The 142,012-nt window shown below is 46.8% G+C and overlaps 5 protein-coding genes and 1 pseudogene across 10 annotated transcripts; 1 reads left to right on the top strand and 5 right to left on the bottom strand.

Annotated features, from left to right (window-relative positions):
• Positions 1–16,570: 16,570 nt before the first annotated feature.
• Positions 16,571–43,172, top strand: OGDHL (oxoglutarate dehydrogenase L). Of its 4 annotated transcripts, XM_038578058.1 has the most exons (25): positions 16,571–16,688; positions 18,942–19,012; positions 20,539–20,743; positions 21,706–21,864; positions 25,872–25,974; positions 26,364–26,479; positions 26,624–26,778; positions 27,612–27,758; positions 29,600–29,690; positions 32,054–32,233; positions 32,516–32,644; positions 33,722–33,901; positions 34,189–34,341; positions 34,880–34,982; positions 35,491–35,619; positions 36,696–36,846; positions 37,306–37,433; positions 38,045–38,223; positions 39,716–39,787; positions 39,874–39,999; positions 40,099–40,171; positions 41,284–41,352; positions 41,479–41,642; positions 41,832–41,986; positions 42,413–43,172. In XM_038578058.1, the coding sequence occupies exons 3-25, from the start codon at positions 20,540–20,542 to the stop codon at positions 42,534–42,536; spliced, it is 3,090 nt and encodes a 1,029-aa protein (XP_038433986.1). In that variant the 5' UTR covers positions 16,571–16,688; positions 18,942–19,012; position 20,539; the 3' UTR covers positions 42,537–43,172. The 4 variants fall into 4 exon arrangements, 3 of the variants coding, with proteins under 3 accessions (XP_038433986.1, XP_038433988.1, XP_038433987.1); XM_038578060.1 differs by lacking the exon at positions 41,284–41,352; XM_038578059.1 differs by lacking the exon at positions 18,942–19,012 and having other exon boundaries at positions 16,582–16,688.
• A 22,016-nt stretch (positions 43,173–65,188) lies between these two features.
• Positions 65,189–78,046, bottom strand: C28H10orf53 (chromosome 28 C10orf53 homolog). 3 transcript variants are annotated; one of them, XR_005380360.1, is made up of 4 exons: positions 77,912–78,037; positions 77,457–77,557; positions 66,337–66,456; positions 65,189–65,465 (listed from the first exon to the last, which is right to left on the bottom strand). XR_005380360.1 is itself a non-coding variant. In XM_038578057.1 (3 exons), the coding sequence occupies exons 1-3, from the start codon at positions 78,006–78,008 to the stop codon at positions 65,379–65,381; spliced, it is 225 nt and encodes a 74-aa protein (XP_038433985.1). In that variant the 5' UTR covers positions 78,009–78,046; the 3' UTR covers positions 65,189–65,378. The 3 variants fall into 3 exon arrangements, 2 of the variants coding, with proteins under 2 accessions (XP_038433985.1, XP_038433984.1); XM_038578057.1 differs by lacking the exon at positions 77,457–77,557 and having other exon boundaries at positions 65,189–65,386; positions 77,912–78,046; XM_038578056.1 differs by lacking the exon at positions 77,457–77,557 and having other exon boundaries at positions 77,912–78,034.
• On the bottom strand, positions 71,877–72,493 carry LOC102153401 (annotated as a pseudogene).
• A 3,793-nt stretch (positions 78,047–81,839) lies between the features above and the next one.
• LOC100685102 (mitochondrial import inner membrane translocase subunit TIM14-like) lies at positions 81,840–82,190 on the bottom strand. Its single transcript, XM_038578055.1, is given in 1 exon segment — positions 81,840–82,190. A coding segment is annotated over 1 exon segment (351 nt).
• Positions 82,191–85,353: 3,163 nt separating this feature from the next.
• On the bottom strand, positions 85,354–138,124 carry CHAT (choline O-acetyltransferase). Its single transcript, XM_038579224.1, is given in 20 exon segments — positions 85,354–88,323; positions 90,069–90,206; positions 96,877–96,939; positions 97,086–97,227; positions 100,162–100,284; positions 102,725–102,853; positions 103,748–103,848; positions 106,409–106,578; positions 125,544–125,721; positions 127,733–127,913; positions 129,432–129,485; positions 130,855–130,973; positions 131,743–131,931; positions 134,041–134,121; positions 135,137–135,163; positions 136,261–136,353; positions 136,356–136,439; positions 136,441–136,601; positions 136,827–136,924; positions 138,063–138,124. Coding segments are annotated over 20 exon segments (2,463 nt in total). The 3' UTR covers positions 85,354–88,053.
• A 192-nt stretch (positions 138,125–138,316) lies between these two features.
• On the bottom strand, positions 138,317–139,934 carry SLC18A3 (solute carrier family 18 member A3). The gene has a single exon (XM_038579222.1). It carries the CDS (start codon positions 139,932–139,934, stop codon positions 138,342–138,344), a length of 1,593 nt encoding a protein of 530 aa, XP_038435150.1. The 3' UTR covers positions 138,317–138,341.
• Between the last annotated feature and the right edge of the window lie 2,078 nt (positions 139,935–142,012).

Genomic DNA, 142,012 nt, shown 5'->3' with positions numbered 1-142,012 from the left:
GTGCTCAATCTCACTCTATGTGCTTCATATCTTTTGTGAGTGTGGCTCAGATCCAATGAAGGTGGGCTTGGATTTCATCCTCCTTAGGTTCCAGTTATCTAATGAATATCCTAGTTTTACATGTAGTATGAGGATGGTGGAAGAAGAACAAAGTTTGTGAAGGATGAGTGGCTCCATGCATCTCATCCTGGGACAGTCTGGGGTTCTCTTTGCAGGCTGAGCACTCAGGAGTGAAAAGGGTCTCATTTTTTCAACAAGGTCACCTCTCTAAGCCATTCTCTTTTTCCTTCTCTCACTGGATTGTCTTTTTTGTTTTGTTTTGTTTTTTACATCTACACTTCTCTAGTTTTCTTAATGGGTTGTAAAAAATGGAACAAAATTAAATAATAAAGCAATACAATGTACACATGGAGATGACTTACAGTGAGCATTTGAGATGGTACAACTTTAAAATATTAATCAGCTATAAGATATTCTACCTGGAAAGAAACTTGCAGAGATAATCTGGTCTAACTCTATTTTCACACAGGGAAATTGAGCCCAGAAATACCAGGCAGAGAAAGAATTCAAGCCAGGACCAAAAATGAGGACCCCCCAATAACTCCTCTTTTGCATGTGGAAACCTGACAAACCTAACTCCTCTTTTGCTCCTGAACCTGACATGAAGGGCCAGCTCCCTGAATACACTTTCTGTGTATGGGGGACTCTGGAGCCCCTTTTGGCCTCTGCAAAGTAATTTTTCTTTTTTTTTTCTTTTATAGGTTCCAGGTGCATCACTACTCAAGATTTCTGTTGTTCTTCCTCTTGACTCATGTTGTGTGTGTGTGTGTGTGTGTGTGTGTGTGTGTGTGTGTGTGTTTCATATTATGTGTTTTAACTCCAGCTTTAACTTTTCTCATCTCTGGCTCCCAGCCATGCACTTGCCATCAGACATGACTTATGCTGGCTCACAATTTCCTGTTTACTTATCTGTTTCTTTAGCACAGACTGTAAGCCTCTTGAGGGCAGGGATAATATCATGTTCACTGTCCCCAGCACAGTATCTGGCACACAGTGAAGTCTCAGGAAAGTGAGAATTTACTTGTCAAGAAAAGGAGAGCCTTAATACATTCAGTTGGCACTCACATTTTCCGTGCAGACCTCTTTGATACTCACTGACTAATGTCTGGCTACAGGCTTAGGTCAGCTCTTTGGAGAAGGATGTTATTGTGCTCTGACCCAGAGACTAGTTTATTAAGCCCTGTTTTCCCTTTTCGGGTCTCTTTCATCATGACTCATGTTATTTTGTAAATTGGTGTTAGTGTTCAGAAGCAGCTAAGCTACAATATTCTCAGAAACAGCAAAGAAAACTATAATTCATCAAAGCAAAAGCCATTGTACATCTGCCATCTATTCACAATAGAAGTGTTTGGGTCTTTTTTTTTTTTAAAGATTTATTTATTTACTTTAGAGAGAGAGAGAGAGTGGGTGTGTACAAGTGCCCAAGGGAGCATGGGGAGGGGAGGAGCAGAGGGAGAGAGAGAGAGAGAGAGAGTCCCAAGCCAACTCCCCATTGAGCATGGAGCCCAACACAGGACTCCATCTCACAACCCTGAGATTGCAACCTGAGCTGAAGCCAAGAGTCGTACACTTAACCAACTGTGACACCCAGGGACCCTCAGAAATGTTCAGCTCTTAGTAACTAAAAGTAGTATGTTATCAGACTGTTTATTCCATTCCCTAGGCCCACCCAATATGTCACATTGGGTTATTTCATCACATAACTTACACGCTGGAGATTGTGATTGGACAAAATGACTTGGTGGCAGATCTACAGTTTACATTTAAGTCCCCAATCACCCCCTGTATCATGGGTTTTCCTCTACAATAAAGCAATAACAACTGATTAATTGTGGCAAAGGAGTGGGGCTTCTAACAGGTTGGAAGTGATGAGTTCAGCATCTCCTAAATTACCAAGGAATAAAGAGCACAGTTCATCAGTCTTCCAGAGACTTGCTTCTTTAGCTATGCTCTCAACAAGGAGATTGTGTACCTTTAGCAGCAATCTGACCCTTCCTTTGAGTTGGGACCTGGTCCATGATGTGACCATGGAAAGATGATAAACCAAAGAGAAGAAACAGAGCCAGCCATAATTACTAAAGGGGTGCCTGGGTGGCTCAGTCTATTGGGGATCTGCCTTGGGCTCAGGTCATGATCTCAGGGTCCTGGGATCAAGCCCCACATTGGGCTCCCTGCTTAGCGAGGAGTCTACTTTTCCCTCTCCCTCTGTCTCTCCCATCTGCTCATGATTCTCTCTCAAATAAATAAATAAAATCTTTTTATAAAATGTGTATACTAAAAGTACAATGCAAACCTTTTTGGGAAGACATGCTCTATCTGTGAATCATACACTGGCAAGGTCCTTATATTTCATATTCCTGTGGAATCTTGCATAACTGTCATAGTAGAAAACACTACCCAGTGGCACTTGGAAGAAAAATAATTGCTTCCTGGAAAGAGGAAAAAGAAAAATATTCCCAAAGATTGGAATTCCTGAACATGTAGTCATACCTTTTCTGAAGGAAAAGGGCTAAAGAATTCATGATGTGGGCAGCCCCAGTGGCGCAGCAGTTTAGCACTGCCTGCAGCCCAGGGTGTGATCCTGGAGACCCGGGATCAAGTCCCATGTCGGGCTTCCTGCAGGGAGCCTGCTTCTCCCTCTGCCTGTGTCTCTGCCTCTCTCTCTCTCTGAATAAATAAATAAATCTTAAAAAAAAAAAAAAAGAATTCATGATGTTACAAAGAGGAGTGCTTCCCAAATGTAATGTGCATATAACTTGGGGATGCTCTTTAAGATTTGTTTATTTATTATCTTAGAGAGAGAGCATGAAGTTGAGGGGAGGGGCTATGGGAGATGGAGAATTTCAAGTAGATTCCCCACTGAGCATGGAGCCCACCTCAGGGCTTGATATCATGAACCTGAGATCATGATCTGAGTTTATTTTATTTTATTTTTTTAAAAGATTTTATTTATTTATTCATAGAAACACAGAGAGAGAATGAGAGGCAGAGACACAGGCAGAGGGAGAAGCAGGCTCCATGCAGAGAGCCTGACGTGGGACTCGATCCAGGGTCTCCAGGATCACGCCCTGGGCTGCAGGCAGCGCTAAACCACTGCGCCACCGGGGCTGCCCCATGATCTGAGTTTAAATCAAGAGTCCACAGCTTAACTGACTGAGCCACCCTGGTGCCCTAGGGATGCCATTCATTTATTTGTTTTTGAGGGACAGAGAGAGAGAGAGAGAGAACATGCAAGCCGAGGGAAGGAAGAGGGAGAGGGAGAGAATCCCAAGCAGACTCCACAGCCAGCTTAGAACCCAAAGTGGGGCCCAATCTCATGATCCTGAGATCACAACCCAAGCTGAATCAGGAGTCTGACACTCAACTGACTGAGTCACCCACGTGCCCCCCCGCCCCTGCCCCCACCCGGAGGGATGCTATTAAATATAGATCCTTATTTAGGAGATCTGAGGTTAATGTCTCTTGTTTGTAGACCCCAACCTGAAGAGCAAGGGCATGTCAATGATGGAGCCCAATTCCTATAAGATGCTGAGTACTCATGTTCCTTGTCTCTGACCTCAAAACATAAGGCCTATTCCCTAAGGTTTCCTTTAAGGTCAGCAGAGATCCTCTTTCTAGCTGTAATTCACAGTGTGAAGAATGACAAATATCTCCTTCCTGCTCCCAGGTCAACCACTGAGAAGATGCTGCAAACTCTTTTTTTGGGTGGTGGACTTTAAATAATGAGGCAATGTTTCTATGTGACTATGTTTCAGTAGCTCAGTTCTTCCTTATGAAATCAATCTGAACCCAACAAAAATGGCATTGATTATTTCCTAAGGCTATTACTCTAGCTCACATGCTTCATATAATACAGGAGACTATCCCAATCTTATTAACCAACCTCAGCTCACACTTCCTCCTTGCTTCTACTGGAAGTTAGCTATACCACTATAATTTATTTCTAAGTCACTGTGCTTAGAGTTGCCTAAATATTTTTCAGGAAAACAAAAAAAGGGGGTTAATAAGAATCAGAAGATGAGGGTTGCCTGGAACCGCTGGTGAAGCATGCAACTCTTGATCTTGGACTTGTGGGTTCGAGCCCCATGTTGGGTGTTTTTAAGATTAGTTAAAAAAAATAAAATCTAAAAAAATAAAAGAATCAGGAAGCTAGGATTCTTAACTTCTGTTATAATGTAAAAGGCAAGTAAACCAATAGTACTTGCATTCCTAATTTGTAAATTAATTGGAATTTGGGGATCAGGGATTAGCTTGAACCTGGCATACCAGTATTAAGGTGATTTGTTCAATGCTGCAAATTTTAAGATGACCCAGGAAAATGTATTACATAACGAGAGTACTTTTGATATCCTTAAGTGAAGAGGGACTCTGCAAATTGAGAAGGCAATATAACAACTGTGTTAAAAGTTTGAAAACTAAGGAAAACATTAAATGATAAACTCAACTAGTAGGAGAGTTTGAGTGGGAGGATATGAATATTTTTCCTCTTAACATTTTTTTGATGCTTTTAAATGTTTCTATAATGAGCAGGTATTAGCATTGCAATTAAAAAAATCTCAACTCCAAAAAGCAACTCAGTTCAGAGTGTCTGCTTTCTTTCTGATTTGTTAATCACCTCAGTGTTTTTCCCTTTCATTTTATTCTTTAGGTCTCTGTCCTGCCTTCTCTGAATATTCAGGGCTGTGGGCTCTTACTGAACCTCCTGAGAATGATCTATATCCTGGAACCACCCTGAAAGCCGGGATTGCTTGGGTCTCTCTCCTCTTGAGTTCAGAGTAGTTTTCCAAGGGTAGTGAGGAAACAAGTAATAAGGCCCAGCCTTGCAGGGCTCTCCCTAACTATGAGAATCCTCTTCCTGAGAGGCATGAGAGGTCTTGGGTAAACCACCAGGGGCCTGGACCCTTGGCTCTCTCTCCCTCAGGACCCAGAGCCAAACTGTCCGACCTGCGTGTTACTGTGCTAGGTTGACCTCTGAGGAGGTCTCGGCTGGGACACTCAGTTCACACAGGCCTCCACTGAGGGCCCCCAAACCCCGTGCCTCTGCCTTGTTTCCTGCCAGCCCTTCACCATCCCTCGGAATGATCTTTTTAAAATAAAATCTGACAATGTCCCGTACTTAAACCCTAAAGCGGCTCCACAGACCTTTGTGTTTTGCTTTCCTTTTATTGAAGTAGGATTAGCATACAATGTTATATTAGTTTCGGGTGTATAAGGTAGTGAATGGACAATTCTATACATTACTCCGTGCTCTCCATAGTGAGTGTAGTCACCGTCTGTCACCACACAAGGTCATTACAATATGATTGACTGTATTCCCTATGCTATACTTTTGATCCGAATGTCAGATGGAACCAGTGAGGCCCTTTGTTGGGCCGGGTTGATGTCTCCATTCCAACCGCCAGCCCTGCTCCAGAGCACTGGATGCTGGGCCACAGAGAGCCACCTTGCCCCTTCCTCTCACTCCTGCCCAGACTCGTCTGGCCTTCGCTTGCTCTCCAGGCCTTTGTCCACAACACTCCCCCTTGTCTTCATGCCAACATTCTTTCCTTCTTGTCTTGGAAGCTGCCTCTGATACATCTGTTCTCTTCCCCAGGCCCCAAGAGGGCAAGCTTAGGGGTCAGGCTGCCTGGCCCTGCCTGGGAGCGTCCTCATACCCAGGGCTCATATGGTGTGTGGGATTTCGAGCTGCCTGTCTCCATTTCACAGGGAACTCGGGCCCCTCTTCAGAGAGATGTGGCTTTCCCAAGGCGCAGGCAGAGTCTCGCACATCACATCGGGAGCCTGCGCTGGACCTTTCCAGGTACTCCCTGGGGAAGTCATCAGAGGGGGCGCGGGCCCGCCTCCCGGGCGCCCATTTCCACAAACGGTCCGCGGCCTCTTGCCCCCACTCTCAACAGGGTAGCCCGCTCCGGCGCAGGGCAGGGCCGTCGGGCAGTAGGCGCAGGCGGGCGAGCTGCGAGGCTGAAGGGCTGTCGAGCGCCCGGGAGTGAAGCGCGGCCGCCGGAGAAAGTGGGAAGGTCTTTACGGGGCGCGAGGCTCGGCGGCCCGAGTGCAATGGGAGGCGTCAGCGCCAGGGGCCGCTCGAAGCCGACCCCGGAGCGCGACCCCGCGGCCGCGCGGAGCTCCCACCCAGGCTGGCTCAGCTCGCCTCGCGTGCCGTGTCCCCGGATCGCCTGCCCGTGCTCACACGCGGGGAGGACGTCTGGCCGCAGCCGGCGTTTGCAGCCTCCCCTCCTTTCTCTACCTCTTCCCGAACCGACGCTCTAGGAAACGACCCCGCATCCCTTAAACAGCTAGGCAAGGTGGCCTCCTTAGGGCTTTCCTTCCCGCTGCTTCTGCCCGCGGTCGCCAGGACACAGCCTGTAAAAGTCTAACTCATGACTCAGGGCTCCAGCCCCAAGGCCCTCCTACTTCCCCATCCCTGCCCACTCTACCCCAGGAGGGCTTCCCGGAGCTCCTAGTTCCGCCGACTGATGTCACCTAGCCCACCCGAGGTCAGCGCTCCGGCGGCGTCCAAGAGCTCCTCTGCGACCACGCTGGTTCACCGGCGGGATGCCTGCCACGCGGAGTCCACACCCGGAATAGCAAACAAGGAAGACGCTGCTGGTGGTGGTGGTGATGAGCTATTTGGCTGGGAGCCCAGATGCTGGCCACCTGCTCTCTACCTGCCTCTGGACTCCCAAGGAGGGGACTGCCACAGGCCTCCTCAGAGAAATCCTTCACTTGGTGAAGACGACACAGAGGAGCAGAAGCCCACCAGACCAAGAGGTGCAGCTGCCTGCGAGGGCACTGTGGCAGGTGCCAGAGCCTGGAGGCAGAGAAAGGCCTGGATTGCTGTTTCCTTCATTCCAGTGCCTGGCTGTGACCTCCTCTGGGGTCTTTTTTTTTTTTTTAATTAATTAATTTTTTATTGGTGTTCAATTTACCAACATACAGAATAACACCCAGTGCTCATCCGGTCAAGTGCCCCCCTCAGTGCCCGTCACCCAGTCACCCCCACCCCCCACCCTCCTCCCCTTCCACCCCCCTTAGTTCATTTCCCCGAGTTAGGAGTCTTTTTCTTCTCCCTTCCCTTATATTCCCTTTCACTGTTATTTATATTCCCCAGATGAATGAGAACATACACTGTTTGTCCTTCTCCGATTGACTTACTTCACTCAGCATAATACCCTCCAGTTCCATCCACGTCAAAGCAAATGGTGGGTATTTGTGTTTCTAATGGCTGAGGAATATTCCATTGTATACATAGACCACATCTTCTTTATCCATTCATCTTTCGATGGACACCGAGGCTCCTTCCACAGTTTGGCTATTGTGGACATTGCTGCTAGAAACATCGGGGTGCAGGTGTCCCGGCGTTTCATTGCATCTATATCTTTGGGGTAAATCCCCAGCAGTGCAATTGCTGGGTCATAGGGCAGATCTATTTTTAACTCTTTGAGGAACCTCCACACAGTTTTCCAGAGTGGCTGCACCAGTTCACATTCCCACCAACAGTGCAAGAGGGTTCCCCTTTCTCCACATCCTCTCCCATATTTGTTGTTTCCTGCCTTGTTAATTTTCCCCATGCTCACTGGTGTGAGGTGGTATCTCATTGTGGTTTTGATTTGTATTTCCCTGATAGCAAGTGATGCGGAGCATTTTCTCATGTGCATGTTGGCCATGTCTATGTCTTCCTCTGTGAGATTTCTGTTCATGTCTTTTGCCCATTTCATGATTGGATTGTTTGTTTCTTTGGCCCTGGGGTCTTGCTCTGAGAGGTGGGAGGCCTTAGCTGCTGCAGGGGAGGAGGCTGCAGAGGGTTGGAGGCTAACCTTGCATCTGTACTCTGCTGCTCAAAACAGTACCCACAGTCACTGCAGGCTTTGTGTCAGCTCCCTCTGCCCTGACACAGAGTATAAAGCACTTTATGATAGAGGGAGAGCTAGCACTTGAGATAGAGACTTGATGCAGATTCTTGGCAGCAGGGGTTCCATCTTCCAGGGATGAAGATTCTGGGAGGTTGGAGGCCAAGGCCCTATGTTGGAGGCAGTTGAAACCTGTGGGAGGCAGCTGTCTGTGGGGAAATAGTCAAAGTGTTTCTGGGGCCTTCCTGTGGAGCTGACCACTTCCAGGCTTGTGCCCAGATTGATGTTACATTGCAGGTTTATCAAAGAGAGCCTATTCTCCACTTTGGGGCACATGCAGATAATTTTTAATATGCTTCATGTTTTTTTAATATTTTATTTATTTATACATGAGAGACACAGAGAGAGAGGCAGAGACACAGGCAGAAGGAGAAGCAGGCTCCCCGTGGGGAACGCCATGCGGGACTTGATCCCAGGACTCTAGGATCATGCCCTGAGCCAAAGGCAAATGCTCAACCACTGAGTGACCCAGGCATCCCTGCTTTATGTTTTGGAACAACTTGTTTTTCTTAAGATGGTAAAAGTTCCCTTTTTAGTTCCCTTTTTGGGGTGATGAAACATTCTAAAACTGATTGTGATGATGCTTTGTGCAACTGTAGGAATATACTAAAAACCATTTTAAACTGGTGAATTGTATGGTATATAGCAATCAAACTCAGCCCAGAAATAAAGCCACACAAATATGCCCAGTTGAGTTTTGACAAGGGTTAGAAGTAATTCAATGGAGGAAGTGAGATAGGGAAACTAAAGGGACCCCATGAAGGACTGCTTTTGCTCCTTTTCCTGCCTTTACTCTTGCTAGGACCTGCTTCCTCACCTTATACCAGCCTTATAGCACAGATAGTCTATGTCCTCCTTATAAAAGTCAAGCAATTAGTGATATTTCATTAATATACCATAAGAGTGCCTAGGTTGTCTTGTCCAGATCACCAACTCTACACACCTTGATGCCAAGACCCTGGCTCCAGGCATAAATGACTTATGGAGGACACCTGAACACTCATCCTTGTTCTGACCAGTTCTTGGATGCTTGAGAGTACACATACAGCAAGCCACCATCCTCAATAAAAACCCCAGGACCCAAGCAAAGATGAGACTCTCTCTCCTTTCCTTTCTGAATCTCCCAGACACTCGATCTGTTATACTGTATCACTATTAAATAACCTTGGCTCTCACTTTCTCTCAGCTTTGTCTGATTCCTACTCTATGCAAAGCCACAAACCCTCTTGACTCGTCCTTTGGGAGCCCCTCTGGGTCCTCAGACCTGGTCAGCCTACATCAGAAGGATTGTCTTTTCAACCAATTGTGCTGGAGCAATTGCCTGTCCATCGGCAAAACAAACAAAAAGAATCTCAACCTAAATCTCACACCTTATACAAAAATTCAAAATGGATGAGGAATTTAAATATAAATGTAAAAATAGAAAACTTTGGGGGGGGGAATGAGAAAATCTTCAGGATCTAGGGGTAGGCAAAAAAAATTCTTATACTGGAAACCAAAAATATGAACCATAAAGTTAAAAATAAAAAAAATGGGACTCCACCAGAATTGAAAACTTTTGTTCAGTGTAAGACCCTGTTAAGAGAATGAAAAGACAAGCTGTAGACTGGGGAAATATTTGCAAATCACAGAGCTGACCAGTGACTAGTATCTAGACTGTATAAAGAACTCTCAAAACTCAACAGTAAAAAAAAAAAAAAAAGCATCCAATTAGAAAAGGGGATAAAAGACACAATTCACTGAAGAAGATAAACAGATGACAAGCTCCAAAAAGATGTTCATTAGCCATTAGGGAAATGCAAAGTAAAGTCATAAAATTACTGTATAGTCATTGGAAAGGCTAAAATTAAAAAAAAATAGTGACCTCATCAAATGTAGTTTCAGGCAACACGAGGGGTTCTCCTGTTACAGAAATGTGTTGTGTCTTGACTGTATCCATGTCAGTATCCTGTTTGTGATATTGTACCATAGGTTTGCAAGACACTATCACTGGGAGAAACTGGGTAAAGAGTACACAGGATTTCTCTGTATTATTTCTTACAACTACAAGTGAATCTGCAAGTCAAAATAAGAAGTTTAGTTTCCCCTATCCATATCTCTGAATTTAATAAATATGCTTTAAGACAACCATGTGCATAGATTAAGCTTAATTTGAACATATCTTGAAATTAAAGGATGATAGATTGGTTCTGAGCTACTGGGATCTGAATTAATGAAGCTTTCTTTCATGCATAGGTCACCATCCACCAAGCACTAAAAGGAGAGAGTTTGGAGAAGTAGGAAATTGGACTCCTCTGGGGCAGAGGCTTGTCCAGAGAAGTCCTGAACAGCCTGGTACCTCTTGGGTTGTGCCCTCTCTAGGTGAGGGTGTGAAGCATGTGACAGTCATGCTGTCTCATGGAAAGAGCCAGGATGAGGAGGCAGGAGGCCAGGCATCTGCCCCCGGCCATGTTCTGTGATCCTATGCAAATACAGAACCTCAGTGGGTTCTCAGCTGCCAGCTCCAGTAAATGGATGTTGAGACTAGAACTGGAAGTCTCAGAGTTCTAACCTGATATTTCTTCATTAATACATAGAACATCACTCTGCCTCCACCTACGTGGTTGTTTGTAAATGACCTCTGCAAATGGCAGTTTCTTCATCTTTTAAATGTAAAGATTCATTGTGACATCTAACCCAGCTGTCTGGTGGGGAGCAGTAATCACAGTGGTAACAAAGCAAAGAGTGTGAAGTCTGGCCAGAGGCCACAGAGAATGACTCATGTTGAAATTTTAAAAAAAAATTGTATTGTAGGAAGCACCAAAAATGATATATTATTATATGCTTGCAGTAATTAAAATCAGGTTTATAAATGTTTAATCACATAGGAAATGCTTGTTATCCTAAATAAGTGAAGTATGATCTCAACTGTATGTATAAAAGATACATTTTTAAAATGAGTATAAAATCTGCCCAGAAGCTAACAGTATTTGCCTCTTGCTGATGACCTGTTCCCTTTGTCTCTCTCTTCAAAATAATAATATAATGAGATGGGAGAGGAAAAGAACAAAAGAAATTTACTCATAAACTATAAGCAGACTTTAGTGGGGAGCTAACAGAGAGGGTAAAATGGGACTATCCCTATCCTGCCTGAGGATAGAAGGGACTCTACCCCAGGAGAAGATGGAATTAAGGGTAAACCCTGGAGTTCTGAGTGGTTCTCAAATTAAGGAATGGGGCCACCAACATTAGCACTGTATTCATTTTCTCAGGCCACCATAACAAAGTGTCACAGACTAGAGGGCTTAAACAACAGAAATTTATTTATTTTCTCAGTTCTGGAGGCCAGAAAACCAATATCAAGTTGGTTTCTTCTGAGGCTTCTTTCCTTGGCTTGCAGATGGCTGCCTCCTCTCTCTGTTCTCACATAGTCTTCCCCATATGTTTGCAGACATCTGTGTCCACATTTTCTCTTCTTACATGGACACCAGTCATATTTAATTAGAACCCACGTAAAGACCTCATTTTATTTTATTTTATTCTATTTTTATTTTTAGAAAAGATTTTATTTATTTATTTATTCATGAGATACACACAGAGAGAGGCCGAGACACAGGCAGAGGGAGAAGCAGGCTCCCTTCAGGGAGCCCAATGGGAGATTCGATCCCGGATCCCAGGATCATGCCCTGAGCCAAAGGCAGACAGACGCTCAACCACTGAGCCACCTAGTTACCCCAAGACCTCATTTTAATTACTTAATTAATTAAACTTCGATTTGCCAACATATAGTATAGCACTCAGTGCTCGTCATATCATGTGCCCTTCTTAATTCCCATCACCCAGTTACCCTATCCCCTCACCCACCTCTCCTTCTGCAATCCTTTGTTTTCCAGAGTCAGAAGTCTCTCATGGTTTGTCTTCCTCTCTAATTTTTCCCCCACTCAGTTTCCCCCCTTCCCTTATGGTCTCTTTCACTATTTCTTATATTCTACATACGAGTCAAACTAATGATGATTGTCTTTCTCCAATTGACTTATTCCATTCAGCATAATACATTCCAGTTCCACCCATGCAGTTATAAATTGTAGGTATTCAAACTTACTGATGATATTGCATTCTACATATAGACCACATCTTCTTTATCCATTCATCTGTCGCAGGATATCGTGGCTCTTTCCACAGTTTGGCTATTGTGGACATTGCTGTTATGAACATTGGGGTACAGGTGTCCTGATATTTCACTACATCTGCTGTGTAAATATCGAGCAGTGCAATTGCTGGGTCATAGGGTAGCTCTATTTTTAACTTCTTGGGGAACCTTCACACTGTTTTCCATAGTGGCTGCACTAGCTTGCATTCCCACCAACAGTGCAAGAGGGTTCCTCTTTCTCTGCATCTTTGCCAACATTTGTTGTTCCGTCTTGTTAATTTTAGCCATTCTTACTGGTGTACAGGAGTATCTCATTGTGGTTTTGATTTGTATTTCCCTGATAGCAAGTGATGCGGAGCATTTTTTCATGTGCTTGTTGGCCATGTGTAGGTTTTCTTTGGAGAAATGTCTGTTCATGTAAAGACCTCATTTTAACTTGATTACCTTTGATGACCTTATCTTCAAATAAGATTACATTGTGAAGTACTGAGGGTTAGGATACCAAAGTATGAATTTGGGGGGTGGGATGCAATTCAACCCATGGCAAGCACAAATTACCATATGGCTAAAGCATCTGTAAACAAAGTTAAAAGACAAGTGGCAGAGGAGAGATAAATATTTGCAACATCTATAACCTACAAAAAGTTCTTATTCAGAAAATATAGAGTATATGTGAATCAATAAAAAATGTAAACAATCCAATAGAATAATGGACAAAGAACACAAATAGGAAATTCATGGGAAGGGAATAAAAGATTATCAACATATAAGATATCAGTTTTATGCAAACTAAACAAACTGATGTTTTTTTCATCTATTAGATTGGCACACATTGAAAATGCTGATAATAGCAAGTCTTGGCAAGGATGTAAGGAAGTAGGAACTCTCCAATGTTGATGGGAAACATAAATAGGTGTGGTGTTACTGAACACGGTAAGTATCAAAATGGAAAACATGCATATATTTTAGCCCAAATGTTAAACTTCTAGGAATCAATGTTATCAAAAAAAATTGCACATATGCTGAAGGATACATGTAGGAGGACTTTTATTCCTGTAAATGTCAAAAACAATGTAAATGTCGGGGCACCTGGGTGGCTCAGTCGGTTAAGCACCTGACTCTTGATTTTGGCTCAGGTCATGATCTCAGGGTCATGGAATTGGGCCCCACATAGGGCTCCCTGCTCAGTGGGGAGTCTGCTTCTCCCTCTGCCCCTTCACCTCCACCCCCAGCTTGTGCTCACTTGCCCTGTCTCACTCTCTCAAATAAATAAATGAATACAATATTTATAAAAAACAATATATAAATGTCCTTTCAATGGAAGAGAAATTAAATACAATCTTTATACACCCCTACAATGAATACAACATATCCATTAAAATGAATGAAGTAGCCCTACGCATACTGAGATTAAAAAGATCTTTAGGACAAGGGAGGAAAAAGAAGTAAATTGCAGAGCTATATTTTCATGGATCTGTTTAATGTTTTCATAAATGTGTATTTGTATAGTAGTCGTAATACACAGACAGTTTTGTAAAAATGTTTACCACACTGTGGCCATGCCTCAAAGCTTCTCAGTCTTCTGAGAATGGCAGTTATCCTCATGGGAGCCCTGATTGCCCCAAATGTTTGCTTTAATCAGTGTAATTAGCAGAACATCAATTAGGCTGGAAGACCTGGCAGCCCTGCAGTCTTCCACAGCAGTGTCTTCTGTTCTTGGCTGCCCTGCCCAGCCTCTTTGGTGACTCTGCTTCCCTCCCTAGTGTGGTTCTCTCTCCATCCATGGCTTTTTATTTTTCTCTCATGAACTCTAAAGACCACTGTGGGCAAATGGGAGACTCTGGAGACCTTTGATTTGCTAGGGCTTTGTTCCTGCCTGTTGATCCACATCACACTCTATCTTTCTTAAGAGACTCATTGATGGATCCAACTTGTAAACTTTTCTGTTATTCTCCCCAACCTGCATCTCCTTCAGATTCCCAGTTTACTGAGAGGTTCCATTCCCACCCACCCTCATACCTCACCAAAGCCAGAAATCTATGAGTTATCATTGCCCCCACCACTCAAGCTTCATCAACTACTAAGTCCTGCAGAGCTGATTCTTTTTTTTTTTTTAAGATTTTATTTATTTATTCATGAGAGACACACAGAGAGAGATGGAGACACAGGCAGAGGGAAAAGCAGGCTTCATGCAGGAAGCTTGATATGGGACTTGATCCTGGGACTCCAGGATCATTCCCTGAGCCAAAGGCAGACGCTCAACCGCTAAGCCATCCAGGCATCCCTGCAGAGCTGATTCCTAAATGTCTCTCACACTGATATCGCTTTCTCTATTTCTGCTGCCAGTGCATTGTTGTCTCTCACCTGGATATATTTTCACTCTCACCTTTTACCACTCTATCCTCTCTCCAGTTGCCAGAAAAGCCTTGTAAAAATAAAATCTGACCATGTCCTTTATAGCTTAAAATGTTGCTGATGTCCCATGGCCTACTGGATAGAGTTCAAATGCTTGACATGATATACAAAGACCCATCCCACTGGCTTAGGCCATCAGTCCTTGCATGCATGTAGGCAATTCCCATTCCCCTAGCTCTTCATACAGTTCTGCCTTTGCATAGATGCTTGCCTGCTAAAGGTCATTAGTGCACATGTATTGATTTTTCCTCCCCAGTATCCATTCCTATTTCTTGTTGTACTAGCATCCCAAGAACTATCTGCTTTGTTTCTTAACCCACATGTGTTTCAGATGAGTGACTTCATTTCAGGCCACACCAGATCTTTTAGATTCTCTGTTCCTGGATTTTGAGTTTTGAAAATCATAACAGCCTTGAAAAGACCATCCATTCCTGGTTCAGCCCTGCTTCTTGAGACAAATTATTCAGTTTACCTTTGGTTATATGAATTGGCAATCTTCCTATCAACTCTTTTTCTTTTTTGGCATAAGCTAGCCAGGTAATTTTCTAAGGCTTTAATCAAAGAAATCCCAATGAACTCTGACCTTCTGGAGCAAACTCTTCCTTATCCTTCAGGATCCAAATTAAGTGTCCATTTGGGGATATAATAGTAAATTGGACAGGTATGGTCTTTGGCCACATAGACCTTAAAATATCTCCAAATAAACAACTTTTGTGGGACTTCACATATAGAGGGTAGAGTTAATCATATTCCTCCTTTCATGGTATCTTTTCAGTATTGGTATGGGCAATCCATTAATTACCTCATATACATATCCCACAACGGGCAAGTATATTCACGTGTTTAATATATACATAAATGCATTCTTGTGAAAAGTATAGTGTAGTTTTATGAGCATGTGCTTTTAATAAACACAAAGAATATTATGTCATATATTTTTGTAGTTTTCCAATTTTCTTCATTAAGTATGGTAGCATGCCTGTAGTGTTTGAGATGACATAATGGACCTTACAAGTAAATCTATTTTGACTTTTATTTCTAGTAAAATGGGAAGTCATTTGAGGGTTTGGAGCAGAGGTGTTTCCTTCAAACGCTATTTGAATTGGTGTTTTATAAGGAAAACTCTACTGTGTTGAGAATGAAATTCAGGGTTGCAAGTGTAAAAGCAAGGATGCCAGTTAGAGGGCATTGGCAATTATCCATGGAAGAGTTGATGGTGGTTAAACCACCTACACAGGAGGTGGTTTAAACTTCCTCTGTATAAACAAGAACAAAAACCAAGAAAAGTATAGCAGGAAACCCTCAAAACTAACAGAAAACATGAGAGGCAAATCATTGATATTCAGAGACATGCAGATGAAAACAACTATATGACATCTGTTTACAACTGTGTGCTGCCTGGTGTTGGCTGGGATATAAGGACTTAAAAGTTCTCTTACACTGTTAATGAGAATATAGAATTGAACACCAATGTGACACTGCTGAGTTGTTGCACATACCCATGACGGAGCCATTCAACTTCTGGTTATATTCCAGAGAAATGTTCACATAGGTTCGTAAAACAATATATAGGAAGATGTTCACTGAAGCATTGTTTGTGGCAATAGGGAGAAGGGTAAAATGTGTATCAGGCTTTGTGATAAGCACTTTCTATGGATTATCTCGACTTTTCAAAACAACTCTAAGACAATGATCGTTTTAGTAGCGTGCAGTTTTACAGGAAGTAAAACGGAAACTATCCTCCCACGCACACAAATGGCTCGTCATTTTCTGGTACGTTTTCCTTAGTGTTCGTTTTTGGACACTGGGATTCAGGGGCTCAGCAGTATAGCAGGTGTCCCGGCCATACGCAGTTGTGTGGTCCGGCGGTCTTTGGGATCTTCACTCTTTGCAGGCCCCAGAGGCTTGGGCGGCCTGGGCGGTCAGCACCGCGGTCAGCACCGCGGTCAGCACCGCGGACAGCGCCGGCGGGTCGCGGGGCGGGGCGGGGCGCGGCGGGGCGGGGCGTACACGGACACGTCACGACGCGCGGGGTCTCCGGGGCGCGCGCTCCGGAGCGGCCGGCGCCGCCGCGTCACGTGACCCGGGTACCGGGCTGGGCGAGCCGCGCACCCCCTGCGCGCGGCCCCTGACCTGCGGCCTCCCGGACTGCGCTGCTGCGCGGACCCGCCGGCCCGGTGAGCGCGGCGGCCTCGCCACTCGGGTCCGCGCACCTCCTGCCCTGCCGTCACGGCGGCGGCCCTCTGCTCTCGGGTCCCGGGAGCCGCTACCCGGGGTCCTCAGCCGGCCGGGTCGGGGGGGCCGGGAGGGGAAGTGAGCGTGACCTTGGCCCCGCCCTTGTTCGGCTGCGGCCCTGGGGGACCCCCAGCCCTTCGCGCGTGTTGGGTGAATGCAGTGTTGTGCGTGAAGGCGCGTCTCGTGGACGGTGGGATTTCAGGCGTCAGCGAAGACTACAGACTGCCCAGGAGGCCTCTAGTGGCCGTGGGGCGGGGGCGGGGGCGGGCGCGGGGCGGGGGTGTGTGCGGGCTCTGCCCCTCGCCCTCTCAAGGAGGCGACCCGTGGACCGCCCGGCTGGGACTGGACTGCCGTGGAGCTGGGGATGGGGGCGTCCAGCGTTACGTGCCTGGCGGGACACCCAATACGTTTCCAAGTCTCAGAACCTCTTGGGGGCAATGCCCTTATAGACTGCTTTAACCAAGATGAGGAAACTGAGGCCGTGGGAGAGGCAGGATGGACCCGAGGTCGCAGTCAGCCTGGGAGGTGCTTCTCCCAGCCCCAGGGAGATGTTAGAGGAGAGGAGAAGGTGCAGTGGGGTGCAGCGGGCATAAGCTGGACTCCAAGGGCCTCACTCCGATAGCCCCTTCCCCAAGGGGCCCAAGCCTGCCCTTGCAGCCCCTGCTCTGCAAGTCCTCCCCACACACGCACTACACTAGCCGCTTGGAACAGGACCCGACTACCTTTTTACTTTTATTAACCTCTGGGCTTGAGCTCAGGCCCTAGGCCTCTCTGCCAGTGCAATAAGCACGCCCCTCCCTGCTCTGCTCTTTTCCTTGGAGTCTGCTGTCTCTTGGGTTCAGCAAACTAGAGTTGGGTTTATTCCTGAGAAAAGTCAACTCAGTTCTCAGAATGTGGGACCAGAGTAGGCCTGTAGCAGTGTAAGTCCAGCCTTCATTGCTGCCTGGCCTCAAGGTCTTGAGGAGGGCCCTGCCTCTTTTTGGACCTCGGTTAACTGACCTCTACAATGGACATGCTGTAGAGCAATCCTCACTGGGGCAGCCCAGACAGGGCCTTGTATATGGGAGGCTTCCTGGACAGCATGTCTGCAGTTGATCTGGTTGTGGGAGTGGTGGTGGGGATGGTACTCTCATTGTCCCTAGAGGGGAGACTTCTAAGAGCTGCCCAGAGCAACCTACCTGTTAGTCCACTAGGGACTGGGCTGGGCAGGTGGTTCATAGGATGCCTGACTAACTCTTTACTGCTGTCTTCCCTTGTGTGGCCAGGACTTGGCAGGGCTGGCTGGGGCCTGGCTGAGGTTGGTTCTGTTTCCACCCATCCAGGGCTCCTGGATTCTCAAGCCCTGCTGGAATGGGAGCAGGGGTGGCTAACCGGCTGCCCTCCTACCAGGGGCAGGGTGAAGCCCACAGCAGTGTCCAGCAGCCGCTCCAGATCATTCAGTGTTTGTAAAACACAGTGTTCCTGTACTAGACTGCTCTGGACAGAGCCAGGTTTTCTCACTGCCACCCTGAGCTATCCCATTCCCCTGTGAGGGTGGTTGCGTCTATTGGAAAGTGCATGTTGTTAAGGAAAGACTAGGTTTACATCTTGACTCTACAGTGAGGAGGGCACAGGTTCTGGAGCCACCCAGAGCCCTGTCACCAGCTTCGTCTCTCTTCCTTTTTATACTGGGCTACTCTAAGTGCCTACCACATAAGATTGTGGAGAGGGTTAAATGAACATAATGTCTACTGCAGAATCATTGCTCACAGACTGTGTGCTCCTATTTTTATTCTCTCAATGGACGGTCTTGATGTCTGATTTCCTTTGCTTTAGAATGGGGATGATAGAGCTCCCTGGCTTGTTCAGAGTCTTCTGATGTTCTAGGCCAGTATATCCTTTGTCTCTCTTATGGCCATATGGTCGAGGTCAGCCGTATACTTATATTTGCCTAGAACAGTCAGAGGTAGAGCAGGGGTTGGGACCCTGTACTCTGACCTCAGAGCTGGGGCACCCTTCTAGGGAGATCCAGCCCCTAGAGGCCCTTGCTGTGGAGCCTGGAATCATCGGCTGGTGGGGCTCGGCTTGCAGCCGGAAGCTTCAGGGGTTGAGCATGTGGGAAACTTGGGGCATTGTGAGCTTAGGTTCCAACAGAACCCACGCTCTTCCTCCCTTCACTGCACTATATTTTTGCTTTTTAATTTTACTCTCTTTAGACTTCCTGCTGATTGCGCTGAGGAGCCTACTTTCCTCCTTTGAGAAGACTACCTCCTTCTCTTTGCCTCATGTGAGTTTGGAGGGAGAGGAGAGGAGGCAGGCTGGAAGGGCTTGTAGGAGGCCAGACAGATAGTTCCGGTGACTTGGTTGAGCTAAAGGGCATGGGTAGGGTCGGGGACCCTGTCTAGGGGCGTTGGCTCAGGGCCAGGTGGGACCTGGAAACCCTTTATACCCCAGAGGACATGTTTTCTAGGGCTGAGTTGTACCAGGGGACATATGCTCCTGCTTGCATGGCCTCTGGTGGGTTGGCTCTGGTGCTGCACCCCACTTATACTGGGATTCTCTGGGCAGAAGGGCGTTAATGAGGATTCAGTGGAAGCTATTCTGTGTCCAGGCAGAGCTGGGCTGGAGCAGAGGAGGGGGCTCTGCTCCTAGTTGTGTGACTGGGGGTAGGGGCACAGAGGTCCTACTTTACAAATCCTGTGTAGGAGGAGGTGGCCTTAGTGGGCCCTGTCAACCCCCATCTTGCCTGGATAGGGAGCCCCAGGGCTTGCCAGGATTCGAGGAGGTTCTCAGAACCTGTCCTCTGGTGGGGCGGGGGTGGGAGGGGAATGGGGAGGAGGAAGCAGTATTTAAAACTGGTCATTCAGAAATTTTCCCTGGCCAAGGGCAGGTGACATGATGGGGGTGAGATGAGCTACAGGTTTTTGTTCCCCTCCAGCCTGGGTGGGCTTCCAGTCTGGATGTACCCCCCTGAGCTGTTGGTTGTCCTGAGTATTGTTGGTTCTGAGTGTAAACTCTGGGGAGGGTCGTGGAGCAAGAGAGGGTAGCTCCAGCTGGGAGCTGAGGGGGCTGGGCTGGGCATGGGGCTAGGCTTCTGGTCTGCCTCTCACTGTTCCCCAGTGCCCTTCCCTTCTCTGGGCCTCTGTCTTCCCTACGGTGAAGTGGGCTCATTGAGGCCTGTGTCATTGGCTTTCTGGCCTGGGAGAGTGCTTTGTGCTGGTTTTGCAGTCAGAGGAAGTCAGTGGTCATTTCTGGTCACAGTGACCAGAAACCCAGCAGTGCCGTAGGACTCCTGAGATAGTGCAGCTCAGTCAGACCCTTTCTTCAGGCTTTTTCTTGACCAGGCACAGCACATCCCAGCCCCTGGAGGACTGTGGCCTGAGTCTTGTGGTGGCCAGCTGTGTGGCCCACTCTTTCTTGGGTATACTGCCTCCACGTGCCCTGTGACCTTCCGGGTGGGCTCCAGCACCTAGGCTGAATGCTGCCCGAGGCAGGGCCTGGGTGGTACTTGTCTCTAGATCAGGCTTAGGGAGACAGCAGAGAAGGAGTGTGGGCTGGGGTGGTGGGGCACAGCAGGAAGGGAGCTCAGGGATGCTAAATAGCTGTTGCTGAAGTTTCCTGAGCTGGGATCTCCCACTTAGGCAGTGACCCTGGGAGGGCTAGCCGACTGTCCCATTCTCCTCTGTCTCATCAGTGTCTAGCTCCGGGCCACCTGCCCAGTAGAACCAGCAAATGCCAAATGAGGGAATAGTGGCTTCCAGAGCCTTTGTTCTGGTCCCATGATTTACATTTCTTCTCTCTGCCTGTGTCCAGAATGAGTCAGCTGAGGCTGTTGCCATCCTGGCTTGGAGCACGGGCCTCGAGGCTCCTGGCCCCACACGATGTCCAGATGTTCAACCGGCCCAGCAGGTCATCTGGGCCACCGGCCACCTTCCCAAGTGGCAAACGTGGAGGCAGCTCCAGTTACATGGAGGAGATGTACTTCGCCTGGTTGGAAAATCCCCAGAGTGTCCACAAGGTTGGCGCCTCCTCCCTACCTCTTGGAGCCAGGCTGTGGAGGGCGAGTAGAGAGAAGTAGCTTGCCTGCTATGTGATCTTGGACAGGTTTCTTTTCTCAGGTCCTCCATCGTCCCTATTTATAAAAGCCTTGTCCTCATTGTGGGTGAAGAGAGCCTCTTGCTTTCTTGTTGCTGAACCAGCCAGTGGGTGGTGGCCTGGCCCGAGAAGCCCTAATCATGTCCTGCTCCTGCACTTGGTCTCAGACTTGCCCCTGCCCGCTTTTTCATGCTGTGCTGCTTCCAGGTGGCTCTTTGTTATGTAGTTCGGGGCATAAGTGTTTATATACATACTGAGCTGATAAAATAAATGCCTGCTGATGGTAAAAAAAATAAAAAATAAAAAAAAATAAATAAATCAGATGACGGGGCAAAAAGTGAGAAATGAAGCTGCCCTCACCTTCTTCACTCACTCTCAGAGGAAAGTGATAACATGATTCAAAAACAGAATGTGGAGTTACACAGTAAAACATCTCCCTCCCAATCCATCTCCTATCTGCTCAGCTCCCACCTGCCTGTCCTCCAGTTTTTTCTTAGTTTCTTCTGTATCTGTTCAGAGTTTCTTTAGGTAAATTTGTTGCAAACATAACTCAGTTCCCCCATTTACACAAAAGCAACGTCTCCCTCATGTGTTTGAGGGCATGTTTCCCCTAGGGTAGAAGCCCGGTTCACAGCTGAAGCCCCTGGGTCACAAGTTAGAGCCTTCCCCCAAAACCCTTCAAAGCTGGGAACTGAAGAGATCTAGGCTTGGGGTTGGGTGTCCTGGGCTGGTTGTAAGAGATCTCGGCAGGGGCCTGGGCAGGTCCTAAGAGCTGTAGTGGTGAAGGAACACCCAGTACCCACTGGGACCCCCTGGGCAGGACCACCTCCTCCTCCCCTCAGGCCCTGACTTGCTGACTGTTTTCTTGCTTCTGCCTCTGCCCAGTCCTGGGACAGCTTCTTCCGAAAAGCCAATGAGGAAGCCACCTGTGACCCGGCTCAGCCACCGTTCCCCGAGACCAGGCCAGCAGTGTCGAGCCGGACTGAGACCAGCAAGCTGGTAGAGGACCACCTGGCTGTGCAGTCCCTGATCCGGGCCTACCAGGTGAGTGGCTGGCAGGGCCTGGGCTTGTAGGCTGAAATGTCTTCTGGCATGCAGCCAGGTGCTGATGGGAAGGGATCTGGCTCAGCCCTTCTCTAAGTCCTCCATGGGTGGCTCTTGCTTCTCCTCTTACTTGTCACATAACTGTTCATATCACTAACTGCCCCCTGGTATTTTTGTGTACATGTTGGTATTTTGTTTGTCTGTGGTCTTTCTCACCGAGTGCTGTCTGTCTCACACACCACTATGCTCCAAGCATCTAGAGGAGTACTAAATAATCGATTTCAGTAAATGTTGGATGAAAATTGAGTAGATTGACCTTTGTTAATGTCTGTTATCTCTTCTTGACTAAGCGTTCCAAGAGGACTGGGACTGATACATAGCAGGTGCTTAATTAGGGTTTACGGAATGAATTAGTGGATAGTTCAGTAAACAGCTCTTTCTCTACCAGCTGCTCTGTTCTGGAGACTTAGGCTCTTCCCCTGCTGGGTCTCCAGGCTGGGCCCCTGCTCTGACAGAGCATCTTGATGAAATTGCCTTCTTGGTCTTGACTGAACAGGACTAATTGGAAGGCTTTTCTGGGTGTTCCCTTCATAACAAGTGTAATCGTTTGGGATCTCTCTGGGAATCAGTGGCAGAAAGTATTTTGTAAGAGAAACTTGTCAGACAGAATGCAGGGCATTCCAGGGCTCTTGGCAGAGACTCCATAGGACCAAGCAGCAAGCCACAGCAGGAGCCTGTGGGAGTATGGGGTCTGGGGGAGGCCTTAGCAAATGGAAACAATGCCTTGCCTCTGAATGAGGCACTCTTTGGGTGGCAGCTGTACTTTCTGGGGACCAATTATGCTGGGGTGGATGAGAGAAGGTGAGCAGACTGGGCTTCCTTACTGGCCTGAGGACCAGTGATTTGTGGGCCACCTGCAAGCAAACAGTAGTAATTTTTCTTGGTGGCTGAGTCAGAAAAATGATCCAACAATTTACTTTGAAAACCAAGAACAAAGAACATAAAACTCCATGTTAAATAAAGGTAACATTCATGGTGCTGCCTGAGGGCCTTGTCCCACGGTTCTCAGCTCTTCGGCTGCTATTTAGTTCTTTAGCCAACATGAAGCACCAGAGAGTCCTTAGAGTGGGCTAGTGTCTGGATTCAGCCATGTTCCTGTGGATCTGTAGGGTAAAAATCTGCCAAAGGTTGTGCCTGATGTGAATAAGCTCTCACCAGGCAGGCTGCGGCTCCTTGCAGCCCTGTAGGAGCAAGAGTTCTTGTTTAACTCATCTACACACAGTACTGAAAAATCCTCACACTTATTGTTATAGACACATAAGAGGTAGAAGAGTTGTGCAGCAAATCCCAACACCCGTGGGGCCAGTCTTGATTCATTTATTACCACCTCCATCCCTTACCTGTTGGCCACTGATTATTTTGAAGCAAATCCCAGACATAGTATTTCATTCATCGAACTTTTTAGCATGTATTTCTGTAGATAAAGGCTCTTTAAAAATGTGCCGTAAGAGCACTGTCACATGTGGGAATGTTAGCAGTAATCCTTAAGGTCATCAGACAACCAGTTGGTGTTCATGTTTACCTGTTTGCCTTATAATTTTACTGCCTGTTTGAATCAGGATCCAAATAAAGCCACAGGTTGTGATAAGTTGATCCAGGTCTTAAGTCTCTTGTATGTTACAGATTTCTCTGTGTGTGTGTGTCTGTATGTGTGTATGTTTGTGGAAAAAAACAGGTTGTTTTGTGGTGTAGAGTTTTCCTGAGTCTGGATTTTGCTGATTGCATCCCCGTGGTGTCTTCATCTGTTCCTTTGTCCCATTTAATTTCTGTAAATTGGTAATTTACATCTAGAAGCTTTATCCACCATAGATTTGATTTTTTTTGTTTCATAATCAGCTTCCTAGGGGTGATGGTTAGCAGCTAGCAGCTCTGGATGATTATTTCCTGGACACATTAATTCATTAAGAGTGGTAAAAATGGTGACAGTATTCTATTTCTACCTCTCTTTCTTTATTATCTGAAATACTTCTATCAGGAAAAGCTCACTTTTTTTTTGTTTTTGTTTTTTGTTTTTTGTTTTTTTGAAAAGCTCACTTTGTTAACTCCATTTATCCTGGTGTAAATTGTGTAGGAAAGGCAGGATCAGTGCTTGATTTTCCTTTTTATTGACTGATTTTCAGAAGTGTGGTGTGGTTCCCTAGTCCCCTCCAAAGATGGTCAATGAAGACTTTTCTTCCTATTTAGTATGATATGAATGGATGAATTTAAACCTATTTGATGATTTTTCATCTGTTACAGATACCGTCCTTCTCATTGTCCAAATGTGTCCTTATTCCTTGCCCCCGCAGTGTTTGAGCACCCCTTTGCTATCTGGTATGACAAGATGCTCTGAGCTCATCTTGTACATATCTGGACCAACCAGTTCCTCAAGGAGTGCTGGAAGAGTCACTGCTATGGTCTGATCAGGACTTCTGGGCTCTTTCAGTGGTTAGAGCTGGGAAATATGTTTTTATTTTTTTTAAAGATAACACATTTATGGGTTTATACTGATGCTTCCACGTACTTCAGATGCAAGACTTAGGGTTTGTTCTTGATCTTATTTATTTATTTATTTATTTGATTTCATTTATTTATTCATGAGAGACACCGAGAGGGAGGCAGAGACACAGGCAGAAGGAGAAGCAGGCTCCATGCAGGGAGCCTGACATGGGACTCGATCCTGGTACTCCCTGGGCCGAAGGCAAGTGCTAAACCACTGAGCCACCCAGGGATCCCTTGACCTCATTAATCTCAATGTCATTGTCATCTTTTAAAGATGCCAAAAGTAGAGATTCCCGAAGACATCAGTACAATGACTTACTTGATTTTCCCACAGTCTACATACTATAGCTTTACAGTATAATTCTAATACTACCACTACTGATTGGTAATAGAAATGAATTTATAATATTTTTTTCCTGGAGTTCTATTTGTCTTTTGGGGATATTCTGTTATTTTATTTTATTTTTTGATATTCTGTTATTCATTTGGGTAGTACTGTGATCAAATGAATGTATGAATTCATTTGTTTTATTTTAATTTTTGAAACTTAATTTTGCTTGATAGTGATATAAAATATTTACAAGATTCCAAAATCAAATCTTCAAAGCAAAATGTATTCTTAAAAGTCTAGCTTCTATCTCTGGCATTATACCCTGTTTTGTTCTTTTTCCACAGATAATACTTTTTCTTGTTTATGATGTATTTTTCTAATGCATATATTTATTTGTGTGTATATGAATATATGCAAATGCATGTATTTATTTGAATCTCCTCTTTCTTAGATAATGGATAGTTTGTCACACATACTCTTCTACAGTTTGCTATTTTGCTTAACACTGTTTTGGGGGGGACTGTTTTGTGGGGACTACTGCACAGCAGCGGATAGGGATTTTTTTTATTCTTAACAGTTCTTTGTACTCCCCTGTGTGGATTTCCCATATCCATATTCCGGTCTTCTATTGATGGACATTTGGGAAGTTTCTAGAATTTTATGACTGCCAATTATACTGTAGTTAATACTTTGGTGTGTGCATCCTTATTTCTGAAAGCTGCATGTTGTACTTTTTTTTTTTAATTTTTTTTTAATTTTTATTTATTTATGATAGTCACAGAGAGAGAGAGAGAGAGGCAGAGACACAGGCAGAGGGAGAAGCAGGCTCCATGCACTGGGAGCCTGACGTGGGATTCGATCCCAGGTCTCCAGGATCGCGCCCTGGGCCAAAGGCAGGCGCTAAGCCACTGCGCCACCCAGGGATCCCTGCATGTTGTACTTTTAAAGAGAATTGAGCTCCTGCCAACTTAGTGGTTATGGTATAGGCAACTGTGCAGTGGCTGGTACTGTAGACATGTGGAAAGTTGGAATTCTGAAGTGGGAAATGAGAGGCCAGGGCCCAGAACTTGGCTTTCGGGGAGTATTTGTCTATCTGTGTTTCAGCCTGGCCCTGACCTCTTTCCCTTTCTCCCAGATCCGGGGCCACCATGTGGCCCAGCTGGACCCGCTGGGCATTCTGGATGCAGACCTGGACTCCTTTGTGCCCTCAGACTTAATCACAACCATTGATAAATTGGGTGAGAGCTCTTGTTTTGGCAGCACCAGAGCCAGCTGGTGCCTGTGGCTGGGTGAGGGGCTCTGGGACTGACATGTGTCTGAGGCCTGGGGCCCATCAGTCAGCCCTAGAGGCTTTCCTCTGACCTTTGCCCATCTGCCTCACTGTGATGTCTCCCCTTCTTCCCTAGCTGGTGCACTAGGCTCCGTAAGCTCGAGAGACTTGTCCAAGCCCCACCTTGTGGTACAGGCTGGGCTCTGACTTTTACTTTCCCTGTCTCCCTGTTCCAGCTGTAGGCTGGTGGGAGGGTGCTGGGGGCATTGTTAGGAGGTCCGGGGTACTGCTGGGCACCCCCTGGGGCCTGAGCCCTTTCTCTCCCCTCTGCTGCTGCGGTCGTGTGTGCCGCCTCAGCCTTCTATGACCTGCGGGAGGCTGACCTAGATAAGGAGTTCCAGCTGCCCACCACCACCTTCATTGGGGGATCTGAACACACCCTCTCTCTGCGGGAGATCATTCGGCGCCTGGAGGTAAGCACAGGCAGGCATGTAAGGCACACCTGCTGGCACTCTGGAGTGTGCTAGAGGGAAGGAGGGTTCTGCTTTTGTGTTCCAGATGCCAGGACAGTTTTCCCTCTTCCTGGCTCCTGGTGGAGTCCCTACCTGTTCCCTCAGAGCACCTACTGCCAGCATATCGGCCTGGAGTTCATGTTCATCAATGACGTGGAGCAGTGCCAGTGGATCCGGAAGAAATTCGAGACCCCTGGTGTGATGCAGTTCTCCAGTGAGGAGAAGCGGACGCTGCTGGCCCGGCTGGTGCGCTCCATGAGGTCAGGCCCTCAGCACCACCCCACCCCGGATGGCTGGAGTGGTAGCAGGGTCTGCTCCAGGGCTGTCTAGAATATCCCAGGACATCTAGTTCCTGAAACTAGGATCACTGGCAGGGGAAATTGGGACTGGAGGGGGTCTCATCCCCTGGCCTAGGGGAAGCCCGGAGGGGGTCTCATCCCCTGGCCTAGGGGAAGCCCGTAGGAGCAGCATGGGGGGTAGGTGGGCAGGGCTGGGTTCCAGGAGAACATGACCACAGGGACAGAAGTGGCAGAAAGTGGCTGTGGGACTGTGTGGACAGAAAGACGTCTCTAGGAGTGAGTGTACCAGCGCCTGCCTACGGGTGGGGTGCCACCTGGCTCTGCCACTGGGATCTGAAGCTGGGTATACAGGGGCTGCAGAGGCCTAGCAGAGCATGGGGCTCAGCTGCTGGGTGCAGAATGGATCCCTGGTGGTGAGGTGTAGGCTGGAATTTGAGTTGAATGGTGAAGGGGTCTCTGGGACATGGAGAGGGAGCCCTGTGCAGTGTGTGTGTGCAGGATGGTGAGCTGGAAGCTGCGGGAGGTGGCTTGTTGGAGCAGTTTGATTAGAAGGGGGAGAGAGGGTGATAACTGGGTTTGGGTGCAGGCAGAGGTCTTTGGTTAGGTTGGGAGGGTGCCCAGCCTCTCTGGCCTTTCTATGCTCCTTGTTGCTGTATGTTAATAGCAGGGCCTGTCTGTGCAAAGGGAGGTGACTTCGCAGCTTGCTCTCTCTCAGGCATCTAGCTGTGGTCCTCATGGATAGTCCCTGTGAGCCCCAGCCTCTCTGTCTTTTCCCTTCTCCTCACACCAAGCAGATTTGAAGACTTCCTGGCCCGGAAGTGGTCCTCCGAGAAGCGATTTGGCCTGGAGGGCTGTGAGGTCATGATTCCCGCCCTCAAGACCATCATCGACAAATCCAGTGAAATGGGGATCGAGAATGTCATCCTGGGGATGCCACACAGGTGGGCCCCCTTCTTGCTCCTCCATAGCCTATCTGTTCTCCAGGCCCAGCAGAATGAGATAGAAGGGAGGGGATGAAAATCAGAGCAGGGGTTTTGGTGGAATCTGGGGGTAAAGGTAGGATGACCTAGAAAGTTCTCAGTCCCTGGGCCCTAGGCCCAAAGCCACATGGAGGCAGGGACTAACCATCTTTCCTCAGACTCAGTTTCTCTTTTCCATGTTGCCGCTGTCCCCAGGAAGGTCAATATTTCAGAAAAGGGATGTACTATGCCTCTTGAGGTTCCTGTGGAGGGGTACATTCCAGGGAAGTGAGGACAGGGCCTGGGCAGGTGGCTTTGTGATGCCATCTCCTGGAGGAGGGTGGTCTCTGGAGGTGAGCTGAGAGTTTTTCCCCCTGGCTACAAGCTGACTACACGTTTTCTTGAGACCTTGATAGACTTAGAAGGCTGGCCTGGCAGCTGGGCATTGACCTCTGAACTGGAGCCCATGGACTGGTGAAGAGTACAGCCTGGGGACAGAGACAAGGTGGCCAGGGGTCCTGCGGAACGGGAGTGGTCTTGGAGGCAAAGCCCCAGCATTTTCTGTGACAGTTTCCATCTGCTCACGGGTGGGCCAGTGTTGGATGCACTAGCAGGAGGGGTGTCAAGGCATCCAGATGCAGTGTGGGAGGGCCCCCATCCTGCGGGCTGGCCTGCCAGGAGCCTGGGATTTGTCTCTTACAGCTCCTTGCTCTGAGGGCCCAGAAATGCCCAGTGTCTCGTTAGAGGGTCAAGCAGAGCTGGCCCAGTTGTCAGAGATCCCACATTCGTGGCTTCAGTGGATCTCTTGGGAAGGATGGCCTTGGGCAGCCAGGGGTAGTTCTGGGACTGTGTGGTGGTACTGGGCCGGCTCCCAGCCTGAGGAGGGCTCTGGGAGCTGAAGGGCTGTTCTAGGCCAGGTCTCCATAGTTGGGGGTGGGAGTGGTATAAGACTGGAGGGCTTTGCCCAGAGGAACTGAGGGTTGTTCATGTGGTTCCTTTGGCCTCTAGCTCTGCCTCTGCAGAACGTAGGAGAGGCCCACCTGGAAGAGGGCTGCCCTCTGTCACAGGGCCACGTGGGGCTAGAGATTGGATCAGAGGGTGTGCAGGCCTGGGGCTAGTATCTGCTGGTGGGCTGGGTGGGCTGAGTCCTCCCCTGTGCCCAGATCAGCCTGGTACCCACCCCTGAATAAACTGCATCCTGATGGGAAGTCTGGCCTCGACTAGAGTCCCTGGTCTCTGGCTGCTTTCCTACCCCTAACCTGAGACCTCAGCTTCCCTGGACAGGTCCCCTGGTAACTCCTGACCTTAGGATTAGTTCAGTCCCGTCTTCTGCTGCAAGACACTGCTGGCTGAGCTGGGATCACATATGAGTGACTGTGATGCATTAGCAGATTGGGGTTGAGGTACTGGGTTAGGCTCAACTTTTGCTGGTGAGGTGGGGGGGAGGGGATGGGGTCTGACAGGGAGGCAGGGGTGGGTGGGGGGGAATGGGTGTGTGTGCATCCTGCCATGAGTGAGGCTGGGTGGCTCCTGCTTATGAGGGCCATGAGTGAGGCTGGGTGGCTCCTGCTTATGAGGGCCTCCAGAGTCCTAGTGAGATGTACAGAGTTTCTGGGGGAGCTGGCCAGCTAGAACTACTCACATGCCTTGTAGATTGAGACAGGATGAGAGGGTTGGGCCTCCTGTGGTTTGTATGGGGAGGGTTTCCCTGACCCCCATGCTAATTCTGATAGACCCAGGTGGGCAGGAGTGTGGGGATGTTGGGGCCTAATGGGGGAGGTGGCCTCTGTGCCAGGTGAGAGTCCCACCACCTGTGGCTCCAGGGGCAGGCTGAATGTGCTGGCCAATGTGATCCGTAAGGACCTGGAGCAGATCTTCTGCCAATTTGACCCCAAGCTGGAGGCAGCAGACGAGGTAAGTGCCAAGCCCTGTCCCAGATATTTGGGGTGTGAACTAGGAAGGAGCTGGGCCAGAAGCATCTAGGCTCAAACAGACCTGGATGTGGATGGCTATGCAGAAGAGTGGGGGAGAGAATGGGTGTGTTTGTGTGAGGCCACTAAGGTGTTTTAGAGTGAGTGCTGTGATCTCTGAGAGCTGAGAGAGCCGTCAGATAATCTGGACCAACCTTCTTGCTTTCAGCTAGGTAAAGTGAGGCCTGGAGAGAAGTGACCTAAAAGGCATTTACTTCAGCTGTGTGGCCTGACTCTGCACAGGGTCCTGTCTACCAGCCCAGAAGGGTTTCTTCACTCATTTTTTGCCCAGAACAGCCCGGGGAGGCCAGGATAGCTTCTTGTGCTCATTGGTGAGCAGAGGAAACAGTTCTCTGCTCACACCCCTGTTGCTGGTATGCATGTATGTTAAGCATGCCTTGTCCCCTGATGCCTTCACCCACGCTGGGCCTGAATGTAGACAGGCTTCCTCTCTCCACTGCTCTCTGCCTCTTGCACAGCCCTGCTTGTCTCCCCTTGGGTGGCTCTCCTGGTCCTCTAGGCAGCCATTGCATCACTCCCTCCTCTGTCCCCCTGTTCCCTCGGTACTCTTCTGGCTTTTTCCAGCCTTTGCACGTGTGTGTATATCTGTTTTCCTCTCTAGGCTGGTAGCAGGATAGAGAAGGGACCTCATCCCCGAAGCTCCAGCCCCCAGCAAAAGTGCTTGGTTTGTTAAAATGAATCCCATTAAATGGCTGCTCCAAGGTCATCCAGTACAAAAGGCAGAGCAGGGACTAGAATCTGCATCTGTTGGCTTATAGCCCAGAATCTTCCCAAGATGCTGTTCATTTGCTTATCAAAGATCATAGCACTTGCTCTAAAGGCACTTTCATCTCTCCAAGGCTCAGTTTGTTCTTCTGTAAAATGGGGATGAAATTCCCTGCCCCCAAAATGCTTGTGAAGAATCAAAGAGATGATGCGTGTAAACTGTGTAAAGCCTGGCCAAAGGATATTTTTTTAAAAAGTATTTACTAGTTCTTTTTATTTAAAAAAAAGTATGAGCATTGTTTAAAAAAAAAAGCATATGCAATGAGAATAAGTTTCCCTCATGAGACCCCTAGCCTGCTCTTCAGAGGCTCCACTGTGGCCAGTTTTTGTTTGTGTTAAGGTGTGTACTTCCAGAAATGTTCCATGCAGGTACAAACACACCTATCTACTCGGTACAGTCTTCTTTGTAAAAGGCCAGGGGAGTAGCTCATGATGCCACTTGGCACCTTGCTATTTTCACTTAAGGAGTTGTCACTGCTTCATGCGGCACACGGGAGCTCCCTGAGCTTTGAATGTGCTCTGGTTTTTGCCTCTCCAGGTGATGGGTGTTACGTTGCTGACTAAGTTTCTTTGCACACGTGTGTGAGTACTCTGTTAGATGGTGTCTGAGAGATGCAGTGGCCAGACTCACTTCCCTCCAGAGAGCTTGAGGATATAGTGAGCCCACCCCCAGCATGTGTGAGGATCCCAGGCTCTTGTCCTCCCTTACTCTGTCGAATCTCTCTGTCTTTGTCAATATGATTGATGCAAAAATTTAATTGAGTATCTTTTCACATGTTTTTAGGCCATGTCTATTTCTTTTTCTATAAATTCTTCTCATGGCTTTTGCTCATTTTTTTCTATGGGATTTGGGACTTTGTCTTACTAATTTGTTAAAGAGTCTTATATATTGAGGATGTTAGCCCTTTGCCTATATTCGTCTTATAAATATTTTTCTCTGCTTGATTTTTCCTCCCTAACACTGCCATGGATTTGCTTCCCTCTGGCAAGTTTGTTAAATTTTAGCTGCCTTGTCTTTTATAGCTTCAGAGCTCTGTACATTGTTTGGAAGGGCCTTCCCTGCTCTAAGATCATAAAATACATGATATTTTTCTCTGCTGTATTGTGGCTTCATCTGCCGTCTATACATTATTGGTTAGTTTGGTGTTAGGAATTAGGTAGGGGTTCAGCTCCAAAATTTGCCCAGAGGCCATGCCGTGGTCTTATTAACACCACCTTCTGTTTCCCTGCTTGCACTGTCATTAATGCTGAAGACAATAGGTGATAATGCGGAGGGGCTCTGATGAGGAGGCTTATCTGTCCTCTGAGCCAAGGCGCAGGGGAACCTACCTGCCTTCCTCAAGGAGGGGTTGTGTGTGGTGATGGGAGGGCAGGAAGAGGATGTGGGTCAGGGATAGCACAGCCTTCTCAGGGAGCGGAATCCAGGGAAATGTCCCAGCCCTACTGTGAGCTTGCATATCTACTTGTCTGCCTGTCTGTGGTGAGAGGGGTGGGTTCACCATGGCCCACCTTAATCTTCAGGGCTCTGGAGATGTCAAATATCACCTTGGCATGTACCATGAGAGAATCAACCGGGTCACCAACAGAAATATCACTTTGTCCCTTGTGGCCAATCCCTCCCACCTGGAAGCTGTGGACCCCGTGGTGCAGGGAAAGACAAAGGCAGAACAGTTCTACCGAGGGGATGCCCAGGGCAAGAAGGTAAACTCATCTGGTTCCTAAAGGGTGCTCCCAGAGGGGCTGGATCTGAAGGCTGGGCTCTGAGGAATGGTAAAAGAGGGACTGGCTTTGAGGGCTGGTTTCTGAGTGATGGGCTCTTGAGGGCTGAACTCTGAGACAGTAATGGTTTCTGAGGGGTGGGCTGGGAGGACAGGGTTCTGAGGGACTGGGTTCTGAGGCATAGGGCCTGGATCTTTGCACTATAGGGCACAGAGCTGGGCTGCACAGGCTCAGGCTCCTCCTGCCTCACATCCTGCCCTGCAGGTCATGTCCATCCTGGTTCATGGGGATGCTGCCTTTGCTGGCCAAGGTGTGGTGTATGAGACCTTCCACCTGAGTGACCTGCCCTCTTACACCACCAATGGTACTGTGCATGTGGTCGTCAACAACCAGGTGAGGACCTGGGCTGCCTGGTGGGCTTTGTCAATGTCTCCCATTTCTGAATTCCAGGAACTTTTGGGGGAAGTGTGAGATGATCCTGGTTTTGGGGTGTTTTTTTGTTTTTTTTTTTTAGATTTTTTTTTTTAAAGATTTTATTTATGAGAAAGCGAGAGAACATGCGAGAGAAGGTGCGGGGAGGAACAGAAGGCCCAGCAGACTCCCTGTTGAGTGTGGAGCCAGATGTGGGGCTCCATCCCAGAATCCTGAGATCATGACATGAGCCGAAACCAAGAATAGGACATTTAACCCACTGAGCCACCCAGGTGCCCTGAGATGATTCTGTTTTTGATCCCACTGCTTTGCCACTCCCCAGTGTATGACTTCAGGCAGGATCCCTGCTCTCTCCCCAGCCTGGTCTGTGAAATTGGTGTGTGCCTGTATGTATACATATACATGTAAATACACACACATGCACACACAGGTCCCATGGAGAACATTGTAAGGACAGAGGAAGACAGGTGTAACTACCACAGAGGCTGGACATAAACTAGATGCTACTTTTAGTTCTGTAGGAACCAGTCTTAGAACACAGCTGTCACAGGCCTTTGCTCTTTAGGCAGCTGTGCTTACTAATAGCTCTTCTGAGCCTAAAAAGCCCTAAGTTAATTGCCTTATTTGTATTAAGTCATTTAATCTTCACAGAATAACCCTGTGAGGTAGTATTTAATGAGTCCTTTTCATAGATGAGGAAACCAAGGCTTTGGGAATTTAAGTACTTGGCTCAGCATCACACACAGAGCCGCTGTTGGGGCTGGCAGTGAGCCAGGCCTGCGCTCTTCCTACCACAGTATGACATGCAGAACAAGAGCAGGCATGATTTCCTTGGTGATGCTGCCATCACTATAGGACCCGCCACTGTGCCTGTAGGGGCCGTTTACCCTCATCCCTTTCTGTGCCACATACCTCCTGGTCACACCTAATGAAGCTTGAGGCAAAGATCTCCCTCATTCCCTTGATCCACTAGTCTCCAGGGCAGGTACCACCTGTCTGGCTCTACAGAGGCTCTGTCCATTCTTCCTGCTTCTGCAGATTGGCTTCACCACAGACCCTCGCATGGCCCGGTCATCACCTTATCCCACCGATGTGGCCCGTGTGGTCAATGCACCTATCTTCCACGTGAATGCAGATGACCCAGAGGCCGTGATATATGTGTGCAGTGTGGCAGCTGAGTGGAGGAACACCTTCAATAAAGATGTGGTGGTGGACTTGGTGGGTTTGGGGCTGTGGTAGGGTGTGTGTGTGACCTGTTCCTGCTGTGCCAAGTGGGCCAGGTCTGTAGTATCTTTGGCAGGGAGGGCTGGGAGTGCTTTCCAGATGGAGGGTTTAGGGCCACCAAGAACATTCTGTGCACAGGCTTGGATGCGGGGCATTTAGTGGTAGGTGGTAGTGGGGGGCTTTCAGGGGCCTATCATGCCTGCTGTGCCCCCGCTGTGCAGTGACTATGCCTGCACTGCCTGAGGGCAGGGGCTGAGCCCCTCCCCACGCTGTCCTTGCAGGTCTGTTACCGCCGGCGTGGCCACAATGAGATGGACGAGCCCATGTTCACGCAGCCGCTCATGTACAAGCAGATCCACAGACAAGTGCCTGTGCTGAAGAAGTATGCAGACAAGCTCATTACTGAGGGCACAGTCACCCTGCAGGAGTTTGAGGTGGGCAGGCAGGCCACGTGGCTGCCTAGGACAAGCTTCCAATACAGCTTGGGACCCTGGGGTAGTTGTTGATGTTGCAGTGATTTCAAGAAGTAGCCATTATGGTCTTTGTCCCCAACAGATCCTAGTTGTCAAGGTGGACAGAGAACCAAAGACATTTACAGCTTGGTGGGATAGTGAATGCTGCCATGTGAGGAAAGCTCAGCCTCAGGCAGGAGTCCAGGAAGGCTTCCTGCAGGAGGCAGCCCTGAGCCTGGTTTGTTCCCACAGTTCTTTATGGATGCCTTCGGCTTCCTGCCTTGAGGGAGCTCTGAGAGCAAGCACTCTGAGTCTTTTCTCAGCTTCCTCTAAGTCCTTTGCTGAGCGGGGGGGATCCCCCTTAACTCTGAGACTTTGGCCTCTGGCCACAGGGTCCCTGCAGGCCAGCCGACAGTTCTATAATGTAGCAAAGGGCACCAGGGCTTACAAATCCAGGTTGATACAGCCTTTGGCTCTCCAGGGCTTACTGTGTCAGTCCTTGCATTCACCCTGATTTCAGGAAGAAATAGCCAAATATGACCGGATCTGTGAGGAGGCATATGGCAGGTCCAAGGATAAAAAGATCTTGCATATAAAGCACTGGCTGGATTCCCCATGGCCCGGTAAGTGAGAGGTCTGTGACTGAGAGTGATTCGCCTGGGCCTGGGACCGGACTGCAGTGGTCCTGGGTGAGGGCGGTCGTTGCCCAGTCCAGAGGCTGAGTGTTCTATCCCTGAGACTCCTGAGGCTGGGGGCACTGATTTCTACATGTGGGGATGGGTCGGGGTTCAGGAGAGATGGTATCACCCTGTGAGCTTGTGTGACCAGCTGTTTTCTGGAAGGGGAGGGCTGAGCTAAAGCAGGTGCACATCAAAGTGGAGAGAGCCTGGGGGAGGGGTGCTCAGAGGGCCTCCGTGGGATGGAGCTAGATGGCTGTGACCTGGGGCACAGGGAGTAGCCCCCACAGGGGCCCAGCTGTGGCTATTGGGTGTCACAGATCCCAAGTGTGAGTCAGGGTTTGAGTGCAGGTGGAGTTAAGAAAGAGAGGGGCCCCTGAGTCTTGGGAAGGCAGCCGACCAGGGGATCTGAGGCCTGACCACACAGAAGTACACAGAATCTCTGCCCTCTCAGGCTTCTTTAATGTGGACGGGGAGCCCAAGAGCATGACATGCCCAGCCACAGGCATTCCTGAGGACGTACTGACCCACATCGGTGAAGTGGCTAGCTCCGTGCCCCTGGAGGACTTTAAGATCCACACCGGTGAGGTTGCTGTGCAGGCTCTAGCATGTGCCCTACGGGAGATGGTGTTCAGGGGTCAGGGAAGCCTGGTTTGTGTCCTGGCTTGCTGGCAGGTCAGCTGAGCTCTTGGAGCCTCTTTTGCACTCTTGTGCAGAGCCCATAATAACAGGTTCCTTTCAGGGTGGGCAGATGTGGAAGCCATGTTCTCTGCTGGGTGCCAGTCACAAGGCTTATGCCAGGCATCTTGGATTTTCCCAGTGCCTTTGCTGGGGTTGTCCATGGCTCACACAGAAGGAGGGCAGGGGAGCAAGGGTTCTGTGGAGGGGTCGGTTGAGTCTGAAATGTTGGGAAAGGGCAGGAGTGCGGTGCCTATGGTAGCCTGGATGGATGAGAGAGGGCAAGCCTGCCACTCCTGGGTGAGCCTAGGCCAGTTGGTGGTCGCTGGCTATACCTCTTGGCTGTGGCCATCCTGGTTGGGCAGTCTGGAGGGCTCCACAGGATGCCTATGGACCCTTCGAATCCAAAGGGATTCCTCCACAATGTGCATAGTGGCCCGGGTGTGTTGGGGTGCTCACTCTGTGTGCACATCACATGGGACTGGTACAGGTGTAGGGTCAATAGGAGCCCCACCTGGGCTAGGTGCCAAGGCTCAGATCCAGACATCTTTATGGGGGTGTGGTCATTTGTAAATTAGTTCCCTCTCCTGAGCCTCAGTCTCCTCTTCTGGAGAATGGGGACAGTCAGCAGCACTCTCTGGCAGGAGACCTGTGAGGAATGGTTCTGACTCAAGGGTATACAGTGTCTGCATATGGCAGAGGCTCACCTAGTGATGCCTGCTCCTTCTTCCCCAAGGGAGGGAAGTTAGGGGGGCTCAGACCTTCTCTTGGAGTGGGGGTGCTGGTGGAGGGCTGCCTGGCCCTGGGGCTCCTGTAGCCTGCCAGGCCCTGTGCTGCGTGTGTGTGTGTGTGGGTGGGGTGGGGGGTGGGTATACAATGAACACATGCACAGCTGGGCTAGAGCCCTGGTGCTATGGCCGTCCTGGCTGGGGCCGTCCTGCAGGCCTCTGCGTCCCTCAGGGTGGCTCTTCATCCCTGCAGGCCTCTCTCGAATCCTACGGGGCCGTGCGGACATGACCAAGAAACAGACAGTGGACTGGGCCCTGGCGGAGTACATGGCCTTTGGCTCCTTGCTTAAGGAGGGCATCCACGTGCGGCTCAGTGGGCAGGATGTGGAGAGGGGCACATTTAGGTGAGGATGTGAGAGTGGTCTCTCGGCCCTGGGTGAGCATTAGCCTGGTCATCCCTGACCCCACAGGATTGCTGAGAGCTCATCTGTGCTTGGGGTCTATCAGAATCAGCCCAAGAGCTCTGGAGTGTAACTGGCTCTTCTTCCTTTCCCTGGCCCATGTTTGGGGAGCCCTTATATGGCTGAGGTAGTCACAGGTAACCCGAAAGCATCTCCAGCCCCTGCTCTTGGGTCAGGACATCAGAGGGCTGCTGGGCCACCTCTCTGACCCTGTGGGATTACCACTGGGAAGGGAGGCTCCCTGGATTGCTCTGGTTTCCCAGGGCCTTCTTGGTGTCGCCATCCTATGGAATTCTCGCACCGTGACAGGCTTGCCTGCCTCCTGCTACCTGGTGCACCTGCTCTGGGTGAACAGGTGGTAATCCGCCGCCCTCCATCCCTTCCTTATCTGTCTCTCTCCAGTCACCGGCACCACGTTCTCCATGACCAGGAAGTTGACCGGAGGACGTGTGTCCCCATGAACCACCTTTGGCCTGACCAGGCCCCCTACACTGTGTGCAACAGCTCACTCTCAGAGTATGGAGTCCTGGGTGGGTCAGAACTCTGCCTGCAAGTCAGGCAGGCCCTGAGATGCCTGGGGACCAGAGAGGGTCTTGCACCCCAAGCTGTCCTATTGTTTTATTGTTTTGACTATGACCACTCCTGCACAGTACTCAGCAGCTCTATCTCCAGAGCCCCTCCCCAGTCTCTGGGCTCCCAAGACTGTGTCCCCTGTTATTCTTTCTTCCTTGGTTTGACCTTTAGCTGGCCTGCTTCCTCCCTGACTGCCTCCTCCCAGAAGCAGGACCCTGCAGAGAGCAGCCCCCACCCCGCCCCTTCCCCTCAGCAGTACTGCACATATTTTGAGGGGTTATTCTTGGCAGACGGCTCCTGCTGCCTCCCCAGGGCATCTTGGGACTTGGCTCCTGGTCTAGAAGGTGGCCATACGTGAAGTTAGGGCTGAGGGTGGCATCTCTGAGCATATTGTCAGCTCCCTGGCAGGGAGGTTCTGGCCTTTGGGCCCCAGGGAGTCCCCTGGCTCTTGCTGGCCTGCTGGGAAGGGGGTGAGGACAGGGAGAGTGAATGAACAAGGACTGGGTTTGAGTGGAGCCATTGCCCCTTGGTGACAGTATGCGGTGTGCTCTTTGTGTCTTCTGTTTAGGCTTTGAGTTGGGCTATGCCATGGCCAGCCCCAATGCCCTGGTCCTCTGGGAGGCTCAGTTTGGTGACTTCCACAACACAGCCCAGTGCATCATCGACCAGTTCATCAGCACTGGCCAGGCCAAGTGGGTGCGGCACAATGGCATCGTACTGCTGCTGCCCCACGGCATGGAGGGCATGGTGAGGGCTGCATGGTGGCTGGGGCCCGGAAAGGCTCTGGTGTGCTTGGGAGAGGGTGGGTAGACCTTTGGCTGCTTGCAGGGGTGGGGGGTGTTTTCCTTCAGGCCCCTGGAACACATGGATCTGCTCAGAGCGGGGCCTGCATACATCTGTGTTGCTGCTGCTGTGATGGCACTGCTATCACTAGCAATAGAAGTAGCCAATATGTCTGAGGGTTTGCTCTGTGCCAGGTCCTGTTTAAAACTCTCTGTTAACTCTTCCAGTCCTTACAACAAATTAATGGAGTAGGTCCTGTATACCCACTTTCCAGATACAGGAAACTGAGGCAGAGAAGTAGAGTGGCTTGTCCAAAGTCACACAGCTAGCAGCTGAGATCTGAATGTAATGCTGTGTAGTACTGCCTGTCCTCTGGTCTTCTGAGAGTGGCCACACAGAGGGAGGATGGAGGGTGTGCAGGCCAGTGAGGGAGGGAAGGGCTGGGGAGAGCCCATGAGACACCTTGGTGGGTCTGTAGCCTGACCAGGTGGGGCATGAGTGGGACTGTGCCAGCTGCAGGGGCAGCTAGGAGCAGGGTGTGCTCAGCCTCTGCCTGGCTCTGTGACCTGGGGCAAAGGCCTTCCCCACCCTGGATGATTGAGCTACGAATCAATGAATGTCCCTGAGGGCCTACTCAGCCTGGACTGGTCATCCAGTCAGGGACTAATCACTACTGTTGTCACCAGTTGGCTGTTCAGAGCCAGGATTGGCCTTCCTGGGCATCTTACACAGTGTGTGTGATCCTGTGGAATTCTTGCAGCTGGACTGGGCGGTCAGTCCTGTTTCCCAGTTCACACGGGAAGAAAGGAATGGAGTGATCTGCCCAAGATCATGTAGCTGGAAAGGCACAGGGTGGAGTGGGAAGGTTGGTGTGGTCTGACGGGTGCTTATAGCTCTGGGTCCTTAGGGCTATGGGACAGATCACCCTCATCTCACGGGGAGCCACCCTGGAGGTCGGTGTGGTGTTGTCTTGCTGCCCACATGGGTGAGGGCAGGAGTAGGAGTCAGTCATGGGTTCCAGGCTGCCCCCTGTGGCTTAGTGACCGTGGGGTTGTTTCTTAATCTCGCTGCTACTCACCTTCATCTATGAAGTGAGGTAACAAATGTCTACACCATGGAGCTGCTTTCAAGATTAGTAAACAATGTCAATGGGGTCTATAGAGCTCTGCTGGGCACACAGCAGGTACTCAGTGAATGACAACTGCCAAGTCCAGAACACTCTGGAAAAACCATCTCACCTTGGCCTTTTTACCGGTTCACATGTGCTGGCTTTGACCAGACCCTCCTCTGAGGATATCCTCTCTATTCTTCTCCCACATTCCTGGGTCTTTACTGTGGTTCTGGCTCCTCTAAGGAGCCACCCAGACTTCCCCCTGGGCCCTGGGCCCCTGCAGAGCCAGGTGTCTGTCCTGTGGGACACTTAGGCCAGTCTGTGCTGTCTGGCACTTGGTTTCAGGGACCAGAGCATTCCTCAGCAAGGCCTGAGAGGTTCCTGCAGATGAGCAATGATGATTCCGACGCCTACCCTGTAAGTGTGGCCCTCCCCCACCAGGGTAAGGTCAGGGCACGGGTGACACAGGCAGGCCACCTCCCAGCCCTACCCTGGTCTCCCAGGTGTTCACTGAGGACTTTGAAGTGAGCCAGCTCTACGACTGCAACTGGATTGTGGTCAACTGCTCCACACCAGCCAACTACTTCCATGTGCTGCGTCGCCAGGTCCTGCTGCCCTTCCGGAAACCGGTGAGCTGCCCGCTCTGGTCAGCATAGCAGTGCTGGGCCCAGGTGCAGAGCCCTGGCCAGGTGGGGCAGCTGGCAGCCGGCCACATGTTTCCCTTCCAGCTGATCATCTTCACACCCAAATCTCTACTGAGGCACCCTGAGGCCAAGTCCAGCTTTGACCAGATGGTATCTGGTAAGTGCTCAAGTGTGCTGGGGAGGTGGCTGTTGGGGGGCCTGGTGGCTCCTGGCCCTCTGCTTCTAGGACCCTTGTCCTCTCCTGTGTCTGTGCCCCTGTAGTAGCTCCTGGCTCAGTCCCCACCTGTGGCCAGGTTGAGAAGCTAGCCTGGGATCCCTCAGATATGGTCCGGCTTGGGTCATGTGAGCCAAGCAACAGGGCTCCCTGGCTGTTCTCGGGGAGCCGAGAGGTGGGAGACCTGGCAGGAGTCTGCCTAGGATAACAGGAGCACTGAGAGTCGTCATTTACTCATCCAGGTTTTTTTTTACTCCTGAACCAAATAGACATTGCTGGCCCTAGGGACCCGGTGCCCCTCCAGGAGCTTTCAGGCATTGAGGGTCAGATAAAATATCTGAAGGACCAGTGTTAGAATTGAGTTGTGATCCGGCGGAGGATTGCGGAGGGGCTGATAATGTGGGGCCCTGAGGCTTAGAGCAGAGCCACCTGGGAAAACAGTCCTGGGTACTACGAGGAAAGCCAGCAGTTGCTGGCAGGGAAGGGGCCCACAGCGTGGACAGGGGTTTTTACCCGTGTATGTTTGGGCACCCCCTCTGGGTACGCAGGTGACTGAGCTCTGACATCGGCTTGTGGACCTCTTGGCCTTGACACCTGGTGCGAGCTTCTCTCTGGTGGGGACTGGCAGCCAGTTTCTCTCTGCTTCAGTGTCTGCACCTGAGATTTGGGGACATTGGGGTGGCTTCCTTAGAAGTTCTCTGCAGTATGCTTAGTCTGGTGCCTGGCATGTGGTGTGAGCCTGTGAGGGCTGTCTGAGATGAGGGCTTGGCTTCAGGGGTGAGAGAGGAGGGAGGAATGTGCAGCAGCCTCCCAGACATCTGCTCACCTTCTCGCTTGGTGATCCGGTGGTTGGCGCACATGCAGGATGGGGAGCAGGTTTGGGACACACATTGATGCCATCAGATGGGGATTTAATGCCACCTTCTCTGTCTCCTCCAGAAGCTGTCCCCATCACAGTGCCCCCCAACCCCAGCCTGTCATCTTAAATGTTCATGTTCCCAGGGCTCTGTCCTTGACTCTAGCCCATGTCTACCTCTCTCCCTGTGACATTTCAGGGAGTCATCTGTCCCCTGCCAAGGTTTGGCTCAAGAGGTATCCAGTGCAGCCACAGATCCAATCTTGGGGTTAGTCTCAGTGGCCAGGGAGAGCCTGGGGCAGGCAGGGATGTGGATCTGGTTCTCAAGCTGATCTGGCCAAGTTGATGCACCTCTGGGAGCTGATGCCCTTGCCATACTCTGTCGGACCTTTAGGGACCAGCTTCCAGCGGGTGATTTCTGAGGATGGGCCTGCAGCACAGGCTCCTGAGCAGGTACGGAGGCTCATCTTCTGCACTGGAAAGGTGTACTATGACCTGGTGAAGGAGCGGAGCAGCCAGGGCCTGGAGGAACAAGTGGCCATCACCCGCCTGGAACAGGTGCACCCTAACCTCTTGCCTAGTCAGAGTCATGGACAGGGTCAAATCGCCAGCCCCCTGGCTCTGGGCAACATGCCAGGCAGGGCCAGGATGGGCATCACAGGTTGCTCTCCTGGGGCGCTGGCCATTGGCATGGCACCCACCCCCCCGTCCCCTGGCTATACTCCGTTTTCTCTTTGCCTGCCCCAGATCTCTCCATTCCCCTTCGACTTGATCAAGACAGAGGCAGAGAAGTACCCAGGCGCAGAACTGGTGTGGTGCCAGGAAGAGCACAAGAACATGGGCTACTATGACTACATCAGCCCGCGCTTCATGACCATCCTGAGCCGGGCACGGCCCATATGGTATGAGGCTGAGTGTGGGGGTACCTGCCATCTGTGCCTGGCCTCCTCTGGACCCAGGGGACTCTGGGGGCCTGAGGCATCATTCTGGCTCTGCCTGCCCCATTTGCTGTGTGAGCCAGAACTTCTGCCCTTCTGTGGACCACACTGGAAATTGAGGGAATGGGTCCCCTAGTTCTTAATGGCTTTGTGACTGTTGGTGACAGATCATAGACCCCATCAGTTCTGCCGTATGGAGAGTAAACCTTTGTTTGGCAGCCAGAACTGAATGAGAGAATGTCCTTTGATCTTAGGCCAGTCACTTAGCATCTTGGAGGAGCCTTAGGCTCTTCATCTCTATAGCGGGATGATGATCAGGATTAGACCCGATGCATTCCTAGTGGCTAGGCCAGGCCCAGACCTACCCTTAACTTGTCTCTTCTCCTCTAGGTACGTTGGCCGTGACCCAGCAGCTGCACCAGCCACAGGAAACAGGAACACTCACCTGGTTTCTCTGAAGAAGTTTCTGGATACCGCCTTTAATCTCCAGGTCTTTGAGGGCAAGACATTTTAGAGCTGGCAAGGCCTAGCTGGGTCTTGTGGGACTGGCTGGGGACATGGGGGCTCATAAGGAGAGGGATGGATGGTGTTCCTGCCCAGGGGAGGGGCTGTCTAGAGCTCCAGGATAAAACAATACTCACGTAAGTGTTTAAGGCCAAAGAGTAGGCACTGCTGGCTTCGGGATTATGCCACCTTGGGCTTTTGTGTTTATGTCAGAATCTCTTAGGACTGAGCGAGCCAGAGAGGTCTGATATATGGGCTGTCATTCAGAAGTGTTGTTTGGAACTGTCCTGGTCTTTCTGAAATTTTTGTCTGTCTTCTCCATCTGTACTGTTCATGTCTCTGCAGACAGCCATGTGGGAGTCCATGTCTTTAGTCCCTCTCTCTCATCCTGGCAAATCTGGCTGCTGCTTACCCTGTCCTTGTTCATCTGTAGATTCAAGGAATGTTCCCTTTTGTGCTCTTAGAAATAAAAATTTCAGCAATAACAACCAGGTGAAGCAAAACCGTGCCAGGTGATTTATATGTGCTCTGTTTTATGGGGTGTGTCATAATGAGATATGTCAGCTTCTGTGTGAAATATAACCGCAGCTCATATGTACCAAAGTAGAAAACTAAATAACAGAGAAATAAAAAAATGCTTAAGAGAGGTTTTCTGTTTTCGTTTTGTTGTAAAATTGGGGAAGAGGCTTATGGTCTAGAGAGGGTAGAGAATGGGGAAGAAGAAAAAAACTAAACATGTAGAGGGTAAAATATCTGCCTCCATTGGACAGATTTTCTTTTGAGCCCTAGGCAGTATTTTCAAAATCTATTGGCATGTCCACTCTTTAGCCTTTGGTTGGTTTTGCTTCCCCGCAAAGATGCTGGGGAAGCTGCAGCACAGGAGGGATGTTTTGCTTTCTGCAAAGCATTTGTTCATTTATCTTTCTTAGAGTACTTTCTCTATGCTAGATGCTGGGGCCTGGGTAAGAGAATTATGTTGGAGATAAGTGCAGAGGGTTGTGGGAGTCAAGGAGGGCTTCCTGGAGGAGATGGGATTCAAAGGAAGAAGAGTCCTACCTGAGAACTGGGAGAGATGGATCTCCCATAGAGCAGACCTAGAAATACAGACCACAGGGTTGGGGTGGGGGAACCTCAAGGAACCATCATCCTGAAATTGGATAACAGTGTATTAAGTTCCATCAGGTTCAAAAACAGCTTATTGGGATATGCTTTGAACCACAACACAGGAATAGTCTATGTGACATAAAGTATAAATAATTACACCTGCCTTTATCACGTGTCTGTTGTGTCCTGGGCCCTTTGCTGGGCATTTTGCATACGTTACTTAATACTGCTAAACCTTCACCTTGACTTTGCATGCTGGAAATATGCCCATTTTATAGGTGAAGAAATTGGAGGTTCACGTGAAGTTGATTTGCCGAGGGTCACATACCAAGTGGACTTGGCCTCTTCCATAAGATCACACTGCTTCCTTTGGGAAATAAGCTCTTCCCATATCATGTGTTTCTGGCTCCATGGAGATCCAGTGGTTTTGGCTCTCCTTGCAGTTGGGCTGTGACCAGCCCAGTTGGGCTGAGCAGGAGTCGTCATGCTCAGGACATGGATGGTTGGGGTGTCCTGCCTGTAGCACACATTGCCCCTTCCTCACTCTCAGTGTGGAAAGGCCACACACAGGCTGATGAGATCAACTGCCAAGATCACTGAACTGAGGAAAATCAGCCTCATGAGATGAGGGGTCCAAACTCTATAAATAAAAGTAAGAACTAATAATGCTGGGGAGTAAAATGGAGCTCATAGAACAAACAAAAGCTTTATATGAACTGTAATAATTTCAGAGGGCAAGGGGGCTATTGCTACTATGAAATAATAACAGACTATTTAAAAAATAACTATTTTGAAATGCAAAACAATGCATTTGGAGATAAGGTCAAGAAGTTCTCCAAAAAAAGTAGAACTATGAACAAAGATTTAAATGACGCTTTAAGGAGATATGGAATACGATTCCACAGTTCTGACATGCATGTAATAGGAATCTCAGGAGAAAGCATGAGGGAGTCTTGTGATGGAAGTGTTCTTTGACAGTACAATGTCAGTTGTGTTATGACATTATACTATAGTTTTGCAAAATGTTATCATGGAAACGGGATAAAGACTACATGGGATATAGTTCTTACAACTACATGCAATTGTACAATTATAACAAATATAAAAATTTCACTAAAAAATGAATTATTTGCTCCCAGTTTTCAAGTTGTGAGAACTCCTTATATGATTTGGATATGAGTCCTTTATCAGATAGATGTTTTACAAATATCATCAGTCTATGGCTGGTATTTAAATTTTCTCTAATAGTGAAAGATTTTTATTTCATGTTGTCCAATTTATCATTTTTAATGGTTTCCATTTTTTATATACTAAGTAAAAAATTGTTCCTTAACTGGATGTCCAAAAGATTTTCTCCTAGACAGTTCGTAGTTTTAAATTTAAGTCTATAAATATAATTTTTACTTACTTTGCAGGTTGTATGAGGTGTAAGGGTCAAGCTTTAGTATTTTCTATATGATACCAAATTGATCCTGTATCATCTGTTTAAAAGACTATCCTTTATTCATTGATTTAACTTTGCACTTTTGGCATGTATATAGTCAATTACATAGCATCAAGAATATGGAAAGATAAGACTTACTGAATGTATAACATATTACTGATAAAGAAGATATAATAAATTGAGTTATACCATGTTCATAGATTAGATATTTTAATGTTGTTAAGAATCAGTCCTCCCCAAATTGATCTATAGTCTGTAAAATCCCCATCTAAATTATATTAAGCTGTTTTATAATTCAACTGTAGAAATTGACAAGTTGATTCTAAAATTTATATGTAAACACTTAGTCAAGGAAACATTGAAAAGGAAGGACACTAAAGGAAAAACACTAAAATTAGAACACTACCTAATTTTAAGACTTGTTATAAAATATACTAGAAGTCTACTGGGACTCTGAATGGGATTTTGTTGAATGTATGTATCAATTTCAGGAAAAAAACCTTCCAATCCATGAATGTGTTCTATATTTATGAATGTGTTCTATATCTATATCCCATTTATTTATATCTTTAGTTTTTACTCAGCAATGTTTTGTAGTTTTCAGTACAGGTATATCACATATGAATTAATTTTTTAGCCATTATAAATGCTATTTTTTAGCCATCATAAATGGTATTAAAATTTTTTAATTTGTACTTTTTCATTGTTTATATTGGAATACAATTTATTTTTATAGGATGTGATCATGCTTATTAGTTCTAATGGCTTTTTAAAAATAGATCTCCTTGGATTTCTACAAAGACAATCATATCATCTGCAAATAGAGTCTTATATTTTCCTTTGCAATCTTGGCACATTTTACTTATTTTTCTTGCCTTCTTGCACTGGCTAGGGCCTCCTGTAATATGTTGAATGAAAGTTGTAAGAAGTTGCCTTATTCCTTTTTTTAGAAAGCATTTAGTCTTTCATCATTAAGCATGATATCAACCAAAGTATTTTCTTGGATGCTTTTTATCAGGTTAGCAAAATTGCTTCTATTTTGGTTTGCTGACAGTTTTTATAAGGGATGAATATAGGATATTAGCAATTCTTCCCTCATTTATTGAGATCATATATATTTAACCAACTGAGCCACCCAGGTACCCCATGAATTCAATTTCTTTAATACATTTAGGGCTACTCACATTATCTGTTTTCTCATGAGTGAGTTTTGGGTAGTTTGTTATGGGCTGAATTGTGTTCTCCCCAAATTAAAATGTTGAAGTTCTAACCCTCAGAACTTGAGAATATGACTGTATTTAGAGATCTGGCCTTTGATGAGGTAATTAAGTTAAAATGAGACATTAGAGTGGGCCCTAATCAAATATGACTGGTGTCCTTATAAGAAGAGAATAGGGGGTGCCTAGGTGGCACAGTTGATTGAGCATCTGACTCTTGATTTCAGCTCAGACTGTGATCTTGGGGTTCTGAGATCAAGCCCCACATCAGGCTCAAGCTCAGTGAGGAGTTTGGGATTCTTTCTCCCTCTCCCTCTGTCCCTCCTGCTTGTTCTCTCTCTCTCTCTCTCAAATAAACAAATAAGCCTTAAAAAATAGAGATTAGGACAGAGACTGGTACAGAGGAAGACCAATTGAAAACACAGGGAGAAGTTGACCATCTACAGGCCAAGGAGAGAGGCCTCAGAAAAAACCAACCCTGTTGACACCTTGATCTTGGACTTCTAGCCTCCAGAATTATGAGAAAATAAACATATTGTTTAAGATCTCCAGTCTTAGTACTTTGTTATGGCAGTACTAGCAAAGCAATGCTAGGTGTTTCAAGGAATTTGTCCATTTCACCAAGTTGTTGAATTTATTAGCATAAAATTGTTGATCAAAATGCAAAGCAAAACTACAAGAGATACTACCTCACACTCATCAGTATGGCTATTATTAAGAACAGAAAGGGGCACCTAGGTGGCACAGTCAGTTAAGCATTCAATTCTTGGCTTCAGCTCAGGTTGTGATCTGAGGATCATGAAGTCAAGCCCCATGTTGGGCTTTGTGCTAAGTGTGGAATCTGCTCAAGACTCTCCCTCTCCCTCTGCCCATCCCTTTAAATAAATAAATATTTAAAAAGAAAAAAGAAAATAACAAGTGTTGGCAGGGGTGTGCAGAAATTAGAACACGTGTGCATTTTTGGTAGGAATGTAAAATGGTATAGCCAATGTGAAAATAGTGTGACAGGGTAGCCTGGGTGGCTCAGTGGTTTAGTGCTGCCTTCAGCTCAGGGCCTGATCCTGGAGACCCAGGATCGAGTCCCACGGTGGGCTCCCTGCATGGAGCCTGCTTCTCCCTCTGCCTGTGTCTCTGCCTCTCTCTCTCTCCTCTGTCTCTCATGAATAGATAAATAAAATCTTAAAAAAAAATAGTATGACAGTTCCTCAAAAGATTTAAAGATTGGATAAAGAAGATGTGATATATATACACAATATAATATTAGCCATCAGAAAGAATGAATGAATACCTACTACTTACATTGACCTGGATGGAACTATAGGGCATTATGCTGAGTGAAATAAGTCAATTGGAGAAAGTCAGTTATCATATGGCTTCCTCATATGTGGAATATAAGAAATAGTGAAAGGGACTATAAGGGAAGGGAGAAACTGAGTGGGGAAAAATTAGAGGAAGACTATAAGAGACTCCTAACTCTGGGAAACAGAGGGTTGCTAAAAGGGAGGAGGGTGGGGGATGCAGTGACTGGGTGATGGGAATTGAGGATACATGATGAGATGAGCATTGGGTGTTATACTATATATAGCAAATTGAATTTAAATAAAATTTAAAGAATACATTGTTAAATTACAGTTATTAAAAAAATTACAGATTTATTTATTTGAGAGAGAGCAGGGGGAGGGAGAGGAAGAGGAAGACTGATGTGGGGCTCCATCCCAGGACCTTGGGATCATGACCTGAATTGAAAGCAGATGCTTAACTGAGCCACCCAGGTTCCTGTCCCAAAAAGTTTAAAATAGAATTGCCATATGATTCAGTAATTCAGTTTCTGGTTATATACTCAATGAAATCAGGGTCTCAGAGATATTTGTACACCCATGTTCATAAGAGCATTGTTCACAAAATCTAAAAATGTGACAGGAGCCCAGATGTCAATTGGTGGGTGGATAAATAAAAAGTGCACTTTTTTTTTTAAAGATTTATTTATTTATTCGTGAAAGACAGTGAGGGAGAGAAGCAGAGACACAGGCTGAGGGAGAAGTAGGCTCCCTGCAATAAGCCCGATGTGAGACTCAATCCTGGATCCTGGGATCACGCCCTGGGCCAAAGGCAGACACCCAACCACTAAGCCACCCAGTCGTCCCAGGGAGTGCACTTGCGATGAGCATCAGGTGATGTACGGAATTGTCAAATCACTGCATTATACACCTGAAACTAATGTAACACTTTATGTTAACTGGAATTAAAAAAATAAAAGAATGTGTGTGTGTGTGTGTGTATGCGCAATGGAATATTTGACCTTAAAAAGGGAGGAAATTCTGACATACACTAAACATGGATGAACCATGAAGACATTATGCTAAATGAAATAAGCAAGTCACAAAAGGCAAATGCTGTATGATTTCACTTAAATGAGGTTCTTAGAGTAGCCCAAATCATAGAGACAGAAGTAAAATCGTGTTTGCTAGAGGCTGCAGGAATGGGAAATGGGGAGTTATAATTTAATGCATATAGAGTTTCAGTTTTATGATGAAAAAGAGAGACTCTGGGCTGGCTCAGTTGGAGAGTGTAACTCGATCTCAGGGTTGTGAGTTTGAGCCCCATGCTGGGTGTGGAGATCACTTAAAAAAAAAAAAAATCTTAAAAAAAAAAGAGTTCTGTAGATGGATGATTTTGATGGTTGTACAATATTATAAATGTATTCAAATATGACTGAAGTGTAGACTTACAAATGATTAAGATAGTGAATTTTTATGTATTTTGCTACAATTTAACAAGTGGGAAGAAATTGTTCACAGTATTCTTTTAATATTCTTTCTTTTTTGTCTGCAGGCTCTTTCATTCCTGATTTTGGCAATTTTTTTTTTCTTCTGGCAAATCTGTGTAGAGTTGTTCAATTAAAAAAACACTTTTCGAAAAATGTACTTTGGTTTTATTGATTTTATTTTTAAAAATATTTATTTATTTGAGAGTGTGAGAGAAAGTGAATGAGCATGAGTGGGGGGAGGGTCAGAGGAAGAGGAAGAGAGAGAGAATGCCAAGCAGAATCCCTGCCAAGCCCGGAGCCTACATAAGGCTCAGTCCCACAACCCCAAGATCATGACCTGAGCCAAAACGAAGAGTCTGTTTTTGCTCAACTGACTGAGCCACCCAGGTGCTTCTTACTGATTTTATTTTTTTCCATTTTCTATGTCATTGATGTTTCTGCTTTCAGATTTATTTTCTATAGTGAAAGGGAATATAAGGGAAGGGAGAAGAAATGTGTGGGAAATATCAGAAAGGGAGACAGAACATAAAGACTCCTAACTCTGGGAAACGAACTAGGGGTGGTGGAAGGGGAGGAGAGTGAGGGGTGGGGGTGGGGGTGAATGGGTGACAGGCACTGAGGGGGACACTTGACGGGATGAGCACTGGGTGTTATTCTGTATGTTGGCAAATTGAACACCAATAAAAAATAAATTTATTATAAAAAAAAAATGGAAAACTGCAAAAAAAAGATTGATTTGCTCCTTTTTTTTTTTTTTTTAGTTCCTTCAGGTACATGTTTAGATCACTGATTTTAGACCTTTATTGTTTTTCTAATATAAATAGCTAATGGTATACATTTCTCTCTAAGCAATACTTTATTTGTATCCCACAATTTTTTTAATTAAAAAATATTTTATTTATTTATTCATGAGAGACAGAGAGAGGCAGAGACACAAGCAGAGGGAGAAGCAGGTTCCCTGCAAGGAGCCCGTCACGCAGGGAGCCTGACGTGGGAATTGATCCCGGGAGGGTGCTAAACCGCTGAGCCACCCAGGGATCCCCCCATAAATTTTTAATTACTGTATTTTTATTTTGATTTAGTGCAAAATATTTTCTAATTTCCTTGTGATTTTTAATTTGACCCATTGGTTAATTAGGAATATATGATTTAATTTTCAAATGTTTGGATTCTTTTCATAATTTTTTGTTCCCGATTTTTAGGTTACTTCTGTTCTTCTGTTTTGGTCAGAGAACATATCTGTATTATTTCAATCCTTTTCAGATTTGTTGAGACTTGTTTTATGTCCAGAATGCAGTATATTTTGGTGATGTTCCACATAAACTCAAAAAGAATGTTTATTCTATTGTTGAGTAGACTCTTTCAGAAATACCAATTAGGACAGGTTGGTTGCTAGTGTTGAGTTTTTTTTTTTTTTTTAAGAGTTTTATATCCTTACTGATTTTTTTTTTTTTTTTTTTGGTCTATCAGTTAATGCATGGGTGTCAAAATGTCCAAATACAATTGTGGTTTAGTTTATTTTTCCTTTTAGCTCTGTTTTTCCTCTATGTTTTAGAACTCTGTTACTAGATGCATACATATTTGGATCTCTTTTCTTTTCCCTTCCCTCCCCTCCCCTCTTTTCTTCTTTTCTCTCTTTTCTTTTTTTTTCTTTTCTCTTATGTAGGCTCCATGCCCAGCATATAGCCCAAAATGGTACTTGGACTCATGACCCTGAGATCAAGACCTGAGCTGAGATCAAGAGTCATATGCTTAACTAACTGAGCCACCCAGGCACTCCTGGATTTCTTTCTTAATGAACTGAGTCTTGAATCATCATATCTTTCTTTATTCTTGCTCTATTCCTTCTTCTGAATTCTACCTCGTGTAAAATTAATAAAACTACTCTAGTTTTTTTTTCTTTGTGTTTGAACGATATCAGTTTTCTACAGATTCTATTCTTTAGTAATGCTAGATGAATCCTAGACCCAGACAAAAGCCAGCAGCAACCTTGATTAATTCTATGTTCTTTGTCCAGCTTCTCTTGAGACCCAGAACCTCAAATAAATCTGTGCTCCATGAAGTAGGTCAGAGTTTTTTTCAGCCTTATTTCCCCACCAGGGGATCTACATCCCAACACCTGACTTTAAGCAGAGGAATTAGAGCCAGTTCTCCATTTCACATGAAAAATTTTTAGTTCCCTTACTGGTTAAAAAAAAAAAAAAAAAAAAAAGCCACGCTCCCAGGTACCTTGCCTACTTTGGGATCCAGTGCTCAGCAGGCTCTACCTTCTGTATCATCTACAGTGTTGCATTCCTGCCTTGTTTCTGGTCCCAAAAGTTTATCCTAGAGTGCTTCTCTTTTTAAAGTTTTATCTGTCATTGTTATGTATTGGAGCAGAGGGCTGTGCTAATATAGAATCTTGAAGGATGTTTTACAGTGCTTTCATTGCAAGCCACAGAAATTACATCTGGAATTTGCACATAGGAGACCTGAGAGATAGCACATGGGGTAGCAGGATATGACCAGAATAGATATGTTGATTTGGGCAGGATAAACGAATAGAGCCCCTAGTCCATGTTGTTACTAAGATGAATTCCTAGATTTCTAATCATGTTCATTTTGTTACTATCCTTGAGTCAAATTCTGGAAAAGAATGTCTGACTGGCATTTCTTGGGCCATCCATATCTTTCTTGGATTAATTTGATTGACGGCCTATCCAAGGCTATGTGCAATGAATGGAGGAGGAAACTCAAAATAAAATTGGGTGTGGTTTCTAGAAGACAGGAATATAGATGTTGTACAGATGCCCATTCTACTTACTCTGCCACTAAGTAGGGGAAGAACAATAATGGCTAATATTTATCAAGTACTTTCAAGTACTTATGTGCAGGTCATTGTTGTTTGTCTTTTCCATCTAATAACATCTCTAAATCCTCCCTACACCCCATGAGACATGTACTACTTTCATGCTACTGATGAAGATGTTGAGGCTCAGAGAAGCTGACCAAGTTTCCTAAGGTCACATAGCTGGGATTTGCATCCAACTGGAAGGGTCTAATATTCTGAGACACTGAGTCATACTGCCTCTGGACTTAAGCACGTCTTCATACACTTGGTTGAAAATTAAGACGGTACAGGGAGAGCACCTAACAATACTTGGTCTATGGTGCTTGTTCAGTGTCTGACCAAGTTGGCCAATGTAGGTCAATGGGACTCACTAGGTTTCCTCCATATGTGGAGAGTGAGAGATGATAACGTGAGCTATTTTTATTTTGAATACCCCAGGAAAGTTTTGTTATAAGAGGGAATTCTTAAACACTGGAGGCCAGAGTTGAACTGTGTTACAAATTGTCTGTTTCCCATGCTGTTCGCAGCCTTTATTTCTAGCTGAAGTGCAAAATGAAAATACCCTGCAGTCACATCCTTTTCAGAATCACTGGGCCCAAAAAGAAGGCCAAAGAGAATAAATGCTGCTGCTTTGTTGCAGAGGATCTTAAAAACCAAGCTTCATCCTTTTCCCGACGAGAAAAAGAATATATATCCTTGGAACAAAAATGGACACTCAGGATAATAATAAGGAATAACAATCTCTTATGTTTATTGATAGCTTAGCAGTGTGTCGGGATCCGGGCTCTGCTCCTTATAGTCTTACATTTTTATCCTTAAAATAGTCCCATCAGGAAGGTGCCATTACCATGCCTGTGTTATTGATGAAAAAACTGAGGATTGTGAGGGGGAGTAATTTTTTTTATCCATACAGATTCTAAGAGAGGGCTAGCATTCACACCCAGGCTCTGAATTTCCACCCTGAACTATGCCTATGGTGTTGCTGACAAAGAAAAAGCCATCTTTTCTTTTTCCTAAGTGCCCCCAGTCTGTGACATGATATACATACCATCAAAACATTTTCTCAAACATGTGTGCCCAGGATTTTCTTGTTCAGGGAAAGGAATGAGGGGGCTTTTTATTTTTGCAGGGGAGATTGAATTTACATAGCAGCCACTTAGAGCCCAATTAGAGCTGGGACAGTGGGGGATCTATAACCAGGGGGTAACCCCCAACTGCTTTCCTTGAAGACCAGTTCTGACACTCTTAGATGGGGCTCCCTGGGTTGTGCAGAGGATGTTCCAGTCGAAAGGAGATTTGGCAATAAGTCTGTCTCTGAAGTTGGGGGAAGTCCATGGTCTGGAGATGGCTGCCTACATGGGGATTGGGGGACACTTTTTGCTGAGACCTTACAGCCTGTTGAAATGTGTGGTTTACACAATAAGGGTACTATCCATGCCGTAAGCCTGCGTGCTAGGGCGGGCATAACTCATGCTTTGAGCAAATCAAGCTGTCTGGAAAATAGCAGCAATCACTGTGACAAACTGAACAACAAATTGGGAAATGTGCAATTTTCCCAAACAAATCAACGTTACAATAAATTTTCACAGGAAAAGCTCCACAACATATACTTCTGTACCTTTGCCCAAAACTAACATATCTGGGCACCTTCACACCTAGTGAAGAGAATCCAAGTGCTCTTGGCCACCTCTGCTGCCTCTCTCCCTTTTCCATCATCAGCACATGGCTTGTCCACACCAGTTACTTAGCTTAATCTGGATTGCAAAGGCAGAGTAAATTTGAATCCTGACTCTGCCCCCTGCCAGCCTTGTGCCAGGAGCAAGTTGCTTCACTCTGTGAAACAGTGTTTAAAAAAAAATCTGGAGAGCAAGGCTCATTAGCTCACAGGTTTCTGAGAGCTCATTAACATATGTGATGAGCATGATATGGTTTCCTCACTCAAAACAGGTACCACAGTGAAGCTTCATGACCTAAGGTCCATTTTTGCCTGGAATTAGGAAAAAGGAGGAGTTTGGTGCCTGAGAAAATAGGAAAGTGTTTGCTTCTGCAAGGGGGAGGTTGCAGAGCCCCTGGGAGAATGGGAAGGAGGAGGAGGAGGATGTGCCTGGCCAGGGGAGACAGAGAAGAGCCTTGGGGAGTACAGACATGTGATGAAGACCTCTAAAGTCATTGCTGTGGGGTATGAGATAGAAGCTGTCCCCTCTTTCCCAGGAAAGCTTCTTTAAATTCTACTCTGTGCATGGTTACCTCTGGGTGAGTGGGGTTATTTGAGGATGCCCTAAGAGAAAGATAAAGTGAAAGGCAAAGGCAGGAAGGTTAAGTCCCACACTGGAGTGCTGTGTGCTAGAAGCTGCTGGGAGGTGTAGGGAGCTGCTCCAGTTCCTGTGTGAGAGGTGGCCCAGGCCCCTCAGTTGCTCTTAACTGCTAAAGCAGTGGCTATTTAATTTTTCTGAACACCCTATTGTGTTTGGTGGCTGATCTAGTGCAAACCATTTTGGTTCCAAGTGATAGGAAACCAAACTCACACTGGCCTGTGAAAAGCCAATCACTGTCGCCTGGGGTGGGGGGTGGGGTGTGCTCTGATTAGCTGGGCATGAGTTTCAGCTGCCACAGGGCAAAGAGTGGCATCTCAGTGGGACCACATAGACTAAGAGTGGGGGAGAGGTGGGTTCCTAAAACAACAGGGCTTTTAGCTGGAGGAAGGTGGAAGGGAGGCAACGAAAGTAAAAAACCACTCTTCACTACAAAGGAGAGAGCCAATTTTTCTCTGCTCCACAGTTTTAGAGATTTTTCCAGCTACCAAGAACCTGGGAAGACAGTTTTCTCCAGTAGGTCAACTGATGTACGAAAGGAGATGCCAAGAAATTCAGCAACCATTCATACTAAACACTTTTCACCAAGGCAAGTGGTTTTTGTTTTATTTTGTTTTTTAAATTTCTACAGAAAAACAGAGACACTTTGGAGACATTTTTTTTCAAACTGAGGTAAAATAGAGGTCTCTCCAAGGACACTTTCCAAGAAAGTACACTCTACTTCAATGCCAGTGGGCTGCCTGGCTTTAGTGCCACTCCACTGCTTGTTTCAGAAAGGACATCAATCAACAAGTAGTTTGGATATTTTTCCACTATGACTTAGGTATTTAGCTCATTTACTCCATTTCCCCAGCGATGCTGAATTCCTAATGAATATTTAAATGACTGGAACATTTTAAAGACAAGAATTAGTCAAGCTTTGAAGCCTGATCACCAGCTGCTCTGAGCATCCTTTGGTGTTATTTAGGCTGTTACTTAATTTTGGTGAACTTTGAAATTTGTTGCTCCAACCTGGTTGATTTCATGTGTGCACTTTTTTTTTTTAAGTTCTTTTTTTTATGTCTTTTTTAAAAAAATTTTATTTATGATAGTCACACACACGGGGGGGGGGGGGGGTGCAGAGACACAGGCAGAGGGAGAAGCAGGCTCCATGCACCGGGAGCCCGACGTGGGATTCAATCCCGAGTCTCCAGGATCGCGCCCTGGGCCAAAGGCAGGCGCCAAACCGCTGCGCCACCCAGGGATCCCTCATGTGTGCACTTTAACTGGGTTATTGTTGTCATGCACTGTTGTTGAAGTAGACTCCCAGGAGGTCTGTTTTGGGGAAATTATAAAAATAGCCTGAATTCCATTCCAGTAAAGAGGGTGGAGGTGGAATGCTCAGCCTTGGGGTCCTGTGGGTGAGCTCTCTGCTCCCCACACGACCACCTCTTGCCTGTGTAAGGGAGCCTGGCAGAGTCCCTCACTCTGCTGGGACTCAGTCTTCCCACCCATTAAGAGTGGGTGCTTACTGTGTAGGGCTTTGTAAGGGTCCTTTGAGGATCAGCAGACCAGGAGATCAGAGCAGTGAATGGCACATAGCAAGGACTGAGTAATTGATAGATGTCTGTAAAGGAGCTCACTTGTTGCCTTTTCTTATTTTTATTGTTTACTAACAAAATAGCCAGTGCTCGTTGTAAAAAATTCAAGCAACATAGAAGTATATAAAGTAAAAAGGAAACTTTCCCTCCTACTTATTTGCCTTTCTTAGGTAAACCTGGTCAAGGGTCCTGACTTATTTTTACTTGTGCAAGTGTGTGTGTACACACTATACACACAGGGCACAATTGTTCACATGAGGCCATATGATATGCACATCTTTGCAACACCAGCCCCTATAGGTAGATATACACAGTGTCTTGTTCTTTTTAAAATTCTACAAATAGTTTGGAGGTAAGAGGCAATTGACTTTTTTTTTGTTGTTAACAGTTTCATAGCTATATAATTCACATGTCATACAATTCACCCATTTCAGGTGTACCATTCAATGGTTTTCAGTATTTTCACAGACTTGTATAGCCACTACCACAATTACAGAAATTTGCATTATGTCAAAAAGAAACCCCATACTCTATCACACCCTTAATCCTCCAACCTGCAGCCCTATGAACCGCTAAACTACTTTCTATTTCTTTATTTGCCTACATGGACATTTCATATGAGAGGAATAATATAATTAAGTAATTTTGTAATAATATATATAATATTAATAATTTTATAATCAACTTAGCATAATGTTTTCAAAGTTCATCCATTTTGTATCATTTATCAGCACCTTATTCCTTTTCATGGCCAAACAATACTCTATTGTATGGATAAGCCACATTTTGTTTATCTGTTTATCAGTTGGACGTTTGGGTTATTTCTAACTTTTTGGCTGTTATGCATAAATATGCTATGATCATTCAGGTACAACTTTTTGTGTTTTCATTTCTCTTGGACATTGACTAGGAGTAGAATTGCTGGGTAAGTCTGTTTTATTTTTTTAGGAACTGTCAGATTTTTTTCCAAAGTGGCTACACCACTTTATATTCCCACCACATGTATGAGAATTCTGATTTCTCTGTATCCTCACAAATACTTGTTTCCTTTTAAATTTTTTTTTATTTTTAAAGATTTTTAATTATTTATTTGAGAGAGAAAGCGAGCGAGCAGGAGAGAGTATGAGCAGGGGAGGGGCAGAGGGAGAAGCAGACTCTCCGCTGAGCAGGAAGCCCATTCAATGGGCTCCATCCCAGGACTCTGGGACCATGACCTGAGCGGAAGGCAGAATTGAGCCACTCAGGCACCCCTTGACTTTTTGATAATAGCCATCCTAATGGGTGTGAATGATATCACATGGTGGTTTTGATTTGCATTTCCTTGATTACTAATGATTTGAGCAAGTGTGTGTATGTGCTGTCAGCCATTTGTATATCTTCTTTGAAGAACTGTTAACTCAGATTCTCTCCCCATTTAAAAATTGGGTTGTCTTATTATTACTGAATTGTAAGAATTCTTTTATGTATTCAATATACAAATCCTTTAACAGATTTATGATTTTAAAAAAGGTTTTCCCATTCTGTAGGTTGTTTTTTCACTTTCTTGATGGTATCCTTCAACAGACAAGTTTTTTATTTTGATGAAGTCCATGTTTTTTTCCTTAGTTGCTTGTGCTTTTGGTGTTGTATCTAAGACACCATTGCCATATCCAGGGTCATGAAGATTTACTCCTATGTTTTCTTCTAAGAGGTTTATAGTTTTGGCTTTAACATACAGTCTTTCATCCATTTTGAGTTAATTTTTGTACATGGTATGAGGTTAGGATCAAATCTCATTCTTGGGCAGCCCGGGTGGCTCAGCGGTCTAGCGCCGCCTTCAGCCCAGGGCCTGATCCTGGAGACCCAGGATCAAGTCCCATGTCGGACTCCCTGTGTGGAGCCTGCTTCTCCCTCTGCCTGTGTCTCTGCCTCTCTCTCTCTCTGTGTCTCTCATGAATAAATAAATAAAATCTTTAAAAAAAAGAAAAACAAATCTCATTCTTTTGCATGTGGCTATCTAGTAGTCCCAGCATCATTTCTTAAGGGAATGGACTTTTGGATCTTTCTCCACATACCGAATTCTCTCTTTAGTCCAATCTTTCAGTTGATCTTTTTTCCCAGTTAATTCTTGTTTTTTATGTCTCTATGTCTCTATTAACCCTCTGCTTTCCTAGGATCTGGTACCTCTGTTGATCTAATCCCAAGTGCTTTATTTTTTTAAATGTAATTTTTGAAAAAAATGCTATTTTTGAATAGGTAATATAACATATAAAAATTTAAATTTAAATACAAATTTAATAGATAAGAAGGCTGTATAGTGAAAAGATCTCCCTTTCACTGCTGTCCCTGTGCTACCCCAGGCCTCCTGATCCACAGGTAGCTACTTCTTGCTTCTGGGTGTTTTATGTACATATTTATATGCATATGTACATATATGTTTATATATGTGTTCTTTCTCTGTTTTTCACATATTGTTGCATAGTACATACACTCTTATGAGTCATTGTTTTCATGATTTTTTGACTTACACAATATATGTTGGAGATCCTTCCATAACAGTAGTCCAAAGATCTGTCTTCTCCTAGGACATACAGGACTCTACTGTATGAATGAACTATGGTTAATTGACTCAGTTCCCTTGTTAGTGGACATGGGGCAGCTTAATATTATAAGCCATCCTGTAACTGATTTTTGTACATATAGTAACTCACATGTGTGAATATGTATCTTTAGGATCTGAAGAATCTATTAAGTAGGTTAAACATCTTTTCCTATGTTTAAGGACCCTTCATATTTCCTTTTCTGTGAATTGCCTCTTCATGTTCTTTGCCTTTTTTCTGTTGGGTTTCTGGTCTTTTCTCATTGATTTGTGGGAGCTCTGTTTAGATTGAAGATACAATTGAAAATGCTTTTCACTATCTGTATTTTAACTTCAATGTTATTTGCATTTTTTAAAAACCACAAAATCATTTTTATTCTTATGAAGTTGAATTTATTTTATGTGTTTTTCTCCGTCTTTGGGTCTTGAGCCATACTTAAAAAGGTCTTCTGGATTCCAAGTTTAAAAAATATTTCAAGTTTGTGATTTTATTTCCTACCTTTAAATATTTGATCCATCTGGAACTTATTCTAAATAGCGCTCAATAGGAATCCAGCTTTCCTCCAGATGGCCACCCAGGTGTCTATGATAACAATTCTAGAAGAAACACTCTTTTCCACTGACTGGAAAAGCCCTTTATCATACCCTACATTCCTCTGTCAGTTTCAGATTTCTATTGTATTTTTCACTACTGCTTTTTTATATTTCAATATAAACTTTATAATCAGTTTTTCTTGTTTTTAAAAAGGCCTGTTGGCATTTTTATTTAACATGACATATATAGATTAATTTAGGGAAAGTTGATGTTTTATGATGAGCCTACCTATAATGTCTAGGAGGAGATGGGGAGTATGAGGAGAGAGGCTTTTGAACTGCCTAGAAATATTCTCAGACCTACGACACTCAGCTTGTCAGAGACCAGACATGATAAGCCTTCAGTGATTACCCCTTTAATGCTTATAGCAGACATCCTGTGAGCCTCTACTTTGTGCCCATGTGTGCCTGAGACCTCACATTAGCTGTTCTTTCCATCTTCTTAATAAGTTGTTTTAGCACATGCTACTGCTTGGCTGAACATCCCTATTTCCCTGTTCCTTTTGCAGCAAGGTTTGGCCATGTGAACGGAGGATCATGTGGGGCTTCTGAGAATTCTGCTTAAAAGGAAGGGGAGTGGGGCTAGGTGGCTCAGTCCATTAAGTGTCTGACTTGGGCTTAGGTCATGATTTCAAAGTCCTGGGATGGAGCCCCAGATTGGGCTTGCTGTTCAGTGGGGAGTCTGCTTCTCCCTCTCCCTCTGACCCTTCCCTCTGCTCCTGCTCAAGAAGGGGAAAACCCTTCTTCTTGTCCCTTCCTCTTTCTGGCTGCCTGCAACATAAACCTGATGGCTGCAATTCAGTAGCCATAATGGACAGGAGACTTAATGCTAAGATGGTGAAGTGGTGAGCAAGATGGAGTCGGGGTTTCTGGTGATGGAGGAGTAACCACAGCCTGGACTACTGTATTAGTCAGGGTTCTCCAGAGACACAGGACCAAAAGGAGATATGTATGCATTTGTGTGTGTGTGTGTGTGTGTGTGTGTATATATATATTACACATACATATATACAAAAAATATATATAGAGAGAGAAACTTATTATAATTGGCTCATATGATTATGGAGGCTGAGAAGTTCCACAGTCTGCTATTGGCAAGCTAGAAACCCAGGAGAGCCAGTGGTGTAGTTTCAGTTCTAGGGTGAAGGCCTGAGAACCAGAAGAACCAGTGGTTTAAGTTCTAACTGAGGTGCAGCAGAAGACTGATGTCCCAGGTCAAAGGGAATCAGGCAGAGAGAGTGAATGCTCCTTCATCCTGCTTTTTGTTCTATTCAGGACTTCAACAGATAGATGAGGCCCACCTACCTTGGGGAGAGCAGTCTGGTTTACTCAGTCGACAGATTCAAATGTTAATCTCCCAGATTCATTAACTCAGAGCATAGGAGAACATCAGTGCAGTCCTTTAAGGAGTCAGAAGGTTTGGATCCTAAATATTGATATTGGGGTACATGAGTAATACAGCCTGGACTGAGCTTCCCCCAACCTGATACTCTCATGCGAAATAAAGGTTGGGACTCACCATTCCTCTTAGGCTTCTGGATCTCCACTCTTGACCTCTTCTGTACAGGAGCCCATACTTTGAAAAAGGTCTGTAGTGATGCAGGCAAACAGTCCAATACCTACCTCACTTAGAGAAGGAGCATTTCCCCTCAGAAAATGTGATCTGTGGGAGGCAGCTCTACCTACAACTGGGCCCCCTAGTACCTGATCACAGAGAACAAGAAGGCTTTTTAGGGGCTTGGCTTCTCAAATGTCTTCCTTTTAGAGATCCAAAAACAGAGTTTTTGCTTTTCATTTGCATAATCAAATAGCAGAGTCAAGTGGTTTCACCAGGACGGGAGGGCCCGTGGGCCTCAGGGGAAGGGTGCCCTGGTTGTTTATGGGATAATTACAGCCCGTTGGAAGGTGTAAACTGGAGCAGTTGCAGGCAACCAGGAACAGATGATTATCCTGCTAGTGGGCCAGATGTCATAGTTTTCATTTTGCCTTTTGGTTGGCCCTGTGGTTTTCAAAAAATTGAACCCACACTTTAAAAACAAAATTTCAAATAAAAATCTAGATTTCTGGGGCACCTGGGTGGCTTAGCAGTTGAGCATCTGCCTTTGGCTCAAGTTGTGATCCTGGGGTCTAGGATGGAGTCCCTCTGCAGGGAGCCTGCTTCTCCCTCTGCCTGTGTCTCTGCCTCTCTCTCTCTCTCTGTGTCTCTCATGAATAAATAAATAAAAAAAATATTTTTTAAAAATCTAGATTTCCACTCTACCGAGGAAGCTCAGACCATTAATGCCTTAATGCCATGGGGCCTGCCTCCTCCTGTACAGCAACACAGTGGTCCCTACTTCCCTCAGCATCCCTCTTGTGGCCAGTGTCCAAGGTTGTCATCATGCCCACGGTCCTCTGGTTTCTTTTCACCTGCGTTAGTGCCACTCAGCCTGTGCTGTCCTGACTCTGTGGCTCCTGGGCTGCGGGGTGACCCCTTGGAGGACACTTCAGGGCTCCCTTCCTTTCCAAACATCAGCTTACCACCAGGACTGGAGCACCTGGTCACAGTGCTGTCCAAATACCCACAAATCGACTATTTCCCTTGAAATGGTCAAAGAATTTGGATGAGAATTTCTTTAGGCTTTATGTCAGCCACCTGGGCTAGCATTTTCTTGTCTTTCACCGGTATTTGGTCAACGATGTATTCCTCCTGGAAGCATGGCACCCCCAGGGTGTCCTATGTCCCCCGAGAATTTCCTCCTGTGGGGAAATTCTAGGGGAAATTTTGTGGATCAAGTCCCAGGATTACTTTGGGATATGCATGCATGGGAGCAGCCTTTGCTAGCGAGGGTATGCAAAGTCCTTTGGGGCATCCCTGTACACCGACTGCTCAAATGTCCAGGCAGCTTACCTTGGGAACTGATTTTTATTTTTTTTTATTTTTTTATTTTTTTAATTTTTATTTATTTATGATAGTCACACAGAGAGAGAGAGAGGCAGAGACACAGGCAGAGGGAGAAGCAGGCTCCATGCACCGGGAGCCTGACGTGGGATTCGATCCCGGGTCTCCAGGATCGCGCCCTGGGCCAAAGGCAGGCGCCAAACCGCTGCGCCACCCAGGGATCCCGGGAACTGATTTTTAACACAGTTCTCTTACATATGGACTTGTCGCATATTATTTGTTAAGGTTTTAAGGGTGAAACCACCAAGAAAGTAGGTTTAGCCAGTGAGGCCCCAGGCAGCAAGCCCAGGGAGGCTCCTAAAAACTTCATTCTTTTTAAATTTTAAAATTAGAAGAAATAGGCTTAGAGATTCTGAATTTCACTTAAAATAGTAAGTTAGAGCTGTCTTTCTAATTTTATTAAAAATAAAGATGTCTTTTCCTAAAGAGACACTTTCTTTACACATTTTCATGTTACACAATGAAATTGATTTGGCATCTTAATGAGCTTAAAATATGAGTTAATTAAGTGGCATTTTAAAAGCATTAAAAGGCACCTGAATGTCTAGCTTATTGAAGTGCAGAGGGCTCTTGCCTTCAATCAGGAGCAAGCCATGTTTCCTGTTTCTTTGCAGGGAGACAGATGTTCAAGAAGACATAAGACAGAAGAAGATGAAGGAGGATTTGGGCAAATTTCTTTAGACTGAAAAATGATTACATTTCCAAAGAGAAAGCTCTTCTTAATTAATGACGGAGAAGGGCTAGGTTATAGGGACAGATGAGCTCTATATCAAATTCTTGATTTTATTTCTTTTAAGACTTTAAAAATTCATTTATATGAGAGAGGGAGAGTGAGAGAGAGCAAGCACAAGCAGGAGTGGCAGAGGGAGAGGGAGAAGCAGGCTCCCCGCTGAGCAGGGAGCCTGGCATGGCCTCCATCCCAGGACCCTGAGATCATGACTTGAACTGAAGACAGATGCTTAACCAACCAACCCATTCAGGGGCCTAATTTTATTTTAAATGTTTATTTGAAAAGCACTCACAAGCTCAACACACACACACTCACACTGTACAAAGTAAAAATCCCACCACTGAAAACATTTACAATATGGAAGAAATGAAAGTCCTGCAGCCCTCCGCCCCCCAAGCCTACCATCCAGAGGTAACCCCGTGACATTTTCTGGTAATGCTGATTCATACCTCACTTAGCTCTGATTGAAACGGGAACACAGCCCCCTGGGCACAGGCATCTCCCAGGAGCACCGTGCACTGCAGTTTGTCTTAGCATCAAGTGCAATCTTGCCTTCCCTACCCTTCTGCTCCGGTCAGGGAGGGAAGGAGAGCAGAGAGCAGTGAGCATGGGTGGAAGGGTGGCTGGGGTGGCTCTGAGGGCACAAATACAGGCTGGGATGGGGCGCATCAGGGGAGGGCAAGGCAGCTAGCTGCCTGGTGGAGCGCTTTCTCAACATAGGGGGGAGGTGGGGGAGTGGGGGAGTAGGGGGATGGAGGGTTGGGAGGCGCTGTAGAGCCTGAGGAGGGGCCACAGTTTTTGGAGCTGAAGTTGCTGTAGTGAATGCAGATAGGAGAGCTTGCAATTTTATTTCTTAGCAGAAAAAGTTACGGCAATGAAAATACTGTTCGAGGAGGAAGAAGCGTCCTGATTTACAATAGAATGCTTAGACAAACGTTTTCGTCACATGGGAAGAGGGTCAACATACAATGTTAAGTTAAAAAAAATAGACACATAATTGGGTACATACAATGTGATCCTGAGTTAGTGAAATCAATTTTTCTATATATCTATTTCTTTTTTAAAAAAAGATTATTTATTTATTAGAGAGAGAGTGAGAGGCAGAGACACAGGCAGAGGGAGAAGCAGGCTCCATGCAGGGAGCCCAACGTGGGACTCGATCCTGGGTCTCCAGGATCACACCCTGGATCGAAGGCGGTGCTAAACCACTAAGCCACCAGGGCTGCCCTATATATCTATCTCTTAATGAATAATCAGACATAAATAAAAGACACTCAAATTGAAAAATTCCAAAATGTTATCAAATTTATACTTTATCCTTACCTATATTTTTCCATTATACTGTAATGAAAATGTATTTCTCTTAAAGTGTTTCTATGAAAGCAGAATGCTACACCTATAATAAACTGGTCTTTGAGGAAGACAGACTAAATCTAGGTTACAAAAGACGTGTGAAACTGGCACCAGACACCAGGAGGAAAGTTTTTCAGCCTTGGGTTCACAGTGAAGAGGATTAAATATTTCCAGAGTCCCAAATGATTGTAATCTCTGAATAAAATCTGCTAAGTGAACCTTGGGCTGAAAATGAAAATTATATCCCCCATCTCCTCACATGCAAGAAAGAACTTGTACAAGTAGTTTCATTGCCTCACAGATGCCTTTGAAGTTCTGGGGGCAGAGTGTTTGAGGCCACCTGGAGTGATGGAAAGGATGGCTCCTCAGGTGCAGTGACGCCACAGGGAGCCGTGTGGCTGCCTGTGGGACGTGAGCTCCGAGCCATCCAGTGGTCCTGTGGAAGCCCTGAAAGCTCTTCTCTTGCACCAGGGCTCCCAGAGTCTTTTGTGAAGGAACCCATCTTTCTCCTATTTTTCCTACAAGGTGTGATGCCTTTAACCATGACCTCACATTTAACGTCATTAGATCAATACCTGCCTTTCTCTATAGCTAAGAATGTAGGCTATCATTGGGTGTGTAGGAGCTGAAAGTACAAAGAATATAATTTTGACACGGCTGATTTCTACACTGACCATAACTAAAATACTTCCTCAACTCCGCAGGGCTGTTTTCTTCCAGAGGGATAAGGAGCCTTCTGCCCTGGGCTCTTTCAGACCCTTTTCAGAACGGCTTGTTGGACTGGCTAATGCAGAAGAAGGCAGATGATTTTCTTGTTTTAAAGAATAACTGATGATTTGACTTTAGATACTTGCATCTGAACATTTAAAGTGATATTGCATTGGGAGCAAGAAATTAACCTGTAGAAATAGCCAGGGAGCAGGAAATCAATTTGTGGAAATAGCCACATTTCCAAATACCAACATTAACTTTTGGTTCAGATTTCCAAGGGCCACTATTCTCCCTCCCTGCTCCCCTTTCCCCCTAATCTTTAATTTTACCTGTTTCTAGCTCTTTTCTTACTATAGAATGGAATCTCAGATGCTTCTGGCAAACTCTGTATTATTAGTATGGGATGGCGCTTTGTTATTAGATTGCATTTTATTATTTCCTTCTCCTCAACATGTACCTGATATTAGAGGGCTTTCCCTATGGGTTGAGATTGAAAGATGCTGCAGATGATGTACTTTTATTATTTTTGTGGGCCCTGTTTCCTTGCAGCCAGGTGAGAGACACTATGCTGAGCAGGCTGAAGGACGGGCTGGCATTACCTTTGATTGCTAGAGCCCAGCATCCATGGCCTGGAGTGGCTGCTTTTGTTTGCTGCACAGAAGGGCCAGAGGCAGCTGCTGTTCTGTTGACTTCAGATGCCTGTTTGGATGAGATCAGTAGGCATTTAGGACAGCTATCCTGGCCTCTTCACACAGCGGGTCTAGTTTGCCATCACCTCCTAGGGAAAGAGATATAATTTTCTTTTGGCCAGTTTTTTTTTTAAAGATTTTATTATTTATTCATGAGAGACACAGAGAGAGAGGTAGAGACAGGCAGAGGGAGAAGAAGGCTCCATGCAGGAGTCCTGATCCCAGGACCCCAGGATCATGACCTGAGCCAAAGGCAGATGCTCAACCGCTGGGCCTCTCAAGTGCCCTTCTTTTGGCCAGTTTTTGATACAATGTCATGTCTTAGAAGACATGTATGGGCTTCTACTAGAAGACAAGTCTCAAAGTACACAGGCATGTAAATTGTTAACTAGCCTTTAACGGAGTATTAGTGGATTGCAAAAGCTTTTATTTCTGAGTGGAGTGTGGTATGCATGATGCCAGCCTGCCAGGTGGGAAGGTCTCCAGGTCAAAGAGATCTCTAGAACATCACTAATAACGTCATGCACCGCTGGTTTAGAACTCTCATTGTCTTAGCGAGTCTAGGTAGAATAATCAAATGGAACAAAAGCTGTTTTGAAGGCAAATCATAATAAAACACACATTGTTAAAATGTGAAAAGAAAAAGAAAAACCCCAAAACTGTTACCCCGTAATTCCCATGATATCATTTGAAATCTAAGGCTAAAACTTCATTTTTCTTTCTGTCCTTCTTTCGTTCCCCGTGTCCTGGGGAGAAGTCCAGAGCAACAAGCACTTTATTCGGTGTGATTTAGGATATGTTCTTTCATGTAACACAGAGCACAGGGTTTTGAGTAAGAATTTAAGACTCAGAAAAAAATTCAACTTGAATCTGGGCATAACCCACTGGCCACTTCAACTCGAAATTGAGCATACCTCCAAGAGGAAAAATGCTGTTTGGGAGCAGCGCTGAGGGACTTACCAAACTCCAAATCTTTGATGTTACAGTGGAAAATGATTTCTTCATTTACCATGAGTTCAACCACATTCCAGTCTTCTATCTTCTCTAGGATGACTTTGTGTCCATCTCTGGCCAACACAGCTGGAAAAGATGGAGAGGGATGTGGGTAATGTGAGAACAGGCTCTAGATTAACCTAATATGTAGATGTCCTCATGGATGGAGCAGCTGGCTTATTCTCCAGTTGCTTCTGGCCGTGACTCAACTGCTATGGTGGGTACCTACCTGGTGCTGGCCCAGATATGCCATCACTTTGGCTGGAAAGTGCAGCCAGGGACCTGAGTAATTCAGATTTTGGTTACAATCTGCCCCAGACCCATAGGATATATAAAAATAGGAGATGCCTCTAAGAAGAGTTTTTGAACTTTTCTTACAGAGAGGATACTCAATGTTGGAGGGCATGTGGGAAATCAAGTAACTTCTTATGCTGCAGGTAGAAATATAAATTGGTTATCAAATTTAGGTAATTTGGCAGTACATACCAAAAGCCTCAAAAGCCTCAAGAAAATTTAGAATTATAAAATGAACTCTGGCCTGGGAAATTGCACTTATAAAAAGCTTCTCCAGGAAAAAAATCAGAAATTCAGGCAGAGTTTGGTAACAAGATGTTCCTATCTGTAGCATTATAATAGAAAATACTTTGAATAACGTACTGTCCTAATCAGAAGAGGATGGTCAAGCAATTGATGATAGGTCCGTATGATGAGGTTTTATTCAAACATTTCAAAAAATGTTTATGAGTTTTTTAAATAGCAAGAAAAATATTTGTAACGTTAGCAAACAATTGAGGTACATATACAGTATCTATGAAAATACATTTTCAAACGAATTAAATTATGTATATGTCATAGGAAAAGAAAAAGAAATACTCAGTGGGTATCTCTCTGTGGCAATTCTATGTGAAACCTGTTTCTCTTTTTCTTTCAGCATTTTCCAGATTTTTTATAATAAAAAACAAAATGCTTTTTTTTTAAAAATAAAAAGCTAATGAACTAAACTGTGGAAGCTGCATTTGATCTCTAGTGGAAGTGGTATCAAAAGTTGTTAGATGTATCCTCCATTGTGGAAATTCAGAAATATATGCATGTAAGAGAAATGATTTGCATTGAACACCATGGAGTTCTGTTTTCTCTAAAATGTCGCTCTCTCTCCAGTTTTTTTAATATGTTTACCCTGCAATATTAGTGATGGAGTTGGTGTGCCAAATCACCATCTTTGGCGGTCTTCATACATTGGTGAGAATTATGGTTAGGATGCGAAGAGGAATCAGAGGAAGGTTATGTTTTTTTTTTTTTTTAAGTCTTAGCATTTCAATCAGTCTTACGTGCAGAAAAGCAGACAGTTATGTCAGTTAATTGCATTTAATTAGAGACAATTGCTGTTTCAAAATGTTGACGTGTCCACTTCTTCATCTTTCAATCAGTTCAAGAACATCCAGCCCCAACTGTGAACATTTTAATTGCGTGATTTTAATTTCACTTCTAAAAGGAACTTCAGAGAGTAACTCAGTGAGGATCTCCATTAACAAGATAGCACTCCTCAGGCACCAGTGGTGGCCCTAATTGACCCTGCACCAGCTAATGCCTCTCTCAATGGGACACCCGCATCTTTTCTTTTGACATATTTATGTTATTGTATCCTATTTAAGTGTCTTGTCTTAAAACATCTTTGGAGGAAGGCACTCAGCTTGGACCAATGACTTGTTTAAATGAAGCAGTCCATGCAGTTTGGGATGGTCAGTGGATAGTCTAAGAAACATAAAGGCAGCCTATAGGAGGAGATTTCTGGGGATCATACACCCTCTCAGTGGAACCCCCTCTGGAGTGGGGACATGTAGCTCCAGAGGGAAAAGCTACAAGTGAGTGGGTAGGAGGCAATTTGGCCTCCAGGACCTTTTTGCATTGTTAGAAGATGTTCCTGGGAAATGTACTTCAATGTGATAGGAAAAAATCAGGAACAAAACAGCTTCTCCATTCCCACCCTATCTCTGGAGACACGGTATTACCTCTATCCTTCTAACACACAACACCCACTCTCTAAGGCCTGGGAGTTCTGGAGAGAAGGAGGTATAGGCTCTGTGTGGAGCTGCTCACTGTGACTGCAGTGTAAGTGAGGAGGGGTTCTGCAGAAGGAGCCCCTAAGAAGGTGTGCACCCCACAGCCCACCATGGTGTTTTCTTTCCCTACAAGGCAGGGCTCTGTCTGATGGAGTCTCATGGAGCACCTGGGTTTGGGGTTTGTTTTATGAGAACAGCAGCACTCTTTTATGGCAAAGAATATCTAAGAAACAGGATTTGATTCACCAAATAGCCTACCCTATGGAAATCAGTGATGCCAAATGATGAGAATCTGTCTTATCCTGAAGCCAATGAAGCCTGACAAGAAGCAACCCTCTTAAGAGAACATATCACTCCTCACTTCACCTTCTATATAAAACATGGGGTCTCAGGGCCTTTAAGGGTACATGTCTCCCTCAGTGACCACAATCCCCCCACCCCTGCCCAGTGTGCCCAGTGTTAATATAGCTTGTTAAATAAACAAGCTCAATTTAATGGTGCTGGGCACCTCCAATGACTCTTTTGGACACTGAGTGACCTAAGTCTGATTCTTATTAAAGTGATGAGCCACTTCAGAGTCCGTGTCATATATTCACCCTTAGGAAGCCTGTCCCCTTCTCATCAGCCCAGGATGTATTGAGCCCAGCTATAGGGTGGTCAGGGCAGGCTTAAGGGATCAAACTTAAGCACCAGAATTCCTCTTGCAGCTCATCCAAATGCCACCTCTCTACATGGAGGACCCATTTTTTTCCCTAGGAGCTGCTATGGGGTTGTCTATTCAAAGAAAGGTCAGATAAATATACTCCATGCAACAAAGTCTTTCCAACGGCAGTGGCTAAACTCCAGCATAAATCAACCAGAAGCTGTAAGGCCACCTGCAGAATGCCTGCCTCTTTGAAGTGGCACCTCATTCTTCAAGGGGGATCAGGGTAAACTGAAGGAACACGGAAAAGCCTCCCTGTTCTCAGTGCTGGCGGAATTGTGCACCATCTGGGAGAGATTTAAATGCTGCTAGTCAGGAAGTGAAGGCAAACGGACAGACGGGCAACTCCCCCTCCTCCGCGCTAGGCACAGTTGCAATGCTGATGACCATAACGTGTGCGGCTAATGCATAGCTAGGATGAGAGTGGTACAGGGAGCATCTTAGCTAAATAAGGGTGGATCCTATTTTTATGGGGTCGGATTCAATCCCTTTTAGTTCCTTTTAGCAGCAGGTTATTTGGCAGACTTCATTAGGGACAGCAGAGCAGGAGCAACCATGGCCAGGGAATTACTTAAGACTTGTTGTTTAGCATTAGTTTAATTTCAACAATATTGAGGCCATAGTAGACACATTTTTGCTGAACCATTATAATTTGTCATTAATAAAGAAAGAATAATTTTCAGATTTTTTTCTTTCAATTTTCAGGTTTCTTAAGGCACAGTAAGTTCAGGAAATATCAGACAAATTTCCAAAGCCAGCAGGGCTTCAGGACGTGATAAAGGGCTATGATTTTCAAAGAATTCAGATGCAGATTTTACAGAGGAGGATCTGCAAATGCACCACTCTGTGCTTGGTGTGATGTTAGTATGGACTCTAAAGTGGCAGGGAGGAGGGGAGTAGGAGACTGAGAAGGGGGTGCAGATACTTCCCGCTTAGCTTTTGTTAATACCTTAGCATTTGTCACCAGTGCTCAGTAAGTGTTGGCTGCTGGTATTATATGAACTATCATTCAGGGATACACTAACTTTAAAAATCAACCACCTGCTGATACCTTGCAATGCTCTTCTCCTTCCCCCATAAAAATTCTCCCCTTGATCTTCTCAAGATACTCTTTCCCCTCCCCTACTGTGGGAAGAGCAGCCTGTGCCCCTGCCTTCCTCATCTCTCCCTGCTTCTTTACCTCTTGCGGATTGAAGCTCCAGCCCACCTTCTCTTGACCCTGTGCTCTCTGAAGTGGAGCGCCATCAGCACGGTCAGTGGCTCACTCAGTTCTCCCCACCCCTCTTAGTAGATCGACACTCTGACTTATCTCCTTTCTTACTTCTTTAAAATACTTTTGCTGGTTAAACAACAACGACAACAATCCCAAACTATTTTAAACTCTAAAATTTTATCAGATTATAAAGGTAATGCAGACCCACGAGTGTTTAAAAACCTTGAAATTATAGGACAAAGATTTTAAATCACCAGGAATTCATCCCCCTCCTTTCTTTGCTGTTTTCAGTGGAAGTGTAGGCACTGTAGGCAGAACTCAGAAACACACCCCCTTCCCTTACCTCTAGCTGTGGTGATCCAGCCCTTTCAATACACATGGACCTGCTGCCCTACATTTATATGGGATGGATATACTGATGTGGGAACCAAAGGCAGAAGAGAAATTATTAAATTTCCTTGCTACCCACAGCCCATTCACAAATCTTTGAAACAGGCAGAGTGACCTTCCTCTAGGGACTCAACTGCCTCCGTGTTAATACCTTGCCTAGAGCAAAAGGCAATCTTAGCCTGACCCCCCAGAATCCTGTAAGTCTACTTTAACATACAAAAATTCCTTTAGAGGGACACCTGGGTGACCCAGTTGTTGAGTGAGCATCTGCCTTTGGCTCAGGGCGTGATCCAGGAGTCCTGGGATGGAGTCCCAAATAGGGCTCCTTGGATGCTCCTTGCAGGGAGCCTGCTTCTCCTGTCTGCCTCTCTCTCTCTCTCTCTGCCTCTCTCTGTGTCTCTCATGAATAAATAAATTAAATATTTTTAAAAATTCCTTTAGAAATTTCCTTTATCTCTACTCCCCAAGATATATTTTGACAATCCTCCTCCAATATATGACCCACCAATATACATCTAAAGGGTCTCATGACTAAGGTTTTATTAGAAGGTAATAAATGACCTTTTCCCAACAATAGCTAGCCCCCTGAAGGTCCTGGAAACCTTGCTTCCAAAATTCCTTAGATACTTAGGCTATCCCCAATCCCCTTCCAACTTGAAGGTGTATAATGGGCCATTCCTCATGACCTCAGGGCAACTCTTTCTGCTCTTGGGTCCTGTCCCCATTCTTTAATAAAATCACCTTTTTGCACCAAAGACATCTCAAGAATTCTTTCTTGGCTGTCAGCTTTGAATTCTAAAGTCTTTTCCTACATCACATACTACAATTTATTCAGAGAAAGGACTGGTTGTTTTCAATTCTTCATTATCAGCAAGAACATTGCAGAAAACATTCCTGGGATGCCTCCATGTACACGTGTGAGTCTATCTATTTATCTATCTATCATCTATCATATATATATATATGATAAAGATTCAGCAATGGAATAGCTGGATTCTATAGTATATGGTTAAATTTTAAGACACAGCCGAGTTGCTCTCTAAAGTTTCTGTGCCATTTTACCTTCTCATCGCCAGTCTTTTTTTCTTATTATTATTACAGTATTTGTTTGTCTTATTATTTTTCTTATTTTATTTTATTATTATTAATACAGTATTTATTTGTCTTTCCTCTGTCAAACCCTGAGCCAACCACTTTCCCCAGGCTGCCTGGGGAGGTATAGGAAAAGGAACATACAGGGCATACAGGGCAGACAAGACATGGGAGAAAGACCTATGGGAAGTGGAGACGACTCCTTCACATGGCGAAGAGGATGAGAAAGGCCACCATCAGGCAAAAGAGCCCCATGGCCTCCGAGAGGGCAAAGCCCAGAATGGCATAGGAGAAGAGCTGTTGCTTCAGAGAGGGATTCCTGGCATAACCAATGATGAGGCTCCCAAACACAGTCCCAATTCCAGCCCCAGAGCCAGCCACCCCTACAGTGGCAGCCCCAGCCCCAATGAACTTGGCTGCCGTGTCAATGTCCCTTGAAATGGCGCTGGTTTGGAAGCTGCGGCTAGGAATAAGTGAGGTCAGGGGATGTGGGGCTGTCAGGCTGCTGAGGCTCTTATCTGTCAGTGTCTCTGGTGGTTTTAGCACCACTGCAGACAGTGATCGGCTCAACAGCTGAGAGGTGCTCCGGACAAAGAAGGGGGTGGAGACGAACTTTGCACAGGCCTACATTTTCAGGGGATGAGGGGCTGTAGCAGGAGAGCTGCTCCCAGAGCGGAGACGACCGAGAGGCTCATCGCCAGTCTTTGAAGACAATTTTTTTCTATGTCCTTCATCAACCATGAATTCATCTTTTTCTAGAAATGACTCCTACTTAACAGTTTGGTGCCCATTAGCCATTTTCTTTTTGAAATCTTCATTTCACTGGGTGAAATGCCTCTGGGTTCTCTCCTACCTCTGTGTCTCCCAGAGGGGCCACTACCAAGGTCCTGCTGTCTTCCAATTCTGTCTTTCCTTGCTTTCTCCTAAAGTCTCACCTCCTGTGGATCCAGTGTTCAGCTCTATTCAGGTTTAACTAATGTTTATCAACCCTTAAGATAGACCTGGCACAGGGGAGCCTGGGTGGCTGAGTCAGTTAAGTATCCAACTCTTGGTTTCAGACCAGGTCATGATCTCAGGGTCCTGAGACTAATACCCAGGACTTAGGCTCTGAACTCAGCAGGAAGTCTGCCTGCCCCTCTCCCTCCCCTCTGTACCTCCCCCTGCTTATGCACACCTGCATAAGTGCTCTCTCTCTCCAAAATAAATAAAATCTAACAAACAAACAAATTGGCACAGTCCTGGACCCGGGGACACAGCAGAGAATAGACCAGACAAGAATGCCTGCTTCCCTGAAGTATACATCCAGGAGAAGAGAAGGATAACGAGGTAAATCTGTGAAGTGTATGTTTCGCCTAGAAAAAGATAAATTCATGATGGATGAGAGTATAGAAAAAGAGTGTGCTCAAATGTATGAGTACTAAGAAGAATTAGACAGAATTCTATGAGTACTAAGAAGAATTAGACAGAATTAGTACTAAGAAGAAATAGACAAGGAAGGAAGGGAGACAGGGAAAAGGGAGGCAGAGGGAGGTGTTGACATTTTCAATGGGTTTCCTCAAGGAGCGCCTGTGGACGAAGGTCACTTTTGAGAAACACCTCCGTGCCATGTTGTTAGAGAGTGAAGAGTGAGGGCCAGGCAGGAATCTGGAGAAAGAGCATTCCATGTGGAGAACTGCCAAGCCCTGAGGTCAAAGTACACCAGGGGTGTTCAAAGGCCAGGGAGAAGGCCATTGTGGCCTCAGTGGAGTGAGTGAGGGGCAGGAGTGGGTTGTGGTGGAGGAAATGAGGTTAGGGAGGACACCAGGAGCCTGAGGGGCCAGTGTAAGGCCTTGGCTTCTCCTTTGAAGGAGCTAGGAGTTGCCAGGATGTTCTTGGAGGCACAAGCCATGCTCTGACTCAGTTTAAAGGTATCACCTGGCGTTGGTGCTGAGGACAGACTGAAGGGGACAAAGGTGATCACAAGGAGCTCAGTGAGGAGGTCCAGGCAGGATATGATGGTGGCTGTGATGATGTGAGGCAGAAGAAGCACAAAAAGACACCTGCGACACGAACAGACATTTCTCCAAAGAAGACTTACACATGGCCAACAGACACATTAAAACATACTCAGCCTCGCTCAGCATCAGGGAAATACAAATCAAAACCACAATGAGATACCATCTCACACTGGTCAGAATGCCTAAAATGAACAACTCAGGAAACAACAGATATTGGTGAAGATGTGGAGAAAGGGGAACCTTTTATACTGTGGGGGGAATTCAAGTTGGTACAGCCAGTCTGGAAAATAATATGGAGTTTCCTCAAAAAGTTAAAAGTAGAGCTACCCTACAATCCAGCAATTGCACTACTGGGTATTTACCCCGAAGATACTAATGTAGTGATGGGAAGCGGCACCTGCACCACAATGTTTATAGCAGCAATGTCCACAATAGGCAAATTATGGAAAGAGCCCGGATTTCCATCGACAGATGAATGGATAAAAGAAGATACAATATATATAGACAATATATACTCAGTCATCAAAAAGAATGAAATCTTGCCATTTGCAACAACACGAATGGAACTAGAGGGTATCATGCTGAGCAAAATAAGTCAGTTGGGAAAAACAATTACCATATGACCTCGCTTGTATGTGGAATTTAAAAAACAAAACAGATGAACATGGGGGAGGGAAGGAAAAATAAAAGAAGATGAAAACGGAGAGGGAGACTTAACTCTAGGAAGCAAACTGAGGGTTGCTGGAAGAGAGATGGGGGAATGAGGTAACTGAGTGATGGGCATTAAAGAGGGCACGTGATGTAATGAGCACTTGGGTATTGTATGCAACTGATGAATCACTAAATTCTACCCCTGAAACTAATAAACACTATGTGTTAAGTAAATAGAATTCAAATAATTTTATTTTTTTTTAAAAAAGAAAGATGCCTGTGAGCTTTTTGGCTTGCGTAATTGAAAAAATGGAGCTGTGTGCATTGAGATGGAAAGAATGCAGGATGGGCTGGGGTGGGCTGGGTATGAGGAGGCCAGTTTAGAAATTTTGGACATACTAGTCTGAGATGCCTACTAACTAGCCCAATGACAATGAGAGGTCCTGTTTGGAGAGAGAAATTTGTATCATCCACTGGTAGGTCACAAGTACTTCTGACTCAGGTAGTCTTTGTCTTTCCCTTGAACTTCAGGACATAATTTCTTTTTTTTTTTTTTTAAGATTTTATTTATTTATTCATGAGAGACAGAGAAAGAGAGAGAGAGAGACAGACAGACAGACAGACACAGACACAGACAGAGGGAGAAGCAGGCTCCATTGAGGGAGCCTGATGTGTGATTCAGTCCTGGGACTCCAGGATCACACCCTGGGTCAAAGGCAGGCACTAAACCGCTGAGCCACCCAGGGATCCCCTAGGTGGGGATCTAATCTAGAGATTCTAATCTCTTAATATTTCTTTTTAAAAAAATATTTTATTTATTTATTTGAGAGAGAGAGAATACCCAAGTGGGAGGAGCAGCAGAAGGAGTGGGAGAAGCAGACTCCCCGCTGAGCAGGGAGCCTGGCATGGCCTCCATCCAGGACCATGAGATCATGATCTGAGCCGAAGGCAGACACTTAACTGGCTGAGCCACCAAGCACCCCAATTTCTTGATACTTCTCAATAATTCATCTTCTTTCACTTCCCCTACCCAAATCTCTTCCTTTAGAATTGGCCTCTTAGGGCACATCCTTTATCTCATCATTCTTTAGCTCAAGATATGTTGCTGGCTCCCTGTTGTCAAGGGTAAAACAGGCCTGACTCATTACATAGCATCCTTCAGCCAGACCTGACTGCTTGCTGCTCTCCAGTGTGCCCCAGGCTGCTCCCTCATCCCCTTCCTAGTAATATGCCTGTCCTGCAATAATAAGAAATAATGTTTGTTGAGCATTTACTATGTGAAGGAATAGTATTTAGGACTCTGTGTGCATTTTTCATTAGAATCTCACATCAGGGAGGTAGGGTTCTGCTCCCATTTTGCCAGTAAGTAAACTGAGGCTCAGAAAGGTAAATAACTTGATCTTGACTTCGGCCACACAGCTACTAAATGGTGGAGAAAATTCAAAACTACATTGGTTGGACTTCAGAGTCCTTGTGCTTAATCTCTGCTCTGCCAAGAGTGCCAAGAATGCAAGTAGGAGACAAGTGACCAAAGGTGACCAGTTGAGTCAATGGGATTTGTGAACAAACTAGATGGGAAGTCCCCCCAGCCTCAATATTTGTAAATTATAAATTGTACATTACAACAAAGTCCTTATGCATTCTCCTTTAATACAATTCTTGGTATGTAAATGATCTAGTTGAACTCTATACAGTCATGCTGATTATGGCAAGAAACACTTAAAAAGCATCTGCAGACATCAGCAAAATGATGGAGCAGGCACTCCAAACTCCCATTCCTTCGCAGAGACATTAACAGAACAACCTGAAACTGTGAGAAGCCACTTTGTCAGAATTCTGGAAAATAGAGTTGGCAAAAAGAGTAAAGGCAATTTTAAAGTAGTAAGAAAACTTTGTGGCACCTTAACTTGCCTCATCCCCAGCTTGCTGACAGCCTTGAAGACAGTGGCCCCTGTCCCCCATGTGGGCCCTGGTTCCTGTGTCTAAAGGGATTTGTTTGCAAATTCCTGTGTTTGTGCGGCACTGTCTGGGGGCTACCTGGGACTGGTACAAGGCCCTTGTCTCTGTTTCACCTGATGCAGAGCTCACACAGGGTGGAAAAGCCGTGTGTAGCATGAGGGCAAATGAAAAATGCATAGCTGTCTGGGCAAAAGACTGTTGAGACATACAATAAACCTCATGAAGCCTGAGAAAGAAAGCCGATGAGAAGGTTGCATTGGGAAATTAGAGCATTTAAAAGCACTGAAGACTCAAACCTGGGTTCTGTTCTCATTCCCTTTGTCGTCCCCAGATCCATGACTCAGACCTTTCTATCTCTAGCTCAGACTTTTTCTCTGAACTCTAGAACTGTGGAGCTCAGTACACCTCCATGTATGTAGCTGAAAACACATGGAGTTTGATATGGCCAAAAAGGAACATGTTCTTCCAAATTGCAGTCCATCCGTGGTGTTGTCAGTTTTAGTGTAGAGTACTTCCACACAGCAGCACTTCACTCAAGCCAGACGCAGACTGGATCCGGACATCCGGAGGATGTCCTCCTGACCCTTGCTTCCCACCTCCAACATCTTAGGAAGTACCATTGCTTTTACTTGAATCCACCCCCTCGATGGCTGGTCCAGACTACTCTCATCTCTCCCCTGGAGCGCCCCAAAGCCTCTTGACTTGTCTCTTTGCTTCCATTCTTGGTCCCTTCTGATCTGTTCTCCTCACGGCAGCCAGTTTCAGCCCCCCTGCTAGAAACTTTCATATGGCCCTGCAGGATCTGTCCCTGCCATTTTGGTCTCATCCTCCCAACAGTTAAACAAATACGTCACTTGCCCATGCTTCTGGCCTTTGCAGCTCCTCTGTCTGTCATGTTCTTCCTTCTCCTTACCTGGTTATTTTCTCCTTACTCGTTAAAGTTCAACTCCAGTGAATAAACCTTTCCAGACTTCCCCCTCTCCCCTCTAATTATGACCAGTGACTGGTCCCACTATGCTTACGTTCTTCTGTTGGAGGCCTGGCACCACTGTCAACTAGTAGTCAGCAATGAGAAGGTCACTTTAAGGACATGTATCTTTGTTCACCAGTGAGTCCTTGGTACCTGGAAGAATGTCCAACACATATTAGGTGCTCAGGAAAGGTTTGTTGCACAATTGAATGCTGAAGGTAAGGACTCTCCACCATTTTCCAGCCATATGACCTTGGAAAAGTCACTTAATATTCTTGATTTTCAGTTTCCCAATGTATGAAGCTGGGTACATAAGCCATCCCACCCAAAGAACTTGTGTAAACTGCCTGTTTCCCCAGTGGGAAGACTTTCCAGAGGTTAAGGCACTCGGTCTGGGTCTGAGGAGGGAGGAGGTATGGGCCGAGAGCATAGCTTGCACTGGTGCTCAGGGGCTGGGGTGCACCCGGGCGCATGCAGGTGGGTGGCCTCTGGCTCTCGGCTGCCCACCTTGCAGGCCCTCTAGGCGGAAGCGGTGGTACTCCACAGGCAGCCCGACCGCGCTGTACGGCCCGTAGCGCACGATGACCACGGCGTCCTTCGGCATGGCCCGCCGCCAGCGTGGGCTAAGGCGCAACACACACTGCCTGGCAACCGGCGACAGGCCCTTGGGAGTGGGTGCAGCCCCGCGGGGTGGGCGGGGCCAGGGCGGGAAGGGGTGGGGCTTGAGGAGCCTTGTCCCCTGCTGAGCGCAGGGAGGTCCCTTCCCGGGTACCTGTACTGCCACCGCTACCAAGTGCAAGAAACGGGTGGTGGTAGTCGGAGGCGACTTGCTTTCTCACCCTCACAGTCAGGTAAACAGGACATTTCTGCCCGGTAGGGCAAGTATCAATGATAGATAACAATAGCCAACATTTATAGCCGGTTACAGAAATTATGTATCAGATGACATGCTGAATACTTTCCATGTATTATCTCATTTCATTATTTTACCATCCTTATGAAGGAGGTTGTATTTCGTACTTTGTATTTACAAAACTGTGGATCAGAGGGGCCGCGTAACCTTCCCAGGTAAGCCACAGGTGTAGGATGGATCGGAAACTCTTGTAAGGTGCCTGTGTACAGACTTTTTTGAAAAATCTTTTTTTATTTGAGAGAGCATGACCAGCAGGAAGAGTGCCAGAGGGAGTGGGAGAAGCCAACTCCTTGCTAGCTTGGAGCCCAACGCCAGGCTCCACCCTCGGCTCCATCTCAGAACTCTGACATCAGGACCTGAGCAGACCGAGTCCCTATTGGTTTCTTTTTATTTATCTTGCCTTGGATTTGCTGAGATTCATGAAACGAATTTAAGTCCTTCTGTTTTTGGAAAAATGTGAGTCATTATCTCTTCACATGTTGCTTCTGGTTGTATTTTCTCACTTTTCAGGGACATCAGATAAATATGTGTTAGACCTTCTGACTATATTCTTTATGTCTCTTCTGTGTTTTTCCTCTTTTCATTCTTCTTTTGCATTGTATGTATATATGTGTGCATACATTCATTCGTTTTTACATGTAATCTAGTTTGATAATTTTCTCTGTAGCCATGTCTAAACTGCTATTAAAGCCATCAATATGGTTGGGTTTTTTTCGGGTATTAATTTTTTAATTCTAGAATTTTAGTTTGATCCTTTTTCAAATCTGCCATGCCATCTTCTATAGTTTTTGATTTCTTGCTGAGTTTTTAGGTTTGAGGTTATCTTCTTGATCATAGTAAAGATACTTATTTTATAGTCTGCTTGAGAATTCACTATCTGGAGACCCCATGTGTCTTTTTCTGTTGTTATTTCTGCTGGTGTCTGCTTATTTTGTCTATAGTTCTTGGTTTATTTTAATTGTGTACTGGATGGACATTGCCTTACAAAAAATTCTTTGTAGGAACAATTTGAGGCCAAGGGTGATGTTATCTTTCTCAATAGAAGACCCCCCCCCCCCCCCCGTCCCACTGCTTGCCAGTTCCTGGTAACACCAGCAAGCCAGGATTATTTTAATAGATTATCTTAATACAGTTTCAGGGATTGAGATTATCTGAGCCATCCAGATGGCTTGAAACTGGGCTGCAGTCTATGAGGAGGTTGATTCATTTGTATTTTATCCTCATTCCTAGCCCCAAAGAGGGTGGTGGCTTGCCAGGACTCCCCCTGGGTAGTGCTGGAGTCCCATTTTTGTATGCCTAACCCCGCAAAGACTCAAAATTGCATCTTATCTTCTAGGTTGTTTATTCAAGATCACTAGATAGCCCCAGAGTAAAAGCATCGCCAGTGTTATGCTTACTTACTCTCATCCTTTCTCTGATATTGATCTAGTTGGCTCTTTTAGGATTTTTAAAAAAGATTTTATTTATTTACTCATGAGAGAGGCAGAGAGAGGGAGGCAGAGACACAGATTGAAGATTGGAGATTGAATCTAGAGATCACTTTGGGGAAAATTAACATCTTTCTGAGGCCTTCATATTCATGACCTTGAAGAACCTCTCCTTTATTTAGATCTTCTTCAGTGTCTTTCAATACAGTTTATAATTATCTGTGTATAGGTCTTCATGTCTTTTGCTAGATTTATTGCTAGGTTCTATTATAAATCATGTATTTTGTATTGTGATTTTATTGTTTGCCACTGGTGTATAGAATAAAATTGACTTTTATATATTGATTTTATATGTGACTTTGATCTTTTTAATTGATTTCTGTTATGGTATATAGTGCATGTTTTATGCAGATGTTCTATGTCAAGCTGATTTCTAATTCCTTTTATAATGAGTTTTTTTAAAAAATTCTGAATGACTGTTGAATTTTACTTAATGCATTTTCATGATCTCTTAGAGCAGTCCTATATTTTTATTCTTTAAGCTGTTCATGAGTAAATGACATTTAGCTATTTTCTTTTTTTTTAAGCTATTATTTTAATTTCAGTTACTTAACATACAGTGTCATATTAGTTTCAGGTGTACAATATAGTGATTCATCATTTCCATACATCACAGTGCTCGTTACCTTCTACTATTAAACTACTATTAATACTAGCTACTGTTAAACCTGACTTAGTGGTGGGTGTATTATGTTTTTTATATACTGTTAGAATCTGTTTGCTACTGTTTCATTTAGGATTTCTGGATATTTATGCATGAGTAAAATGGATCTTTAGTTTTTCTTTTTTTTTTTTAATTTTTACTTATTTATGATAGTTACACAGAGAGAGAGAGAGAGAGAGGCAGAGACATAGGCAGAGGGAGAAGCAGGCTCCATGCACCGGGAGCCCGACGTGGGATTCGATCCTGGGTTTCCAGGATCACGCCCTGGGCCAAAGGCAGGCGCCAAACCTCTGCGTCACCCAGGGATCCCATCTTTTTTTTTTTTTTTTTAAGGATTTTATTAGTTTATTTATGAGAGACACAAAGAGAGAGGCAGAGACACAGGCAGAGGGAGAAGTAGGCTCTTTGTGGGGAGCCTGATATGGGACTTGATCCCAGGACCCCAGGATCACGACCTGAGCCAAAGGCAGACACTCAATCACTGAGCCACCCAGGTGTCCCAAGTTTTTCATTTTGGATTTCCAAATCTGATTTGGATATTAAAGTTATACTAGCTTCAGAGAATAATAAATAAGGGAGTATATGCAAGAGGGAATATCCCCTTGTTGATTTTTATACACAATTGAAATCACCACTTCTTTGAATGTTTTCAAGGGTATGTCTACAAAATTTTACATTCCCTCCCTTCGTTCTTTCCTAAGTGGGAAGATTTTAAACTAGTGCTTCAGTTCATTTAAGATTTATAAGACGGTCCAGAAATTTTATTTCTTCTTTCATTAGTTTTAGTAAGTTATATTTTCCTAAGAATTTTTATCTAAGTTTTCAAATTTATTGTTATGAAGTAGTTGATATATTCTCTGGTTATCATTATAATGTCTACTGTAGTTGTATCGACTTTTTATTCATTATACTATTTATTTCAGAATTTCTCTCTTTTTTAAATTGGTTTTACCAGAGGCTTGTCTATTTTGTTATTCTTTTTCAAAGAACCAACTTTAAAAAAATATATTTATCACATTACATTTTAGTTATGAGTTTATCAATATCCCCTTAGATTGGAGGCTCCTTGAAAGCCAGGGACTGTCACATTTTGCCTGGAAATAGGTAACAAATTCTTTGCTAAATGAATAATGGACAATATTTTTATTCAAATAATATGTATTTATCCATTATTTCTGAGGGTTAAATCTCTAAATATTCTATAAGCTGATTTAAAAATACTCAAATTCAAAGAAGAAACTTATACCAAAGCTTTGTTTTAGCCTGTGCTAAATCATTTTTAAAATTTGTAGCTTTGGGGCATTTTATTATAAAAACCTGACACTTGTACACATAAACTAACAAGAACTTAAAATTCATCACACATTTACTTCATTTTTTAGCTTGGCCTTTGGGTAAATCTTTAGCTTCAGTGATTTTGGCTGCTATATAAGGAGATCCTCCCTTTTCTGGGTGACTTAAAAGCATAATTCATCAATGAACATCTTCTATTTTTCCTTTATTGGCTGTAAGGCTTATGTCTAGTATCAATGCTGCTTCTTGTTTTGTCATTTTGGGTTCAAATGCATCTCTATCATAGCCATCACTGAAGGCAGATTTTGATAGATTTTGAAAAACTTGTTTTATTTGAGGCTCCATTTGTTTTATGGCTTGCAAAACATAATGCTCTGCAAATCCTGCAGTAGCAACAGTCAATCCAACTGCTACCACTGTACAGGCCATGTCTCTGGCTCGGCTCCCCAGCCTCCACCGTGTGCACTGTCAAAGAACCCATGTTTCTTTTGTTTAGCTTCTCTCTTATGTTTTATTTTCCCTTTCATTGATATTTGTCTTATTACTTTCTTCGAGTTTACTGTTCTTTCTACTTTTTTTGAGTTTACCATAGGACTCTTTCACTTGCTTCGTAAGTTATACTTACCTCATCAATTTTTAGTCTATCTTCTTTTCTGATGTATTTTAAGGTAAATTTTTTCCTCAAAGCATCAGTTTTGCTCTATCCCAGAGGTTTTGATATCAGGTAACTTTATTATCATTCTGATTGAGGTGTATCTAAATTTCCAAATTTCCAGCATTATTTCTTTTTTGACCCAAGAATTTTAGAATAATGTAGTTCTTTGATTCTGGAATATCCCTAATGATTTTCTCACCGAATAATGCTCTCCCCCTATTCTCTATTATCTCTTCTTCCTGAACTTTTACATGTATCTTCCCTGTATTTTTATTTTGTTATAATGATCAATTTTACAGCTTCTCTATGAGTCATCTATTTTCTCCAGCCTTTGTGATATTGATTCTCCTATTTGTCTTATCTGCTGCTTTACTTAATACACACCTGTGAGTCATTTCTTGTGCTACTTGTATTTTTTGACCATGGGTTCATCTTCCATAGAGTGTTTTCCCTCTCTGGGTGTTTGGTGTTTCCAGGGTTGTGGAAAGTGGTGGTTTTCTGTTTGATTCTGCTGAGGCCCTTCGAATCTTACTGATTTTTTTTTTTAAACCATTGGCTTAGAATTCTTGCTTTACAAATAAGTTGTATAAACCCAGATTCCACATCTACATATGGCACAAATTTATAAATTTATTCTTCCAAACTTCCCTGGGCTGATGGGAAGAGTATTTCCAGTCTCTTTTTAGGATTGGGACACCTCTATGAGGGTCTGGTTTTGTGCAGAGAGTTGAGCTGCATCTACCACCATGCGTAGACTGAGGTCATGTTCTCTCAACTTGCAGGGGTGGTAAACCCTGAGGTCAGCCACTGAGTTTGTGTCTGGTCTGACATACCTTTAGCTCCTGTTTGCTGCTTGATTTTGGATATTCTTTTCTCTGTAATGTGAGGATTTATTTTCTTTCTTTGACCTTGGTTATATATTTAAAGAATTTTCTCTTTGTGCTTATGTGTTTTGTTTTGTTTTGTTTTAGATTTTATTCATTTATTCGTGAGAGACACAGAGAAAGAGGCAGAGACACAGGCAGAGGGAGAAGCAGGCTCCCTGTGGGAAGCCCCATGCGGGACTCAATCCCAGGAACTCGGGATTATGACCAAGCCAAAGGCAGAAGCTCAACCACTGAGCTACCCAGGTGCCCCTGTGCATATGTTTCTATAGGTGGAGGAAACCCTTCTGATCATTTCAGTCTCCCATTTTGCTGCTCCTTAATATAAGAAATAGAGGTCAAGGACAGAACCCTGGGGTCCAGTGACAGATGAGGGACAGAAATAGGAAGTGAAATCCCACAAGGAGATGGGAGAAACAGTAGAAATAGAACAAGGAAAGGGCTGGTCTTTAGGAAACAGGGAGAACAGCTTTTAGTAAGGCTCTTATGTGATGTGAGGCCAGCTTTTCCCAGGGATAGCATATCGTTCATCCTGCAGACTCAGAAGGCCTCTTTGGAAGGAAAACTCAGAGAAATATAAAAGAAATATAAAAGGAGGAGGATCAGCTGAATTTATAAAGGGAACTCAAGGCACTGGTTCTACACCCCCCCTCCCACTACCAAGGAGAACTGCTTAGGATTAATTGGGGAACTTTTGGTTGTTTTCGTGAACCTGGGAGGGACTCTTTTCTGCATTTTTAGCTAAATATGCCAAATTCCACCCTACAGGACCTCCGGAGACGACAAGGAGGGTGTTGCATTATTTTGTATGTTGGGGGCTGGTTTGCCTGTTTGGAATCCTATATTGTCTTCATCTTGTTATTTTAGGGCCACATGTATATACATGATGAATAAGAGCAAACCCACATTACTTGGATCCTGTTCCTTCCTAATCCCACCATTCCTCTTGGAATGTTCTTAGCCATTATCTTTTTGGATACTGCCTTTTCTGCATTCCAATTACAAAAATTCATACAACTTTAAGGTTCCTTTAGGCTCTGATTGGAAAGCATTTGGGCTTCTTTTTGGAGGAATCTCAGTTCTGGTTCTGTGGATCTTTGTGGCTGCAGAGGAATGTATCTTGCAGCTTGGAATATATCTCTGGGCTGTGCAGAGTGAAGGAACTTGTGTGCCATGTACCTGAGTCTTCAGTAAGAGACTTTTACATCATTTTCTAAGTTTTCAAACAAGGACAATCTATGTCATCTCATCACAACCCTGGAAGTGGATAGTGCTGATGTCAACATCACCATTTTACAGATGAAGAAATATGGCTAGAGAGGTGAAGTGACATCCCCAAAGTTAGAGATAGAACTGGATTTATAGGGTATCCCTGGGTGGCTCAGCGGTTTAGCGCCTGCCTTTGGCCCAGGGCGTGATCCTGGAGTCCCGGGATCGAGTCCCATGTCGGGCTCCCTGCATGGAGTCTGCTTCTCCCTCTGCCTGTGTCTCTTGCCTCTCTCTCTCTCTCTCTCTCATAAATAAATAAATCTTTAAAAAAAAAAAAAGAACTGGTTTTATACTTCAGGCATCCTACCTCTGAGCCTGGTGCTATTCCCTCCATTCCATTCTGTCTGTGCATGTTTGTGCAGGTTTAAGTGGAGACACCCATCTCTACACCCAGGTCTCTGCCAACCTGATCACAAACAGCCTGTGAACCTCTCTGCCCCTCACTCTTTCCCCATGCCACACACTAGGAGAGATTACATTCCTTCCTCCCTTTCTCTCCTGGCCCCTGTATCTTTCACACATCCATCACTGCTGCTGACAGACCTCAGACAATGCCAAAGGAATCGTTGACCCAGTTCACAGAATTCACAAAATCTATAGCATTTCTGGGTAGAAACAATGGCTAACACCATCTTTCTTGGCATTACTTTTTATTGAATACAGATTTACAGTCTTGAAATATTTTGAATATAGTGCTTTCAATTTACGGTTCTTTAGTCATACATATATTTCTTTAAAGCACAAAGAACTATAACTTAAAATTGAAAGGCTATAAATACACATGTATATATTGCCATAAATCTAGAATAATTTTATAAAAATAGAACTAAAATGTCAACTTTGTATATTTTGGCAACTTAGCAGTATTGTAAGGTGGCCACAAGCATTTTTATTATGCATCACAACCCCAGTGTGACTCTCTTCAGATATCATTTTCCATCTCTTTGGGGACACTTGGAACAATATCTATTACCAGGATCCCCCAGAGGGATGCCCATGGCCATGGCTTAGCATTGCCTTTGCATAAAGACTCAGTGCATTCACCTGTTCTTGGAGGGGGAAGACCAGCTTCCAGATTCTTCCTCAGAAAGAGGAGGTGTTCCCTCCTGCCAAATGTCCACAATCCTACACTTCTTGAAGCCCTCGCAGTGTATGGTTGATATCTGAATATACAGAGTCAGTTTCCTTTCCCTATGCTCAGAGAATGATAGATGTGTTTGGTTCTTTCAAATCAGTGTAAAAAGTCTGAAACAAATTCATCCAAACAGTGCCCACTGGGGTAACATCTTCCTGACAGTGAACATGAATGCCCACTTGCTTGCGCAAGGCCCCTTACACATGTGCTCTACAATCCTCAAAGCCTTGCAAGTTTGGAACATTCTTGTCTCCATCTGATGACAGAGGGAATTGAGTCTCTGGGCATTTAAGTCTCTTGGTTAAGATCCATGGGGTTGCCTGACCCCCAAATCAGAGATCTCTCTGCCTGCCCTCAAATCCATGGAGGGAACCAGAAGAGAACTCAGATCTGTACTGTGGCCATTTGGTGAGAACAGACAAGTGGCTTTGGGTCAACTTACAGCAGGTGGACAGTAGTTCCGCAGATATTCCTAGGATTCTTGGTCTGCAACTTCCCAAGGAGAGCAGGAAGGTGGATGTCTGTGGAAGAACTATGGACCTACAGACAGTGCCAAAATCTTCCAGATCATCCAATAGGGATCCTCAATCTAAAACCAGGGCTCAAAAAATTGACTGCTTGGGGTTGTTTGTGTTTTCGAAGAGTTGAGCAAAGGTCATAATGCCAGCTGCCCCCATCTCAGCCCTGCCTTCAATACAGGTCAAAGTGCAGAAAGCTTACTCAGTGGCCCAAAGGGACATGTGCAGGGTCCCTGGGCCAGAGTGCAGTGCTTAGAGTGCTGCAGAGCACAGTGAAAATGGGGCGAGGGGGCTTTTTCAGGAACCCCCAGTAGGTTGCACAGCAGAACTCAGTGTGGTGAGAGCCAAGCTCTGTACCTCCTCTGGACAGAGACAGACTGCCTCAGCTATTTGCAGTTTTGATTTTCTGGTTGCTTTCTGACTTCCTTGACTTTTTAGATTTACCATAAAAATATTTTGCAATGGGGAGTGCCTCTCATATGTCCTGGATGATCACAGCCTCTCAGGACAAACTTAACTTTGGCTCTGTGCATGATCTGCCTCTCAAGGCTGACTCTGGACATAGTCTTTCTCTCCTACTGGCCCTGCTCCCCTCCAGCGGTCTCTTCAAACTGCTCCATAACTGCACCCTACCTACCCACCCACTGCCAGGCCAGGGAGAGCCCTGCTCTGTGTTCCTCCATGTGAGATTTGGTTAGAATCCCTAGATAACATCCTCCACATAAAGGAGCCCAGCTGTCTGCAGGTGGATGCTTGGGCCACTGAGATCGTTTTCTGAAGTTAATGTCACAGTGTTTTTTTTTTAAAGCCTCCCTTAAGAATGAATAAGACAAAACAAATAAACAGCAACAGAAAATCCCCAAAGCAACCCTCTCTCTTCTCCTCTAGAAATCAGATCACCTGTAAGGGTATGATTCCTGTGAAGGGGAGTGGTGAAGCAACCAGGAAAAATGTGAGTGGCAGGATTCTTGGGGAAGCAGACTGCTCCTTCCTCCATCTCTGCTGCTTGGCAGGCATTGTGCTGTTTACTCATCCAGGACTTGCTGGTGGCCCCAGCGAAGCAGAGCAGCACTACTCCAGTGTAATGGCGGATGAGTCTTTCCCCCCTATCAGAATAGCAGGACAAGACTTTCCGAACTCAATGGAAGGCTGCCCCTGGGAGACGAAAGGAGAAATGCGTTCTGGGGCCTGGGTCACTATATTTTAAATTAACTCTGTGTGTGTGTGTGTGTGTGTGTGTGTGTGTGTGTGTGTGTGTATAGGGGATGGGGTGTTTACAGCACTATATGGCTCACTGCAGGCCACCCTGAATGCCATGATTGCACTGCTTTGAATCTGAAAACAATACTCCCTACTCCTCCACAAGAGAAAAGAGGTAATGACCTGAGTTAACCTCTTTCTTCATGATTCATGTAGGTACATTGGTACATTGAATGTAATAGGGTGACTCATTCTTTTTTTGGGCAAAACATCACCTGGACCCTCAGTTCTTGCTAGAGAAGAAAACACCACCATTAAGCTTCTGAGGCTATGGAGGGAAGGTGGTGTAGACTTCCCCATCTCACCAAGGTTGCCTCAGAGCCAGGCTGGTCTATTTCCCAGTACACAGGCCAAAGGACAGTGTGACAAATAAGGATAGTCTCAATGTCTAATGAGGGACACTTTCCTCCCAAGACTCCTGCTTTGCGTGATGCCTCAGTGTGGTCTCTGTGTTGGGCCCTGAGGACAGGGGAGCTACCAAAAGCTAGGGAGAGGGTTGGGAGCAGGGGTTTGGTAGGGTCTAGCAGCTGAAGAATATTGGGTTTGGGGAAATGAAACATCATGGCAGGAGTCAAGGTTGGTGCCCCTGGATGGGCCTCGTAGCTTTTTCTTTTGTTGCCAGTGGCTTGCCCACTGTAGACTGTGGCAGACTGCAGAGGTCCCTCATTTCAATGAGGCTTTCTTCCACTGCTTTTGCAAACTTGGTAGAAGAGGTGTCTTTGCAGCCATGAAAACTGGAGATGCAGAAAAGGATGCTCTCTGGCTGGGGGTTGTAACAGGCACCGTACCCGTTGGGTACCACAGGACCATAGCAGCAAAACATCTCCATGGTTGTGGGCACCTGGAGGAGAGGACAGGTCAGAAGCTGCTGGTTCTGAAACGTAACCTGTGAACTTGCTAGAATACAGGGCATTTTCAATGACCCTGAGGCCTCAATGGGATATTTACATCTCTATTTTCCACCTGGGCATTTGACTGAACCAAATGAACCAATTACTTCAGCATGGATGGTCATAGCCAGAGTCATAATAACAAACCCAACTAACTGCACAATATCATAAGAAGAGGGTCCATAAGCCACTCCCTGGTGGGAAAACTGCTCTACATGTGGGGTTAGAATCTCCCAGAGTGACCTGTGCTGGGTCTCAGGCTGAGTCTCTCCTTCACCTGGGGGCTGTTGGAGGCATCGAGGCAATCAAGGTAATTTACTCAATGGCACCCTGGTGGCACCCAACGGTTGGATGGCTTCCCAGAGGGAGTAATTTATGAACAGAAGGAAATCTGGCCTGTCTTCTCTGTCGATTTTCCCCACATCCTTAATTACTGTCAGTATTGCCTGGCTGGTCTGATTTTCTCCCCACAGCCTGGCCATGCACAATTACCCAGCGTTGGGCATTTCAGGGATTGCCATCAACTGGAGTTTTAGTTATGCACCTAATACATTTTGAATTCAGAGAGCTGAAATTTTGTAATCAGGATCACAAATCAGGGAAATATGTCTCGGATGGCATTCAAGCCATAAATATGTTCATTTCCAGGTGGGAGAAAGAAAACAAACAAACAAACAAACAAACACCAAACTACCATACCGGCTAATCTTATTAACGAGTCTTAGGGGGAAAAATAGAACACATTCTTGGGTGGTTGCAGGGTGGAGCTTGTTTTTACACCAGGGCACTGTGTAGTCGGGCCTTCAGAACTGACACTGGCCATTTTAATGGGGCAGAACAAACCATTAGTCTTGCTAATAGAGTCACCTCTTTGTCAGATAAATTTGCCGTGCGATAGCTGAAGGCTGTAAAACCGTTCCAAAGCACTTTTTGCCCATGGATGGTTTCCTGAAGAATTTATATTGTGTGTACTGTTCTCGTTTATTCGCTTCTGTGAGCTCGCTGCCGTGATGTCAAAATCAAATCACTGAGTGGGCTTTTATCAATCCTTCTCATTGCCCAGGTTCATCCTTTAGCAGATGAAGCTTTAGGGAGCTGATGTTCGAGGGTTCTTTCCTAAACTGCCTGCCCTTCTCTGGTGGATTTTATTCTTTGTCACAATGGTCCTCCCACAGGATGGGCCTGTAGCATTGTTTAGGAGACCGTGGGGCTGGCAGCTAATCCACCTGCCGTTGGTGGTGCAGCCCTTCACAATAATGACCATGACCTGTTTGGAGAGTCCTGTCCATGCCAGGTACTGGGCTAGGCTTTCTACTCAAATTGTCACTTTAGTTGAGCCACGACTTCACTCTAGACCTGTTGGGCTTCTGAGTCTGTGGCCATCATGGTGGAACACCACCCCTCAAGTAACAGAAAGGTAGTACAATAGTTAGGACACCCGTTCCCATCCAGTCCACCTCTATTAAGGTGGCATCCGTGATTACACCCATTTAAATGGTTGGGAAACCAGCACTCTGAGCATTTAGGTCACTTAGGTCATTTTACCAAAGGTAACGCAGCTTGTGAGAAGCAGAGCTGGGACTTGCCTGCCTCCAGCCAGTGGGCTGTAGTCACTGACTTATGCTAAACGGTCTTTTAGAAAGGCCACTGGTTGCACTAAGTGGCCCCTTGGGTGACAGCTGCAGTAGGGCTGTACCTGGCTGGTTGAGAGGATGAACCGGTTGCTCATCAGGTATGTTTCATCTGTGAACATCTCAGGCAACTCCTTGCATGTGTCCCGGGCCAGCTCCCGCAGCGCCAGCAAGTGGTTGTCGATGGCCATCCCTGTTATGGCCTGGGTAGTTGGGGACAAAGGACAGGAAATGAGACAGAGGCTCCTGTGCCCTCTTCCCTTGCCCCCACCCCTTCTCTAGTCCACAATGCTAATAGCTACTGCTAGGGCCACAGCTTGCACTTACCCAGTGCTTGCTGCAGATAATATGTGTGAGTGGCCGCCCAGGACTGACCACTCTACTACTCAGACCCTTCCTATGTGCACAAGGCAAATCCAGAGCAGGCTGGGTTCTAAAATGAGCATGCCTGAGTTAAAGGTCTATGAGTCTCAGTATCCCCTGCCTCTCAACCCCCGCACGGTCATTGCTGACCATACACTGCGTATGACCACTCACATGGAAGGGGTGGGGTGGGCACCCCTACTTACTTGTTAGGTAGAGGAGGAGTCTGGGGAGGAAGATGAGTGTGGGCCCTGGTGAAGCAAGGAGAGGGCTGCTCAGGCTGTCCCTGGGCACTCTTACCACAACCAACACTTAATCCTCCAGCAGGAGTCCAAGGAATGAGGGATAGAGAACATTAAGGTCTGTTCCTAAATCTTGGTTCCTATTTCATGGGCTCAAAATCAGTTCAACTAAACTGGATTTACAATCAAAGTAATCATTCTGAGACAGGAACTAGACATTTCAGCAGAGGCTCTGCTGATGTTTGCAAGGGGAAAGCTTATTGAATGAATAAAGATTTTTTTCTTTTTATCACAAGCTACTTGAACACTTATCAAAGGATAAGATAATAGCAGTGGAGACTCCAGAATGAATATGTGGGTGGAGCTCAGAGGTGGTGGTGTGGCTGGAAGTTGGGCAGTGGGGCCATGGTACTCATTTCATTTCTTTCCCACTTGAGGCTGCATGTGTACACACAAATTGGTTTTGCTTGGATTACATGTTTATTTGGGGCAGTTTTGGGAGCTGATGGAGATTTGACTACCTCTGGTCTACAGTCGTAATCTCTGTTCCACATCAGGGTAATTGTAAATCTTGGGAGGTTCACAGTTATGTAAGGTGGCCACTTAAGCTGTTAAAGCCCCACTTAGGAGGAAGCCTTCATCACGATGAACGTTGTTCAAGTTTACAAGGCACGTTTTGGGATTTGACAGCTGTTCTTTTTCAGTGGAGAATGAATGCATAAAGATGATTCAGAGGCCCCAGTCTCTTCAGATGCACTTAATTATAGGCTGAAAAGCCATGTTATACAACCACAGCTCACTTTTAGACGTGCCCTGTTAGGACAGGGGAGATGAACTCAAAATCTGTCTACAAAGTGAGTGGACTTCTAATTTCTCTGGTGACCTCTGCTTAATTGCTGATTTGTGTAGATCTATAGAAGCAGCTGCTCTGTGCAGCAGCCATCTCCCTGCCTTCCCCACCTGGAGCTCGCTGTAGCAACTGGGGTTGATTTAACAGATTGTTTGGATTAAGGCCATGAGTAGTAATGAGTAAAATGATTCATCGTTCAGTCCTTCATTCATTCAGGGAATCTTACTTGAGCATCACACTATGTGCCCAATGCTTCTGGGTGCTGGGGGTGGAGGGTGTCATGAAGGAAAAGCATAAGGTGCTGTGAGAATCTGTGATGGAGTCTCTGAAACACACTTGCTTCTTCACTGGGATGTCCTTCTCCCACTACCACAACCAAATATAGCTGTCAGAGAGCAAAAGCTTTCCTTGCTTCTTTCCCCTGTCCCTTACTCCACTCAGCCAACCAGGCACCAGACTCAGCCAACCAGGCACCAGACTCAGCACAAAGCATTTTTATAGCCCTGCCCTTTCCACCCCCATCTCTTTTATTTAGCTGTTCTCGTCAACTTAAAATTGTTAATACAGTCGAACCCTAGGGCTTTACAAGATATTTTTCTAAATCTTTCATAAGCATTTAAATTATTACCAAAATTATATATTTATATAGTTTAAAACCCCAAAGAAGCTAAAGAATTCTGTCAATTTGCCAGGTCTGATTCCTACTCCACAGAGGCAACCATTTTTAGCTATTTAATTTTCTTAGTTCTAAGTAACAGTCTTAGGCTGCCATCACTACATTTTCCAGCTTTATCTATATCTTCTTGTTATAGAAGATGAAACTCTGCCTCTTTTATACTCTTGCTCCCCAAATATTCTTCCATTCTCCCATTCTCTCAATAGAATTACATTTAACTCTTCATTGTTTGATCGGTATTCAGTGTTGACATGATTATAATTATGCAAGTATTCACAGGGGAGTCTCATGGTGTATTATGATTAGATTTCCTTTCTTACTCATCTTTGGTTTTCCTTGGAATTGACAATTTTTAAATGATTAAATTATGATTTCCCTCACTTGCTTAGCTTTCTATGTATCTATAACTAATTGGTTCCTAAGCTGTCAGTCAGAAGTGTAAAACTTTTCTTAATACATTCAAATAAATCAGATAGCTTATCAATTTCATCCCACCTCTCACTTCTTGCTTCTCTATGGTCCCTATGTCTGCTGAACAAATGTCAACTTGGGATCTCCCTTTACTTTCATCCTCTTTCTCTCTTTCTTGTGTTGAACCTTCTGATTTTTGGAGCCCATGATTTCTTTTATATTTTATCTCTTACTTTAGGTCTATATCGTCCAATAGTTTTACAAGAAAGAACGCTTAATAAGTAAAACTTTTGAGAACTTGTCTGTCTGAAACTTTCTTCTGTCTTCAAAGCTGATTATAGTTTAGCTGGGTATAGAATATGCATTAAAAATCACTTAGCCTCAGAGTTTGAAGACATTACTCCATTATCTTCCACCTTCCACTGATGCTGCTGAGAAGTCCAGTTACACTTTTATTTATTTATTTATTTATTTATTTAGTATATTTTTTATTGGAGTTCGATTAGCCAACATATAGCATAACACCCAGTGCTCATCCCATCAAGTCAGTTACACTGTTATTCCTGATCTTTGACCTTGATTTTTTTCTGAGAGATTTTAGGATCTTCTCTTTGACCTTTGTGTTGTGAAATTTCCTTGGTATGAATATTTTAATCTATTATGCAAGGTACATGGCAGAGTTTCTCAATGTCTTGAGACTCTCAATGAGACTCAAGCTCATGTCTTGCCAATTCTGAGAAATTTTCCTGAATTATTTTGTTGTTTCTCTCTTCGCCCATTTTTTCTTCCTGGACATTTATTACTGGGGTTTTGATCCTCCAGTACTGAGCCTTTTTTCCTGTCCTGTATTTCATTTCTTTGTTTTGTTGATATTTTGGGAAGATTATTTCATTTTTATCTCCCAATGCCCCCATTGCATTTTTTTCTACTGTATTTCTCCCCAAAGTTATTTTTATTTCCTCCAGAAAGATTTTTTTATTTTCATGTCCTTATTAATGAATGCAACAAGTTCATTATCCTTCAGAGGATCTCAATTATAGTTTTTAAAAATGTTCTCCTGCTTCCTGCCTTGTTTTAATTTCCTTGAAGCTTCTCTTAAATTATTTTTAGTTTTAGTTTTAGTTTTTTTCTTAAATTATTTTTAAAAATTAAACAAAATTTTAAAAATTACACAGAAATGTTTGTACTGGTTTCCATGTTTTATATTAGCAGATCTCCTCAATGTCTGATGATTTTTGGCTATTTGTTTATATCTCAGAATAAAGCACAAGAAGGATGATTAGAAGATACATGTGTAAGCCTGTGTTTGCCATCTGGTAGACTTTACTGGGAGGTGAGCCAGCCAGGCTGTTTCATTGGGCACCCTAACTATCAGTGTCTGTGACTTTGTTCTCTTGGCCTGGTTAGTCTCACCACTGAGAAATCCTCTAACCTCATGTTTGGGGAGAGGTGGTAATAAAAGTGCTTCCTGGTATACCTGGAGCTGAATATGTAGACTTTGATTAATCACCCTGTTTAGTTTGATTAACTTTCCCTGAGCTCAAGCTGGTGTTCCCAAATCTAGAGTCCTCTGTCTTCAACTTTTCCAGAGCTTCTAGCCTACCATTGAGAAAGAGGAAGGTAGTGGGCCTGGCTGCATGGGGTAGTAGAAAGGAGCTGAGGTTCTAACTGCTTCTTAAATAGATCATCAACCAATCCTCTTCAGCCCTATATGCACTTGTATTTTTGGTGGGTACCTCCAATGACTGAGCCATTCTGAGGTTCTGCAGTACGATTCATTGGGCTCCTGGGTCTCCCTTACTATTTTCTTGGGTTTCAGCTTCCTCTGGTTTGCTAAGTTACTTGTCATCTCTTCTACTTTCCAACTCTAAAATTTTGCTGTTCCCTCTTTTCCCATTCTCTTTGCCTAGTGTATTCATGGCTTAAGAAAACTCCTTCGCTGATATTTTTGAGCATTTCAGAGGGAGTGACAGTAAACCCTTGTGTCCACTGTGTTTATTTATTTTTTAATTTTTTAATTTTTATTTATTTATGATAGCCAGAGAGAGAGAGAGAGGCAGAGACATAGGCAGAGGGAGAAGCAGGCTCCATGCACCGGGAGCCTGACGTGGGATTCGATCCCGGGTCTCCAGGATCGTGCCCTGGGCCAAAGGCAGGCGCCAAACCGCTGCGCCACCCAGGGATCCCTCTTTTTTTTTTTTTTTTTTTTAATGTCCACTGTGTTTAAACAGAAGTTGGTGTCTTCCTCTTCAATCTCTTGCCCCTGGTCTATGTCAGTCCTTAGCTCTACCAAAATATTACATAGGTTCCTAATTAGTGTCACTGAGTGTTGACAGACCGTCCCTGCTCCAACTTTTCTTTCTTCTACCTGGTCACCAGAGTAAACCTTGTGACAGAAATATCCCATATCATAAACTCCTCTGCTCCTCTGTCCTTTGCAAGCTGCACACACTGAACTACTTGCTTTTCCTCCAATGTGTCTTATGCTTTCAAGATTCTTTGCCTTTGCACATAATGTTCCCTTCTGGGGCCATTCTTCTCTTCTATGTCCATCCTGACAAGCACCTCTTCAACCTTCAAGTCTCATATCAAGTACCACTTCTTCTGGGAAGTCTTCCTAGATTTCCCAAGCAGAGGAACTAGCTTGCCCCTCTATGCTCTCTTCTACTTCCTGAGAATTCTTTTCACATGGGATGAAATTTATCATTTAAGGGCTTTTCCTCCCAGTTATTCCCTAAGGACAGGATTTATGGACTTCACCTTTAATTCCTACAACCCAGTGTTTGTCTGGCATAAAGCAGGAAAGCCAAAAATACATGAGAGTGAGCTTGATTTTTTCCCCAAACAGAATGAACACTTAACTCTTCAGATGAATTAGGAACCTGGTAACTGAATTGGAAAGAAGTCTACATTGGCTAGTTCTACAACCCAGATAATGCATTGTACTTATTTTCAAGTATATAGAGTGAAAATCAGTCAACCCCTTTTCTTTTCTTTTCTTTTCTTTTCTTTTCTTTTCTTTTCTTTTCTTTTCTTTTTTTCTTTTCTTTCTTTTCTTTTCTTTCTTTTCTTTTCTTTTCTTCTTTTCTTTTCTTTTCTTTTCTTTCTTTCTTTGTTTTTTAAAAGATTTTATTTATTTATTCATGAGACACAGAGAGAGGCAGAGACATAGGCAGAAGGAGAAGCAGGCTCCCCATACAGAGCCCGATTCGGGACTCAATCCCAGGACCCCAGGATCATTCTGCTGAGCCACCCAGGCATCCCAGTCAACCCCTTTTCATAGGTTATGTGATCCTTCAATGGCTATATCAGAATGATTTTCAATTAATATACTGATCACCAGTCCAAGTAGTAGCTTATTCTCTGTTGTTTATATGGAAATTATGGCTCTGCCATGCTAGAAAACAAACTATTTCCCTAAACAAAACATTTCCTTTAAAATTTTGATTTTGGGTTGCCTCAGTGGCTCAGTGGGTTAGGCTTCTAACTGTTGATTTCAGCTTAGGTCATGATCTCAGGGTTGTGAGACTGAGCCCTGTGCCGGGCTCTATGCTGGGCATGGAGCCTGCATAAGATTCCCTCTCTTTCCCTCTTCTTCTACCCCTCCTCCTCTGCTCTCTCTCTCTCTAAAAAGAAACAAAAGTAAAAATAAATAAAATTTTGATTTCACTATTAATCTTGAGCAAAGAATTTTTATTCATAAGCAATATAAATTAAAAAAATAAGAAAGCGAAACAAGCCCTAGGTGGCAATAAATACTGCCTCACCTGCAAAGATGAAAGGTGTACAAACCACTACAGTTTGCCAGGCTTGGCCACCATCCCTCACATTTGACTTCTCCTGTTGTATAAACTGTAAGGTGCTATACATATATGGTGCTATTATTATCATTATTGTCTTTTCAAAGACCATTCATTGTATTCTTTTTTTTAAAAGATTTTATTTATTTATTCATAGAGACAGAGAGAGAGAGAGAGAGGCAGAGACAGGCAGAGGGAGAAGCAGGCACCATACAGAGAGCCTGACGTGCGACTCGATCCCGGGTCTCCAGGATCACACCCTCGGCCGCAGGCGGCGCTAAACCGCTGCACCACCGGGGCTGCCCCCATTCATTGTATTCTTATAAAATCCATGTAAAAATGAGTGCTGTGTTACCCAGTTTCTAAAAATAAGAAAAAGACTCTGAGACACATGGCTTTGGCTAAGTTGCTGTTTAGTTGGTGGCCCAGCTCCCACCCGGGTCCTGTGCCATGGCCCTATGCCTGCAGATCCAGCTTTGGGCTCAGCCTACAGTCATGAGCTCCCCCAAGAAGAGGCACTGCATCACTCACCATGACTGTGTACTCAGTCTGGGCTCGGATGGCATCCTTTAGGAGCTGCAGCTTCTCTGAATCCTGTCAACAGACCAGAAATAAGGCTTTAAGGAGCTACTCAGTGACAAACAAGCTACAGGAACTGGCTGTCACGGAGTCCAGCTGACAGGCAGCCCACAGCTGCCTTGCTGGCCTCCTAGAGACTCCTCAGGCGGAGCAGGACTCACGGGCACAGCAGCTTTGTGGTCAGTAATGGCTTTCACAAAACTCAGTGCCTCTGGAGTCGCGGATCGAATGTTGTCCACACGGCCCTCCTGGAATCGGCGGATGGATGCACTCTCATAGGTGGGCACGAGTCTCCTGTGGAGCCTGCATAAGATGAAAGATGAATGGCAAATGGTGTTGCAGTCTCAGGAAACCATAAACGCTGAAAGAAAAATAGCCTCTGCAGGCTTTATTTTTACAGTTCTGACTCTACTTGGCATAGTATTTCATTTTAATGTTAATAGAATTCTAGAGGAGATTTCCTAAAGATGAGTGTCAGGGAGTCAGTAATATGAAGAGCTATGTATGCTTTCATATACTCCTGACACTGTGTGGATATAAAATAAATAAGTGACTGGCAACTTTTCAAAAAATCCCAGTCTGGTGGGAAACCTAGAATTTTCTTTGAGACCTGATGAGTGTTTGATTGAAAGCACAGAATGGAATACTTGTGTAATTAATCATTCATACCCTTGAGGGAATCTTGTTTTATTTAGAATAATTCAAGCATGACCTGTGGATTGAGGCAGGGAGGGGGCTTTAGTGATCATGAGTGGAGAATGCTGCATAGACCAGCCTGACCCGGGGCAGCTGAGCTTCCAACAGACCCATGGGTGCCATGGCTGTGCCTCTCCTCCGCGTTGTCTGTGACAGGCTCCCCACACCAGCTAGGGAGAGTCCGTTGCTTAGGCATGTGAACCAAGTGAGCACTCCAAGGCTTGCACACCTGCCTGGCACACATCTTTCTTATCAGTCAGTAAAGTCTTTGGTGTTAGTGGTGGGCAGGAGAAAGACACAGAATCACAGAGGGGTAGTGACAGCGTAACATCACACACAAGTCATGGTCCTGCATGCTGGCCTCATTGGGGCATGTATCTCCCATGTTGGGTCAGCTCTAGGAGGAGGAGGGCCAAGTGTGGTTCAGCACAGTGCTTGACATTGTATCTTGGTGAGAACGTGAATAACTTTCTGTACACCTCTGTCTCCTTCCTCCTCCAGGAAGGACTCTGGCAAGGAGCTCACTTCTTGTATCTCTATGGCCCCTGGAGGCAAATGCCATGCTGAGCACAAAAGTAGAGGAAATCATTGGCCAGTCACTGATCAACCTCAATTTAGGCAGCTTTCAGGTTTCTGCTGAATCTAGGGGCAGATTAAAAAAAATTTTTTTTGTTGTTGTTATGGCTTGGACTCTGAAGAATGTTCTCTAATGAAAGCAGATCCTATTTTGGCTGTTGGCTGAGCCCAGGAGCCTCTGGCCATGTCCACTGTTGGCCAAGTTGAGTGCCACAGAGATCACTTGAGGGTGGAGGAGGCGGTGCTCTGAGTCAGGTCCACTAGCCCCTCCTATCTCTGGAACTGAAATGCTCTCTGAAGGAACAGGTTCCAGCAGGACCTGGACGTCATGGCCCATCTCAGCCACATGCCAGTATGAGAATGGAGACCATGGTTCTAGACACCAGGTGCTGCCACAGCTCAATGTCAGTGGGATCACTGTGTCTCCACCACAAGAACAGATCAGGTGGAGTGACATCAATCTTCTCCAAGGAGTCCCAGTGCTCAGAGTGGCTGTGCCCACATGGGTGCTATCTGCTCACTAGTGAGACCTCCTTGCCCTGGCCTTATTGCAAGGTCACTCTATGCTCCCTCTGCCCCCATATATGCAAAATAAAAACAGGTCCTGGTGGGGTCCTGTGCCAGTGTATGAGCTGTTGCTTTGGGAACAGTGGAACCAACAGGATCAGCCTTGTCTTGAGGATGATCTACTGTGCATTTTAGTTTAAGTCTCCTATAAAAGACCATTTGGCCTTCCTGCCTTGTCTTCAATCTCTACTTTTTTCTCTCCCCCAACACAGAGCTACCACTAGAGAGATTTTTCTAAAGCACAGACCGGACTGTGTCACCCCCAGATAATACTCCTGTAGTGTCTTCTCAGGTCTGTGACTCAGTCCCTGATACCTACTCTATGCCTGGTGTGTGAGATACCCAGAGGGTCAGGTTTGGGAGAAATGGTCTAGAAAACAAAATTGACAAATCAATGAACAAGGTAGCTCACATGAACAACAACTGCCATGAAAGAAAAAGAGAGAACAATGTGATAGGCCAGAAAGCTGGGTGGTGAGGGGGTCTGAGGTGGCTGCTTTAGGTAAATGGGTCATGGAAGGCCTCTGAGGGCTGACACCCTCTGGGCAAAGACCTGAGGGATGGGAGGAGCTGGCATGTGAAGAGTGGTGGTGGCAGCAGGTGGGTGGGTGCACCGAGGCATAGCCAGAGTAAAGGGCTGGAGGCAGGAGAGAGCTTGGGAGCAGGGCCCAGCAGAGACTAGTTCACAGGGAGCCTTTCTAAACCTGGACTTTGTTCTGCACAGGGTGGGAAGCCACTGGGAAGGTTCAAAGTGGTAAGTGATAGAATCTGATTTGCATATTTCAAAGGCTATGATTCATGAAGCTGAGCATGGGAAGCAGAGCTCCCTGGGGGAACATGCTGCAGCTAAGCAAGCATGAGTTGATTAGGAAGAGGGCCAGTAGCCATGGAGCTGGAAGATAGAGGGTGGGTCTGAGAGACATCTGGAGGAAGAACATGGGGGTGGCATGGGTGAGAGAGGAGAGACAGGGATGAATCAAGGATGAGTTCACATTCTCTGACTTGACCCACAGGGGGATGGTGGTTCCATGTCCTTATCAAGAAACAGGGCACAGCTACAGGGGCCAACGTGGGCTGGGTGAGGACAGGAGCAGGAGCAGTCTCCATTGCCCACCTTGTTAGCTCAGTTTTCCGGCTTTTTGAGCTCTGTGCACATGGGCCTTTGCTTGGGCAATTTCCTGACTGTGAGTCCTTCCTTCTCTTTTCTGGGATTGAATTCACACTTTGAATCCCAGTTCAGGTGGCACCTCTTTCCATGCAGCCTGCCCTGGTTGTCCCATCTTCTAAGCTCACAGAAAGTCGTTCCTCCCTCCAGGATGCTTCTAGTCTCTAGAGTCTAGAGCAGTTTGTCAGGCAGCCCACCTGAGCAGAGTCATTCTGCTGGCAGGCTTTGCTCACCTGTAGAAGGCCAGCTGGAGGGCCACCTGGATGAAGGCATCAGGACTGCATTTCTGCTTCTTAATGAATGTTTTCCCGAAGATGTCAAACTTGTAAACAGTGAAGTCGAGATTCTTTACTATTCTGTGGAAGAAACAGAAGAGATGCTACTACATGCAAAATAGAATGCACACACTGCAAAGTCTAACCAAGTTGCTCAAGCTTGATCTATGACTCTCGAGGACACGGTCCTTGCCCACCAGGAACATAGCAGGTGTCAGAGACAGGCCTTGACATACGGAAGTGGCAGATGGCATGCCAGATCAGGGTTCCTCTGAGCTGAAGAGGAGGCTTCGTTGGGCAGGGCAGTGGCCCTGCTTCTGGGGGTAGGGGGTGGGGGTGGCTGGGGGCAGGGAGGGGCCTGGGGGCACTGGGAAACATTTGCATGGGCAGGGAGAACACTGCCCACAAACAAAATCCTAGAAGCCCATTGCTCACAGAAGTGGGCCTGAAAGAGGCAATGCATCTGTTTAGGAAGGTGTTTGTCTCACATCCTGATTCTTTTGGCATCCTGGCCATTCTGCAGACTTGACACACCACTTTTGCCCAAGGAAAAGCCCATTTCTCAGATAAGCCTTATCTCTTCAGAAGAGTCCTCCCTGTTGTTCTATGAGAAGAAATGCCTGGAGCCTCCCTGGTGGTCAAGGTCACCACTGCAAGGGCTGCTCATTTGGGCTTTGCTGGTAACTGTGAACCCATTTTACCTGGAAACTACTGTTGAGCTTCCCAGGTCTTTACTGCCCATGAGTCACTGTCAGAATAATAGGTCGATTCCCTGAGTCTCCACTGAAACCCCTGAGCACTGATCTCCCCCTACCAATATTGACCGGTCTCTCCCCCATGATGAGGCTGGGCTCTGGGCTGACTGTCCACTGGGGCAACATTTGGCAGGGTCCACACTATCTGTCCACTGGCTGTATGTGAATGCAGAGCCCTGGGTAGGCAACCCCAACCCTCCACTCACATACTTCCTCAGGACTCAGATGCTCTCCTTGAATTATTCCCCCTGCCTCATGGGAGCTGAGCTCTCAGGGGGCCGTGCCAGGTTCAGGGGACCTAGGGAGACTCATCCCTCAGTCCCCAGCCTTCTAGCTGACTGTCCCTGGACAGGCTGAGCTCATGGTCACACAGACACCTGGAAACCTCTTGCTCAGACTGTGCACTCAGCCCCTTCAGGCAGCTCCTCCTGCTTTCCCACTTTCAGGCTTCTCTTGGCTCTCCAGCTCTGGAAAGAGAACCTTAGGGGCCCCACTCAGATCTCTGAAAGTAGAGTGGGCACCTTTCTCCATCCCGGGCTGGCCCGCCCACCAACCCACTCTCCTAGAGGGCTGCTCATCCCAAGAATAGCCCTGTAAGGTTGGATATTAGCACGATTTGTAGATGAACAGCCAAGGTCTCTCCGACTTTCCTGCCACAGCCAGCCAGCCCCCACAGCAGCTTGCAGCAGACTTGTCCTCCCTGCCCTCCGAGCCTGACCATGATCGCTCCCGCTCACCCGTGCTCTTCCCACAGTCTCCTCACTGGCTCCCTGAAGCTCCCGCAGGGGCTCCTCCCCATAACACAAGACCAGCACAGCTCTTCACAACGTGGCCTCAACTTCCCTTTAGTGCCTCTGTTCCGGCCATTCTCTCACATGCTGGTTTCAAAAACAGCCTGGATCCTCTATGAACCTGGACAAGCTTGAACAAGCTGCCTTTCTGCCTCTTCTCCAGCTGCCCGCACCGTGAACTATCATCCCTCAAAGCCCATTACTGCCAAGCCTTCCCACAGTGTCCTGGTGGAATTCCACTCCTGTGTCCTCTGTGGGCTCGGGCCTGTATGCCTTTCTCTCTGGTTTGGGCGCTTACTGTGTCACACATGTTTTAGTTTGGGGGACTGCAGTGTGGAGGGCAGGCTCCGTGGCATATTCGTTTCTGTGTCCTCAGCCTTTCTATTATAGTCCTGGCACACTCACATGTTTGATGAGTGAATGAATGAATGAATGAATGCTGTTCGCTGACTGAATGAGGGAATGAACAACCAAGGGCCAGATCTAATCTAGTTGCCAGCCTGCAGCTGCCACTGTGCTCCTGCAGGTCCCCTTCTCCTGCGCGGGGGTCTGAACTGCCTCTCAGCCCTTGGGGAGAAAGGCCCCCTTGTCTAGTTGCGGTATAAGTTCAAGCAAATTGAAATAGCTTGGATTCAAATGACCTATTCAAACCAGTTGTTTATTACTCCCCCCGAAAGCAAGGGAATGATTTCCTCACCTTGACTCTGCTCAGGCAGGTGAAACCCATGAAAAAATAGCTCCATGTTTGCATTTTATGGAAATGATGGAGACCTCTGCAATGTTATTTCCCCAAGAGTTAAACTCCCCTTTAGTTTGACTAACATTTCCATGAGGGGGCAGGCGAGGGGAGGCAGAAGAGCTGGGGTCTTGGGAAGCTTCCAGGGTGCCTCATCATCCCCACTGGAGGGGCCTGGGGTGGGGGTGGACATGGGGTGACCCCAGAGCATCACCCTCAAAGAGACTTGCACTTTCTACCGTTGAAGTTTTTCCGCCGAGGAGGCTAAGAGGCCTTGAATTTCTGGGGAGCATTTCCAACGCAGCCTCCTAGGGGCCGGGAGCTCACTGACAGAGTCGGCTCGGACCAGCTTCTTGCCACTCTTCACCCTGCTGGCACAAAGAGGCGACCACCTGAAGCCGGAGCTGGGGGCTGCAGGCAGCAGTTCCTGCCCTCTGCAGTCCTCCTAGCTGGTGGAGCTTCAGTGAGCTGCCCCCTGGATCGACTGCACAGATAAATAGACTGACGCTTGGTCGGAGATGCCACCCAAATAAGCACATGGCACAGCCAGGATTCCGGCCAGTTCCACCTGACTCCAGAGCCTGGTGTTTACTTTCACGTTTCCTGCTCCACCACATTCTACAACTGACACTTAGGAAACAGTTGGAGAAAAATTGAAGAAGCAAACTGTGTTGTTTTGTCTATGAGGGCTGGTATGGGCTTTTAGGGATTCTAAAGAGTTCCTAAAGCATGGAAGAGATTTAGAACTTAGATTCAGGGAGAAGATTCTGGACAGGAGGGAATGAGCAAAACACAAATTGTTGGAAGGAACCCAGTGTGTTTAAGGGATAAGAAGCACTCAGTCCAGCCAGCTTGGAAGCTAGGGAGGAAGGTCCAGCCCAAGGAGATGGAGGAGGTGCAGCTCAGAGACCTCCCCTCCTTTGTGCTGGATCAACAATCGGCCCAGCTCTGACTCAGAACAAGTGCTAGGTATGGATCTGGGCTTCCCTGGGCCAAAGCAGACGTTCCTTTTTGGCTGAGAATTCTTGGCCATGCTTCACCTCACTGCCTTCACTGTGGTCCTGTCTGCCCCTTCTGTCTGTGGCAGATAAAAGTATATGATGTCAAATTGGTTTTCAAATCCATCTTTTGCTAAGACACTTTCCAGACTAATGCAGCCCCCCGGTGGCCACCCACATTTTTCTTGGTCAGCTTGGAGGCCCCTTGGCAGTCTGGTTTTGCCTCCCATGGCTGCTGCTGAGGGGCCCTGCCCCCAGACTCACATGTGCTTCAGCAGATGCTCTGTGCACTGAACCAGGACGATGCCGTCAAATGGGGAGTGTTCACACACTACGCCACAAGTGCCATCTCGTCCCACCACAAACTGCAACAAGGAAGAAAAAGGTGAGTGGATCTCAGGTAGAGTCTGCATTTCAGACTAGCCCCTTGGTTCCAGGCCAGGTCTTCCAGGCCTCTAAGGGGGATCTCTCCTCCAAGGATACCAAAGCATGTTATCTCTGGAAAAGAATGCTATATGAAATTGCCATGACCTGAGAATATGGCCTCAAGATAGCTCTATGATGTCACCGCCTTCCCAGACATGATCTGGGCAGTGAGGCCGGAGGCCAAAGTTCTGTGACTAAAGGAGCCCAGTGACTCCTAAGAGCTCACACTGAAGCTGTGCACACTTTCCTTAGCTCATGGGCAAGTTCCTTTGGCTTAAGTACTGTTTCCCCCTCATGGTGTGTAACAGGGCCACAATCCTACACAGCCTTGTGTGATCATGTGTCTAAATGGAACCTGTGCATTTAGCCACCATTGATTTTATTCCCAGGATCTAGACCAGGGTCTACCTGGTAGTAGGTGCTCAGTAACTTGGTTGAATGAGTGAAAGAGAGGTAATGATCCAAGTTGGATGGTGTGCAGATTCCTAGGGAGAAATGAACTGTCATTTGAAGGGAGTGAAGGAAAGGTGTTCTGAGGATGCTCCACTAACTGCTGCCTGGGCTTCCCTTCAGGGACCTGGACTCCAGGTCTGCCACACACCCCGGCAGCTGGGAAATCTTCAGCAAGACATCTCAGCTCTCTGGCTTCAGTGTGATCCCACTGAAAATGGATCCAATAAAACCCAGTTCACAGGATTGATAGGAGGATTGGAGAGAAGGTATAGGAAAGGTCCACAGCCTTTGTACTTAGCTAACTTCAAAAAGGGACATACTCAGCACATACAGAAATGCTGGGAAAAAATAATGAGAATGTGAGATTTGATTGTTAATGTATGACCTGGATAAGGTGAGGCTGCCCATAGTTCAGCTCAGCACAGCGTCACATGCAAGAGAGTCTAGTCCACCATCCGCAAACAAACCAGCAAACAAACAAGCTATTGGCATTCTTACTGATGCTCTTCTAGGGCACTGGCACAGTCAAACACATGTGAGCTGACTCCCCTGATGTCTTCTCCGGTCCCTCACGTGCCAGTGTATATAGTGTGCCCGAATCTTTACTCCTACTCTTTTTTTTTTGTTTGTTTGTTTTTTTTTTTTTTTTTTGTTTATGATAGTCACACAGAGAGAGAGAGAGAGAGGCAGAGACATAGGCAGAGGGAGAAGCAGGCTCCATGCACAGGGAGCCCGACGTGGGATTCGATCCCGGGTCTCCAGGATCGCGCCCCGGGCCAAAGGCAGGCGCTAAACCGCTGCGCCACCCAGGGATCCCTACTCCTACTCTTTAAACGACCTCCCCACATGGTCTTTCTCAAGGCTGATCCTTGCAGGTTCTTTTCTCTTTTTCCCCAATGTCCTCTGCTTCTCCATCCTGAGACTAGCTCCTGATCTTTTCAGTTCAGGTCCATGGAGCCTGTTTGGCTTTCCCAGCTCATCTGATCATCTGTCCTGCCTCTGAAAAGAGTCCAGGGGTGGGCACAGTCACCCATGTGAGGCAGGAGGGGAAGACTGTGCCCACTCATGCATTAGTGCTTTTCTGTTCTTGCCACTGCAACAAAAGGGAGGAAAAGAAAACCACTACCCTGGCTTGCTATGTTTCTGGTTCTGTACTTCCATTATATCATTTCATTCCCATAGCTGCTCCATGAAAGATAACAAGCCATTAGCACCACTGTGGAGGCTAAAATAGCCAGCACAGCAGCAAGAGAACTCATCAGAAATAGTAGAATCAATATGCAAACCAATAAAAAGCATATAGGGGCCAGAGAAAGAGAAAAATGAAATGTTGCTTATTGGTGGGAGAGATACTAGCCCAAAGCATAGCGATCGTTGGCTATTTAATGTGGTCATTGTGAAAGTGGGGTGGCTTTAAAAATAAACAAGGTTCAATTCAGGATTGACACAGGGGAGAAAAAAGGTTGGAGGAACAGAAAAGAATGGACCCAACCTCGACCTCACCTGCACCTGCTGGAGTATTTTTCTCCAGGTCAAACTGAGTGTCATGTTTCTGAATTGATGTCATGAGAATGAAAAATATATGAATTGCTTTATTTCATTTTATGACTTTCCTTGTATGGAGATGCTGGACTGTCCTACTTCTCAGGGATGGAATGTAGTGTGTTGAAATGGCCAGCAGGTAGGAGCGATGGAGATTCAGAAAAGCTGGCCTCTCTGGGCATCAGACATGATTCTTGCTGAATGTGTTGAGGAAGTGTTGAGCGGGCCCCCAGGATACCCCCACCTTACAGTGTGTGCTGGGAGATGGGGAATGAGCCCCAGCTCTGACCCAGAGGTCCACACTCCTGGCCCAGGCTACAGGAAGGTTGGGAGTTTGAGTTGGGTTTGGTCACTTGCTCCTGAGAAGAGTTCCGGCCAGTCCAGAGGCTGATACCAGTGGCACATTTCCAGTGCCTTCAGCTCCCTTGGCCCCAGATGCAGCATAGGCCAGGGAGTGAGCATCTGCTGACTCAGGCCCCTGGCCAAGCCACTGGGGAAGCTTACCTGTAGGGATTTGTCATACCAGCGGTTTGCCCCATTCTTGCTGCAGCCTCCACCATGAAGGAGCTGGAGCGCCCTGTTGGTGTCGTTGAGATCCACACCTCCTGGGGCGTCCAGGCACACGAGGCAGATGCAGCGTTCAATCATATCCAGGGCGTCCCGGTTGGTGGAGTCTGCAGGCCAGGCAAACAAGGCCTTAGCACCTACCCTCCAAACCAGGTCTGAGGTCCCCTCCACAGAACCTCACACAGCACAGGCAGGCACACACATGGACACCCAGCCCTTGAGTCAGTCCTGACCTGACTTCTCTCCCAAATCCAGTGGGTGGGCCATGAAATCAGACAGACTGTCCTGAACTTCTGTGTTAATCCCAGCAGCCAGCTTACTGTCATGGTCTCTGCAAGAATCCCACTCACTCTTTAGCTGTGGCCAGATCTTCCCCAGATGGATGGTCGCTGGACCTGCCTTCCAGGATGAAGGGACTCATGGGGGGCCTTCTGCATGGACATTAGACCCTCAGGCCAGCCTTTGCCAGGGGAGGAGCTCCAATTCCTCCATCCAACAGTACTGCTCCCTGATACCTCCCCACCCCTACCACTGCACCAGTTGAGAGCTGCATCTGGGTCCTGAACTAAAATTTTTAAATATTAGGTGCTGAAATTTAAAAATCAGTCCTCTTCATATGAAAAGCTGAAGTAAAGGAGTCAAAGTCTTGCTCTCCCAGCCTCCTGCCACCTCAGCAACTATTTCAATGCAGAGTGCAGATGGAAGGGCCAGGCTGCCCCAAAGCCATATCCACGTGAGCCCATTTGGGTCATTTCAGGCATGTGGAACTCCTCAGGACAAATAGGCTAGGAGCCACTGAGTTGTGCCAGAGATGTGCCACCAAGGCTGCTTGATTTCTCCATGGGGGACAATTGGGTACAGGGTTCCTCCCTGAAGAGAGCTGGGCCAGCCAGATGGGCAGCCTCCTCCACCTCCATCACCTCCTCTACCAGACTTTAGGGCTGGATGCTGTTACAGGATGAGGTGCAGGGTTACCAAGTCCCTGCCAAGTCTCAGAGCATCCTATGCATGGAAGATGGGGTGCAAAGTATTTGGAAGCAAGGGTGCACTGTGGGGAAGAGACTGCTAGCTGCATATGGCAATACCCATTCTCCCTTGAGTCATGGAGTGCTCAGTTTTAGCTTGGCACAGGGGAACCAGAACTAAAGCTGCATTGCCCAGCTTCCCTTAGGGGGAAGCCACACATAGAAATTCTGCTAACAAAATTTAGAAACACTATATGACAGCTTCCAAGAGACTTACTTAAAAATAACTAGCATGTCTTCTTTGCCCTTCCCACTTTCCTCTATTCATTGCTGGGACACAGGTGTGATGGCTGGACCTCTAGCCTCCATTTTGGATCATATGGATGTGGGCCACACCCTTGCAGGGAGATAGAAGAACCCTAGCCACCATGTATCAGCTCTGGGTGACTTACTTCTGGTACACATGAGAGAGAGAGAGAAAAACCTCTGTTTTCCTTAAGCCACTATTATTTTGTGTCCTCTGTCATATGTGGCCAAATGTAATCCTAACTGACCCATCTGGTGATGTTGGGTGCACGTTCTCCTACCGCAAGACTTAGCTGGAGCTGAGAAGCTGCATCCTTGGTTTACCATAGTCTTCTCTCATTCATTCAACCCCCTTGGTCCCTGTAGGTATTGAAATTCAAGGTCCCTGTCCAGGAGGCCATTTGTCAGAGAGAAACATTCTTCAGGCTGAGGAGTCCCCCAAGATGACAGTCAGGACCCTCCCTGCTCCCTCTTGTCCCATCAAGGCAGGCACTTGGGCAGGCCCTGGTCCTGAGTGCTGACCCTTCTATTTACTGTAGTCAGCCCAAGCCCAGGCACCCCCCAACCCCCACCGCCCTGCTCCTGCCCTTCCCCTCCTGACTGGGATCCCACTTCCTGCTGAGTCAGAACTGCCTCTGTCAGAGTCCCTGGCTCTGGAGGCTTCTCTTCTTCCAGAGCCTCAAGCCAAAGGGAAAAAAAAAAAAAAAAAAAGCCCATAATCTCTCACAGCCATCTGAAATCTGCTTTCCTGAAGTCCAGGGAACATGTGGGAGCAGGTGTGGCTTCCACACCCCCAGCATCAGTGTTGGTCTTGCCTGTGGGCTAGAGCCAGGCACAACACTACCTTCCTCAGGCAGTGAGAGGCCAAGTCCATACACAGTCTGACACTGCCAATGGGAGCCTGTCCTTCCTTATGTCTAGCTAGGGACCCAGGGTGGCCTTCGATGAGGTCCTGTCTGTTCCTCTCTGCTCTTGGCCTCACATTGACCCTCCCTGGGGTATGTGGTGACTTCCCCCTCCCAGTGCAGTCAGCCTTGAGTGGGGCAGTCCCTAAGACCCTTCCCTGGGCCTCCTCAACATGTGCTAGGCACACAATGCTAAGCCCACCTCTGCTGGTCCCTGCTCTGCCCATGTGGTTTCTCCAGTTCATGAGAGGTATCCATGCGTAATCTCATGTGAACAAAATCTCTAGTCCCCACCCATATCCTTCCTCCCACTTCTTGCAAATCCCTCTCACAGAAAGCCTTCTGCTCTGAGGAGAATGAAGAGCAAGCCAGCCCAGCATTGGGTCATCTGTTCCCCATTTCCTGTGTAGAATGAGGGCTTGGAGAGCACTATATTTTCAAGACACACCCTCCTTGATCCTGATGGGGCCAGGATGACTCATTATCTTCTGCATGGCCTCTTGTGCTTTCCTGGAGTCTGATCAACTCCAAGGCTTTAGGCCATGACTTCAGGATCTAAAGGTAAAGGTAACCTGGTTGATGCTCTAGGGAAATTCCCCTTCCCTCTGCTCAAGTGTGGTGTAATCACTGTGTCACCATCTTCAATCTGAAATAACTTCTACTCCCCATGAGGTTGTGTCTAAATAGGGCCCTTTGGGCTCCATGGCTCACCATGCTGCCCCTTCAGGGTCATCTCCCCTGAATCTCTGCAGGGATCTCATGCTTCCTACCATTCTCTGGACACCTGGGCTCATTCACCTCTTCATCGTAGCATAGGATGTCTCCTGGATAGGGGCTCTTCTCTTTCTCTGCCTATCAAAGTTCCACTCATAAACCCCTCCCAAGCTCCTCGATCCTCTAACAGGGCTGACCCTATGTTTGATGTAGGTAGGAACAGCCCAGACAGAGCTCTTGCCCTCCAGAACTCCTCACATCCAGAGCATGCCAGTTGCTTATTCAATGCAGACAAGGAACCTCTGCTCTGTTCATCAGGCTGGCCTCGTACAGCACCTGGGGCCAGGGCTGGACCAGTCCCCTCTGTACCCATTGTCTCCTACTACATTGTGCATGCTCCTACAGCACATGACCCTGTTGCTGACTTCAGACATCCCCATGTTTCAAACACTGCCAGTCCAGCCCCAGAAGCCCTGATCTAGTCTCCTCCCCCATGTCTGTGAACTTGCAGAGGGTGGCGCCTCAGTTGCCCACGTGGGTACAGGAAAGTGTCCATGGACAGGTGAGGCTGAGACTTGTGTCCACGCTCAGAGAAGGAATCTTGGAGTCCAGTGGGCTTGAGGCTTTGGGGCATGGAGTCTCATAGGATGGGGGGATGGCGAGAGGTTGGGAGAGGATGGAGATAGAGAAGGGATTCCTTATCCTTTGTGAGGCTCCCAGCCCTGGTCCTCTTTGCTCCAATAGGAGTCCCTGCCAATGGTTCTGGTGCCTGATCCTGCCCTGTGTGCTATTCTGGGGGTTCCTCTGGGCTCCCAGGCTGGCTGGTGACTTCAGAGCATGAGAAGTCCTTGGCCAGGCTGGGATCAAATTCAAATGGGAAGAGAGGAAGGGAGAAGCATGTCAGGAGATAACAATGCTGGAAAAGGTTCTGAGGGCTAAGGTGTAGACACCCGGGCTTGTGGATAGAGCTTGTGGGTGAGAAGACCACCCCTGGCTGCAGTTCATTATAGGTGAAGGCATAAAGGATTTAGGTGAGGTTGAAGAATGCAGTGAAGTGATGCTATTAGTTAACCTTTGTCGACCATCTACTACATGCCTGGCATCAATCTAAGTCCTCATATTGATGAACACGATATAATAATTTTTATCATCCCCATTCACAGAGAAGCTAAACACCTTGCATCCAGCAAATTGAGGGAGTTAGACTTGATCCCAGATATGCAACCTCAATGCCCAGGCTGGGGACAGATCATCAAGGGCTGTGAATAGCAGGATCAGGAAGTGGACTTCATGAGCAATGACAAGAAGCCACCAAAGTATCTTGGGCAGGGGCTGATGTGGTCAGAGCAGTCTAGGATGCCTAGCAGTTTGGGGAGGATGTGGGCCTTGTGGGCAGTTAAGGGATCATTGGCAGCCCCAGTGCTGCACATCTAGGCCCTGTTGATCAGGTCTCAGTGAGCTCTGAGACCCCTGGCTGAGTATCTGCCTAACTAAAATTTCCTTAGTAACAGCTTCAAGGCCAATGTGGAGTGGGCAGGCTATAGCTCCTCCAGGAAACCCATAGCAGGCCTGTCTAGTCAGGATGCTGGGGAATAGACCTAACACATCCTTTGGGCAGGAGAGTGAAGGCTTGGCACACTCCCTCCCAGCTGGACAAACAAAGCTGACAGCAAACAAGGACAGCTTCCTAGGCATCCGTGCCCCAGCCGCCTCCAGGCAGGAGAGAAGGCCCTCCAAGGAGGGACTGAGCCATCATCATCACGTGCAGGTTGTGCAGGGCCCCAGAGCTCAGCACCAACCAATAGTAACCAGGTCCTGGCTCATTAGGCAGGATGAAATGGGAGCAGGACAGCCGAGCTGGGATGCCAGGTGGCCTTGCAAATGAACTCCCTGCATACAAGTAGCTGATCGGTCAAAGGCTGACAAGTTTATCATGTAAGGCAGAAAATGAACTACACCAAACTCATCCACCATGACTCTGGCCCAAATGTAATGGAAACAGGGGGCGGTGGGCTGGAGGCATGCAGCAGGAGCCGTTTGTCTTGTGACATTCTCATCGAGCACACAGAGGCTCGTTTAATGTAGTAAATCAATCTTCCTCAAGGAGCCCCTGCTTAATAGTGAGAATTTGGAGTTGAGTAATAGGAGGAGCTTGCTCTGCCTCCCATGCCTGGAGAGTTGATAGCTTTGGTGATGCGGAAATTCCAGAGGCCACAAGGCCTTGGAGGACCCTGGAGCTTCCGTTAAAGACTGAAAGCTTACAGACTATGACCATGAGCACACACACACAGCTCTGTCTTGGACACTTGCCTTCTCCAGTTGATCACCTGGGAGTTTGGCTCAAGTCAGATTCTTACTGTCCTGCCTCACATGGTCTAGGGAAATGGAAACACTAGGCTCCTCTTCTGAGGTTTAGATCTTTTAAACCTTTGTCAATTCCATCTGAGGATTTTTCTTCCCCAGATGAAGGGATTGTATCTCCTTTTGGGATGGGAAACTGCCATCACACATCCCATGTTCCGCTCTACTACTCTATGGTTTATGGAATAATCTTTATGCTCCCAGTCGTCAGAGGCTATGGGGAAATACTTTCAGCAAAAGTATTTCTTGCCCAGTGAAATCTGGTTCTTGCAAATCAGAACTGCTTTTATCTGAGTCACAAAAACCTCTTTAAAGAGCTCAAAAAGGAGGAACTTCTGCTTCCAAGAACATCAAGTAGACTTTTCTCTATCACTTCCACTAAAACCCCTGGACATTATATTTAAAACAAACATAAGAAGACTCTGAAAGATGGAGAGAGAGGGGCTAGGGACTTCAGGACCCAAGGAACAAAATGATGGTGAGTTCCTTGGTTGTTCTAGACTGAATTGTGTCTCCTCCACCTTGAAATTCATTTGTTGAAGCTTTAATCCTCAATATTTACCTGTTGAAGCTTTAACTGTATTTAAAGGTGAGCCCTTTAAAGAGGTAGTTAAGGTTAAATGAGGTCATAAAGGTGAGGCTCTAAACCAATATGACCATTGTTCTTATAAGAAGAGGAAGAGACGCATGTGTGCACAGAGAAAAGACCATTGGTCATCTGCAAGCAACAGAGAAAGGCCTTAGGAGAAACTAATATGCCAACACCTTGACTTTGGATTTCCAGCTGCCAGAACAGTGAGAAATAAATATCTGTTGTTTAAGTCACTCAGTCTGTGGTATTTTGTTGTAGTAGTCCTAACAAACAAATACACCGGGTTTTCTGTTTTATGTAAAATATCCCAGAGCTCAAATAGCCAGTAAAATAAAACACAAACAAATGTAGACAAAAAAAAAAAAAAAATCCAACAAAAGCCTGCTTTCTTCAGTCAAAGGGCCCGGGAAAAGAATAACTAGCAAGAAAGGAAATTTTAGGTAATATCCTTCCTCCATGCCAGCAAAGGCAGAGTGGGGCCTAGACTTGTAACAAGTCTGTAATGAAGCATGTCAGTCTCTGATGGTATCAGAGAAGGCATGGTCTCAGATAGAAGCTGGGATATCCATCTGCATTGGGTAGTAATCACCACCTCAGTTGCTCCACAGATAGCATCAGTAGAATAAAGCAAGAAAGTACTCAGAGAAATAATGGCAAAAATTTCCTAAATTTGGCAAAAGACATAAACTTAAAGATTCACGATTCATTAATTCCACACAGGGTAAATTCAAAGAAATCCACATCAAGACATTATCATAGTCAAACTACTGAAAACTAAAGACAAAGAAAAAAATCTTGAAAGCACAGAGAGAGAGAAAAATGCTTTATCTATAGGAGAAAAAACAATTCAAATTATGGTATATTTCTCATCAGAAACCATGAAGACTGGTAGAAAGTGGCACAACTTTTTTAAGTGCTGAAAGAAAAGTACTGTCCACCCAGAATTCTATATTTAGCAAAGATATCCTTCAGGAAGGAAGGGAAATCAAGACATTCTTAGATGAGGAAAAACTAAGAGCGTTTGTCTCCAGTATCTGCCCTAAAAGAAAAGCTAAAGGAATTCCGCTCCCCTCCCCACACACACAAAAGTAAGTTTTATAAAGAAAGGAACATTGAAACATCAAGAAGGAAGAAGGAACAACAGAAAGAGTAAATATTTTAGTGAATTAATTTTCATTCTATTTTTGAGTTTTTAAAAATTATATTTCAGCATTGAAGCAAAATTATAACACTGCCTGATGTGGCTCTAAATTTATATTAGAGGAAATAGTTAAAAGAATTATATTATAAATATGGGAGAGTTAAGGGATGTAAGGGATGGTAAACTTTCTACATTTCATTAAAGCTGGCAAAACTTCAACACCAGTAGACAGTGATAAATCATACATATATATATATATATACTGTATACTATATATATCATATATATACACATATACTATATATACTATATATAAATCATATATATACACACATATACTATATATATAATATATATATAGTAACACCTTTAGAAACCACTAGAGAACATATACAGATATACTAAAAACCTTATGATAAATCAAAATGGAATTCTAAAAAATGTTCAGGTAACTCATAGGAAGGCAGGAAAAAGAAAGCACGACTTGAAAAACAGAGATAACAAAAAACAAAATGGCAGCATTAAATCCCAGCATATCAATAATTTCAGTGATAGAAATTGACAAGGTAGATTAAAAAAACACATCCTAGTTATATTCCATGTACAAGAAACTCACATCAAATAAAATGATGCAGATTGCTTGAAAGTAAAAGATAGGAAAAAGATGCATCAAGCAAACATTAATCAAAAGAAAGTAGGAGTCACTTTATTAATATCAGATTAAGTAAGCTTCAGAGCAAAGAAAATTACCAGAGACATTGAGGGGCATTACATAAAACAAAATGATCAGCCTACCAGGAAGACATAGCAATCCTAAGTGTGTATGTAACAAACATACCACAAAATATGTGAAGAAGAAACCGACAGAACTGAAGGGAGAATAGACAAATTCACAATTATACTTGGGGACTTAAACACCCCTTTTTCAATAATTGATAGACCAACTAGACAGAAAGCAAGAATATAGAAAAAATCAACAACACTATCAATTAACAGGATCTAATTGACATTTATAGAACACTCCACCCAACAATAGCAGAATGCACATTATTTTCAAGTGCCCATGGAATATATACGCCAAGGTAGACCATGTTCTAGGCTATAAAACACCTTCAAATTGAATTGAAATCATATAAAATGTATTCTCTAACGTATGAAAGCAAAGTAAAAATAAATAACAGAAAAATAACAAGAAAAGTTCCAAACATTTGGAAACCAAACAATACTCTTCCAAGTAATCCACAGGAGAAAGGGAAAGTCTTAAGGGAAATTAAGAAAACCACATTGCAATGAGTGAAAATAAAAATACATTTTATCCAGATTTGTGGGCACAATTAAAGCACTAAGAAACGTATAGCACAATTGCTTACATAGACAAGAAGAAAATTTTTAAATGAATTCTATAAGCTGTTACCTGAAAACCTAGAAAAGGAAGAGCAAAATAAAGCTATCAGGAGGTAGGAAATAACAAGAATTGGAAACCAATAGAATTGAAAACAAGACAAAAACAATAAAAAGAAAGCTAGTTTCTTCAGAAGATCAATCAAATCTCTAGCAAGTCTTGCAAAAGAAAGAGAGAGAGAGACAGAGAGGAAGGGAACACTATTAAGGATGAAATAGGGGTAGCACCACAGACCCTGCAGACATCAAAAGGATTATAAAGAAATACTATGAACAACTCTACAGACACAAGTTTGACAACTTAGATGAAATAGAGCAATCTCTTGAGAAATATGAACTACCAGAATGTACCATATCTAAATAAATACTTTGGATAGCCCTATAACTATTAAGAAAATTGAATTTATAAGTTTAAAACTCCAGAAAAAGAAATCTCTAGGCCCAGAAGTTTTCACTGGAGAATTGTACCAAATACTTAAAGAAGAATTAAAAGCCATCCATACCATTTCTTCCATATAACATAAGAGGAAAGAACACTTCCTAATTCATTTTATGAATCCAGCGTTACTCTTATACCAAAACAAGATGAAAACAGTATAAGGGGAAAAAAAGCCACAACACCTAACCAACTATAAACCAACAATCCTCATGAATATAGATACAAAAATATTGAACAACATATAAGCAAATAGAATTAAGCAACACATAAAAAGAATTATATAGGAAGTAGAGCTTATTAAAGGAATGCAAGCCTGGTTCAATATCTGAAAATCAATCTATATAATCCACGATATTAACATATTATAGAAAAATCATGATTATGTCAATTGATGCAGTCAATAGATTTGACAATACTTTTAAAATTCAACATCTATTCACGATAATATCTCAGAAAAATAAAAATTGGGGGGAACTTCCTCAACTTCATAAAAAACATCTCAAAAAATGCTATTGCTAATATCATTTTAAGGGTGAAAAACTGCATGCCTTTCCCCTAAAATCAGGAAAAAGAAAGGATACCCACTCTTATCACTGTTATTCAACATAGTACCGGAAGTTCTGCTCAGAGCAGTAAGGCAATAAAAGGGAATAAAAGGGATACAGATCAGAAGGGGCAAAAATCCTTATTTTCACATGACATGATTGTTTATGTAGAAATTCTAAGGAATATACCCCCCAAAAAAACCCCAAACCTCCTAGAACTAATAAATTAGTTCAGCAAGTTTGAAAGATATAAGATAAACATACAAAAATCTATTGTATTTCTGTATATTAGTGACAAGCACATGAACACTAAAATTAAAAATGTAATACCATTTACAATGATGCAAAACAATGAAACACTTGAGTGTATCTAACAAAAATGTATAAGACTTGTATGCTGAAAAAGAAAAGACTTGTATGCTGAAACTACAAAACACTAATAAAAGGAATCAAAGAAGATCTAAGGAAATGGAAGGATGTATTATGTTCATGCATAGGAAGACTCAACATATTGTAGATGTCAATTCTTCCCAATTTGATATACAGGTTTAGCACAGCTTCCATCCAAATCTCAGCAAATTTTTTGTAGATGCAGACAAGATAATTTTAAAATTTATAGGAAAAGGCAAAGGAACTAGAATAGCTAAAACAATTTTGAAAAAGAATAAAGTTGAAGGAATCAGTATATCCAACTTTAAGACTTATTATATAGCCTATAACCAAGATTATGTGCTATTGGCAGAGAGATGAGCATAGAGATTAATGGAAGAGAATAGAAAACCCCAAAATAGACTCATATAAATAGGCCTAATTGATTTTGACAAAGGCATGAAAGTAATACAGTGGAGGAAGGATGACCTTTTCAACACATGTTGCTGGAACAGTTGGAAACCTATGGACAAAATAAACAAATAAAATTTTAAAAAAGAAAAAAAGAAAACCTGGCTTTAAATCCTCACACGTTATAAAAAATTTAATTCAGAATGGATCATAAACTTAAATGTACTGATGTAATATCAACTTTTAGAAAAAATACACGAGAAAATCTTTGGAATCTAGGGCTAGGCAAAGAATTCTTAGACTTGGCACCAAATGCATGATTCATTAACAGAAAAATTGACAAACGACTTCATCAAAACTGAAAACATTTACTTAATTTGTAACATCATGTTAAGAAGATGAAACCATAAGTTACAGATTGGGAGAAAATCTAGAACCACAGCCAAAAAAGGGCTAGTAAAGAATATATATGGGACGCCTGGGTGGCTCAGTGGTTGAGCATCTACCTTCAGCTCAGGTCATGATCCCAGGGTACTGGGATCAAGTCCCGTATTTGGCTCTACAGGGAGCCTGCTTCTCCCTCTGCCTGTGTCTCTGCCTCTCTCTCTGGGTCTCTCATGAATAAATATATAAAATCTTAAAAAAGTATATGTATATAAACAACTCTCAGACTCACAGTAAAAAAACAACAAAAACCCAAACCCAAACAATCTAATTAGAAAATGAGCAAAAGACAGGAAATGACATTTCACCAAAAAGGATATATAGGTGGCAAATCAGCTATGAAAAGATACTCCACATCATTAGTCACTAGCAAAATGTAAATTAAAACTACAATAAGATTTTACTACACACCGATCAGAATAGCTAAAACAAAACAAAACAAAAGGAACAACAGCAAATGCTGACGAGGATGCAGAGAAACTGGATCACTCATACATTGCTCATGGGAATGTGAAGTGGCACAGCTGCCAATCTGGAAAACATTTTAATGGTTTATTTAAAAACTAAACATGCCACTATCAATATTATTCCTGGAATTTTTCCTAAAATAAAAAGTTATGATCACACAAGTCATCTATATGTGTGTGTGTGTGTAATGTTCATAGTAGTTTTATTTATAATAGCCAAAAAGTAGGAACCACTCAGGTGTCCCTCAACAGATAAATGGTATCAACCATTGTGATTCATACCAAGGAATAAATAAAAAGGAAAGAACTATTGACACATGGGACAAGGTGGATGAGCCTCCAGAGAATTATGCCAAGTGAAAAAAGCCAGTCTCGGAAGAGTACATACTGTACGATTCCATTTATACAATGTTCTTAGAACAGTAACGGTATAGAAAGTGAAGACAGATTCCTGGTTGCCAGGGGTTAAGGAGGGATGGGGTTGGAACGGAAGTGGGTGTGGCCATAAATGGCAACATAAGGGATCCTTGCAGGGATGGGAATGTTCTCTATCTTGACTGTATTAATGTCAATGTCAATATTGTTGTGATACTGTATTTGTGTATTTTACAAGATGTTAGCATGGTAGGAAAGGGGTACAGGTGAGATTATTTCCTGTAAGTGCATGTGCATCTACAATTATACCCAAATAAGTTTAATTTAATGAAAAAAAAATTCAAGAACTAAGTATTACTCTTTCTTCTGGGTTTGAAACACCCTTCCCACAGGGGCAGATTTCAAGTGATATCTTACTTCCAGAATTAGGAGAAGGGTGGTGAGTAGAAAGGGGCATGAGATTAAAAACCAAAAAACTTTCCACCCACTTTTTACCCCAAATATCATAAAATGGAAAGTGAGGGCCAGAGAGACGGCTACTGGGGAGAAATGAAAGAAAACAGTGTGCACACTTGGAGCATGTGGCATGTGGGGAGCCCAGGGGAAGCAAAAGAGCACCCCAGAGTTAATGAGGGTTAGGGCTCTGGGACAAGGAGTGCAGGCCATTCAGTCTGAGTCCACGAGTCACTGTCACTGATGGAATGGATATTCAACAGGTGCCCGTTTGCAGCTCACCAGATTTTTCCAGAGAGGTTGTGAGACTTGGACAAACCATCCCCACAATGTTTCCTCAAATTTAATAAGAGTTATTATTTAGCAAACAGCCTCTGTGAGCCAGGCACCAGACCACCTGCTTTGCAGCTCCTCCACACCCTCCCTGTCTTGGCCACAGGCCAGGTCCATCACCTCCGTGTCCTAGCCTAGGAAGCCAGCTCCAGGGCATACAAGGACAGCCAGGTCAAGCCCAGGCCTCTGAGGCAGGCAACCGGCCTCTCCGGCCTGGATGCCCGCATACAGGAGAGCCTTCCTGCTGCCACTGTGAGAGGGAGACAATGCCCGCCCCCCAAGCCTCCAGCCCCCCCTCCCACCCCCCAACCCCCTACCCCCACCCCCCACCCCCCACCCCGAGGAAAGAAAACAGCAGTCAGCCTTGGCAGCCCAGGAGGTATTTCTGGGCCAATTAAATGAGGAGAGGCTGTTATTGCTAATGTGTAATTGGTTTTAAAATCAGCAGACTTGTCTATCTCTGGATGGCAATATTTAAGCAGCAAAATGCGCATCCTGAGTGGTTCTTGTAAACCATGACCGAGGCCTTCTCCAGACTCAGGGGCCTTCTGTCAGTTCCCACCTTGAAGCAGTGGCTCAGCTCTAATTGGCTGCTGGAGATAAATATTGCCGGCGCTGTGTAAACAAAAGCATCTGCCTGAAGTCTGCCCGCAGGATCTCGGTGCTGCACCCAGGAAAGCCAGCGGGCTCCAGGGTGGGGGTGGGGGCTCTCTGAGCTGGCTATCCTTTTCCTACAAATTGACAAGCGCTGTAGTCTTCCAGACTCGGGGCTGAATGTCTAATCAAATTTCCAGGCCAGGATGACAGTGTCGGTCCTCCTGGGTTCAGGAAGGCCGCAGCTCCAAGGCTCTGTGGGGAGGGAAGGTCCTGAGGGGTTACTTGTGCCCTTCCTAAGGCCGGAAGCCCCACCCCACCTGCCGGGCCCTGAGGATCTCGGGCTTGGGAGACAGATGCCCTGATTCCACCACTCAGCACCTCTAGTTCAAAAATCCCCAGCTCATGGGCTATACTGAAGACTCAGAGCAACAGGGCCCAGGATAAGGCCAGCATCATGGGGTACCTCCATACACCAGAGCTGCTAATATCTGCTTCGGTTGGTCCCAATCTGTGCTGCACGTGGGCTGCACATATGAAGGTACTTTAAAAATACAGATTCTTTGGCCTCATTCCTATCCCACTGGAAAATCCCTGGAAACCCAGAATCTTTATTTTAAGGGGCTCTCTAGATGATCCTGATGTTGTCAGCCAGCCCCAGTCACATCCACCTCAACCCACCTGGGCTTAGCCTCATGTTGCACCTGGCACAGGAAGCCCTCCTAAGCTATGACAGGTTGGGCTATGAGGTCCCCAAATTCCCTCAGGACTCCTGGAGTGGAGACGCTCCTTTGGTTTTATCCTGTCTGCTCTTGTCCTAACAATTCTGTTTGTTCTGGTGTCCCCAACAAGACCACGGTCTTCTGGGGAGCAGTGATGGTCCTGCCAGGTCTCTGAGCCCTTGGATCCCCCGGAGGCTATTCTGTGTTGGCTGTGGGTGTTTAGGCTGCAGGTAGAGATGACAATACACTCACTTATCCTGCACCATAGTCTCAGAGAGCTCTGTGTTAAAAGTGCTGTGTCAGGAGCTCTAGGGGGCATGGGGACCCTGGGTACAGACGGGGAGCACAGGCTTTATGGCAGACAGCTGGCTCCAGTTCTGTGAGCTCCACCCTCTCACTGTCACAGCAGAAGGTTAGGCTGAGGAGCCTGTGGGTGACGAGGGAGCTGTTTTGGTTGAGGAGCAGAGTGAAGGATCAGAGACAGTCCCTCTAAAAAGAAAGGGTTGATAAAATCAATTGCCCCACTGGTTGTCAGTTGACCCTGTGAGAATTCAGATTTTGTGTGAGCTCAGGTGCCTTGGTCCAGACCTCTACCAGGACAATAGGAGCTCAGCTTGGTCGAAGCCTCCTGCTGGACAGTACTTGCCTGGGCCCAGTGCCCAGGAAGGAAGGTGGAGACCTTGGGACTTCAGCTTTCCATGGTGTTAACTGTGATACTGTTGTGGGCTAGTCAGAACCCTACCCCAGCCCCTACAACCACACCCAGAACCAGGAGAGTACCTCCCTAGAGGCTGAGGATTTGGAAGCATTGTTTGCAATGATGACCACCATCCCTGGGTCTCTGGCTAGCACTCCCATGCTTGCTGCTCCAGTGTCCCCTGCATGGGCTCATCCCTCACTCCTCACCTTTTCCCCTTCTCGAACCTTTCATGACATCTGAGTAGTGATGGAGGGTCCCCTTGTAGTGTTAATCTCTTCAGCGAGTATTCTGTTCACCCTCTGCCTCAACAGGAGGGAGGCCCTCCCTGAGGGACACACTTCCCTGTGCCCTCTCCAGGAGAATATTTTCCTTCACACTCATGCCCCCAAGGGCCAGGTGGGGTAGATGGTATTTTTCCCTGTCCCTGATCCTACATGGCTCCTCCCTGTTTTCCCTTTGGAGCTCCAGGTATTAGACTTCTACCTTCCCACCCCCATCATCATTGTCCCCCTTGTCTCTACATTCCCCTGATTTCCTCACAGCTCCCCATCATGCCAATCTGGATTCCTGGTTCACCTCCTTCTTCTCCATCACCAATCCAGCCATCATTCCTGCAGCCGGAATGTCTGTGTGGGGGACCCAGCCCACACTCGCCCTCTTCTCTCAGCCCCTTGATCTCCCACCTTTGACTGTCTAACCTTAGCCTCCACTCCCACAGTCACACCTGGGATCTCATCACTACCAAGAACTGACCTCCTCTGAAGTGTCAGATTCAAGCATCCCATACTCTGACCACACTTCCAACCTTCTGATTCACACACTGTTGTCCCTCCTCTGTAACATGTCTCATCTCATTGACTCCTCAAAACCATTGACATCACTACCTCTTCCCCCTATCTATCATCCACCTCCATCTTTCATTTCCCTCCAGTCATGGGCTGAGTTGTGTCCTCTCAAAGTCCCCAAGTTGAAGTCCTAACTCCCCAGTATCTCAGAATAGGACTGTATTTGGAGGTGAGATCTTTATTGAGGTAATTAAGGTAAAATGAGGGAGGCCCTAATCCAACATAACTGGTGACCTTGTGAGAAGAAATTGGGACAGAGATATGCACAGATGGGAGACCACGGGAAACACGGGGAGAAGACAGTCATCTACAAGCCAGGGAGAGAGGCCTCAGAAGAAACCAACCATGTCCACACCTTGATCTCAGACTTTTAGCCTTCAGAATGGTGAGAAAATAAATTTCTGCTGTTTAAGCCACTCAGTCTGTGGTACTTTGATATGGTGGACCAAGCAGACTACTACACTTCCTTACTCATTTCAGACTCTAACTTTATAACCATTCCCTTGCCATACTTACACCTCTTTCCCTCGGTTATTTTCTCTAACCAAGGCTGAACCTAGTGACCCATTTTTCTTTGCCTGAACCTGAGAAGATGTACATTGTGAGGCAAAAAATTGCAAAACAAAGCAAATTGATTTCTAAAATGTATGACCCCTAAGCCCTTAAATAAGAGCTCAGCAGAATCCTTAAATCTCATCAAGTTTTCCAAGAGACCATTTCATTGTTCTCTTTTGTCTTGAGAATCCTACCCCCACCTCTCTCCACCCAGGGCCATGGCTCTGCTGATCTGAGACCCAGAAGCCATCAGTCAGGAACCTCCTCACATTCCCACTACCACAGCCATAGGCCCATGGACTGCAGGCCCAGGTTTCAGTTTCCCCTGTACCAAGCAAAGGCTTCTTATTCTCTGGGTTCCATTTCTTTTTGCCTTTGCAAGAATCTCATGCCTCCATTCCTCTCCTTTGTCCTCATTAATGATTTCTCTTACTGGAGTACTTCCAATATAGTTGTCTACATACAACTATGCACTTGTCTCTCCTACTAAAGATGCTTTTCTTGACCCTCATCTTCTCACAGCAACTGCCCCATTTTTCTACTATTTTAATACCAAAATATCTGAAAACAGTCATCCATGCTTAACTGATTCTACTCATTGACAGTTTCATCAATTTCTTCCTGCTGTTGGATCATACTTACTAGCATACAACCATTCATTCTTCCTACTCCCCAGTATGATCTCAGTGAAGGTCAGCAATTACTTGGGGTTGCCAAGCTCTGTGTCTCATCTCTGTCCAGCTCTTCCCTAAGCTCCCAGTAACATTCCAAGTGGTTGGCTGCTTCCTCTTTCCCTTTGGATCTTCATGACTCATCTGGTTTGCTCTTGACTTCATGGGCTGCTCTTTCTCAATCCCCTTTGCATCTTTCTCTACCTGACCTCCAAGGACCCATTCTGCTATTTCTAGATGATCTCACGCAGGTCCATGACTAAATATCACTTATGTGCTGATAGCTCTCAAATTTATGTCTCCGCACTGACCTCTCTCTTGAGCTCCAGACACATAGATCTAATTTGACATCTCCACTTAGATGACTCAAGGCATCTCAAACCTGACATACTTAGAAAGGGCTTCATTCTGTAGCCACTTTGCCAACCTGGTTCCCATCACAGTGAATGGTACCACCATCTACTAGGTTGCTTAAATTAAAAATCTAGGAATCTTCCTCACTTCTCTTTTCCTCCTTGTACTTCTACTTAGCGGTATATCTGGACCCCACCCATGTCTTTTCATCTTTACTATCAAACTTAGTCCAAGCTGCCATCTATACTGAAATCCTTTCCTAAATTGTTTCCCCTCCATGAGTAGGGGAGGCTCTGGGGAGGAGGGCTCTGTGAAGGACTGGTTTCCTGCTGTGCAGATGACACAGATTAATCAGATCTCTGAAGGAGAGGCGTGTGGGCCCTTCCTCTCTGTCACGCTTCCTTCAGAAACAGCACTTCCATTCAGAAAGCCAGATCAAGTGCCATTAACAAATTAATTCCGATTAGCACAACCCAAGCACTTAAACCTCAAGGCAATCCCTGTCAGTCCTACAGGGAGATAGCTTGGCTGGCTAATAAAGTGGAAACTGTATTGGAAGCAGAGGCGATTGTTTGATGCCTGTCTCTGTCCCTGGAGGGGAGAACAGTGGGATTTGATTACACCATGATCTCCTGAGGGAATTAACTCACTTTCTAATGGTAAGTTATTAATTTTCCAACTTGGTAGTTGGGTCTGTGAGAACAGGGTCAGCTCTCATTCCCCCTTGTGGCCCCTGCAGCCCTTGATTTAGGACTGAGCATTCTGTAAGTGCCCCATGATTGAATAAAGAAATAATTAACTGGTAGGTAGGCAAGAAGCCTGGGACCTACTATCATTAGTAACCATTCGTTCTTCTATTTAACAAATATAACTGGGGCCCCACTGTGTTTGGCAAAGTAGATTAAAAAGTTAATCCAAACAAATAAGGCCCCTGTTCTCCTAGAATTTAGAGACTAGGGAAGGGAGGCAGATAATCAGCACGCATAATAAACAAATGAGAAGCTAAATTCAGAGTGACAAATTCAATCATTGTAAGAAAGCAGGACAAGGTGACAGTGTGTTGAGTGGGGGATGCTCTAGGGGACCTGAGGCAGTGACACCTGAGCTGAGCACTGGATGGTGCAAGGAGCTAGTTACCTTTGATGAAATAATTTTCTAAGGAGAGGGATCAGAAAATGCAAGTGCCTATTGCCAGAGAACCAGACTCTACCACCTTTTTATTCTTTCCATACATCCAGCATGGCCATCTTTGTCTGCTGGTTGCTCTCCTTGCAGAACCAGGCAGGGCAGGCACGTCCTTGGGGCCAATTAGCTTTGCTCATAGACCGTCTGCCTACCTGGATGCTACCCCTCCTTCCTGCCCCTCTCACTCATGTCTCAGAGCTTTGCATAATTCCCACTTTTTCAAATGAAACCTTTCAAAAGCCTCCCAAGTAGGAGGGCTCCCTCCTCTTGATGAAGTCCTGGAACACTTATTGGTACTTGCTATCTTATTGCTTTACATGGGTAGATGCTGCATTACTGTGTACTTGAATCTGATTCCCATGCCTTTCCTTTCACTGTCCAGGGAGCTGCTCAGGGGCAGTGGCTTCATCCTCTCTGCCTCTTATATTTTCCAGGCCTAGCCCAGGTCCTCAGGAAGTCTGAATGGACACTTGGTCAAATGAGAGCCCAAGGTGCAGATGGAGGTCCACCTCTGGAGGAACATGGAAGCCTCACCTTTATCCTGGAATCTCTAATGTAGACAAGAAAGGAAAGCATTCCATCCAATTCCTGGGAATAGAACTGGCTTTGGAATTGAAAATTAGTTTCCAGAAGGATGATTTAAAAGATTTAAGACTATTATCAGCTTTCTTATGAGAATGCTTAGAAACTTTCATAAGAGCAGCAGCCATCCAGAAGGATAGGTCAGTTTGAAGATGAAAAGTTTGAGGACTGAGAAATCACGTGAAGAAGGCAGTGAGCCACCCTCCCAGATCTGGGCTCTATCCCATATCTCCATGTGACAGCTCTCCCAGTGACTCGGACCCCTAAAACGAGTACCATCCCTGCCCACCAGTAAAGCACAACTGCTTAATTGTAGCCAGCCTTCCTCCAGCTCAAAATCTTTCCTCCCTCAATATTCCCAGACATCCCAAGATTCCAGTGCTAGTCAGTCTCACCCGGAAGCTCTCACCAGTCTCACCCAGGAAGCTAGAATATTTCCCAATGAAATATGAGGGTACAAAATGTGCCGTCAGCTTCCAGGATCCTCAGCTGACTTGTTGTCAGGTCCTGAGTTGGAGGGAGGCCTGAGCGCCCCATGCTATGGCAAATGGGGATGAGGCATGGTGCCCGACTGTAGAGGAAGGAAAGCCAATGGGCATGATGATGAGATGAGCGTGGAGACGTGCTGGGCACTGCTGCTAACCTTTCACGAGGACCGTCCTGGCCTCAGCCCACTCGCTCCTCCCTTCTGACGTCAGCAGGCCGATTGGAGGCAAGCGTTCATCCTCGTTGGAAGCCATTTTGACTATCTTTCTCAACTGAGTGAACAGATCCCCCTCACTGAGACGGCGGAAATTAATGACAACATCCAAGACAAAGAACTGTGGGGGAAACAGGTCAAACACGTCACTCATAGCAGCTGGCCCAAGGTGAAGGGCCTTCACTGAGCCTTCACCTGTGAGCACAGGTGGGGGATACTCAGGCCCCGGATCTTAAGGTATGTGATGGTTCTGAACAGTCACAAGTTGGGGACCTACCCAATGCTGTTGACTGTGCTGGACTCCAGGCTTCCCCAAATCAAAGAAGGCCAGATTAAACTTAGCTAAAATAAAACTTTCTTCTGTGGTTCTCACTTCATGTAAAACTATTATGTTTGTGGGGAATTAAGTATAAATTGCTACAACTACTATTGGAGGGCAATGTCTGTCCAGCTAAATTGTGCATACCTTATGATTCAGCAGCAACTACTCTTATAAATACATACTTTAACCTAAGGCTTGAAGAAACATATACTCTCGTGCCCAGAAGACATGTGAAGGAGTGTGCATTTAGGCTGTATTTGCAATAGCAAAACAGTAGAGAGAGACCAAATATTTTTCAGCAGAGGAACAGCTAAGTTAGATGTAGTGTATTCATCTAGTGCACATCCACTCAGCAATAAATAGGAATAAACTAGTTCTAGATACAGCTACAGGGATAGACATCAAACACAATGGTGAGTGGAGAAAAAAAGCAAGTTAGCAAATAATATGCAGAGGAAGATTAAAATGGAAAACATGCAAAATGCTCTATCCTTATGTGTGCGCATATACATGTGTGCATGTGTGTGTTCCAAATGAGGCCTGTGAGCTGTCTGTCATTCAGGAGCTTTGAAGCTAAGGTCTTGGGCTTCGTGAAAAGTCTTATCCCTAGCCCCAAGTCAAGATCCCTTTTCTGCCAGTTGATATGAGTGCCTGGTCTCATGCCCTGAGCAGCAGATACATGGCCTGGTCCAGAGCAGGAGCCCTGAGAGTATTTCTGGAATGGATGAATAGTACAGCATGCAGGACCTGGGAAATTCTGAGTTTGACTTTTTAATGAAGATGGAGAAAAGTTCTTATTTGTGGCCAAACTGCATCAGGGAGGCTTCTGGTGGGAATAGCCAACCTAGGATGGCAGACTTTCACTGAGCTTCTATCTTAGACTGAAAGTGCCAGGTGAACCCAAGAAGAAAACATGGTAGCACAAATAGCAGGGGAATCTCTAGAGTAGGTGTCAAACTTGGGTTTTAGAAGAAAAAAAAAAGAAACAAAAACAACATCAAACAAAAAAACCCCACTAAAACCCAAAGCCAAACCAAACCAAAACAAAAACAAAAACCAAAACAAAACAAAACAAAGAACCCCCAAAACAGCTTCTTGTCAGATGAAATAATTAGGTGGAAGCTCAATATAGAGAATCTATAGTCTGATGAGTGCTGCTAAGGGGTCAGGAACCTACATGCTTAGCCTGTCTCCTGGGTCCTCACGGGCCCTTGTGGGCTCCTGGAAGCCAGTGTGAAGACCTGAGCTGCAGGAGGCAGGGTATGAGCAGGCGGTACTGGCCAGGCCTATAAGGCCTTCTCAGCCTTGGACAGGCCACTCAACTTGTTTGAGGCCTCATTTCCTCTTCTGTCAGATGGGGATTCCAAGCACCTCTGCAGGTCACTACTGAATCAGGAGGGATGAGTAAGTGCTGAGCCTAGCACCTGGACATGGAGGTCTGGACAGTCAGTCCGTAAAGGTGTCCATCTTCTGTGTGTGGTCTCCAGGAAGGCCGCCACCTGGGTTATTCATGAGGAGTTGCTGAGGCCACGCTGGGTCTCATTAAAAGCCCACCATCCATTCAGACCAGCTGACCTGGCTGGTCAGGGCCAAAATGGGAGCCCACTGAAGTCATTCTCAATCGATGACTCTCCTTGTACTCATGGGAGATAAATGGGACTGACCAGGAGTTGAGAGAACCTACTCTATCCTAACTCACTGAGTGCCTCCAAGGGGAGGCTGAGCATCCCTGGTGAAACAGGAACTGATATGTATTCATGCATCCTCCCCAGGGCGGAGAGGCTGCAGCAGAGAGGGCCAGGCCACTTACCTGGTTACAGCAGGCCACGATGATGTGCTCTGGCTCGGGCATGACACTGCTCTTCTGGGCCACCAGTGTGTCCTGGGTGTGGCCGGGGAGCCGGTAGGAGGAAAAAAGCCCGTAGTATTGCTTCATACAAAGTGGCTGCCCTGACAGCTGGCCCTTAGCACAGTCAGGAGGGATGGAGTGGCTGGAGAGCAGCGAGGGAAGCAGGGGATCAGAATTGGGTCTACTTGACTTGATTAGGCAAAGCAGGGCACAAACACCAGAACTGCATTAGGATGGCAGTCAAAGAGCCACTTTCTGAAGTGGTGGAGTCCTGTGTTTCCACAGCCCATGGAGGGGTCCTCAGGGTTTTCTCAAGCCTCTGGGAGTCTCCTCATCACTGCCTCGGGCACTACATGTACAGAACTTTCATATTTTCCCTCATGACTTCACTCGTGCTGATCTTTGCTTGGCATGCCTTCACCCCACCCCTGTGCTCAACGAACGTGTTCAGAAAACTACTTTTTCAGGAGCCTACTCTTCCATCATCTCTTCTAGAAGCCTTCTCTGAGTTCAAGGTAGAAAGTTCTTTCTTCTGAGGTCTCAGCATCTCTTGTGTTCTTTACTCGCTCCCTTCCCTTCTGATCTGCCACTTCCTCCTCTCTCTTCTCCTTCTTTCTCCCTCTAGCTCTCTCCCCTTCCTCCCTCCCTGCTCCTTCTCCTTCTCCCTCTGTCTCTCCACTCTCTCTCCTTCCCTCCCTCTCAGGCAACACATTTTATTGAGCACTCCTCTGTGCCAGGCACATTTATTTCTATGATCTGGGGTTATAGTGGCAAACAAAACATGAGTGATGGGACACAGATCCTGGGATGTGTAAGTGGGGCGTAGACAACAAGCAGCAAGCTGATAAATGAGAGGGTTTCAGGTAGTGAGACAGGGTGACAAGGACCAGGTGGGAACTGAGCCCTGAGGATAAGAGGCAGCCCTGAGATTAGCTGGGGCAGAGTGAGGGTATGGTGTCCCTGGCCCTGCTGCTCAAAGTGCAGATGCCGCTCAGAACTCTAAGAAGCAGAAGCAGTTCTCAGAAACTTTTATAGCAAGTTAACTGAGGAATTCTATGTGTGTTAAATCTAAAATAAAAACAAAATATGTGGTTGTGTATTCTATGCCTTTGTACCATTTTACTGTGAATTCATTTTTGTAGTGTTTTACATTTCATAAAGTTAAAAAATACATTGGTCCTTCACCACAGATCATCTGAGGAACACCTGTCCAAGCTGGAGAGGAATCCAGAGAGGTTGAAGCCTGGTACATAGGCTCAGCGTGGGGAGATCATTCCCCTCAATTGGCAACTAGCAAGGATGAATCCACCATCACCTCACTCCCATGACTCCTTCTCTGCCTTCTCATGCATCCCCTAAATTCCTGAGGCACATAGCATTTTAAAGAGATCAAGGAAGGACAGTGATCACCCTAGGAAAAGGAACCATTAATGTTCAGTCATGTTAGCTGGGGTTAACATTATCCTGATGCTGGAGGAGTTGGGATGGGGAAGGGGTGAGGAGTCTACCTGCCCTGTGACAGGACCCGGGAATCCAGGGCTGGAAAAAGACAAGGTCTTTGCCTTCTGGGAGCTCTGTGGCTAGTGTGGCAGGGAGACAGATGACTCAACAGGCTGTGCCAAATTCGGGCACTACCCTTCCCAGGCTGGCCCCAACCTACCTGTCCAGCATCGTCTTGTAGTGGAGCACACCAGAGATCAGGCTGGCTGCAAACCTGCAGAGAGAGATCAGGGCTCAGGCTCCTTCCCTCTCTCCCACTCTCCTCTCCTTCTACTCCACATCCCTCTCTCAAGCTCAACCATCCCTCCCCGACCCTGCTGCAGGCATGCTGCCAGTCTTTCACAAGCCTTGGATTAAAATGGTCTTGTGGAGATAACTAGGAGGAGGGGGCCCTGGAGGGTAAATGGGGAGGAGGAGAAGAGTTAGGAGAGGAAGCTGGGAGAGGCCACAGAGCAGGCAGGAGAAGGCTGGATGGTCAGGGTTGGGGGTTGTCCCTAGGAAAGGCCTGTGCTGGGGCTGAGCTAGACCGGGAACCCAGGTTTGGGGAAATCCAGCCTCCTAGGAAAAGTCAATAATTTGGTCCCCTTAGTGCTAATGAAAATGAAAGTGGGTGCTAGGGGAAAGAAAAGTCACCACAGGACTGTGCCATAGGACTGTGTCATCTTAACTGTCCATGGATGATGACCCTGACCCCTTGGATGCAGCTTGACAATTGTTTTCAGAAGCTGTTCATCCATCTATCTGCACACTTCCTTTTGCCCACGGGAGGTCCAGGCTGCAGGCTGTCTGACCAGCAGCTGGGTTGGGCTAGTCCCCATGAGGAAGGAGGGGATGAGGGTTTTCCTGGCACAGCTGAGTCCTGCTCATAGGCCAATGTAGGCCCCTCCTCTTTTGTTTGTTTTTGTTTTTCTTTTCTTCTCTGAGCTGTCCCTGTGCTGTGCCATTGGGTTTGGATCTGCGAGACCACTGTAGGAAGACCCTTCCTCCCTGCCACATCCCTGTGTATATGTTCATCGCCCCTCCTGCTCCCCCGCAGCCCCCCAGTCAACATCAGTGGGCCCAGAGGCCATTCCAGTGGCTCAGTGAGCCCTGAAATTGCAGCAGATGGCAGAGGCTCTGGTGGCGGCAGCTGGCAGGAAAGAACCATTTCCACCCCCTTGGAGCCTCTGTTGAGAGCTGTGGGCTGGTGGGGGCACAGCAGAGGTCGTCTCAGACAGCCTGGGGCAGTGCATCCAAGGGACAAGTCCGAGCCTCAAGTATTGGTGGGGTCAGAGGATACACACCTCCTTCCAGAGCCTCAGCCAGGTGGAGAATGCCATGGGAACACCTGGGAGCCCATGACCTCCTCTAGTGCCCACCCCACCCCAAATAAATATGTTCTGAGGAAGACTGGGTGTTTGTCACTCACATAGCAACCTCATCTAACCTATTTCCTGGACCACAGCCTGGACAGCCTCTGTCTCAGGGGCATTTGGCCTTAGAAAGCTCAGCCAAGGCACAAGCCTCGATCTTTTCTTCCTGGTGCTGGGGCTAGGCCCCAGGCAGACTCTCAAGCTGTGAACCTAGGAGCATGGTGGCCTCACCTTAGCTGGTCACTTGTATCTTGGAAGTGCTGCCGGGCAAAGATCACTGCTGGGCTGGAGTTTACAGGCAGGGCCAGGCGGTTATTGAGATACATGTCATTCAGCCAGTATTCAGACACCTGTTGGGGAGAATGAGAGGGGTGCCATTACTCCCAGCGGTCATACACACCCCTCTGAACAAGATCACTTTGCCTGTGAAGAGTGCCAGTCCCATCCTGGCAGCCCCACGAGACAACTGGGACACTTTGTTGGATCATACACCTCATTCATTCGCTCTACAAACACACACTGTGCCCCAGGTATGTGCTAGGGGAACTGTGTGCTCTCTGGTCCACCATGACTGACCTTCATCTTTGCCCCATGCCATTTCTCTCTTCCATCCTAGTTTCCTATTCTGGGTGTTTGGTACTTCATCCCTGTCCCCTGCCCATCCTACGTGTGCTCTATTCCTGCTTTGCCCTCTTCTTTGCTTCCCTGAGCTAATCCCCATCTTCTGCTGTCCCATCTCTGTCCCCCGTCTGTCTCCATCTCTGTCCCTTGTCTTACCTTGTTGCCCCATTTCTATCTCTTACGCTCTCCTATCCATTCCCCCATCCCTGACCCCCATTGTCTTCCACCTCTATACCCTGTCTCTCTCCATCACTTCAACTCTATTCCCATCTGTCCCTTCTTGGTCCCCATCCTGTCTGTCCCTCATTTTTGCCCCTTGCAATACCCTTGTTTCTCTTCTCTTCCCTCTCCCCCAATCTGTCCCATCTTTGTTGCTTACCTGCCCTTCATCCAAATCCCTGTCTTTAAGTCTACTCCCTGTCCCCCACCCTGTGGGTCCCTTGTCTGCACTGCACCCTTGCCAGCTCCCTGCAGTCTGCCCCTCTCAATAACTCTTACCCAATTGGCAGTCTTCTCCTGTCGTTCCAGGAGCTTCTGCTGTAGGGTCTCACCAAGGCCACCAGGGGCCCCAAACTGCTGCACGATGGCCTGGCTCCTCCTGAACTGCTCCTCAGGTACTAGGTGCTGCATGCATCGCAGATAAGTGGCCAGGGTCTGCTGCAGTGGGGGCACTGGAAGTTTTGGCAACTTCTGGAAGAGAAAGTTCATAGGCACTTTCTATGCCTGTTCTTATGTGGGGCCCATCAGTGGGCATTAGACCATGCCTGTCCCCAAGTTGGTCTCCAGTTGGTGTCTCCATCAGTCCCCATCCTTGTTCCCTATCTTGAGTCTCGCCTATTTCCAGGGCTCAGCTCAGCAGAATTCTGACTTTAAGAAGCTCCTGTCATTTTTTCTGGTACCTTAGCCCTGCCCCCAAGAGGGGATAAAGTGTAGAGGAGAAGACCTTGATGTTTGTACTGAGTTCATGCACTGACCCTGATGCTGACAAGCTGCGTGATCTTAAGCAAACCACCTCCCTTCTGTGCCTCAGTTTCCTCCCTTGTAAAATGGGTGTTAATAGCCTCTACTTCTCATAGGATCAAAGAGATCCTATATGAAAATGCTTTTAAACCACAAAGAATAGGTCTTGATATTGGCTGTTGGTCACTGTTAATTTAGGAATTGTTCCCAGCTGGGGCTTCAGAAGCTAGTTTATCTCTGGACACAAAGGGTGTTATACTCAAGGAGAGACTGGCTCTTTTACATCTCCTCCTTTTCCTTCTTCCTCACTGAGCTAGTCACAGTCAGAAACCACAACTTTTCATATTACAGATTCAAGTTTACAAAATTGGTGGTAGGGGCCACCTTCTTTCAGGGGTTTTTCTCCTTGGGGTGGTGGGGCCAGGCTGTGGAGTAAAGGGACCCATTGAATGCTTGCCTCTGCTTGGCTCCTGCTGCAGCAGCCCTGAGCAGACAGGGACCAGTATGGGAGCCTGTGCTGATGAAAGAATGGGAGTCCTTGCCTCCCCGATCTTGTCTTTAGGGCTCACTGCCCTAGGGGGAGGAAGGGAGAGGTCATTGCCAGTTATGGGCTGCTCCTGCCCCAGCGAATGCTCAAGGATGAGGGTGGTCTGGGCAGCATTCTAGGTTGTTTAGTCCACTTCAAGAAAGCCAGGTTCAGGCCCCCCAACCAGCCATTCTGTTTCCCTTTTCCTTCTCTTGGGGTCTGGGGGTCTGTGTGGTGGGGGAGTGGGCAAGCACAGCCCAGATGGTGGCCTTGCCAAGAGTGTCAGCAGGCCTGTCTGGAGTCTGTGCTAGAGACAGGGTACCTTTCCTCAGGGCTCTGATAGTGTTCTGGGGCTCAGTCATAGGGAATCAGTGATGGGTAAAATGGAATGAGGCAGGAAATCTTGGCTCATACATCTCAGTCCCATGGGGCTTCTCTCTAGATTCTCCTGGGCTTCTAGCCGAGGCCTGGGGCTGGAGACAGGGACATGTACTGAGAATCTTTGGACCCTAGGGTCTCAGGTCAGTACACATTTCACAGGCACTTCATGTGAACCAAGCCCTGGACTGTACTTAGGGACAATGGAGAGAGAACGCCTGCTCTCAAGGAAAGGGCATGCCATGGACCAGACTCAACAACAGACACGTTCGTGAGCTGTAAAAGTCAGGGCAACATGGTGAGCAATTTCATGGGGAGAATCCAAAAAATTCTGATTAGGGTTTCAAATGAAGCCCCGGGTAAAGAGGTGGCAAGAAGACAAATGTAGCAGAGGGGCCGATGCTTCAACAATCTGGAGATCAGATGTGCTGCTCCATCGCTTAAGAAGGTGGGGAAGGAGGATGCCTACCTAAGGAGAGTGGCAGTGTCTTAGGCCAGTGGGGAAGATGGTGCCTAAGGCTCCAGGACTGAGCCAGCAGCTGAGGCTGGGATGTGACAAGGCTTAGAGAGTTCAGTCTTACCCTAACAACTCCACCAGAATCAAAGCCTTTGGAAGTGAAACCTGGGGAAAGGAAAAGCCTAGGGAGAAGAGTATCTAGCCCAGGTCAGGGGCTCTTCCTGGCCTTAGGAATAAGGATGTGGCTATTAGCATTTCTTCAACATTGCCTGAAGCCACTCCTAGGCCCTCCAGGCTCTCCCAGGATCCTCAGCAGGCTCAGGGCAAGACTGCAGCCTGGGCTTCATGCCCAAGAGAGGACAGGGCTAGTGGCCAGGCAAGTGCTGAGGCCAGTCCCATACAGGACTATTCTGGAAGCAGGGGTATGTAAGTGGGGAGGGCAGGGATGAGAGACAGGAATCTAAAAGTCACTCACAGGCTCCTCCTCACTGCTGGGAGTTTTTGTTGCTGTCTTATGGGGAGCTTTTTCCAGTATAGGCATCTTGGTGACTCCTGGCTGGGGAAGCAGAGGTGCAGACCTGAGGACCAAGAAGCAGGGAGACATCAGTACAATAGCCACATAGAGTTGTCATGGACCCTTTTACCTTCCATAGTCTAACCCTCCACCCCTACCCTGTAAGGAAGCCAGAGCTAGACATGGGCCCCAATCACACAGGACCTCACTGCAGGTCCCAATCTCCCAACCTCCAGACCAGCCTCCCTAACCACGTGTCCTTTCCGAGTCCCCAAAGAAGTTAGAGTGGGGTCTAAAGCAAGTCTTTAGCTGATACCTATTCCATAAGACTGTCACCCAGACTCAACTGACCACCCTAGGCCAGAATGGGAAGGAGCCTGTTGGGCTTGCTCACTCCAAATCATAAAGGGGTCATTGGCAGAGCACTTGCTTTGTTCCTGCCTAGGACTCAACAGATACATGTTTTGCTGATTAAGATCTCTCCTACTAGACTGCGAGCTTCTCCTGTTGTGTTCAGGGCTTCACCTCTGGGACCTAGCCAGTGACTAGCATGGAGTAGGATCAGTGTTGGGCAGCTGAATTGAGGGACCGCATGCTTGCATGAATGCACGGGTAAATGAATACATGTCCTCTGAGGCTGTGGGCTCCAGGAGGCTCTCTGGGCTGACCGGGAGCCTGGCCTGTGGCCAAGACAGGGGTTGTGGTGGAGGTCCCTGGGGCCTGCTGGATGGACTGTGACTTAGGCAATCTCTGGTTTGCAGGCCCCTAGTGAAGGTGGCATGGGAACACTGAGGAGATGCTACAGGGCAGCTGGGCAGTCCAGGACTCTAGGGGTCACCTGACTCAGCCTGGAGAGAAATGGATTAATTTTTTTATTTGCAGTAGAAGTGACCCAAGACAAGAGGGGCAAAGGCCTATTTAAGACTACCCTCTACCCTCAGCATATTCCCAAAGCAGAGCCTCAGAGTGACACACTCATGATTTCTACTCATCCATCCCCTATTCTCTCCCAAGAGCCTAAAGCTGATGTTTAGTCCATTTTATCCCCCACCCCCACCCCAGGCAAGCATAGCCCAGGTGGGGGCTAGGCTCTAGGCGCAGCTGACCCAAGGACAGAGCTTCCAGAAAGATGATGAATCAGGCTCAGGAATGGAGAAGCCTGGGGCTGCCTGGCAGTACTAGCAGAGAATATAGAACCTACATGAACTCCATGCCAGGATGCTGTGCACTAGGTGGTCCCCAGACCTGCTGAACAGCATTGTCATTGCCCCTACACCCAGCAAAATGGAAACAGTGGTATACAAGTTAGGGTCCACAGCAGGGCTGTAGAATTTGGAAAGGTCAGTGAGGGCAAGGTCAAGTTGGTAAAGGTCCTAGTGTGACTGGACACCCCATATCTTGGAGAGGTGTGAGGTTGGAGCACTATGGCTTCCTGGGGACCAAATGGGAGGGCCTGGTCCCTGCTGGGCAGGGGGCTGCTTCCCCCCCCCCCACCCCAGGGCCAGGAATTAGGCGGTGAATGCGGATATGTATGCGTATCTTTTTGCCTCTGATGCCCTCCAATCCATGCTGCCACCAGCCTAGCTTCCCAAGGCTGCCGGGAAGGGGGTGGGGGGGGGGGGTCTCTCCTCTGAACTTGAGGCCCAATCGGAGCTCGGCCTCCTCAACACAGGCACCATGTAGGGACTCCCTGGGACCTAGCTCACACTTGCCACCTGAGGCTGCTCCCCACCTCCCACCTCCGCGCCAGTCGGGTGCGTACCCGCAAATCAGAGGGGTCCCGGTGAGGCCTGCAGACGCCCTGACTGGGCACACAAAATGCAGACCTTGGCATTTAGCAGATGGGGATCCAGAATAGAGAAGTGAGGACACGCACGTGGAGGCGCGGAGCATGATGACCAAGCCTCTCCAAGCCCTTTCCCCCGAACTTCTCGCCGTCCTGCTCCCGGTCCTGCTCCCGGTCCTTCTGCCTCCACAATCCGTGGGGAAGCGCCAGAGCCGCGGAATCCCACAATCTCCCGGCGCTTCCCCGACGGCCACTTGGGTTCAGCCCTCGGCAAATGCCGCGGATCCTGGGGCCTCCGGGCCCCGGCGCCTTCCCTGGACGGAGCCCTCCTCCACCGCCCTCGGCTCCCCGCGCTCCGCTCCCGGCGCGGCGCTCTCCCGCCCAGCCCCTCTCACCTGTGCTCCCGGTTCCGCCGCGTTGGCCACCGTACCCGGGCACCAGGCAAGACTGGGCGCGGGAGTGTCGGCCGGAAGGGATCCAGGGGCGCGTCAGCAGTCCGGGGGTGGGGGCCTCGGTCCGCGGTCGAGCCTCCGACGTCGCCGTCCCCGCGGCCTCCCCACTGGATGCCAGCGGACCGGCCGCGCCTGCCTTCTCCTGCGTCCTGTTCCTCCTCCCTCCCGTCTCTTTTTCTTCCCTCCCTCAGCCCCACCCCGTTTCTCCCGCTCCTCCGTCCTCGCCCCCACCCCCGCCGCCTGCGGCGATCCCACCTCCAGGCCCCCTGCCCCGGCTCGGACGGCTCCCCGAACGAGTTTGTGTCAAGGCAGCGGAATCCAGGCAGGAAAACGGGGTGCAGAACATTGCCCGGCCCGTGCTCATTGCCCCCTGCCCAGCCTTCCCCAGTCCCTGTGCTCTCCCAACTCCATTATCCTAGCCCCGGCTGCGGCCGCACCATCCTGGGGGAAGGGTTGGGTCTGGGGAAATCTGTCCCCTCCCCGCCGTCTAGGCCAGGCTCAAATCATACTACAAATCCTTTCAAAATGATAATCATCATCATCATCATCATCATCATCATCATCATTCTGTTTGTTGATCACTGGAGGTCCTCCTTCCTTGCTGGCACTATGGGGAGGAGGGGGTGGGGAGGAGTGGAGATACAGACCTGGGGATGCTTACAGACACGCAGCCAGAGGCATACAGTCCTCCCAGACAAAGCACTCCTCCCCCACCCCCACCCCAGATAAAGATCCTTACACAGCAACACACACAGACAGACCCACAAAGACAGACCCTGCCCAAACACACACCCAGCCCAACACGCGATCAGAGGACAGATGTGCACACACCAGTAGTGAGGACTCTCAGAGGCATTGATTAATACATAGGTGTACCCCAACTCTGCTGCCTCTCCATGCCAGAATTGTAGGGCTCCTCGGCCTTCAATCAGGCCGCAGACTCCAGGACTGGGAGTGGCCTGCAAACCGGGGCCTGCAGCTCCAGAGACCAGCACTCAAGGTGGGGAGACTTCTGACAGCCTTGGCCAGATGCTTCCACCAAGGCAGGGGTAAGGGTGGGGGTAAAGGGGGTGGCGCCAGCTCCCACATTGGCACCCTCTTCCCTTACGACTCAGACCCGCACAGCCAGGTCATAGCAGACACACCAACCTCTCCCCCACTCCTCGCAGGATAGAGCCTAGCTCTCTGACAAACACACATGACAGAGATCGACCTCTGCCAGGAACAGGTCGGCCCCTACTCCTCACCGAGCCTGGACCCGGCAGGATGCCACGCTAAAGGGAGGCCCACCCCTGACGCTTCAAAGCCCAGTGACTGACACAGGGAGTGTCCTCAAGGGGCGGTGCCTAGCGCACCCGGAGATAGCGGGTCCTCAGGCTCCCCCGGGCGGCACCCTGGGGCGCTGCGTTGGGGCTGGGAGGGAGGGGCTGTCGCGGGCTAAAAGGAAGTGGTGTCCGAAGGTGGGAGCCTTTGCTGGATTTGCTTTATTTCTACCTCCTCTACTAGGTAGCAAAAGAGCCACAGGCGTCCCTCGTGCTTGCCAGGCCCAGACCTGTGTTAGGGCTAGACCCAGCTCACCCTCCCCTCTGCCCTGGCCCTGTGCCCGGCCGCCCACCCTCATCAGTAAAGAGACTCGGTCTCGAACAGATATAGTTTATTGATTCGGGCCGGAAGCACCGCGGTGCAGGGCGCCAACTTGGCACTGAGAGAAATGGGAGGAAAGACAGACAGACGCACGGTTCTACACAGAGGAGCCCCGAGGTGGCGCCTCGCGCACCTCTTTATCTCCGCAGGACCAGTATCGCATCGCATGCCTCTGTGCTCTATGCCCCACTGGACGGGAGGGAGGGTGACACAGAAAGGGTCATAGACGGGGGACCCCGACGAGGAAGTCAAGACGGGCGAGGCTGTGGAGGCTGTGGAATACTCGTTGGAAGGGGCCGGCCCTGAGCCTGAAGCCACCTTGACCCAAGAGGTGGGCGGGTGGGCGGGTGGGGGGGTGGCCTGGAGGAGTAGCGGGGCTGCTAGCTGCGGGTGTAGTAATTGTTGTAGACGTCCTCGCATTCCTCAAAGGGGCCCGAAGGGCTTCGGGGTGCGCCGTCCGGGTCCGACACCGGGCGCTCACGCAGGCGCACAGCATCATACAGACCCTGCGGTGGCTCCTCCAGCAGCACGTCGCGCTCCGAGCGGGAGCGCCTCAGGAGGCCCACGTTGCGCAGCAGCAGCAGGACGGGCGCGTAGAGCAGGTTGGCCAGGCCCATGCCAAGGCTAAGTTGCGCAAAACCGAGCGAATGCACTATGTGGCCCGCCACGATAGGCCCGAGCGCATAGGCCACGGAATAGGAGATGTCAGCGATGGCATAGACGCTGCCGTAGACCGAGACGTGGCGCACGTCCACGAGAAAGGCGAGGGTGGGCAGCAGTGCCGTGTCAACGAGCGCAATGCCAAAGCAGAGGCCACAGAGCGAGACCACTAGCGGAGCGAAGGAGCGGCAGGCAGGCACCACGCAGGAGCTGGCTCCGATCACTGCCAGCCCGAGTGCTCCATACAGCCACTGCAGGTGCGGGTAGCGCGCCGCCAGGCGCACGGTGAGGTAGACGCCTAGCACGTGCGGCACAAAGGCTGGCAGCCAGGCCATGCCGGTCTCCCATTCAGATGCCGCCATCGTGTGCTCCATCCACGTGGCGATGGTAGGTTCGAGGAAGGCAAGAGGGATGTTGCAGGTGGTGAGTGCCCCGGCCACCACCGCGATGTAAGGGTCCAGCATGAGGTGGTGGATGGGTGTGCCCACCGGCAGGTTGGCCCGCGCCCTCGTCGCGGCGGAGAAGGGCTTGGCCACCACCAGCAGCAAAAGCGCGTCGAGCAGCGAGACAGCGGCCAGCACCAGAAAGGGCGTGTGCTTGCCCGCGAACTGGTAGAGGAAGCCCCCGAAGGGTGGCGCCACTAGACTGCCGAAGCTGATGAAGGCCAGAGCCACGCCCAACGCGCGACTGCGCTCGGGCTCCTCGGGATACTTGTCGGCGATCATGGCAATGCCGGACGTATCCGCAAAGGCCGAGCCCAGGCCCTGCAAGCTGCGCGCAGCGAAGAGCGTAGCGTAGTCCTCGGCGAACGCGAACAGCAAGGTGGAAGCGAACAGGACCCCCAGGCCGATGAGCAGCGGCACATCGTAGCTCATCCGGTCGATGAAGGGTCCGCTCAGGGGGTTCACCAGCAGCTGCAGGATGGCCTTGGAGGCAAACAGCACCCCGATCTTCACGTCCTCATTCTCCGTCGCCGCCGTCGGGGACTCTGAGGTGTTGCCCCTGTTGGCGCTGACGCTGGCCGGAGTGGACAGCTGCAGAGTGGACACTTCGGTGCCCGGGGTGGGCCTGCGGGCCTTTTGCATGCCGGCAATGTAGTCGGGCACGATGGGCACGATGACCATGTACAGCATGTTGTCCAGGAACAGCGCCACGCACACGATGACCAGCACCAGGCGCCGATGCCGCCGGGGATCCTGCAGCGCCGCGCCCGCCGCCTCGGACAGCTTGACGGCGGCCGCCCGGGCAGCTCGAAGGGGACCCCGGCCCCGGCCCCGGCCCCGGCCCCGGCCCGCGGACGCTGCGGGTTCCATCGCCTCTGCTCCGCCGCTCTTCCCGGGACGCCTTCGCCGGGCCGAGCGCGGGCGCCCTGCAGCGCAGAGACCCGGGCACGGAAGTTCGCGGGCGCGGTCCGCGCGGCGCGGCGCCCCCGGAGTCTCAGGTGGCTGCGGGGCTCATGGCCCTGTGTCCCGGGAAAGGCGAAGACCCTGCCCCTCGAGACGCCGCGGCTGTTGCGAGCCGAGCCCGGACCGGCCGCCGCTGGCCTCAGGGCGCTCAGGGAAGGCGGGCGAGCCGAGGGGCCGGGGCCAGCGACCGAGCACGCCGCGCCTCTGGCTCGCGGGGAGCCGTCCCCGAGGCGTTGCAGGGCCGCCCGCGCGGGCCGAGGGGCATGATGCCGCCGCCCGCCGCCCGCCGCCGCTCTCCTCCCTCCCCTCGCGTGCGCTCTTGCCTCCTCCGCCGCCGCCTCCTTTCTTTCCTTTCCACTCGGGGCTGTGACGCGGCGAGTCTCGGCCCCCAAGTGGTGCCCGGGCCACTTGCGTCGCTCATGCTAATGCGACGTCGGCGGGGCGGGGGCCGGGGGCCGGGGGGCGGGGGCCGGGGGCGGGGCGCGGCCGGGCCGGGGTCCCCTTCCCGGAGGCGCCGGGACTGGGAACCCTAGAGAAGGGTCTTGGTAAGAAGACCCCTTGGTCTTGGCCAAGCCCCAGAGGATGGATGCGCGGCGCTAGGAGCGGGCTGTCTGTTCCCCGGCCCCTGCCCAGTTCTAGGACCCGGGGGGCGGGGGGCGGGGGGCGCCCTCTCTGCCCCCCTCCCCAGGGGTCGCGCAGCGGCCGCTCTCCCCCGCCCGGCTGGAGGAGGGCGCCGAGGGCTGCAGATCTCCGCCTCAGCCTGGATCTCCGCGCACAGCGGGCAAAGAGCCCCCGAGGTGAGCGGTGGCTGCGTCCATCTGTTCTCGCAGCTGCATGGCGGGGCGGCGCTTGGTGGGGGGCCGGTACGGATCCCCCAGCCCTTTCTCTGGCCCCACCCCCTGGCCCCTTCACCCCCAGGAAGGGAGGGGGAGACGCAGAGACTGCTGGGCCGGGTTCCGACAGACCGGCCCTTCGGGAGAATGTCACGGCAGAGAATCCCTGACTACGAGCTTCTGGGGACCGAGGGGAGAAGTCGCCTCGCTCCCCCCAGGGCCCTAAATGTCAGCCCGGCCCCGCCCCCGCTCCGGTACTGCTCCGCCACCTTCTCTCGGCAGGTCCTCCCCCTTTCAGCTTCAGCCGTCCGGGTCCCCCAGCTCCGCCTCTCCTCCTCGCCCTCCTCCTGACCCCCACCCCGCCGTTACTCCTTCCAGGTGCTCTGGGCACTGGAACTAGCCCTCCACCCGCTTCAGCGAGCCCCCGCCCCCATTCACACCCCCTCCTCCCCAGACCCCTGCCCCTAAATCTACAAAGCTGCCTCCAAGTCTCCGGTGGGCTCCGGGCGTGACGTGGCCGGGGTCCTCTCTCGCAGTTGTAAGAGAGCCCGAGTGGGCGCCGCGCCCACTCCCACGGCAGGATCCGGCAGCTTTCCTCTGATCCGAGGCTCAAGGGAAGCTCACCTTCCGAGAGGGCCCCCACCGCCCAGACACCCCGTTCTCTGCACACTGCCTGAGCTGCCCTGGCGGTGAGCTGGGCCTAATGTGTCCCCCGAAGAACAATGACCCTGGATGGCACAACCAGCCTGTGTTCCCAGTCGGCCGGCTGGCAGGAGAAAGGCAGTGGAGATTGAGAGACTTGTGTCTTTAAGATTACAGTTTGCCTTTTCCAGAGTCAGAAAGAATTTTCCCATTCTTTTGGTCTCAAAAGTAAATTAGCATAAATCCAGCTTCTTTCTATACGTGTGCTCCCACCCAGAACGAGGCAGGGGTGACGCAGTATACAGACTTGGGCTTTAGAGACAGACGACCGAGGCGGCTCCCAGCTCTGACACTTTCTAGTTAGGGTGCCAGGGAATTACTTCACCTCTTTGTCCTCCAGTGTCCTTATTTGTAAAATGATGTAATAAGAGTAACTGGTGCTTAGGGTACTTGGCACATAACAAAGTAAGAGTGATAGAAGTGCTTGTTGTTGTCTGTAAAATGTGTTCT

The sequence above is a fragment of the Canis lupus genome, chromosome 28 (genome assembly GCF_011100685.1).
Source record: "Canis lupus familiaris isolate Mischka breed German Shepherd chromosome 28, alternate assembly UU_Cfam_GSD_1.0, whole genome shotgun sequence".
NCBI lineage: Eukaryota > Metazoa > Chordata > Mammalia > Carnivora > Canidae > Canis > Canis lupus.
This window is presented reverse-complemented; position numbering and strand designations above follow the sequence as displayed.

Coding starts and splice junctions, on each gene's coding strand:
- SLC18A3 (XM_038579222.1), bottom strand. CDS start 139,934: ATGGAACCCGCAGCGTCCGCGGGCCGGGGCCGGGGCCGGGGCCGGGGC.
- C28H10orf53 (XM_038578056.1), bottom strand. CDS start 78,008: ATGCCGAAGGACGCCGTGGTCATCGTGCGCTACGGGCCGTACAGCGCG. Junction 66,457..77,911: donor CCGCCTAGAGGGCCTGCAAG/GTGGGCAGCCGA, acceptor CATCTTTTCCAG/CTGTGTTGGCCAGAGATGGA. Junction 65,466..66,336: donor CATCAAAGATTTGGAGTTTG/GTAAGTCCCTCA, acceptor CTCTTTCCCTAG/GAGGTGATGGCAAACTAGAC.
- OGDHL (XM_038578058.1), top strand. CDS start 20,540: ATGAGTCAGCTGAGGCTGTTGCCATCCTGGCTTGGAGCACGGGCCTCG. Junction 26,480..26,623: donor AGATCATTCGGCGCCTGGAG/GTAAGCACAGGC, acceptor CTGTTCCCTCAG/AGCACCTACTGCCAGCATAT. Junction 37,434..38,044: donor CTCAGAGTATGGAGTCCTGG/GTGGGTCAGAAC, acceptor TCTTCTGTTTAG/GCTTTGAGTTGGGCTATGCC.